This window comes from Eurosta solidaginis, unplaced genomic scaffold (assembly GCF_040869045.1).
Source record: "Eurosta solidaginis isolate ZX-2024a unplaced genomic scaffold, ASM4086904v1 ctg00000428.1, whole genome shotgun sequence".
Taxonomy (NCBI): Eukaryota; Metazoa; Arthropoda; class Insecta; order Diptera; family Tephritidae; genus Eurosta; species Eurosta solidaginis.
This window is the reverse complement of record NW_027136894.1, coordinates 546,128-690,306: the sequence shown is the minus strand read 5'-3', so window position 1 is coordinate 690,306 and position 144,179 is coordinate 546,128. Positions and strand designations below refer to the sequence as shown.

Below are 144,179 nucleotides of genomic sequence, written 5' to 3'. Positions count from 1 at the left end.
CTTCAACGACTGCCAAATTACAGCTTGCAAAAGTTTTAAATTACCTTCTTTTAAAAGTGGGCGGTGCCACGCCCATTGTCCAAAATTTAAAAAAAAATGTTAGTTTTACGAAAGTCAGCCCGTCAATGCGCCACAATCTAAAAGTGTATCTACTTAGAAGTTTAATTCAAAAATGTATAAAGTTATAGACCCTGTATGTCACATTGCTTAGTGGCCGCGAACTTGTTCTTAATGCAGCCCTGTTTATAGATGCAAGTGTAAGATTGTTTGTTCAATTGTTTGTATACTTAGCTCATATATACTACAGGAAAAAACAATTGATAAATAAATTTAGATGTCAATTGTACCACTGAATGTGTCAATAAAAAAAGCAAATGAAAATAATAAAAACAAGTAAGGAAGGTTAAGTTCGGGTGTAACCGAACATTACATACTCAGTTGAGAGCTATGGTGACAACATAAGGGAAAATAACCAAGTAGGAAAATTAACCGAGGGAAACCCTGGAATGTGTTTGTATGACATGCGTATCAAATGAAAGGCATTAAAGAGTATTTTATGAGGGAGTGGGCCATAGTTCTATAGGTGGACGCCATTTAGGGATATAGCCATAAAGGTGGATCAGGGTTGACTCTAGAATGCGTTTGTACGATATGGGTATCAAATGAAAGGCGTTAATGAGTATTTTAAAAGGGAGTAATCCTTAGTTCCATAGGTGGAGGCCGTTTCGAGATATCGCCACAAAGGTGGATCAGGGGTGACCCTAGAATTTGTTTGTACAATATGGACACCAAACGAATGGTGTTAATGAGTATTTTAAAAGGGAGTGGGCCTTAGTTCTATAGGTGGATGCCGTTTAGAAATATCGCCATAAAAGTGGACCAGGGGTGACTCTAGAATGTGTTTGTACGATATGGGTATCAAATTAAAGGTATAAATGAGGGTTTTAAAAGGGAGTGGTGGTTGTTGTATAGGTGGTCGCCTTTTCGAGATATCGCCATAAAGGTGGACCAGGGTGACTCTAGAATGCGTGTGTACGATATGGGTATCAAACTAAAGGTATTAATGAGGGTTTTAAAAGGGAGTGGTGGTTGTTGTATAGGTGGTCGCATTTTCGAGATATCGCCATAAAGGTGGACCAGGGGTGACACTAGAATTTGTTTGTACAATATGGGTATCAAAAGAAAGGTGTTAATGAGTTTTTTAAAAGGGAGTAATCCTTAGTTCCATAGGTGGACGCCGTTTCGTGATATCGCCATAAAGGTGGGGCAGGGGTGACCCTAGAATTTGTTTGTACAATATGGGTATCAAAAGAAAGGTGTAAATGAGTTTTTTAAAAGGGAGTAATCCTTAGTTCCATAGGTGGACGCCGTTTCGAGATATCGCCATAAAGGTGGGCCAGGGGTGACTCTAGAATTCGTTTGTGCAATATGGGTATCAAACGACAGGAGTTAATGAGTATTTTAAAAGGGAGTGGGCCTTCGTTCTATAGGTGGACGCCTTTTCGAGGTATCGCAATAAGGGTGGACCAGGGGTGACTCTAGACTTTGTTTGTGCGATATGGGTATCAAATGAAAGGTGTTAATGAGTATTTTTAAAAGGGAGTGGGCCTTCGTTCTATAGGTGTTCGCCTTTTCGAGATATCGCCATAAAGGTGGACCAAGGGTGACTTTAGAATATGTTTGTACGATATGGGTATCAAATGAAAGGTGTTAATTAGTATTTTAAAAGGGCGTGGGGTTTAGTTCTACAGGTGGACGCCTTTTCGAGATATTGCCATAAAGGTGGACCAGGGGTGACTCTAGAATGAGTTTGTACGATATGGGTATCAAATTAAAGGTATTAATAAGAGTTTTAAAAGGGAGTGGTGGTAGTTGTATATGTGTAGGCGTTTTCCAGATATCGACCAAAATGTGGACGAGGGTGACCCAGAACATTATCTGTTGGATACCGCTAATTTATTTATATATGTAATACCTGCCAAGATTTTAAGGGTTTTTTATTTCGCCCTGCAGAACTTTTTCATTTTCTTCTACTTAATATGGTAGGTGTCACAACCATTTTATAAAGTTTTTTCTAAAGTTATATTTCGCGTCAATAAAACAATCCAATTACCTTACCATGTTTCATCCCTTTTTTCGTATTTGGTATAGAATTATGGCATTTTTTTTAATTTTTCGTAATTTTCGATATCGAAAAAGTGGGCGTGGTCATAATCGGATTTCGTTCATTTTTCATACCAAGATAAAGTGAGTTCAAGTAAGCACGTGAACTAAGTTCATTAAAGATATGTCGATTTTTGCTCAAGTTATCGTGTTAACGGCCATGCGGAAGGACAGACGGACGACTGTGTATAAAAACTGGGCGTGGCATCAACTGATTCCGCCCATTTTCACAGAAAACAGTTAAAGTCATAAAATCTATGCCCCTGCCAAATTTCAAAAGGATTGGTTAATTTTTGTTCGACTTATGGCGTTAAAAAAAATAAAATATCTAGGAATCATCCTAGACAGTAAGCTGTCATGGAAGCTCAACGTGGAGGAGAGGGTCAAGAAGGCCTCAACGGCACTCTATGCATGTAAAAGAATGCTGGGGTGTACGTGGGGCCTATCGCCCTCTCTTTCTCATTGGGTTTTTACAGCGATTGTAAGCCCTATTCTATACTATGGAGTTCTTGTTTGGTGGAAAGCCACACAAAAAACAACATACCTCAAAAAATTAGAGGGGGTATGCAGACTATCGATGCTTTGCATTACGGGAGCCCTGAAAACAACCCCGACGGCTGCACTTTATGCCATTCTGCACATTTCACCTGTAGACCTGGTAGCAAAGAACAAAGCGTTAACGACCGCAACCAGGCTCGATGCTTCGGAGCAGCTTGAGCGCCGACCATATGGCCATAGTAGTATAGCGTCCTCAGTCACAAGACGAACAGACTACATGATTCCCTACCTGCACTTTGAGGGAGATCTTAAGGCCACAATAGAGGTGGACGGTTGGCGCAAGGGTGCGCAAATGGCGGACGAGGCGATACGTGTGTACACCGATGGTTCCAAAATAGTGGAAGGAGTAGGGTCTGCGGTATACTGCGCTCATCCGGAATTAAGCAGATCCTACAGGCTGCCGGATTACTGTAGCGTTTTCCAAGCGGAAATATTAGCCGTAACCAAAGCAGTAGAAACCCTGGAAGAGAATAGCTTAAGCTGCAACCGTGTTAACTTTTATATTGACAGTCAAGCAGCAATTAAGGTAATAATCTCGCATAGCACAGCATCTAAATGCGTGTTAGAGTGTAAGCAGTCTCTGCAGAGAATCGGGACAGGGAGAAGCATACATCTATATTAGGTCCCAGGGCATATGGGAATAGATGGGAATGAAAAAGCGGACGAATTAGCTAAAAAGGGCGCATCCCTTGAAGCTTGCTCCGTAGACGTCCCAATTAGATTGGGCGAGATTAAGCGAAGGCGAGAGGTGCACATGATCGACCAAGCAGAAAAGGCGTGGGTTCAAGCGCGGGGCTGTAAAGTGTCGAAGATTATGTGTAGGTCTTACAACCTTACCAGGGCGAAGAGAAACTCATGGAAAAGTTTCTGTACGGACATAGAGTGCTCCAGTGAAACAGCACGGTTGAAAAAAGTCCTAGCAAAGGGAAACATAGTCCAGGGACTAATAAAGAAAGAGAACGGGGAATGGTCACGTGATAGTGAGGAATCCCTTGAGGTGCTTCTCGATGCACATTTCCCATCGGGAGACGGTTTAGAAGAACCACCAGACATCACTCACACTTCGATCACGGAGCTAGTGGTGCCGGGCTTGGTGACCGATACCAAGATCGAGTGGGCAGTGAAGACGTTTTCTAAGTTTAAATCGCCGGGCCCAGATGGTATATTCACGGCCATGCTACAAGTCTCAAGTAGGGCGGTCGTGGAATGGCTTAAAATAATATTCGATGGGTGCATAAGACTGAATCATGTACCGCACTCTTGGAGAACTGCTCGTGTAGCTTTTCTACCAAAGGCGGGGAAGATCGGTCACGTGTATCCCAAAGACTATAGGCCCATTAGCTTAACACCATTTCTGCTCAAAACCTTTGAGAGGCTGATAGATGTGTACATAAAGTCCAACGTGGATGGAAAGCTGCTCTCCACAACACAGCATGCGTACACCAAAGGCAAGTCGGTAGACACCGCATTGCATAGGGTGGTAATAAGCATAGCGAAATCCCTGGAATATAAGGAGTATGCTCTAGGAGTCTTCTTGGACATTGCCGGGGCTTTCAATAATGTTGCAAAATGGGCGATTATGGATGGTCTTAATTACATTAAAGTACATCCTGCCTTAATCAGATGGATCGGCTGCATGTTAAATTGCAGAAAGATTACATCACAGTGGGGATTGTACGAGGCCACGAAATCAGTGGACAGGGGCACGCCGCAGGGATGGGTGCTATCACCTCTGCTGTGGACACTGGTCATCAACCAACTGCTCAGGCAATTCGATGAGGGACCCGTAAAACTTACGGCTTACGCAGATGACGTTGCAATTGTCATAAGTGGAAAATGCCTTCCAACGATTAGTTCTTTGATGGATCGGGCGCTTCGGGATATTCATACCTGGGCATCTAATGTCGGGCTGAAAGTCAATGCGGAGAAAACGGATATGGTCTTGTTTACAAAGAGGTACAAAGTCCCAAATTGGACCAGGCCTAAGTTAGGAGCGGTGACCTTACAGGAGAAACCTTGCACAAAATATCTAGGAATCATCTTAGACAGTAAGCTGTCATGGAAGCTCAACGTGGAGGAGAGGGTCAAGAAGGCCTCAACGGCACTCTATGCATGTAAAAGAATGCTGGGGTGTCGATGCTTCGGGGCAGCTTGAGCGCCGACCATATGGCCATAGTAGTATAGCGTCCTCAGTCACAAGACGAACAGACTACATGATTCCCTACCTGCACTTTGAGGGAGATCTTAATGCCACAATAGAGGTGGACGGTTGGCGCAAGGGTGCGCAAATGGCGGACGAGGCGATACATGTGTACACCGATGGTTCCAAAATAGTGGAAGGAGTAGGGTCTGCGGTATACTGCGCTGATCCGGAATTAAGCAGATCCTACAGGCTGCCGGATTACTGTAGCGTTTTCCAAGCGGAAATATTAGCCTTAACCAAAGCAGTAGAAACCCTGGAAGAGAATAGCTTAAGCTGCAACCGTGTTAACTTTTATATTGACAGTCAAGCAGCAATTAAGGCAATAATCTCGCATAGCACAGCATCTAAATGCGTGTTAGAGTGTAAGCAGTCTCTGGAGAGAATGGGTCCCAGGGCATATGGGAATAGATGGACATGAAAAAGCGGACGAATTAGCCAAAAAGGGCGCATCCCTTGAAGCTTGCTCCGTAGACGTCCCAATTATATTGGGCGAGATTAAGCGAATGCGAGAGGTGCACATGATCGACCAAGCAGAAAAGGCGTGGGTTCAAGCGCGGGGCTGTAAAGTGTCGAAGATTATGTGTAGGTCTTACAACCTTAGACTAACACAGTTGCTTCTATCATTAAAAAGAGAGGACTGTAGACTCATGACGGGTATTCTGACTGGACACTGCCTTCTGGCGTCACATGCCTTTAAATTAGGCTTGGTCAGTGATAGCAGGTGTAGGAAGTGCGGGTTGGAGGAGGAAACGATCGAGCACGTTCTGTGCTCGTGCCCTGCACTTGCCAGGCTAAGACTCCAGATATTAGGAGTGATACAGCTGTCAGATCTAGAAGCAGCAAGTGGCTTAAGTCCTAGGAAGCTTCTAGTATTTGCCAAGATGACGGAGTTATTTTATAACATAGGTCCTGGTTTTTGATAGGGTTTTTCAGTTTGGTCGTTAAAACAAACTTCTGGTAACACTACGGACTCAATCAGTCTATGTGAGGTCCTCATGGACCGGCCAGTTCAACCTACCTACCTACCTACAACCTTAGACTAACACAGTTGCTTCTATCATTAAAAAGAGAGGACTGTAGACTCATGACGGGTATTCTGACTGGACACTGCCTTCTGGCGTCACATGCCTTTAAATTAGGCTTGGTCAATGATAGCAGGTGTAGGAAGTGCGGGTTGGAGGAGGAAACGATCGAGCACGTTCTGTGCTCGTGCCCTGCACTTGCCAGGCTAAGACTCCAGCTATTAGGAGTGATACAGCTGTCAGATCTAGAAGCAGCAAGTGGCTTAAGTCCTAGGAAGCTTCTAGTATTTGCCAAGAGGACGGAGTTATTTTATAACATAGGTCCTGGTTTTTGATAGGGTTTTTCAGTTTGGTCGTTAAAACAAACTTCTGGTAACACTACGGACTCAATCAGTCTATGTGAGGTCCTCATGGACCGGCCAGTTCAACCTACCTACCTACCATGGCGTTAAAAGTATCCTAGACAAATTAAATGACAAAGGGCGGAGCCACGCCCATTTTGAAATTTTCTTTTATTTTTGTATTTTGTTGCACCACATCATTACTGGAGTTGAATGTTGACATAATTTACTTATATACTGTAAAGATATTAAATTTTTTGTTAAAATTTTACTTAAAAAAAAAATTTTTTTTAAAAGTGGGCGTGGTCCTTCTCCGATTTTGCTAATTTTTATTAAGCGTACATATAGTAATAGGAGTAACGTTCCTGCCAAATTTCATCATGATATCTTCAACGACTGCGAAATTACAGCTTGAAAAACTTTTAAATTACCTTCTTTTAAAAGTGGGCGGTGCCACGCCCATTGTCCAAAATTTTACTAATTTTCAATTCTGCGTCATAAGTTCAACTCAACTACCAAGTTTCGTCGCTTTATCTGTCTTTTGTAAGGAATTATCGCACTTTTTCTGTTTTTCGAAATTTTCGATATCGAAAAAGTGGGCGTGGTTATAGTCCGATATCGTTCATTTTAAATAGCGATCTGAGATGAGTGCTCAGGAACCTACATACCAAATTTCATCAAGATAGCTCAAAATTTACTCAAGTTATCGTGTTAATGGACGGACGGACGGACGGACGGACATGGCTCAATCAAATTTTTTTTCGATCCTGATTATTTTGATATATGGAAGTCTATATCTATCTCGATTCCTTTATATATGTACAACCAACCGTTATCCAATCAAACTTAATATACTCTGTGAGCTCTGCTCAACTGAGTATAAAAAGAATACGTTTGCTGTTATCAAAGTTAGATCAAAATACGATTTGCACATGACAGTTTCCCTCAGCAAACAAACTTCATGAATAGAATGGCACTGAATGCATCACACGTTTTTCCTCAGAAAACGGCGTAGGTGATAATAAAAAATCAAGCAGAAAGACTCCAGTACTACGTGTTTTTTCTATTAAAACGACACACTATTATTTAAAAAGTTGGATTTCATTCAGTCAAAATAGCTGACCATGAAAACTACCCCAAATTGAGTAGCTGGTCATTTGGTGTCATAGGCGTTGTCATTACATTACATTACTGACTTGAAGTGGATAATGCAGAGTAGGTGAATACCCTAAGCTAAAATTTTGTTATAATTATTTTCGCACCATATTTCATTATTTTAGAAAACTGTATGTTTGATGAACTTGAGGCCATAAAGTAAATAAAACACGTTTATTTTACTTTTGAAAGTATTTAATTGGTCGATCTTTTGACTTCAAGCTGATGATGTGCTTGATCGACTCAGCGTTCCTGATATTAATATTTTTAAAAGGAAAGTAAACGTGTTTTATTTACTTTACGGTCTCAAGCTCAACAAACGTACATATTTAATCATACTAAATAAGGCCAACAAAATCTAGAAATTATAGAAAACTTACAAAATTGCGTACATGTTGGCAAAGGTAGTTTTAATGCAAAATGTTACCATAACGGCTTACAATTGTTGTTTTCACTTATTTATCATTTTAATTTGAAGTACTATGCTTGGTTTAAATTAGGTGAACATGACTGACAACGAAAACTACCTCAAACTGAACCGCTGGTACCGCATATGGTGTCAAAATCGTCGCATGATTTGATCAAAGTCGATAAAGCAGTGTGTGATCAAAACCGAAGCAAAATTTTTTAGTTCATTAATTTCAAAACCCATTTCCCTATTTTCCCTTGTTCCAAATTCTTAGGCATTATAATGCTTGGTTTTCAGTGGGTCAAAATTAGAAAAAAAAAATCAAAATCTTTCACGCTGACACGCTGGTCAGTTGCGGTCAAAGTTGTTTCCATACGTCACATAACTGACGCAAAGTCGATAAAGCAGTGCGCAGTCAAAACACACGCTAAAATTTTGTGCTCATTTATTTCACAACCTATTTCATTATTTCCCGTTGTTTCTCATGTTTTGACATTATTTATTGATACGACGTCTGTTCGCAAACGAAAATAAATTTCCAAGATGTTAACGAATGAAATTTGAATGTGAAATTTGCCACTCCATTTGTCAATTGCCGTCTTCTCTCGTTGGTCAATTGAATAGCCACTCAGTCAAAACGGGCGGCCAACGCATTTGACGTTGTACGAAAAACCATCTCAATTGATATGGCCAAGTATGTGCCGAACGAGCAGGACAACAGACGCACAGACCAAAAATCAAGATATTATATAACATAGTAAATGGTCGTGAAAACTCTGTGTGGAAGAGAATTTAAAGAAAACTTCCGTGGCACTGTATGTACAGAAGCGGATACTACGGTGTACGTTTGGACTATCGCCCACACTCTGCCCTTGGCTATACACGGCAACTGGTAGGCCCATATTTTAATATAGGAGCTTTGTTTGGTGGACAGGCACACAAAAAAGTACTTTGTGTATGTGAAAGATCTAGAGCAGGTGTGTGATTGTTGATGTTGTTGTAGCGATAAGGTTGCTCCCCGAAGGCTTTGGGGAATGTTATCGATGTAATGGTCTTTTGCAAGATACAGATCCAACAGACACGCTCCGGTACCACAGCACCATTAAGGTGCTAGCCCGACCATTTCGGGAACGATTTATGTGGCCACATTAAACATTTAGGCCATTCCCTCCCTTCCCACCCTAAGATCCATGAGGTCGCCAGAGCCTCGTCTGTTAGTGAAACAGGATTTGCCGCGGATAGGTGAGGTTGAAAATTGGGTTTTGGAGTTTGAAATTTGCACTTATCAACCCCCTGGATCACATACGATACATGTCTGTACCAACGGTACGAAATTAATGCAAGGAGTCAGGTGTTTTGTGTACGGCGTTGATCCGCAAATAAGCAGATCCTGCAGGGTTACAGAGCGTGCGGAAATTCTAGCCAAGAAGAAAGCAAAACAAGTTCTGTAGAAAACGCGCTTAAGATGCAGACGAAAAGGCCGACCAGTTGCCAGGGCTCGATGAATGTACTGTGGATACCCCATCACTCATGACAGAAGTTAAAAAAGACAGGCGTTACATATGATCTTTAAAGAGGGGAAGATCACGTGCTAAAATATCGATATCAGAAGCACAGGGCTCTTTTATCTCTTGACACAGACGCATTATGACTCTTGAAATGCGATAGGCAGCAACAGCAGATGTAGTAAATGCGAGCGAGCTCAAGGTTCGTGCTTCTAGGTATAGCAGAGCTGTATGATTTTGAAGCTGCAATTGTACTAGGTCCTAGAAAACGCCTAGTTTTTTTGAGAGGACCGCGTGCTTTTATAATATAGGTCCTGGTACCTAACTGGGATTTTTCCGTTTCGTCATTAAACATATTCTGGTAAAACAATGTACACATTCAGTCTATGTGAGGTCTTAATTGATCGGCTAGTTCAACCTAACCCAAGGGAAATATTTCAGTTTTTTTTTCCAAACAATGTACCATAAGGATGATGTTAACCTGACCGTAAAATTTAATATTTTTCGGAGTAAGCAGTGCCGCACTAAGTTGCCTCAAAAGCAAACGCCATAGTGCGCTGTGGCCTTATCGCTTATATGTATATGTATTACAATCGCTTATAAAATTTTCTGCTGGGAACTTATATACACATGTACATAAAAGACTTAACAGGCTAATAAAACTTGTCTAACAGTAAAAGGACAATTTTCATTATAATTTTATAACATAAGCTTTGGTTGATTTAAATTTAAGCTACCCAAAGTACTGTTATAACAAATTAATATTGCCACATACAGAATCAGAAGTGTTTAAAATTATTGTATATGAATATACCATAAACCATGCAATTTGCTGTTGAGTTTTTTTAATTTCAACGCTTTGCCCACAATACCCAACTGTTAAAAACCGCCGCTGTTACCAAGCAGTACGGTCCACTGTTTAGAGAGTACATGCCTTTCCAAATCGTTCTACGAAAAGATAACCCAGTATAAGAGAATCTGATTCACCATTCAATAAAGGCAGTGTGCGATCCCCTGCGATGTACCTTTACAGCCAGTCCTAGTTCCCATTCAGCGCTGGATCGTGAACGCCACTACCAACAACGTTCCTGGTCCATCCAATATTCTGGAAATGATTCTCATAAATCTGAACCAGATCCTTTCCAAAGTACCCGTAGTATATTGCCGAACAGGCATCGCTCAAAAAAAGCCGTCCTTTGTCCAGTCGCTTGTTTGCTACTGCTGAGAGATTTCTATTTTGATACAACCGAGCAGAGTAGTAAACTAATGTAATAACCCTGGCGTACCAGCAAAGTTGCTCGCAACAGAGCTGCCCCGCCAATTAAAAGATCACACGGTTTTTACCGACTAATTGACCAAAACTTGTTTCTAATTGAAAAAAAATGTATGTTGACTTGCCTGAACTTGAGTCCAGGACCTTCACTGTAAAATGCGGAGCATGCTGCTATCACACCACGGTACCCGTTATTAAGACTTTTAGGAAATTCTCGATAATTCTGCCCTTCTGTTGTGGTTCGAATCACTGAACTTTCGAATAAATAAATTCAAATGTTCGGTAAATTAACTGCCCTTTATTTACAGCATTACTAAGGAAGCAGATCTTAACAGTTTAATGTATCCACGCACTTCGCTTAAAGCATGTTAAAATCATTGCGTCGCTTTTATAGTCTCAGTTTGTTTCGCTCACCTTTTTCCCCCTGGGGTGAATAGCGTTTTGAAATAGTCGATTATTTATTTCTTGTTTCTGTATATCATATTTGCTTATTTTTATTTCTTGTTTCTATATCTCATATTGGATGATGCCTTTAATGTATAAGTGTGTATTTGCCTAAGTAATATAGGCTCTACATTTCTGCATCTCATATTTTCGTCTTCTTCATATATGTATGTATATGCCTAAGTTATGTGTTCTCTTTATTGCTGTGTACATGGGTGTTTGACTGGTTTCTATTTCATCAGCTTGCCTTGCTGCTGTTGTTGCCCATCATTTATTATCAGCGTCATAGTGAGGTATCGAAATTGATAATATTCGCCACAATATGTTTAAATATTAACTTTAACACTGTGCGATACAACAACAAAAACAGCAAACAGCCAAACGTACATAGAAGACGACGAAGAATATCTCACATACACATATGTAGTCATCAGCTAAGAGCAGAAGTTGATACTCACACATGCACACGCATATGGCTAGTAGAAAAGCATAAACTATAAAATAATAAAAAAAACTGTTTAAGTTAAACGGTTTTATTGAAAATAAACACTTACATTAAGTAATAATAATACTAAAAGCTAGAAAATAATTAGGTAGGTAGCAGGTAGTTGTCAACAGACTCCTCATCAATCTAGGGCGTTGATCAGATAATTAAACAAAGCATTGGGCGCGTGAAATTTCTAAAAATGTGAGGCGTAGCATAACCCGATTAAGGTTCAGTTGGTCTTATATATGACTATCAACAGAAATTTGACGTGTCCAACGCTTTTATTTAATTATCTGATCAACGCCCTAGATTGATGAGGAGTCTGTTGACAACTACCTGCGACCTACCTAGTTATTTTCTAGCTTTTAGTATTAATATTACTTAATGTAAGTGTTAGTTTTAATAAAACCGTTTAAATTAAACATTTTTTTAAATTATTTTATTTTAAAGTTTTTATTCTCTATTTAATTGTCTATTATTTCTCATTCTATTTAGTTCATTTAGTTACTCATTATTAAAAGGACTCTTTGCTGACAATTTGTAAAAATCTAAGTCCTCAATACATACTCCTTCCAAAGACTTTACTCGACTCTGCGCCGCGTATGCTTCTCCCTCCTCGAACTCCAAAATATTTTGATGTCACTTCTACCGGACTGTATGTAATATTTGTTCCAAATATGAGCCAAATCGGACATCATAGGTCGCTTTCTATTCATGTATGTATGATGTGTTGTTGTTGTTGTTGTTGTAGCAGTGCTTCGCCCCACCTAACAACTGCGACCAATCACAAATTGTCGTCAATATCCTCTAAAGGGAGTCCAAGGAAACTTGCAGCCTCAACAGCGGTGGACAATAATGAAAGGGGTGTTAGAGGCGTTAGTTCCACATTAAAATTAAAGAGATGGTTGGTGTCATGTGGGGACACATTGTAAGCGGGGCATACATTTTGTATGCCGGGGTTGATTCTGGATAGGTAAGAGTTTAACCTGTTACAGTATCCAGAACGAAGTTGAGCTAGAGTGACTCGTGTTTCCCTGGGGAGTATGCGTTCCGCTTCCGCAAGTTTTGGGTACTGTTCGTTGAGTACTGGATTCAGCGGGCAATTCCTGGCATAAAGGTCAGTGTAACCCCATGTATGATGTGTTCCAAATATGAGACAAATCGATCCGCAAATACAATTTTTTTGAATATCTCGATCCGTGCGCCACCTAATGGTGATTTTTCTTCATAGGTCTCTTTCTATTCTTGTACGTATTATGTATTCCAAATATGAGCCAAATCGCACCAAAAATACGATTTTTTGAATATCTCGATCCTTGTGCCACCTGGCGGCGATTTTTCTTCATACGTCGCTTTCTATTCATGTATATATTATGTGTTCCAAATATTAACCAAATCGGGCCAGAAATTCAAGCTTGTAGCTTATCGGGAAGTTACTTAAATTTTAATTACAAAATTAGTTCACAACGGCCGTGCGGCCGGCCGGCCTGTCAAGTCAAGCTAAATTAAACCGTTTAATAAATATATGTACATGTGTATAGCTGGTAACCAAACATGAGATACAATTGTTCGCGAAATGAATAGACCTTAGGAGAAATGGGTGAATGAGAAAACCGAGAGTATAAAAGCCGCGCAAGCTGAGGGTTCTGTAATAAGTTTGATTTAAACACGCTATTAGTTGTGAAGTATAATTGTAAAGTGCTACTCCCAAAGTAGTCTAAATAAAGACCATTTTACAACACTGAGTATTGCAGTTATTTATTCAACGGTTGAGATATTCGAACGCTGGCAGAAGGCGCATAATTATCAGAGATTCCCAGAATTTATTACAATATGAATTTGCCACACATGCCTCGGATGGCATGGCAACGAGACAGATCAAAGCTAATAAATTAAGTGCATATATTTAAGGTACTAAATGAATAAACATTTGGTTCTTGGAAATAAATTTTCCTAGTTATTGTAATCAGATTCAAATGGTCGACTAACCTTTGGTCACATTTGTGCGTTGTTATATAAAATTACCTAACACAAAAAAATTATATACATTAAATTGATGAAGGTATTCGTTTCCAGGCAATCAAGCTCTTTTGATTATTAGATATATTATATATTTGTTCATACTCAACTATAATCTAAGAACCTACCTACATACATACTTTTTATAGACATTAATTCATCTTTGGTTTTACCTTTATCACTTTGTTCCTTTTTTTCATTTGTGTTATTCTTAATTTCTAATACATTTGCCTTTTAAATATGTCATCAGGGAAATTTTTTTCAACTTATTCATATATACTAGGTGAGTAAAAATATTAAAATTACTACGAAATGATATGGAATCATGTACGTAGATAGATTAGGGTCCGGTTTGCATTGACTTAGCATTGAGAAAAATATCTGTCGACTTGGTAAAATTCGTAGGTTTGGTATTGTCCGATGATATTTTGAAGGTTTAGTAGCAAGCGATTAATTTGGACCATTTTATTTGAAGAGAAATTCAAAGCGCGCCAACAAAGCGCGCTGGTCGTTTAGTTGCCCTGCCAACTGGCGCAGATTGGTCACACCAAAGGAGCTTGAAACGTTTTCAAACTGGTCCTTCCAACGGAGTGGGGCCCGCCTTCTTCCTCTGCTGTCGTAAGCGGGTTTCGATATAAATGCTTTCTTAGCCGGAGCGCCATCTTTCATTTGCATAACATGGCTTAGTCAGCATAGCCGCTGCGTTCTAATTTGCTGAACTATGTTGATGTCTGCGTAAACTCTTGTACTGCTCATCATTAAATCGTCTTCGGTACTCGTAGTCGCTAACGCATTTGGGTACGTAAATCTTTTGAAGAACTCGAATACTCACAGAGCCGCTTCAACTGATGTTGCCATGATCCGGCTTTAAAATCGACAAGTTTTTTCAAATATTCGACACATAGTGAAAATCTGGACGATGATAGACTAACCAGGCCTGAGCCAACACTCATAAGGTTTTATCATCCCATTCACGATAGGATTCAATCTTTCGCACAATGCTATTGACAGGACCTTATATTAGATACTGATAAGGCTAAAGGTACAATTTGGGGATAATATTCCTGGTGCCTAGCAGCTCAAGTTCCTCGAGCTCGCTCCTTTCTGTCTCTACTCTTTCTTCCTGTATAGACGTCTCGCTTCTCTTTTTAAGTCGCGGAAGCGTTCACAAACTCTTCCTTTTCTTTCTTTTGCAACGCGACATTTTTCATTGTACCAGTTGTTTTTCCGCAGTCGCCGGTAACCAATTTTTTCTTCGGCGGCGGTACAAAGGGCTTCAGGGATACGCTTCGATGCTCCTGCATCCTGTCAGGTCGACTTGTGCTCTCAAAAAGGGGGGTGTGACACGGGTTGCCGAATTATTGGCAATCTGTTGAGATTGCAGCTTTTCGACGTCTAGGTTAGGTTAGGTTAGGTTGCAACGGCTGAGCTGAACACTGTGGTAACAAGCTCACTACTTAGGCCACCAATGGGCCCATTGTAATACCCTGTATGGTCTCAAAAAAGGACCCCTACCCTGCCTAAAGCGGGTCAAACCACCTCGTGGAAATTATAAATTTTGCCAGAGCCTTTATTTCATAGCAAGAGACCTCAGCGAGTCCATGTAGAAAAGGTTTACCGAGGATAGCCATCCTAAGCCTACTTAGCGCTGGACAGTGACAGAGAAGGTGCTGGACGCTCTCTTCCTCTTCTGTACATCTGCAGCTGCGACAATAGTCGAAGGTCGCTACCCCCATTCTAGCACCGTGCGTGCCTATTAAGCAATGCCCTGTTAGAACCCTTATCAGGGACGATAGAGCTGATTTGTTTAAAGTCAGAAGTGCTTCTGTTCGCCCCTTGTCATATGAGGGCCAGGTTTGCCTGGATGTCTCACACGAAGATATGGCTGAACATAGTCCATTTGCGATTCTTAAAGTGCTTGTGCTCACAAGAAGCCTGAAAGTGGCCATGGCTATGCCTACCGAATCATTTCCCGGAAGGATATGGTCGGTGGTGCCTCTTCTGGCCAGCTCGTCTGCTCTGCAATTGCCTTCAATATCCCTGTGCCCAGGTACCCATATAAGGCTGATACTGAAGTGCTGAGCCATCTCGTTAAGAGATCTGCGGAATTCAGTGACCGACTTTGCGTTGTCGACGAATGAGTGCAGGGCCTTTAATGCGGCCTGGCTGTCAGAGAAAATAAACACCCGTTTCCCATCCTTAGGCATAGACCCGAGATGTTTCACAACCCTGTGTATTGCCAGAATTTCCGCTTGGTAAACACCACAGTGATCTGGTAGGCGAAAAAAGACCTCTAGACCCAGATCCGGCGAAAAAGGCCTGCTCCCACCTTCCCTTCAAGTTTAGAACCATCCGTGAATATGTTGATGGCACCCGGTACCGTATGTTGCCTGGTATTCCAGTCCTGTCGCGATGGTATATATATACTATAATTTTTAACGAAGACGTTATTTGGCGTGCAGTAGTCAGTGCGCGCCGGTATTGGGACTGGGGCGCTCGTGCCCAGGATTGTCGCGTGTCCACTAGATCCATTTGACCAGAGACCCGTTTCCCTTATACGTAGAGCGGCGATGACCGCTATTTCCTTCGCCACCAGGTCAAGAGGTGGAAGGTATAGCATTGTGTTGAGTGCTTCAGAAGGAGTGGAGCCGAGAGCCCCGGTGATGCAGAGCTCCGAACTCCGTTGCACCTTTTGAAGCGTCTTAAGATAGGTAGTTTTAGCTAGTGCAGGCCACCAGACCAAGGCACCATAAAGAAGAATCGGGCGCACAATGGCTGTATAAATCCAGTATGTCACCTTGTGGGAGAATCCCCAGGAGTTGCCAATTGCCCTCTTGCAGGTGAACAGCGCTGCTGCTGCCTTCTTGCATCTCTCCACTATATGGTCACTCCATAATAGCTTCCTATCCAGAATTATTCCCAAATACTTGACTCGATCGCTAAACGCTAAAAACGTACCCCCAATTCTTGGCGGCGTTAGATTTGGCACCTTATACCTCCTCGTGAAGAGGACAAGCTCGGTTTTGTCCGGGTTGACTTCCAAGCCTGTGGCTGTGGCCCAGTGCGAGATTTTGGATAGTGCCCCTTCCATTAGGTTGCAAAGAGTTTGCGGAAATTTTCACCGCATGGTGACGCAGATGTCATCTGCATACGCGATCACTTGGTGACCTTCCGATTCCATGAGGCGGAGTAGTTGGTTGACGATACCACCCAAAGTAGCGGAGAGAGAACACCTCCCTGCGGAGTGCCTCTGCCGACCGGTCTGCGGATCACGTATCCACCTAGCTCAGTTCTAATCTGCCTACGCGTAAGCAGATTGTATGTAAACTCCACCAGGCACGCGTCCACCCCCAGATCGGTCAGCGCTGAGGTGATGGACTCAGGGAGAACGTTGTTGAAAGCACCCGCTATATCTAGAAATGCCACCAATGTGTATTCCTTGATTTCTAGTGAACTTTCGATAGCGGATACCAGTGAGTGCAAGGCCGTGTCAGTGGACCTGCCCTTAGTATAGGCATGCTGTGCTTGCGAAAGAAGCGACGGCTCAATCCTCCTCCTGATGTGGTCCTCTAGAAGTCTTTCAAGCGCTTTAAGCAGAAAAGAAGATAAGCTTATAGGCCTATAATCATTTGGTTTAGAGTGGGAGGGTTTCCCTGCCTTGGGGATAAAGACCACGTTGACTTCCCTCCACGATACTGGTACGTAATTTAGCCTAAGAAAACCTATAAACATCCCTTTAATCCAGAGCCTTATAAGTTCGGCAGTATACTGGAGCTGAGCCGGAAAAATTCCATCCGGCCCCGGCGATTTGTAGGGCTTGAAGGTCTGTAAAGCCCAATCTATCCTTTTATCATCTGTGAGTTCACTTATCAGCTGATCATTAGGTGACCCTCCGCTGACAATACTTGAAGACACGCCCGTTCCTGCTGGGAAGTGCGTATCCATTAGCAGGTTTATGGTTTCAGCGCTGGAGTCCGTCCAGTGCCCATCCGGATTTTGGACGTAACTTAGCTGAGTTGGAGATTTCGATAGCACCTTCCTTAACCGGGAGGCCGCGGATGCGGATTCAATCCTGCCGCAGAAATCCCTCCAGGAGGATCGCTTTCCATTCCGTATTGCTTTTTTATATATATTTATCTTCGCTTTATAAGCAGCCCATGAGGATTCATGTCCATCATGAATTGCTTTATTGAAGGCCGCCCTACACGACTTTCTAAGTTTATCAAGATCAGATGACCACCATGGTGGTTTGTGAGTATCCAAAACCTTTTTAGCCGGGCAAGCCCTATGTAAAGCATTCCTGCAATTTTGACTGAAATTGTTTACAAACACGTCCAGCTCCTCCTCGCTTTCTGGGACTCCTACCTCCTCAGATAGCTTTTTACCTACAATCTTCTTATAGTAGCCCCAATTTGTTCTTCTAATATTTTGTATATACTTAGGACTTGCGTGCGCCTGCGATATAGAAAAACTTATATATCTATGGTCAGAAAAGGAGTGCTCCTTTAGAACCCTCCATGAAACGATAAGGTCACTGAAAGAGTCTGTGACCAGTGTTATGTCAAGGACCTCTTTGCGGTTCCTCGTAATGAAAGTGGGATCATTTCCCCTATTACATATACTCAGGTTAGTGCCTAACAGATAGTTGAATAGAGACTCACCTCGGTCATTTGTATCTCTGCTGCCCCACTGGGCGTGATGAGCATTGGCGTCGCCTCCGAGCAACATGAAGTCGTTTCGTGGATTTGCCGCTCTCACGAACTCCTTGAAATTATCCGGTGGTAATGAGCCTTGGTGATCGTGCGCTATGTAGAAGGAGGCAAGTTTAAAGCTCCTCCCTAGCCCCTCGACGCTGACCGCTGTCAAATCCCCATTGCTATAGTTGGGTAGAAGAAAAACATTAAGAGTAGACTTAGCCAATATACATGTGCGAGGCTTACCCTTTTCCTGAGCGATATAAAGCTTATATGCTGATGTCCGCAGGCCACAGATCCTATTGCCAGTTATCCACGGCTCCTGGACTAGAACGATGTCTACCACACCTAAAGACAGGTGCAACAGGAGTGCAGCTAATGCTGCTTTGCAGTGATGCAAGTTTATTTGGAGGACCCGGATCTCTGCTTGATTGTGCTCTCCTCCGTGAGCGTCGCGTCGGAATCGCCATCCTCCAGAAGCTGACCCTCAGAGTACAACCCTCTGAGAGCCAAGCTTCCGCTAGAACTTGCCGAAGCATAGCCACCAGCTTCTTCGCCCTCGTCTACCTCCATCTCGTCTTCACTGGGGGGGGGGGGGGGGGGGGGGAGTTCAGCCACCTCCGTACGAGATGCAAGGTTTACCAGGGCTTCGACGTCAGCCTTATACACCTTAAGGCTTATATTTTTGAAGCCGTAGCTTACCCTGAAATCCTGCCTTTTCAACGCTTCGACGCTTGCGCTATCGAGCAGCAGGACTATCTGCATCGTGGCCCGTTCAGTCTTCTCCACGTTAACCACCTTCCAGTTTTGGGTCGGTAGACCCGGGTTGTACTCCTGGAGCAGTTCCAGAATATCAGCGGGGTCCATTGGCGTCACTGGAACCCAGGCTCGCGCCCTCGGTCGTGAGGGGATGTCACACGCCTCCACTACCTTGCGCGCGCGCCCGGATACACCTCCCCTATCAGCGAAACGGCGGCTTTATAAAGCTTCGCCGATCTGGCATCGTCACACGCAATTAGTTTTATATCGCCCTGGAACCACCCCGCATCGGTATAAGAAGGCGGCGGACCAGGGTTATCTTTTTTGACCTTAACGGCCACAGTAGCGAGCGCTGCCTCAATCCACTTCCACTGCTGTTTCGGGATCCTGCCATCTTCGCTGCTCTCGTCCATAGCACCAATGATCTGCCGATCCTTGGCTATTTCGGCGAAAGACCGAGTCCAGCCTCCCTGCACCTTGGCCCTTTTCGGCGCCGTAGGGTTGGTTTCATCTATAGACCGCTGGCGCTTCGAGGCTTCATCGCTCTCGACCCAGTCCGACCTGAACTCCGGCAATATTTGCTTCGCCCAAGCAAGATCACGCTGAGCCTTCGCACGGTCCTCCGCGGAAACTTCCCCCTCCCTAACCGGCGAGGAGGTATTCCTACGCAGGATCCGGGCAGCCCAGCGCTTGTCCTGATGACTGGGCTTTTTTACTCCCTTGACCCTTGAGCCGGCCCCCACACCCCTGGAGCCCCCAGCAGCCAACCCGCCAGACGCTTGACGCTGAGTGGCAGCCGTGCTGGTGGCTCCGAGATAGGCGGCAGCCGCCCCAAGGGCCTCCCGGTCGGTGGCCCCTCCCCGAGAGGTGCCGACCTTTGGAGTACCATGGCTGGATTTACCTCAGCCCTTTCCTGTCTAGATTGGCCCTTGGCCCTATAGCCGACCCCTCCCCCCACCCTGAGACCCCCAGCAGTTGACCCACCAGACGCTTGTCGCTGGGTGGAGGGCTTGCTGGTGGGAGGGGCGGTAGTGGCACTGATGACCTCCCGGTCAGTACCCCCTCCATGAGAGGTACTGGCCATCGGACTGCTCGAACCGGATAAACTCTCGGCCCTTTTCTGCCTATCTGCCGCTGCAGCAGCGAACCTCTGAGGAGTTATCTCAGCTAGTTTTAGGCCCGGCTGAGCCGTAGCCTTTGCGGAGCAAGCTCCTAACGACTTCTTCTTTGGAGAGTCGCCCTCCTTACAATTTTTTAAAAATTTTTCCTCCATACTATAAACCCACGAGTAGCGGAGAAGGGGAAAGGTCCACCCGGACAGAGATCCGCGATGTCCGGGTAAGTCTTAATAGCATCGAAGGTCACCCGGTATTCGATGCACTCCGTTAACGACTGGACTATTTATGGGCCCCCAGCCAGGCTGATCCTCGGCACGGGTCGTATAACACCTTGATCCAGCCCATTTAAGCAGAAGAGGAGAGAAAAAGGAAAAGGAAGAAGAAGGGAAAAAGGGTTTGAGGGGTGTGGGAAGAGAGGTCGCCGCTCGAATTAGCCGCCGAAGCGTTACCAGGTACCACCAAGAGGAGGCTGCGCCCCTAAATGAGGGAGGGAGGGTGTAAAAACACCTACGAGTCGACGGTTTGGGGTGACGCCGGTGAGTGCAAGGCGCAAACACCCCCATGAAAGGCACCCAAAATCGACGTCTAACTTTGCTTGGGGAGGGCAGTTCACTTTTGGGGAAGGTGATAATAAGGCATTCTTAACGAAGTTTTGCAGTCTCCTCTTTGTTGAAGTTGGCAATAAAGCATTCTCTTTAGAGTAATGCGATCTTCTTCGTAGGAAGGTTGGAAATAAAGCTTTTTCTTCGTCTGCCAAAAGGGTAAAGCGGGCTCTTTAGTTATTCTGGCCTTAAGCCGAATTCTTATGTAGGTCTTTAACTAAGAATAAATTTGCATACGTATTGAAAAATGTATATATGTATATTAAGAACTTTTATGCTAGATATGTATGTAGATATGAGAGTTTAGCATACACTTAAACAGTTATTTTCAATTTAACTCATGTTTATTAGCAGCCTTAGGGAATACAAACCTTGTATTTGATTGTCATTGATTTGGGAACTAAAACTGTGTTTTTATTTTATCGGATGAGGATGATAAGAGACAGTGTGAGCGTGACAATTCCAACAATAAGTGGCACATATGAGATATAATGTCTTCAATTTTTTGATCAAAATTATGTGTGCTGTTGAACCTAGTTCCTGGATGGTCAGTTTCCTAGACAGTCTCATATTTAAAACGGCCAACAGTGTTGTTGTTAACAAACACCCAATTGCGAAAGTTTTATATTTTAGTTACAGAAAAGAACTAGTCTTTTCTAAATACACTTGAAAAAACCGTTTTTTTTTTTTTTGTAACTTAAACGGGTAATTTTATTGTTTCAGAGTTTTAGCTCTGTAGTTTTAAAAATTACAAAGATGATAAGCTTATCCAATAAATATTTTTGTATAGAAAGTGGGCGTTTTTATACTAACTTCTCGGGACTTCCTTCTTTGAGTAGCTAGGTTAGGTTAGGTTGAACTGGCCGGTCCATAAGGAATGAGCACTTAGTGTTACCAGGAGAAGGAGTGCAGTGGCTCGTTTTGCTGGACTCCACTACTATAGCTTTGATGCTCAACCGCTAGCGGACCGCACCGGCAATATTAACAATGCACAGAGGAAAATTTCCGCAGAGTTTATGCGGCTTATACAGGACTTAGGTAAAATTTATTTACCGGTCCATGAGAACCTCACATATACTGAATGAGTCCGTAGTGCGACCAGAACTTTGTTGTAAGACCAAACTGAAAAACCCTATCAAAAACCAGGACATATGTTAGAAAATTACTACGTCCTCTTGGCAAATAATAGAGGCTTTTTAGGACTATTTTTACGATAGGTTTCTGCAGGTGTGTTACAGTGGACAGGTTAGATTTGTGTGAGTGTCTAGCTGAATAAAGACTTGGTTTGTGTTTAATAACTACTGACCGTTGTAATGCCGTTGTTCAGAAATTTTTTTATCTTTATTTCATAAACTACAGCCTTCAAATTTTATCTATATACTGATTAATTCATGTTGAAAAGAAACCACTCTAATAGGCCTGACGCATAAGGGTTTTGACACAGCACCGTGCGCTGACAGATGAGTAAGTAGATTGCATGAATCTGCATGGAGAGCGAAAAATAGTGCATCAACTGCACCATCTGACGTACAGAAGTAGCCAACTTTCAAGTGTTGTTGCAAGCAAAGCATTAAAAGAAAAATCTTACTTTTCTTTTGGCTATGAGTGTTTTCAGACTTTGCAAGTATAAATATTTTTATAATTTATTTAATAATTTGGGAAAAATTTAAACAACGTGACATCAGGACGGACAAGGCGACAGCTGTTTCGATTATACCTTGTAAATCTCTTCAAGGCCTTTTCTCCCGGGAGTGGGAGTCGAACCCGCACTCCTACTATAGTTGAAATGGTTACAAACGCATTCAGCTACGTCATGCCTTAGTTGTTGTAAAGTTTTTTCCAATTGCCTTCTTTTGCTTATTTTAATCTTTTACACATTACATACTTCGTATGCAATTATGTGTCAAAGCTATGCTTGTTGGTACGGCGGTTTGGTATTATTGCTGTTTTTGTTTTATTTATAGAACTACAACGAATTAACAAATTTTGTCTGTTTGTATGATTTATAATTATTTTTCCCACATGATACTTAATTAAAAACTGCATTTAAACAATTGAATGGGAAACAAAATATGTTAGCAAATATTTTTCTAGTATAGTGACTACGTTTGTAACAGTGCCTCGTGAAATTTTTTGTGAATAAGCAAGCCGATATAAGTTTCAACGGCTTCGTCTGAAGCTTTGTTTATATTTATAAACACAACATCTTTGGCGATTTTGTCTCGCTTTGATCTGCATCAGAACTCATGAACATGTGAAAATTCATTGTGACTCGACCATAACTCTACATAATCGCAGTTAAATAAATTCGCTATGTTTTAGTCTCTAATGTTATGTAACATTTTGATAAAGCTTCACATGATCACTAACTTATAAAAATTCCCGAATAATTTAAGCTTTTCTTCCTTATCATCAATACCCCACTTTGCTCATTTGTCATGTTATCGTCACATGATGCATCATGCGATTTCTGTATCAACACATCACGCAGTTGTCTGCTTGCCACACTTTTGACGTTATGGTATATTGCAAATATTTATGAAGTGAATTCATTTCAGTATAAAATGTTACACTAATAAATATTCAGCATACGAAGACACTTGTCTATTATAATTAAATGTAATAATTTTTTTTTATATGCATATGTATGTAGGTATGTATTTATATATCAAACGGTGCCCTCATGTGAAAGCGAAAGTAATGTTACAAGATAACAGTACGTAAAATAGAAAATTTATAGAGAACAAGTAAGGAAGGTTAAGTTCGGGTGTAACCGAACATTACATACTCAGTTGAGAGCTATGGTGACAACATAAGGGAAAATAACCATGTAGGAAAATGAACCGAGGGAAAACCTGGAATATGTTTGTATGACATGTGTATCAAATGAAAGGCATTAAAGAGTATTTTATGAGGGAGTGGGCCATAGTTCTATAGGTGGACGCCATTTAGGGATATAGTCATAAAGGTGGATCAGGGTTGACTCTAGAATGCGTTTGTACGATATGGGTATCAAATGAAAGGTGTTAATGAGTATTTTAAAAGGGAGTAATCCTTAGTTCCATAGGTGGACGCCGTTTCGAGATATCGCCACAAAGGTGGACCAGGGGTGACTCTAGAATGTGTTTGTACGATATGGGTATCAAATTATAGGTATTAATGAGGGTTTTAAAAGGGAGTGGTGGTTGTTGTATAGGTGGTCGCCTTTTCGAGATATCGCCATAAAGGTGGACCAGGGGTGACTCTAGAATGCGTTTGTACGATATGGGTATCAAATGAAAGGTGTTAATGAGTATTTTAAAAGGGAGTAATCCTTAGTTCCATAGGTGGACGCCGTTTCGAGATATCGCCATAAAGGTGGACCAGGGGTGACCCTAGAATTTGTTTGTTCAATATGGGCATCAAACGAATGGTGTTAATGAGTATTTTAAAAGGGAGTGGGCCTTAGTTCTATAGGTGGATGCCGTTTCGAAATATCGCCATAAAGGTGGAACAGGGGTGACACTAGAATGTGTTTGTACGATATGGGTATCAAATGAAAGGTGTTAATGAGTATTTTAAAAGGGAGTAATCCTTAGTTCCATAGGTGGACGCCGTTTCGAAATATCGCCATAAAGGTGGACCAGGGGTGGCCCTAGAATTTGTTTGTACAATATGGGTATCAAATGAAAGGTGTTAATGAGTATTTTAAAAGGGAGTGGGCCTTAGTTCTATAAGTGTACGCCTTTTCGAGGTATCGCAATAAAGGTGGACCAGGGGTGACTCTAGACTTTGTTTGTACGATATGGGTATCAAATGAAAGGTGTTAATGAGTATTTTTAAAAGGGAGTGGGCCTTCGTTCTATAGGTGTTCGCCTTTTCGAGATATCACCATAAAGGTGGACCAGGGGTGACTTTAGAATATGTTTGTACGATATGGGTATCAAATGAAAGGTTTTAATGAGTATTTTATAAGGGCGTGGGACTTAGTTCTATAGGTGGACGCCTTTTCGAGATATCGCCATAAAGGTGGACCAGGGGTGACTCTAGAATAAGTTTGTACGATATGGGTATCAAATTAAAGGTATTAATGAGAGTTTTAAAATTGAGTGGTGGTAGTTGTATATGTGAAGGCATTTTCCAGATATCGACCAAAATGTGGACCAGGGTGACCCAGAACATCATCTGTTGGATACCGCTAATTTATTTATATATGTAGTACCTGCCAAGATTTTAAGGGTTTTTTATTTCGCCCTGCAGAACTTTTTTAATTTTCTTCTACTTAATATGGTAGGTGTCACAACCATTTTATAAAGTTTTTTCTAAAGTTATATTTCGCGTCAATAAAACAATCCAATTACCTTACCATGTTTCATCCCTTTTTTCGTATTTGGTATAGAATTATGGCATTTTTTTTCATTTTTCGTAATTTTCGATATCGAAAAAGTGGGCGTGGTCATAGTCGGATTTCGTTCATTTTTCGTACCAAGATAAAGTGAGTTCAAGTAAGCACGCGAACTAAGTTCATTAAAGATATGCCGATTTTTGCTCAAGTTATCGTGTTAACGGCCATGCGGAAGGACAGACGGACGACTGTGTATAAAAACTGGGCGTGGCATCAACCGATTTCGCCCATTTTCACAGAAAACAGTTAACGTTATAAAATCTATGCCCCTACCAAATTTCAAAAGGATTGGTTAGTTTTTGTTCGAATTATGGCGTTAAAAGTATCCTAGACAAATTAAATGAAAAAGGGCGGAGCCACGCCCATTTTGAAATTTTCTTTTATTTTTGTATTTTGTTGCACCATATCATTACTGGAGTTGAATGTTGACATAATTTACTTATATACTGTAAAGATATTAAATTTTTTTACTTTTTTTTTTAAAGTAGGCGTGGTCCTTCTCCGATTTTGCTAATTTTTATTGAGCGTACATATAGTAATAACAGTAACGTTCCTGCCAAAGTTCATCATGATATCTTGAACGACTGCCAAATTACAGCTTGCAAAACTTCTAAATTACCTTCTTTTAAAAGTGAGCGGTGCCACGCCCATTGTCCAAAATTTTACTAATTTTCTATTTTGCGTCATAAGTTCAACTCATCTACCAAGTTTCGTCGCTTTATCTGTCTTTTGTAATGAATTATCGCACTTTTTCGGTTTTTCGAAATTTTCGATATCGAAAAAGTGGGCGTGGTTATAGTCCGATATCGTTCATTTTAAATAGCGATCTGAGATGAGTGCTCAGGAATCTACATACCAAATTTCATCAAGATACCTCGAAATTTACTCAAGTTATCGTGTTAACGGGCGGACGGACGGACGGACGGACGGACGGACGGACGGACATGGCTCAATCAAATTTTTTTTCCATCCTGATTATATTGATATATGGAAGTCTATATCTATCTCGATTCCTTTATATATGTACAACCAACCGTTATCCAATCAAACTTAATATACTCTGTGAGCTCTGCTCAACTGAGTATAAAAATAGTTTGATAAGACATCAATCTGTATTCAAGCCTTACTAGAAACGTGTGCTGCTTACTTGCTATAATTTTATGCATCATAATTTGTTTCGTATATCCTTACAAATGTTCATAGAAAACAATAACGATGTGTCGAATGTTCCAAAAAGAGAAAGAAGAAGTGCGAATAAAAACAGATTGAGTGGGGGCCATATTTACTACAGAGAAAATAAACATACAGAGGAGAAAAGCTCAACAAATAGTAATACAACGCGATGGTTAATTTTTTTTTTACTGTATACATTCGCTGAACTCTAATAAAAATTACCCGAATATTCAGTATGGCAAAATGGTCTTTATTTAGTACTTCACAATCACAATTATCGCGTACTTCACTAATAGCGTGTTTAAATGAAACTGATTCATTATTCTTCACCTTGCGCTGCTTTTATACTCTCTGTTGCCTTGTTTGCTTATCTCTCCAAGGGTCTAGACCCTTCACGAACAGCCTTGTAGAACTACTGCCTATTTGTTTCTCTTTTATGTATCTGGTATTTACATTTGTCTTCCAATTATATGTGTATGTGTGTGAGTAATAACTTCGTTCTTAGCTGCTGCCTACATGTATGTATGTGAAATATTCTTTTTGTTGTTATCTTCGATGTTTACGTGTATGTGTGGCTGCTTGCTTTGAAGCTTAGATGTGCATAGGTGTGGCTGCTTGCTTTACTGTTGTTGTGCTTTTATTTAGTAGCGAGGATTAATAGTGAGGAATAGCATTACAAATATTCGCCACAATATACTCTTAGAATATTAATATTTTACAAAATTTGTCTCGAAACACTTGAAAATGATTCGAGTCAAAACAAAAACCAATCAAATATCACCTTATTTACCCCCATATGTATTCCTGGTCTCCTCAATTGATTGCACTATAATGGCTGCCGTTTATGGAGGAGGTTCAAGGGGTTCTGTAGCATAACCCTGTAAAGCGGTCTCCAATGTAATTTGTAGTTTTTCCAACACTAGGCGATGCTCTGGTAACTCCAAGTACTAGAACTAGGGGGTGGGAGGCGGTGTGTTTCTATCCACTCATGGTTGGTAGGGTAGCTGCTGCCTAAATGTATGTATGTGAAATATCCTCTTTGCTGTTAGCTTCACTGTTTACATGTATGTCTGGCTGATTGCTTTGAAGCTTAGATGTTCATACGTGTGGAGGTTTGCGTTATTGTTGTTGTGCATTTGTAGCCAAACTCTAAATAAGTGCGTGAGCTGTATTTATTTTAGTTCGTTCCACTTAAGCTGGTATGAAAGGTCTAGAGATCGTTTAGAATATCACAAAGATTTCAACCGTGACCTAACCCCTTTGACTTAACTTAACCTTAGTTACGATCCGATGAAGACCATATTGAAATCGAACTAGCTCCATTTTAGCATTGTATTCTTTACTCTAAACTAACTGAAATATTTTCGACTTATCGTTATTGTAATCCACCAACACTTACCTGCATTGCTTTCATGCATAGTTGGCCAGAGTGCAATATTTTTTTAATTCCACTACCAACACTGAATATTTAGCGGTTGTGCGATGCATCGTGCACTGAAAATTTAGTGCACTATGCCCGACTATGCCTTCGTGTCATCCAAAAAAGTAGTTACATAAATTCACTATGTCATGTATCTTTCATTTGATCAATTTTATTATGCATCTTTTAAAAGTCATTGACATAAAATCACTGATACGTACAGGTACATATGTATATGTACATGCAAATGTACACAACTACGAATAAATAGTAAAGTGTCTGTTTGCGGCGACACCAATCACAAATACATACAAATATGGAAAATATTATATACTTCAAAGACAAATTTATGCCTTTAAATATTACATACTTACATAGATTTGGCTGATTCCACAGTGGCTAATTAACTTTCATTCCACATTCAACTTTCCATTTCCAAATTGTCATGTCGAATCAACTTGAGTTTAACTGCTTAATATCGAAGATCTTGCGTGTAATGGGCGGTCAAAACTTAGTTAAATGCAGAAATTGCAAATAACAGTTTCTAAAACCGATATTTGCAATTAAAACTTAAACCGATATTTTCAATTAATTAATTGTTAAATGCTAGTAATGCGTGTTTCGGTTTCTCACAGAGAAAGCACTTTTTGCAAACAAAATAAAGAAAATGTTCAGTTAACTAGAGGAGCAGATTACCGATTAAAGTCAGTATTTGCACATGATCCACCAAGCAGGATAAGCGTGGACAGACCCGCGGGACTGGAAAATGTCTAAGACCATGAGCATACCCGACGATATTATATTTCTTTATTATATTTCTAAAGAGCGACGAATTTAGGCTAACGATGGTCATCTTAACTGGACACTGCCTTCTGAAGTCACATGTTTATAAGTTAGGCCTCGTCAGTAGCAGCAAATATAGAAAGTGCGAGATGCAGGAAGAAACGGTTGAGCACGTTTTGTGTACGTGTTCTGCGCTCGCCAGGTCAAGGTTCTAACTTCTGAGAACGGCGGAGTTGCGAGATATCGAAGCAGCTTTAAGTCAGGTCCTAAAATGCTCTTTGTATTCGCTAAGAGGAGGGAGGTTTTTATATCACAAGCAATCGGCGTGTTATCGGCATGGTATGGACGGGTGCAGCGATTTGTTATCGAAGAGTTGTAAATTTGTTATCGATAGGAAACGTCGCGAAGCTATCGAGAAAATGTCGATATGTCATTGAAAATGTATCGATATCTATGCTTTGGAAAAATTATCGATTTCTTATCGAAAAGTTAACGATTTTATCGAAAAACTGTCAGTTTTATATCGGAAAGTAGTTGATTTTTGATCGAAAAAATATCAGTTTGTCATGCAATCCATTTCCTAACGAAATTTTACCAAAACTGAAATGTTTTGAAAAAAAAATCTATATTGTTTTAATAAAAAATGGATATATTTTCGATAACAAATCGATATTTATATATAAAAAATTGATAAAATAAAGTCTATAACTGTCGATAATAAACAGATAACATGTGGATAATTCAGCTAATGTACACTTCGATAAGAGTTATTATCGATAACAACTCGATACCACGTCGATCGATAATAAAAATAAATACTTGGCGCGATTTAACTCCAAGGAGAAATATACTCGGAGTGTTTGCCAAGTCACTTTCGAGCGGCGACTCCGATTAGGTTTTTTTTTTTCTAATTGAAAAAACTTTATTTCTAAATTTGGATGCTAATTTGCCCAGGAGTTGAACCCAGGACTCTCTGTGTGGTAGGCGGAAAACGCTATCACCACACCACATCGCTAATATACCAATGAAAATGCGATAATGATAACAGATCCAGAACCCAGCGGGTTAGGTGGCTTAGAACATAGCCGCGGCAGGCATACCTGTCGTGACAGGCGACTAAAATACCAAATAGATTCAAGGGGTTGTGTAGCGCAATATATAGCTTCTCGAACCCAATTGTTAACATTACCTACCCGTGGCGAATTCTGTTTCTTATGGATGTAGGGGTGGGAGGGCAGTATCGCCTAGAAGGTTTTATGTGGTCTTACCAAATCGTTTCCGAGATGTTCGGGCTAGTACCTTAATGGTGCTAGTTACAGGAACGTACAGCAAAAACAGCTCCAGAAATTTTTCTATTTATAAATGAATTTTTCCAAACAAGAAATAAACAATTTGAGTTATTAAATGAACTCGCACAGTTTTGACATCTTTTCTCTAATTATTGCGGTGCAGGAACTTCCAGTGGAATATTAGTTAAACAACATTTAAAGTGCCATAACCTCCGAGGATATTTTAGACCGAGCTTCTCTTTCAATTTGCGTCGTGCTCCTTTTATTTTGTCCTACAAATTAGGGGGGCGGGACCTACTTGTTTTATGCCGACTTCGAACGGCATCTGCATGGCAGATGAGTTTTCACTGAGAGCTTTTCAGTGCAGAAATACACTCGGAGTGCTTGCTAAACACTGTCGAGGGGCGATCCCGCTTAGAAAAATTTTGTGAAATTGGCATTATTGATTTTTCGAAACCTATGGTTGGGGATTTTTTTCAATTTGATATTTAAATAAAGTGTTAACGCTTCCTAATGATATTACAATTATTTTTATCCGTTCAAAATATTTTCGCTCTCAAAGAGCTTCAAATCTACCTAAATTTATATTTAACTTAATAACTGTTTTATTGTTAATTAATTTTATGACTCTTATCAAATTTAACTAAAACTTTCGTAGTAAAACTCTTAAACTTTAATGTGCTAAGCTCTAAACATGTGCATTGACTTATTAAACAAGAGTTCACTAGCGACTCTGGAGCTATTATTTACAAATTGCCCTTATATGTTCTCGCTTTACGCTTTTCCTTCTCATGCGCTCATAAATCCGTATACAACACTGGTGGCCGCTGCGCATTATTTGCTTGACTACACGCGCCAACAGCAGCACCATTTCCCTTTGACGCATCTAACGCTTTCACCACAGCTCTAGTACCCAATCTGTACGAATTTGCGGCCAATGTTTGCTCACCTCCAATCAACGAACCATTGTCGTGTTGCCGCTGCTTGTGCGTATGAGAATCATTCGCACTTTCCGTTTGTGGTACCACCACAGATGCCTCAGCCATTGTCATGTTGGTCATAGTTGTTGCTGTACCATATGTTGTATTCGTAGCCATTGTTGTTGTATTGCTGTCAGCACTCAAAAGTGCCTCCCTTTGTTGCTGCTGACGATTTTGCCGATTTGCAGCTAATTTACGACCTTTTTTGCTGAATTTGCCAAACATATGTGTCTCCTTGTTGTAGAGCTCAGCAGTGGCTGGTGTGCCCGTACCGCTAGCGGTTAAAGTTTCTTTCGTTTGCTGCATAGCTGTTATAGTAGCGAATGCTTTACGAAAACTCTTCTTGAAATTTTCGCTCAAAAATGCATAAAGAAAAGGATTCATGGCGGAGTTTGAGTAACCCAGACAGCCAACGAGTAAAAATATGGCAATTTCCAAACGTGTTGCACATTCAGTTTGTGTTGTTGCTATGAGTACTAATTGTGATATCCAAAAGGGTAGCCAACATAAAATGTAAACCGTTATAACTGTTAACACAAGTCGTGTCACCTTACGATGCGAACGTTTCTTCTCCTTCGATTTATTTTGTGGTCCAACAGTGCGTAATTTGCGTATAACCAAAGTATAGAAGCAAAGTATAAATATGAGCGGTGTTGCAAAACCAAGTGAAAAAACGTACATAATAAATGTGAAACCAGTTTCTTGATGACCTATTTCAGGCCATTTAATATGACATGATATATGCTCGCCCATTTGTACGGTATCAGCAAATATAATAACGGGCAACATTAGTATAGCCGATGTAAGCCAAGCTATAGCTGAAACCATTTTCGATCTTTGTAGTGTGCGATAACTTGTCGACGATATCGGATGACATACGGCAATATAACGATCTGCCGACATGATGAGCAAAAAAATCGATGAAGTAAATTGTGTGATAGATGTGCTGACCATATAAGCTTTACACATAAAGTTACCAAATTGCCAGCTGCCACTTACAATGGTATGCAACAGAAATGGTATGCCAATGAGGAAACATTCATCTGCCACAGCCAAATTGAGTATGTAGACATTGGTGATAGTTTGCATTTTGGAGTAACGTAACACAACATAGATCACCAATGTATTACCCAGCAATCCAACAACACAAACTATGACATAGAGCACAAAGTTGATTAAGTGACCGATGGAGTGACCATTTGTTGTACAATTTTCATAGAATATATATTCCATAGTTGTGTTGTAGCTACCATTAAGCGTATCGACAATTGTTGCTGTGCTGAAATTACGCGCCATCATTGATTTATCATCGACAGCATCTTCGAGCGGAAAGAGCGCTAAGGATGATATTTGCGCTTTGTCAGCAACATAAAATTCTGTGCTATCATCGTGTAATGCTGCTTTGTTGTCATTGTGCGATGCTTTGATGTAGTCATATGATATGTTGCTGTCATCATGTGAAATTCTGCTCTCGTTGTGTGACATTTTTAATGTTGTGATTTTCCAGATTATAAGTTTTTCTGCGTAATTATTTGCGTGTTAGATTAATTGCATTATTCATTAGCTTGTGAAATATAAAAATGTTAGCTATTCTGCCAATTTATTAAATAAATTAATGGCAAATGTCGCCCCAAAGACTTAATAGGTGTGGCTGTTGCTGATAGTTTGTCATATCATTTTTTGTTGCTTAATTAATGTCATGGCGGTGTCGCTGCTGTTGAATTGATTGCTTTTGTAGCTGCGGCTTTTAAATTGATGACTTTCTCTAAAAATAGAAGAAGAGCAAACAAGAAAATATAAGATGAAAACAATGAATAACACGATGACTACGCACTATGTTTATATGTGACCTGGAATCATCAAACAACCCTATTGTGAAAAATCAAGTTTTCGAGGAAAACGCGTTTAAAGTTTTGAATTATCGCTTAGGAGGTACTTACCTTGTACTTTAAATGCGATTTGTAAGAGCGTTAAATTTGCTATAAGAATCACTCAAAAAGTGAAAAGGTATTTTCGTAAAACAGGTTCGTTTGGCACACATCACATATATGTTACCATTACTGTAGAATTTGTTTTTGCGATCATGGGTTCGAATCGGGCTCAAGGACTTAACAATAGTTTTTATTTTTTATTATTATTGTTTATCATTTTGTTTAATTAGAATAGAAAAAAGAAATGGTACAAAAGAAGAGTAGTAAAAATACCTGCCCGAAACTACCCGCAGGTTACATTCCTAAAGGACCAGACCGTCACTACCCATTCAGGCATAAACAGGCACAATTGGTCTCTCCATAGGACATGCTCAAACAAAAGGGATCACTCCGACCCACATAAAGATATCAAAACTGGCCACAATACCCCGAAAAAAAATCGATCTTTCAATCCCTAAAAAGAGCGGGGGTATAATTGAGCCTCTTAAGTCCCTTTAGGGTTGGCATCACTCCGTTAACCTTTATGTCAACAGCAGAACTTTTTTAAGCACGTCAACAGCAACACACCCGGGTATGTACATACGTTTTGTATGGCAAATGGCTTGCCGTTATAACCCGGCAGGTACACATCTCTGAAAAAATCGATAGTAACTGCGCTAATCACTTGCGCTAAAAAGTATAAAATAGGGTTTACCAGTATTACGGATTTTATCATGCACCTATGATTCGAAGTGAAAGGACGTTTCTGTTTATTTTGTGGAAATAAAAAAATAAAATCAAAGTGAAATGGCAGATGGTAAATGGTTTACTCCACGACAACTAAGCGCACTTTCGTACGAAGAACAGCAAGCATATATTCGTCAAACGCTTGAAGAGAGCCAAGAAGAAATAAGTGACCACGATTCAGTAGTTGGTGACGAGGCTTTAGATGAATGTGTAGGTGATATTGGTGGTGATGACTCAGACTTAGAAGAGCCCACGTTACCAGAATATGACCCAGAGGACGGCAGTGATTCAGATGAAGAACTTGAAGATGCACCAACTGAAACTGGGGAATATTTTACTGCCAGAAATGGTAATGTTTGGTCTTCGATACAACCACAACCTGTAAGATTCCGTACGCACAACATTCTAAGAAGTGCACAATCTGGACCAGTACGGGCAACGCAAGGTTTGACCATTTCAGAAACGTTCAAATTGATAACGTCAGACGAAATATGCGACATAATTATTAGTGAATCAAATCGAAAGGCAAGGCAATTCTTTGATGATGACAATGCAAAACATCCAACAAGAGAACCGAGATCATGGATTCCCATAACAGAAAGTGAATTTGATGCATATTTGGGCGTACTTTTGCTAAGTGGTGTTACACATTCTGGTTACGTGCATACGAAAGATTTGTGGAATACTAAATCACATCCATTATATCGTGCTGCAATGAGTTTACGACGATTTTGGGAAATTAACCGCTTCATTCGTTTTGATAATGGAAACACACGCCAGCAACGCAAACAAACTGACAAAGCAGCAGCAATATCGGACGTTTTTTTGATGCTAAACAACTGTCTTCGTAGATATTACGTGGCAGGAGCCAACGTCACCGTAGATAACAATTGTATGCTTATCGTGGTGGAACTGGCTTCACGCAATACATACCATCAAAACCTGCCAAACATGGGATAAAAGTGTGGTGGGTGTGCGACTCCATTTCGTTCTATCCATTGCAGGTACTATCAGTATTGTTGAAAATTGTTGAAAGTATAAATAACTAAATTGAATTTAATTTTTCAATGCAGGGACAAATCTATACAGGAATGGCACCGTCTGGTGAACGTGAAAGAAACGTTGGTGAAAGAATAGTCAAAGATTTATGTATCAACCTTTTTGATGGAAGTGGAAGAAATATTGTATGTGACAACTTCTTCACTAACTACAACTTGGCAAAATCTTTGATGATAGACAATAATTTATCTATATTGGGTACTTGCAACAAAAGGCGTACATTCGTGCCAGCAGCATTTGCCAACCCCAAGGGACGTGAAGCTGAATCGTCAATGTTTGGGTTCTATAATCACGTTACGATGTGCTCGTACGTGCCCAAGAAAAACAAGGCAGTTGTATTATTGTCCACTTCTCATTATACAACAGAAACGTCCGGTCCTAAGAAGAAGCCATTGCTTATATTGGACTACAACAAAACCAAAGGTGGAGTTGATAGCATGGGCATGTGCTTGTCCGAATATAGTACCAAGCGGCGCACAAATAGATGGCCTTTGGCTTTCTTTTATAATATTGTGGACGTTGCTGCGTTTGCTGCATACATAATATACGTTGACAACAACACTCACCTGAAGTCATATACAAGCCGCCGTAGGATGTTTCTCCATCAGCTAAGTGAGCAACTATGCATGCCAGAAATAGAGAGAAGGGCGAATAACAGCAGAATATCCAGAGTTTTTTCAACGCGCAACGCCATCGAAGCCATGATAGGTAGGCCCATCCGAGTTGTGGATGCTGGAGCACATGAAGCGGAGGAGCGTGATAGTACGGGACGCCTAAAAGTAAAGGGGAATTGCTACATCTGCTCCAAACGACGCCCTACTCGTAAAGCATGCACATTATGCAACAAACCAGTGTGCGCAGAGCATTCCAAAGACTTGCCGCAATGCGATAGATGTAATTGAATTTCAATAATTTTAAATTTTTTCGTAGTTTTTTTAATATTTTTTTCATAAGTATTTTATAATTTATAATAATTTTTATGCCATAAGTATTTTTTTTCACTCAAAATAAACTATACTTTTCAAATATTATCATATTTGCATGCGATTTACTATACATATGGTATGGTATACCCAGGTATGTATGCTGTTGACGTAAGGGTGCAACTTTGTAAATGGGCTTTATCTACCAAACGGATGATCCAATTCTAACCAAAATTGGGACTATTGCGTAAAACAGTTTTCGCTAGGATATCACGAAATTTCAAGTCGATCCGCGTATCCAGTTCAGAGCTACAGCGTTTTGAAAACGCAAAACATACCCAGGTATATTGCCGTTGACATAAGGGTTAATATGAGTATAACGGAGAGGAGAAAAAGGATATGTCCAATAGTATCCGTACGGGTATAAAGAAGACCGGTCTGACACATGCCGTTCAGGCATAAACAGGTACAAATGGTCTCTTCCAAGGACATGTTTACACAAAAATGATCACACCAACCCATATAAAGAGATCATAACTGGCTATAGTCGCGTACTGCTTTGAGACTCATACCGTATTCGTCTTAGGGTTGTCGGTTTTTTATTACGGCTCGTGTTCCTTTGCGACTCATCTCGAACTCATTCTAGACCGCATTTTTTGCAAGGTAGTTTGTCAAGGAAGTACCTCTGTAACAACCTTCAAGCAAGTCGCGTCATAAGTTACTATTTTTATTTTAAATAAGCCGGCTCCAGGCTCACTTCCCGGAAAGAAAAGAAGAACAGAATTGTGAATTAAATGCATTATAATAACCCTTGAAAACAATTTCAAAATGTCATCAAAATAGGTTCAGTCGTTTGGAAGGAGTTCTGTCACAAAAACAGAAATATGTATATTAAGATAATAGACCTTTCCAAAAAAAGTATTTTTTTACTCTTCGTAAGAGGCTTTAAATATCCGGATTCTTGCGGAAGACAGTATCGCAAAGCATCAACTTCGCACTACAGGTTTAATGGCTATCTAAGAACTGATGCCAATTGGATGCAGAGTGGAATAGTTGATAGCCACACTTGTACCAACAGCGCTGAAGTCTGAGTTGTATAAGTATATTGAAATTAATAACTCAAATTCTGCCACAGCTTCAGAGCCATCTACGAGTGAACCATTTAAAATGTTTTCAAAATATCTGCGAAGAGGGTAGTGGCATTTCCTAGAACATCAAAATGTTAAAAGTGCCAGTTGAAATCACTTCGGATGAACACAATAAGAACCAGTGTCCCCTTTTACTGCGATAGCTCTGCACCATTTCGGAGCTATTGCGATTCTCTAAAAGGATAATTATAAAATATCACCTCAAAACATTTCCGTCGCAAAACATTCGCTTGGCGTGAGGGCTGACAATATCGTTGGTGACTTCGGATGTCAACTTTTTCGGTGTGTGTGCAGACTGAGCTCGGTTCAAAGCTTCCTCATCTCCACAATATTTGTTTGTCCCTCGCTTAAGTACACGATATCGCATGCGAAGTGTTGGTACGGAACTCATATCAAGCATCAGCATCACGACTTTACTCAAAGTATCGAGACTGAATTGACAACACAAATTTGCGGTTTAATTGAGATCTCAACTTTTTTTTTTTAAATGCTCTACTTTTTGCTTCGTTTAAGGTTCTAAAACTTTGTGTAGTAAGATAGTTGATGTCAAAAAGTATCGCCATAAAAATATCGAGTATAAGGTATCGGTATCCAATATCAAAAGTATTGATATGGTAAACTATCGTATCGAAATCCGTGTCCCTACAATCGCCACTATACCTACGGAAATTGGCCACTGAATACATTTTTCGGTTATTTTGATCCACAAGTTATCATGGACAACCTTCATCACTCCAACGATCATTAAACGACGGCTCACCATTCACCAACCACACATTACTGGCCATTGTCGCACCGGTCACCAGCTTACCAACCAACGTTGTTTCTAGAGGTCCACCATACACCATCCACCATTAAAAGGCAATCCGTTTACCAATTGTGCATCCCCCGATTCGACCGATGACTTTGGATATCCGACCACAAATTCACTGTACCTTCATTTCACCTGTACTCCCATTTTGGCATCTGCCATCCATTCACCGGTTCACATTTCCCTCGATTCAACTGCTGACTTAAGATGTCTGCCAGCCGATTCATCGTGCATCCGTTTTGTACTTGAAATTGTAATTTCAGATCTATCATCTCTTCACCGATTTATTGTTCCCCCTCAATCGTCTTTGGCTATCTGGCAACCGATTTACAGTACCCCTGTATCGCCGGATATTTTGGCATCTGTCATCCGTTTTCCAATTAACTGGTTCTGACTTTGTCATCTACCGCTCATCTCACCTTTTCATCGTCTATTAAAACACTCTGTCACCAATTGTGTGAGTGCGCTTGACTCAAATATCACAAAAAACAAAGGGATATTCATTAGTAAGGGAAGTGGGACCTATTCGACTCTGGATTGGCTAAGTGCTACAAAAATCAAAGTTATGATTTATATTATATATCATGTTATATCATATGATGATTTTCAATTGATAGTAAGAGCTGCCTTAGTGAGTATCAAATTCTTAGTCTGATGTTGACGAAATTTTTTTCGCTTCAAGACTATAAGGCTCCAATACTATTTTAAGAAAAAAACTTACATTTACGATGTTACTTATATCCTTAAAGAGAGAGGAATTGTAGGCTCATGATAGGTATCCTAACTAGATACTGTCTTCTGCTGTCATATGCTTTTTAGCTGAGCCTCGTCAGTGATAACACGTGTAGAAATTGCGGGTAGGATTAGTAAATGATCGAGCACGTTTTATGCTCGTGTCCAGGGAGACTTTAACTATAAGAAATGGCACAGCTTTATGATCTAAAAGCACCAAGAAGCATAGGTTTTTAAAAGCTAAAATGTTTGCTATAAAACTGAAGTTATTTTATAAAGTGTGTTATGGTTCCTGATAGAGGCTTTCAGCTTAGTCGTTAAGCAAATTTCTGGTAACACTACGGATGTATTCAGGCTATGCGAGGTTCACACGGTTCGGATAATTCAACCCTACTCAATCTAAGGGAACGTTATTATATATAAATCTAACAGTACAGCCAAACAAAACTTTGATGTAGTCTGTTGATCCTACGTGCCAACATAAACTATCATTACAAGAGTGCAAATTCCAACCCCACACCCGGAAGAAAAAGCTATGAAGAGATTTTAAGGGAAACCAAAATCGAATTTCACCTTGTCCATCCTGCTGTTGCGTGTTCTTTAGTTTTTCTTTTCCAAATAAGTTAAAAGAGATTTTGTTTTCTGAAATGGTCTAATGCATGCATTGTAAATTCTTGCTTAGCTATTGATTGTATCTGTCATTTTTGTGACATGACTTATCTGGTTGAATATTTTTCATAGTGCAATCTTATCTTACTCTTTTATTCATCCCTCTCAATATGACTTAACTATAAATATTGTTGTGGTAACTCGATAATATTAACAAGCTTCACATCACATCACACATCAGTACAGTGTCGTAAATCATGCATCGCGTTGATTATTGTAAATAAAAGTTTACTGTATAACGCCATTAAAGTGCTTCATATGCAAACAATGTAAGTAAGTTATTGCAGCTAAGGTTTCGTGAAAGCTGAATTGATCTTTGTGTGCAACAAGCGTTTTACTACTTACGTGCCACGTAATAGGTTGCATGAAGATTTAAGTGTGTCTCGTATTAAATTAAAGTTTAGGTTTTTGATTTAATTTCACAAACTTTAATTTTTTAAACTATTTCAAACAATGAACCTTGTTAGAAAAAAAATAAAATGGATTTCGAACACGTAAGTATGTGCGTACTTTAGCTATTGCTAAATATAGCCAGCAAGTGCCTCATATGATTCCTGAGGTATAAAACTGTGGTCATACTAAATCTTAAATAATTTTCCACAAGAGAATATATTGTAACGAGTTTTGGTAAATTTCTGATTATATTGCAGCTTCTGTTAACGTTCGAATCTCTGAACTGTCGATAAATAACTCAAATATTCAAATGTCGATAAATAACTCTTTATTTAGACTACTTTAGGAGTAATACTTCACAATTACAATTATAGCGTACTTCACTAAAGCGTGTTAAAATCAAACAGATTCCTGATTCCTTAGCTTGCGCTGCTTTTATACTTTTGTTTACCTCGTTCGTGCATTTCTCCTATGGTCTAGACGTTTCACGAACATGCCTTCAAAAACAGTGGTATCTCATGCTTGGTTATTTAGCTATATACATGTATATCTGTAGTTTATGTTTTTCTTCTAGCTATATGCGTGGGTATGTGTGAGTAACAGCTTTTACACTTAGCTGATGCTAACGTGATGCGCGATTGTTTCTCTTTCTTCTTCCCTGTTAACTGCTGACTACATATGCGTATGTCTTTCTTCGCTTCCAGCTGCTGGTTATGTGTGTGAAACATTCTTCGTTGCCTTTTATGTATGTGTTTAAATGGCTTGCTGTCTTTGTGTTTATTTACTGACGTTAGAAATGCTAAAATTCACCACAATAATACAGTAGTTATAACAGACCTTGACATCCTTCTTCACAGAAACACAGGGGGTGGTAGGACCTAGAAGGTTCAACGTTTTCATATGTAATCGTTACTGAGATGGTCTTACTAGTACCTGAGTGGTGCTATTTTCCAGAACGTTCCGGATTTGTACCCGACAGAAGGACTCTGAGAGTCCCCTTATTGTTAAAAGAAGAAAAGGGGAATGCGCGATCACGAACCTACCTTGCCATATCTTAAGTAACAGTTTCAGTTGAAAAAAAATAATTAAAAAAATTTTTTTTAGGTTAAACGGTTTTATTGAAAACAATACTTACATTAAGTAATAACAATACTGAAAGTTAGAAAATAATTAGATATGAGAAAATTTAATAAAAGCGTTAGACACCTCAAATTTCTATTGATAGTCATAAGTAAGGCCAACTGAACCTTAAATAGGTTATGCTACGCTTCACATTTTTAGAAATTTCACGCTCCCAACGCTGGTATTTAATTGTATGATCGACGCCCTAAATTGATGAGGAGTGCGATGACTAGTACCTAGGACCTGCCTAATTATTTGCTAGCTTTTAGTATTATTATTACTTAAGGTAAGTATTGTTTTAAATAAAACCGTTTGTTTTTTTTTTTTTATTATTTTATTTTCAAGTTTTTAGTCTCTATTTAATTGCCTATTATTTCTCATTATATTTAGTTCATTTAGTGACTCATTATTACAAGGACTCGTTCCTGACAATTTGTTACAATCTAAGTCCTCAATACATAATCCTTCCAAAGACTTTACTCAACTCGGCGCCACGTATGCTTGTCCCTCCTCGAACTCCAAAATATTTTGATGTCACCTCTACCGGACTGTATTTAATATATGTTCCAAATATAAGCCAAATCGGACCATAAATACGAATATCTTTAATATCTCAATCCTTGCCGAAACTAGCGTGATTTTTTTTCATAAAGCGATTTCTATTTCTGTATGTAATATGTGTTCCAAATCGGACCACAGACACGATTTTTTGAAAAATTTCGATCCATGCGCCACTTATCGGGCTTTTTTTGACCTTACTATTGTATTGTCATCGGGTTCTGAACATTATTCCAAGTTTCAAGCTTGTAGCTTATCGGGAAGTTACTTAAATTTTATGCATATTTTGTATTGAACAGATATTGTGAATCTCAAATATAGCGATAAATTTTGCTTAAAATAATCTTTGGGCCAGAGTTTTTTTATTAGCCAAACGAAAACCCTTAAATTGGATTTCTGTTTAGTACACATATATATATATATATATATATATATATATATATATACATATTTCACGCTTGCTAGTTAGCAGAAATAAGCGGTTGATTCAGATGTGTAATAAAGAAATCAAGTACACTCCAGCCGCATATTCCCACAGCCATGTATTGGCTTTATAACTTAAAGAAAGTAATAACTTTTTGCTAACAAGAGAAATTATTGAATGAATTTCCACCCGTAAAAGTCAATTTAAGCAGTGCACTAAATCGAATATACGAGAGTGGCTGATAAGCGATAGAAAGACGCTGGCGTATGTTTTTCCTGCAACGCAACTGTTCCACCAATTCGATGACAACAGATGGATGTTTTAAATTTCTCGCTTTCAAAGCAGAATTTCGTTTGCAGGGTTTGGGTCCGACCATCTTGTTTTTCGCGCTTCTATACTCTGGTATACTCTGAGAAAACTAAAAAAGTTTCATAATGACCGCAAACTTTGAATTTTACTGAGGCTCGGAAGCAGAGTTTGTATTTGTTACTCTAAAAAAGCAATAGTAACGAAAAATATGGTCTGCTAGCGCGCCAGCTCCGAAGATGAACAGACTATAGAGCAGTGCCGTTGCATAAAGAAAGTGATAGCACTTCTTAGGCTCGGCTATGAGCTACTGCGGGTTTTCGCGCGAAGCATAATAAAAGCTGCGAGCAATATGCTATTTGTAGTGGAACGATAGAAAGAAAAAATAACAAGTAAGGAAGGCTAAGTTCGGGTGTAACCGAACATTACATACTCAGCTGAGAGCTTTGGAGACAAAATAAGGGAAAATCACCATTTAGCAAAATTAACCTAGGGTAACCCTGGAATGTGTTTGTATGACATGTGTATCAAATGAAAGGTGTTAATGATTATTTAAAACGTAGTGGGCCTTAGTTCAATAAGTGGGCCTTTTCAAGATATCGCAATAAGGGTGGACCAGGGGTGACTCTAGAATATGTTTGTACGATATGGATATCAAATTAAAGGTATTCATGAGGGTTTTAAAAGGGAGTGGCCCTTAGTTGTATATATGAAGGTGTTTTCGAGATATCGACCAAAATATTGATCAGGGTGACCCAGAACATAACCTGTCGGATACCGCTAATTTATTTACATATATATGTAATACCACGAACAGTATTCCTGCCAAGATTACAAGGTCTTTTGATTTCGCCCTGGAGAACTTTTTCATTTTCATCTACATAATATGGTAGGTGTCACACCCATTTTACAAAGTTTTTTCTAAAGTTATATTTTGCGTCAACTAACCAATCCAATTACCATGTTTCATCTCTTTTTTCATATTTGGTACAGAATTATGGCATTTTTTTTTTCATTTTTCGTAATTTTCGATATCGGAAAAGTGGGCGTGGTCATAGTCGGATTTCGGCCATATTTTATTTCAAGATAAGGTGACTTCATATAAGTACGTGAACTCAGTTTAGTTAAAATATATCGTTTTTTGTGCAAGTTATCGTGTTAACGGCCGAGCGGAAGGACAGACGGTCGACTGTGTATAAAAACTGGGCGTGGCTTCAACCGATTTCGCCCATTTTCACAGAAAACAGTTATCGTCATAGAATCTATGTCCCTACAAAATTTCACAGGATTGGTAAATTTTTGTTCGACTTATGGCATTAAAAGTATTCTAGACGAATTAAATGAAAAAGGGCGGAGTTACGCCCATTTTGAAATTTTCTTTTATCTTTGTATTTTGTTGCACCATATCATTACAGGAGTCGAATGTAGACATAATTTACTTTTATACTGTAAAGGTATTACAGTTTTTGTTTAAAGGGGGGGTACTTAACAATGGGGCAGTCACACTTACTTGTAGGAATGTGCTGACACCACACTTCAACAAACACAAGCAAAGCCAACGTAGGTAATTGATCCGACATCATATTGCGTAAGCAGACAAAATGCAATTCATGGGAACTGCAGCGTAAGCGATATGATATGCGGACAAAATGCAAGTCGTGTGATTCGCCACGCAAGCGATAAAATATTATTTTGGCCAATCGTGGGAAGTGCAGTGTCAGCAATTATCAAATCACTTAGACTATTGTAGAAGCTTAGAGCTTAGTTTAAGTTAACGATAAAGTCAGTCTGTTTTTGACAATCAAGAGAAATAAATGGTAAATATTATTAAGCGGACCAAAACTATTTTTGTTTGGATCTTTACAGGTTGCAATGGGGCCGCGGGGCGGCCCCCAACTTTAACTTTTTGGAGCCCTAGTCCTTGTGCTCCTTAACTTATATGATTGAATGTGGTAAAGCAAATACTTTGCAGCACACGGTAGCGTACTTGATCGATCTAGCTGGCCAAAATTAAAACAGCATTTATTTCTATTGATAAACTGGTTGTCTAACTTAATTGTTAAGGAAGCAAATATTTGACAATAAATTCACGGTGTTCCGCGCAGAATTACTATGGATCGGGCCCCGGTTTCGGATGGATCTGTTGCATTACATCAAATGTGTCAATATGGGTATCAAACGAAAGGTATTTTACTCCACATTTCTCTTGACCTTTTTATGTAAGGTTGCCAATTATGGTTTCCACCTCACCTTCGTTGTATATCCACTACCATCCCGGAAACGGCTTAACCGATTTGAATAAAAATTGGTATATCGATATAGTGTTATATTTTAAGACTTTTAACCTAAGTGTTGCCACTGAAGATGTTTTGAAAAGGTTGCCACCTTTTTTAAGTACAAAAAAATTTAATTGACATATGCCAATAAGGGTATTAAAGGAAAGGTATTTCACCCCCGCTTTCCAATAAATAAATTTTTAGGTAGGGTTGTCACCTCAACCTGCTGTAGATATATCTGAGTATATCCACTACTCTAGGAATGAAATCTGATGTAAAATTTCTTGCTCTTCAGAATTATTGCAGTTCAGTAGCAATAAGTAATGATGCAAAAATTCTAACTTTTCGTCAAAAGTTTTGTCATTATGTTGCTGCATAATTTTGTACAACTGAAGAGGAGTAAATGTAGCCATTTATTAGGCATATTTAGTGTACGGTTGATAGGACACAAAACACAATTATCACGATAATTAAAAAACACTGGTTTTCACGACAGTGTCTTACAAAATTGATCACCACTCAAAAAGTCGCGGGTATTCGCAGCCGTTTTTGTTATTAAACTTTGGAAAAAACCCAAGCTTATGTATTGCCAATATATTACTGACATGATATGCCATGAAAAAAAGATATATCAATTGGTTTGCAAGGTTTTTAAAAAATTTAATATTGAAAAGTAGTGGTATTACAAGTAGAATAACTCAGTTAGAACATGCGGTATACAAAATTTCATTTTCATTTTACTTAACATTTTCTTCATGCCCACTTGTTAAAAATTAGATACAGTGTTAATTTAAAAAATTTTGACTATGTAGCATAAGAAAATTACATGACATTTTTTATGTTAAGATTAACATAGTACCAAATGCCATTTCTTATAAATATATATATATATTTTATACGTTATGTACACCCCATAAGTAATAATATAAATTAAAATTAAAACAATATGTTAAAATTATTAAGTTATTAGCGTAGACAATTTGAAAGTAATAGCAGTAATTTAGAGTAAATTGCGTTATATTAACGTTCTCAACAGCGTTTCTAGTTCAAAATAATCATAACTGAGAAGATATAGCAAAATTTTTTTTTTGAAACAAGTTACAGTTCCTTATGACCTGTATAGTGGCAGGAAGGGAGTTGAAAACTTTGCACGACGTATGTATAAAAACTTCTATAGTGTGTCGTCCTAGAATGTGGAATTTGCACAGTCAGTAGTAGATTTCTGCGCAAGTTATAAGTCTCCGAAGGAAAGCTTTCCAAACAGCCCGACCTTATGAAGAAGGTTTTCAGGACTTTGTATATATACAGGTGACGACACGGAAGTATATCTAGTTTTCTGAAAAGTGGCATAGAATGGGATCTATAGTTTGTACTGCAGATTTTCCTGATGACTCCCTTTTGGATTATAATAACTGGTGATAGTTTATTAGCCGAGGCGCCACCCCAGCATGTAATTCCGTATTAAAGTTTAGAGTGGAATATGCCACAATAAACCGTTTTTAAGGTGAACATAGAGCACAATTTTTTGAGACGATAGAAATGACGAGTTGTGTAGAGCAAATATTGTTTCAAAATATTAAGATGATCAGACCAGCTCAAACGATTGTCGATTATTATTCCCAGATATTTAAAATTTTCGACAACACCTACCCGAAAGCAACTTTCACTGCAATTAGTGCTGCAGTCAAAAGATCTTTTTGCGACATTTTTAGCGCATGCTATATGATGTAGATTAAGTCGAGGGCATATAGCAGAATGTTAGATCACATCACAACTTGGCAATTCTTTAATAACATAACTAAAATACATAAGCTTAGTTTTATTACTTACAAGCAATTTGTGCGAGGCAAACCAAGCTCTCAGCAAATCTAAATCATAATTAATATCACAAATCGCGTCAAAGTAACTTATTGTACTGTAAGCAATGGCAAGGTCGTCTGCAATATGAAATAAAAAGACATTTGCCTCTCCTAAAAGATGTAACTAGATTTGACTACGGCTAAACAAGTCGACAAGTATTTAGGTTAGAAGGGTATATTGCTTTTTAATCCAAAAATACATCGAACTGCATACAATTTTTATACAACTTTAGATGTGCGCGGTTAGCTCCGTTGACGGTGTGGATGGCTTTTGGGGTATGTATACTATTCAGCTGACATCTAGGTACGCCATTATTATATTTAAAAAAAATTGGAATATTTTGAAAATCGACTTTTGGCCAACTAAATTGATCAGATACCCCACCGTGCAGCGTTAGCTTCACAAGTTATTGATGGATATATCAGCTTTGATTTCTTGCATTTAGTTATATAAATTTATGAATATGCATACCACATTTTTTTTTTTTTTTGCTTGAGCTTTTGTGGATATACATAAGTATGTAAGTATGTTAATTTATCTTGATATTTGTATTTCCACACAGCTGACTGTAATAGCCTTTCTTCTCATCTGTATTTAATTAACGAGCTTTGCTCATATTGCTTTATACAATGGTTTTTGTAATTCATATTAGAGAAAAATTGTAAGGTTACAAACGGCGATGGTTACTAGGACATGTTTCTGAATTTCACTTCTTCAACAGCTAGCTTTTCGGGAGCTGAGCGTTGAACTCGAATCTCCAACATTCATATCAGTGCAAGCCTTTAGCTACTAAGCCATATGAATGTCCCGTTGTTCGCTGTACAATTGGTCTCTAAGAGTTGCCTTTTTGTTTATATGTCCTAGTAACCATCGCCGTTTGTAAACTTACAATCTTTCTTCTCATCTTTACTGACTTGCAACATTCGATCGTGTGTATGGGAAATTTCTTTCTCAACAAAATACGTATGAGTGGTATAAATATTAAATGACTTACCATTTAAAGTATATGTAAATAATGATGTACTTAAGATGTAAGAGCGTTTTTACACATTTTCATTAACACGCCTATGCTTGTACATAAACAAATGTTAATATTGAGTAATGAACAGACATTCGGCTGAATAGGCTCGAATTTGTATGCAATAAATCCTGGTTCTTTAATGAATCAAGAAAGAATGTAAGAAATCCTTAGTTTAGTTGATATGTGAGCCTTCCATACTTTCTTAAAAACTTTAATCAAATTGGAAATGAAATGTTCTTGGCCTACTGCAATTATCGGAGGAAAACGGGAGAGCCATCAATAAGCTTACCCTAATGATCAGAACGATGAGCTGAGCGGTATGATTTTCTCAATGAAAAACAGTCTATAACTCTTAGAAGTTTCATTTTCTTTCAATCACTTGCCGATACCACTCGGATGGGATCACCTTCACTGATATTCCCCATATATCTAATAGCACTTGATACGATACATTTCACTTTTCTCTCCTACAAAGTTGATATAACGCGAACTATCTCGTGTAATGAAAAAAGATGATTGAGCGGAAATAAAAAAACCTTGCTGTTGACGGCCGCATTGCCATATAAAACAATGGTTCTAAGCAAATCGGCAGAGTTGGATGAGGAGTATATTAATGTGACCTAGAACTCCAACTATTCTTCAGACTGTCCGAGCACTATAGTATCTTGCAGGCAGAACTATCAGTATTTCTGCAAACCGCATTTAGGAAAGCGATATACAAAATCGGCTACAAAATCTTTATTTTCAGGGACAGCCAGGCGGCTTCAAATATCTTAGCTTTTCTTTGTTCAAACTGAACTAAAACTAACCTGTAGTCGATATCTTCAAGAGATGGTCCAACACAACCGTGCACACCTCACATGGCTCCTGGGACATCGAGGGACATTGCATTGCAGACGAACTCGCAAGGTAGGGTACGAACCGGTACATTCTACCTGAAAAAGAACACTTAGATATGCCCTTGTCGTATGCAAGCTAATGCTAAAAGATCACATTTATAGTTAAGCCGACGGAATATGTCTTATAACACCGGGGTGTCGAACATAGAAGAAAAACTGTTAAAAATGGGATTCTCAACATTCCCTAACGTTTGCACCCTAAGTAAAGATAAAATTTCCACACTCGTAGGAGTAATAACTGCGCGCTGCCTTATAGGTATTCAGAAAGGTTAGGAGCGTTTATTGTCGTTGTGAGGAGGATGAAGAGAATGGAGAGGTGAATCTCCTTGTCAGCAACTACGAGCCGCTAAGTGGCGCAAGATTGCGATTTCTTGGTTACCTTTATCAGGTTCTCAGAATGGTCCGACGAGGAAAGGAAAGGGTGTATTTTAGTGGTATTAAACTGTCCTATTTATTATTGGTCTATGTGTGCCCTCGGGCGGCTACTGCAACCTAACCTAACCTAATGCCAAAAGGCGATGCCCTGTAAAAATGCTCACCATGCTCCTACAACCCCCCATTTAAAGGAACTCTAATAATATCAGAGAAATTAACTTTGATCAAGTCATTCCAGCGATAGCCGGGCTTCCATCTTAATGATGCCATTTTTCGGAACATACCGTATCTGTATCCGCAAAGGCCCACCAACATTGATTAAACTACCAAAAACCTTTGGGGAGTCTACTTATCGTTGCGAGAAGAAGAATACCTTCTATTTTTTACGCACTTGTATTAGATTCACTTGTTTGTTTGTATTTATGAGTGTAACTCTCCTTTTTGTTTCAAATAATAAAAAAAAGAATGTTACTTATAAGCACCGGTACCCGTCTTTTCAGGTGGTACGGATATGTTTGAGAGAAATTGATTGGTTTTTAATAAAACAAAATGATAACACGCCGATAAGAAATCGTTACATTTTCAATAAAAAGTCGATAACACGCCGAAAGAAAATTGTTAATACATAAATATAGGTAATAATGCATCATAAAGATAAGTTTTCGATAAAAATCTATAACTTCTCTATAATTAATTTTCAACACACAAAGAAAAAATTGATAACAAGTCGATAAGTTTTATATAGCCAAACATATAACTTTTCGATAATAGATCGACAAATTTAAAGAAAAAATCGATAGCTTTTCGATACAAACCGATAATACGTTGATAAAAAATCGATAACTTTTCAATAAAAATTCGATTAATTGATAACATATCGATTCCCTTTCGATAAAATGCCGGTAAAGTTTCAATAATAAGTCGATAAAATTACAATTACACTCTAGTAACAATTCGATAACTTTGTAATAGCATTTCGATAATGCTTCGATTACTCATTTAAAACATACCGATAGCTTTTTGAAAAATTGTCGATACATTTTTGAAAACAAGTCAATAACTCGTCGATAACCTTTGTTATCGATAACAAAAATATAACACTTGGATAACAAATCGATTGCTTGTTTACACCTTCTATCATTAAAAAGAGATGACTGTAGGTTCATGGCGGGTATTCTGACTTGACACTGCCTTTTGGCGTCCCATGCCTTTAAATTAGGCTTCGTTAGTGATAGCAGATGCAGGAAGTGCGGGTGGGAGGAGGAAAGCAGGTTTTGTGCTCGTGCCCTGCGCTTGCCAGGCTAATACTGTTTTCACACAGAAACTTAATGATCTCATTTCACCTTCTAATGAAATCGTAAATTTTGTGCTTTCACACAGAAGTAACTGCTCGATTAGTATGAAGGATGAAATGTCAAGCGAATAAAATGACAATGCTATATGACAGACAATCATTGCGGAACGATACAAGGTGGCAGCATGGTGACATACCTACAAACAAAAAAAATTCCATGTACTTGTAAATTCGATGGACAAATGTCAAAATCGTACTGCGCCGGTTGTTGATGTATCAAATCAAATAAAAAAGGTTATAATCAGCTGTTCGATGCGGCCACCTTGTATCGTTCCGCCATGCAGACAATGACATTTACTTTGACAAATGACATTTTTAAGCACTGAACACACCAAAAACTAAGAAGCGGAACGCGGCCAACAGAGTTGCATTGTGCTTTTGACTTCATTAGGCATTCGATTAGCTACTAATGAAATAATTATAGATTCGAATTTTGTAGGGAAGATTGAGCTCAATAAGCGTCTTAATGTAGGAAACTGCCTTTATTATTCAATAAGCCGTCGGTGTGAAAATAGTATAAGACTTCAGCTAGGACTCATTCAGTATATGTGAGGTCCTCATGGACAGGCCAGTTCAAACTAACCTAACCTTTCAAATTGTCGTCATGTGGCAAAAAATTTAGCTGAGTGGCAAGTCCAACAAGTCCAACAAAGACAACCAAAACCCCACAAACGTCAATCGAGAAAGAAATTAATAGCATTATTTACGACGCTTTCTAATTGGCTGCCCTATTTAGCACAAAAGCTTCCAAATATTTCGAATTTTTACATGTTCAAAACATTTTCCATTCTCAGTTTCAATTTTTTCGCTAGAAATTTATTGTCTTTTATCACCTCACATGGCCAGAATAGCATAAATTTTCGAATGTAAATATAGAGTAGATGTTTGTTTATTTCCTACTTATAATATTTTACATATTTGCCTTTCAAAAATTTAAATGTGCTGACATAAACAATATTAAAATCTTAAAATTTTATGATGAAAGACAGCCGTTTTAAATGTACCATAGCAAAATTTCTAGCACAGACAGGAAACTTAAGAACAGAAACAGGACACTCACGACAGCCAACAAGGATGAGCCCTTGAGTGGCCAATAAGATGACCAACAACAAAATTTACATTGTAGCAATAATGATACGCTCGTCGGCGTCGACTATACAAATATATTTGCATAACAATAGCAACAACAAATATATTTTTCTAGAACACAGCGTACAGTTATAAAGGCTGTTGTTGTGATAAGATATTTTTATACCTTTCACGAAAATTAAATACTATATAAAATTTGGTCCGAATCTCAAAAATTGTAAGCAATAAAGTAGAAGAGATGAGCACACCAACAAGTATACTGAAACAGTTAGGCTGACGAGCTTAGCTCATTTAGCCCTTACCGTATTTCTGTCTGTCCCTATGTCCGTCTGGCCGCCTGGCTGTCTATTTGAACGCAAACTAGTCGTTGAGATATACTGATGAAATTTGAAGATCGGCTTTATTTGGGGGTTCGCTAATCATCTGTCGGAACCTACCAGCAATATGTTCTTCGAAAAAGAAGGCTTTTGTCATTTATTCCTCATTTTTACTGCTAGAAGATTACAAATTTACAGGATGTTTACACATAAGGCAAAACTTGTAGTGTGAAAAATCGTTAAGATGGGTCTAATATATTGTAATGAATTCTGGGGGATTCCGGTTATTTTGCACCTTCTGCTAATGTTCGAATCGCTGAACTGTCGAACAAATAACTCCAATATTCAGTATTTGAAAATAATCTTTACTACTTTGGGAATAGTACTTCACAATAGTACTTCACAACTACTAGCAAAAAACTGATTAGTTAATCCTCAGCTTGCGCTGATTTTTTACTCTCTGTTACCTCGTTCGCATATTTCTCCTAAGGCCTAGACTTTTCACGAACATGGAATAGCTGTGTCTCACACTTGGTTCTTTAGCTATATGCGCGTGTATGTGTGAATAACAACTTCGGTCCTTAGCTGATGATTACATGTGTGAATGTGAGATATCTCTTCACTTCAAGCTGCTGGTTATGTGTGTGGAATATTCTACGTTGCCTTCCACATAAGCGTGGCTAGTTGCTTTAGTGTGTACATGTATATAAGTGTGGCTGTTTGCTGTTTTTGTTGTTGTGATTATTTACTAACAGCATAGTGGTACAACATTCGCGACGAAATAATATACTATATCCCATACAGCCGGTCGTTGTTGTGTTATGAATTTTTGAAAATTTTACACGCTGCACTCCATTCACGAAAGGTATAAGATCTTCACCACAGCCGAAGGCAGCCCCGTTCTTACTTGATTTTGTTTGCTTTTAGATTTCATCTGTTGCTGTGCTTTTACGCTGTTGCGCGCTTTGAAAGTGTTGTCTTTGGCATAATTTTGCATTTAAATTGTAAAATTTCATTGCAATTTAACTGGAATATTCTCTTTATATTGTAAGAAGGAGACGAAGAATATAAAATAAAACATAAGAGATAGTAAATGCTGTTCAAAAGATATAGGGACAGAGAGCAGTAACGTCTTTAATTACTGTAAAGGCAATAAAGACTACAGTCTGGGCTCTTAAAGTATGCTTCAATGTGTAAATTTAATTTATGGAAAATTTAACAAGTTGAATGACTTATTTTAAATGCTTATCTGCACATACATACGCGTAAAGTTAAAATTAATAGTAGAGTAGTAAATCGTTTTAACGTCATCATCATCATCATAAATTGGTTTTCTGCTTCCAAACTTCGGTGTTGATTGAAATACTTTCATGGTCTGAGCGTTCTCATTAAGGCCTTTGGAATTTAATTAGTTGCATGATCTTCATATCAGCTCATCATTAGACCTCTTTCAACACTCACCTTCGGCATCATGGACAGCATTATAAATCTTCCAGACAACTTTTATCTAGAATACTTCAAGTACTATTTAATCTCCTCTCGACACTGTTCATGATTCCGAGCCATACATCAGGACAAGTATGTTGAAAAACTTGTACAGAGTGATTTTTGTTCGCCGAGAGAGAACTTCGCTTTACAATTGCCTACTCAATCCAAAGTAGCATTTGTTGGCAAGAGTTATTCTCGGTTTGGTTTCTGAACTGAAGTTGTTCTTGATGTTACGCCGGTTCCCAAATAGATGAACACAGTCTTGAGTTTATATCCACCAATAGTGACCGGCCGCCATGGTGTGATGGTAGCGTGCTCCGCCATCGACAGCGAAGATCCTGGGTGCACGCCTCGGGAAAAACCATATCAAAGTTTTAAAAACAAGTTGGAAGAGAACGATGCAATTAGAAGAGAAGCTCGGCCTAAAATACCTTCGGAGGTTATCGCGCCTTATATTTATTTTTAATGGTGACATGGCCAAGGCTTAACGCCGATTCTTTCTTGATGGAAGCAAGACCAACCTTTCTTTGCCTCTTTAGGTATCGTGAGGTATCACAGCGGACCTTCGTTTTGTCCAAGTGAGCTTCCTTTATCAGAACAACTACAACCTAACCTAACCTAACGTGGTGGTAGCGTGCTCCGCTGTCCACACCGAAGACCTTAGGTTCACGCCCGGGAAAAGCGACATCACACGCCTTTCGGTAGTGATTGGCATGCACTGCGATTGTAGTTCTGCCGCGAAAAGCTCTCAGTGAAAACTCATCTGCCTTGCAGATGCCGTTCGGAATTAGCATAAAGTAGATTCTGTCGCGCCAATCTGTAAGAAAAAATAAAAGGAGCGTGACGCAAATTGGAAGAGAAGCTCGGCCTTAAATGACTTCGAAGATATATCGCGCCATAAATTTATTTATTTTATAATATTTCGCACTTGGATTCAGAGCATTTTTAGGAGTGGTATGACAAAGTTTATCTATATTATGATCTTCTTCGAATTATCTTTTTAATTTTTAGCTCAACGCCTTGTTGAACCATGTTTCGTCTCGAAATGCTCAAAATAGTTTTTATTTATTTTGGCGCATATCAAAGTAAACAATAAACATTTTCTGAAGAAGGGTAATCAGACAGACCAGTATGTGATAACTTGAACTCCTAAAAGCTGCTTTGTTATCAACAAAGAGATGATGCTGACCGCTTCTTTCATCTTCGTGACTTCTCCTTGATTTTGCGTATTTTAAAGTTATTGTAGGTAGTGGACTTTCGAAATTTTAAGCCGCGGTGTTATAGTTTTCGTTGTAGTCATCTGTAGTTCACACGAAAAAGAAAGTTCTCCGAGCCATCGTAGTCGTATCAGAGGCGAGGAGAATCTATATTATTGAGGAACTTTATCATTTTAAAGGCGAATTATTTCCATTTCCATTTTCATTTCGTCATAGTCGTGTGGTGTACTGTAGTTTCTGCCGCATTAGCTATGTGACTCAGATTATGTACTTGGGGCTGACCACTGGTGAGAGGCTGAGGTCATCCCACACTTTCAATGTATGAGACAGAAAATGTTGTATGGGCAGTTGTGTCACATAGCGAGGAACCACTGTGGCCTGAGTAGTCACGCAGTTCATATAACATTTCGTGACTTCTTTTAAGATTTTGCTACACATGAGGCAGCCATATGATTTCGAACGAATTCGATTTATTATGGTCTTAGGCTTATCCTTAGTTTATAGAGGTGTATGTTATTGGTATGTTTGCCGGTATGTCGTGCATTGTCGACAGATGTGATGGAATTATTAATGGGCGCATCATATCTTGACCTGGTTGTGACAAAAGATCTATCACCTTCTGGTTGAAAATAGGGTTGAACCTTCTTCCGTTGCTGCAGGATGATTGGATAACCGGCATTGATGTTGAAAGCGCATTTTTATTTAATAAAAGGAGGTTGAAGAGTCTTATTGCTAACAAGTGGCGAACGCGTTAGAATAATAGTGATAAGGGGGCAAGGTTACGGTCGAGTACTTCCGAAACATTTTGTTTGTGGCGGAAAGTCCAGACTTTAGATTCAATCTGATTCTGGGCCCGTATCGTGTTTTACAATCTTGGATCGAAAAACATTTTCACTCCAACGATAGATATGAAGCGGTCAAACTTATTTTGAAAAGAACAATCAATTATTGGTATTATGAGTACGATGTGGAAATCACATATATTATTACTCAGATCCACCATCTTAGAGCTATTGTGATTTCAAAAATAGTTTTCTATCACGGATCGTAACACACGATACGGGCCCTGTGTTTTCTACTAACAGGTCATAGTTCTCTTAATGCATTTTTACATAAGAAGACCTTATGTGAAACGGGTAGATGTATGTATGGGGCATGGCGTGAGGATTGGTTGCATATTTTTTGTAATTGTCCGGAGTACTTGGCTGTAAGGAACTTGAATAGTTCGGGTAAATGTCAAGGAAAATTGGATTATGACGATAGTGGGGTTCTCTCGATTGAATTGTGGAATAGGTATGTTTTGGATGCGTTTAGGCGGAGGAGACGCAGAACGAAAATTGGCGGTCAGAGTGCTTAGTGTGTTCGGGGAACTTAACTCCATCTCATTTAATTTCTCTTTTAATTTTTCTTGGCCCGCGGAGCCCGTGGAGCTTGCCGTTGGGAAAAGCTTTTCGGGAGCATCGTGGTGGCTGTGGTTGATATCCAAGTGAGGAAGAGTTGATTAACTTGAATGTGGACTTGCATTGCAACTGCGAGCCATGACTAGTAGATTGGAAGAGATTGTATATGGCCCTCCAACCCTAACAAGGTAATACTGTGTCCACTCAAATCATCAACTCGTACTAAATAAAGTGATTCTTGGGCGCTGGTCAAACGGTTTTTAACTGGTGTCCACTAGTGTATCGCAAGGTTTGGCCGACGGCGGCAGGTATTACGCCTAATTGAATATTTTCATTGTTGTTTCCACCAGGTAGCGTTTTCGTGCATTCAATTCGGTTACCATGCAGGGAATTAGGTGATTAGGATAGTCTTAGGAACGTACATATTCCTGCAGTAGATATACTTTTCGTAACAGTCGACTGAAATTAACAAATCCAAATAAAATAGGGGTCAAACAAACTATTTTCGACTCAATCGAGCTAGTACCAGACGATGTATGCTAGTACCGGAATGTATCGAATTCATATGAGGCAAAGGGTTGACTACCTCAGTTGCGCTCAGTTCAACCTTCGTGTATTGGCTTTTCGTGTAGGAAAATACCTATAACGTGAACAAGAAGGCACTAGATGATTATATCAAATAACTTTATGATAGTCAGTGCATCCTCGACATATATCTAGTCTTTCGTGGAGGGTATTTATTGCTGCAGCAAACACTACGCCCATATTGTTCAGCAGGTTTTTATCCTTTCACATCAACTGTGTGTGAAAGTCTTACATCACACTGTCTATTAGCCCTCAATACAAACTTGTTTCTCTGTACGCTGCGCTTCACAATGCTTCTTGTTCAAACCTCACACCAAATTGTCGGACTAATATAAGTAAGAAATATTCATTACAAATGTGTCACAAATACCATAAATTGTCTACATAAACCACAAGAAAATTAATTGTGTCTCGAATCAATTCACTACTTTGTTCGCGATATGCCATTCTTCACACAGCGCATCTCAATTCATCTTAATTTTTTGTGCCAATCGTTTAGCAGTAGCAGATCTTAAACTGTTTAAGAGTTTCAATGTTATTGCTGACCGAATTCTAACTTCTTGATACAAATCAAAATTTTCTGTACGGCTCACCTTTTCGCTCCAATTTTACTCCTTTGTGCTTATTTGCTGGCTTATTTGTCTTGGATTTATTTTGTTTATTTACAAATAAAATTAAAATAATTCGATTTGCTTATTTTCAGACGAAACAAACATCGTCGAAGTATATCATGTAACGCCATCTTCCGCAAGGAAAACGAAAGTGTATTCTGCAGTACGAGCGTTCACCATGGCGTATGTGCACAATTTTTTAATGCAAAAAAATATGAAGCCAGTTGGAAGACTTGTACTTTTCTGTTATTCGCGTGGAAAGTTGGTAAGTATTAAATATTTATTGCTAAACGTGACACATATACAAGGAATTTTCTATGTACATAAACCTCAAGTCAGTCCATATGATACCTAATTGGGCTCGAATTCATTCACTACTTTTTTCGCGAAGAGGCCATGCTCACACAGCGCATCTCAATTCATCTTAATCTATTCGCCACTCGTTTGGCAGCCGCAGATCTAAAATTACTTCTTTTACAGCTGCAAATTTTTCATACATTCGTTTTTATATGCAATAGCTTAGGTTAGGTTAGGTTAGGTGGTAGCTGCCCTGATAGGGGAAGCTCACTTGGACAACAAGAAGGTCCGTTGTGATACCATATCGTCGCCCGCTTGCCAGAAGCATGAATGTGCCAAAATGAAAATGTTGGGAAATCGAGTTTCAAAGTTTATTTCTCTCTCAAAATTAGAAGAATTAGTTTCTAGATTTAGCATATTCATTTTTCTGGAACAACAATAATTTAAAAGCTGATATATTTTTTGTCAACACATCTATCACAAAAAAATTAAAAGTAGTCGGATTTGGCTAATCTGCTCATGCTTTCTATGACTTTTGATGCGCTGAATCCAAATAAGCTATAAGAATTGGCCCAAATGGTCATGGTATGGTCTTAACCTCAAAAAACATAAAAAATTACTGCAGATTTATTTTTAAATAACCTTGGGGCCAAGCTAAGACCTGCTAGGCCAATTCCGTAAGCGGATTATGATTCGGAGCATCACAGTACTTGAGAAAACATCCGCGGCTTTGACTGATCGAAAATGAAAAAAGTTACACATTCAATTCAATTTCATATAAACTAATGTGTTTTTATTTAAGATCTCATTGCATACATAGAATTAGTTCTTATTCTAATCAGAATCAGACTCTTCTGAAATATTGGGTTCGGGAGCAGCGTTGCCCTTAAGATTTTTATGCAAAGAATGGTATTATTTTGTTTGGTTATACAACCAGTTTTTCACACAATTTTTCCAAGTATTTTAGTTTTGATTCGGGAAGAGGCAACCGCTTCTAATAAACCGGTTTGCCTTCATTTAAACAACTATTTTTTTATGATATTAACCTATTAAAAATTCTTCATCGGTGTAATTTTTTTTAAGAATACCAGGCACGTATATCCGAACGATAACGAACATACGAAAATGTGCTGTTCTTATTTTTTTTCAAAATTTGTAAAATTTTTTTAGGCATATTAACGAATGTGCCATAAAATATGCCAAATTCATTTTTCTGGCTCAATTTTGTGTGATTGAATTGTGTATTCGTTAAAATGGCATTGCAAATTATTGTGGTTTGCATGTACGTAGGAAGCTCTAGATTTAAGTAGAACCTAGAGAATCTAAAGAGTAATCCAAAGAGGCCTCTAACACAAAATTGGAAAAATTGCACATTCATGCTTTTGGCTAGCGGGGGATGATATACAATAAAATAACGGTGACGTAATATAGCTACTTAGAGAACCTTTTGGTAGCAGCGATAAAGTTCCGAATGATACTGATCTCAACCTTGGATAAATCCTCGGATGATCCAAGTGAGTCGCGACCGAAGTACTTTCGCCTAGTTCTGGCAAAAGCTGGGCAATCAAGTATAAAGTAGTTTGATGATTCCACCTCATAATCCTCCACAAAGCTGCAGCAGGATGGTGTTTCCAGTATATTCAGACGTACCGCATGGATACCCATGGGACAGTGCCCTGTTAAAACCGCAAATACCATTGAGAGGCTAGCCTTAATGAACCCAATTATTTCGGAAGTCCTCCTGCCATCTACTTTCGGCAGAAGGATCTTGCTACCCTGCAAGAGGTTATGTCCGGTCAACGTTTGCTGAGCACACTCGAGGCCCAGCTATGGAGGAGCAAACCACAGGTGGCCAGCGGAATCCCGAAGTCCCTACAGATATCCTCATCTGGTTCTGTTGTACCGATATGGGCTAAGAGATCCACTTGACAGTTGCCCGCGATATCACTATGGCCCGGGACCCAGGTAACCTTAATTTTAAAATAGTTAGATGCAATCTCAAGCGAGGTTTGGCACTCCCAGACCACCCTCGATCGCTCTCTAGTTGAACTCAAGGAGTTGATAGCCGCTTAGCTATCAGAGTAGATGTTAAATTCCCTAACCGTAGTAGTCCTGGATAGCATTTTATCCATCGTATCCTTAATCGCAGCCACTTCGGCTTGGAATATGCTGCAGTGATCAGCCAACTTAAACTATCGGCTTACATTTAGCTCTTGACAAAATCAGAATCTCCTCAAAGATGGCAGAGAAGGGAGAAACCTTCAAAAATGCTTGGTCAACGAATTGGACGAAATTCCAGAAACAAGCGGGAGTGCCAGGCTTAATGACCGATACCAAGAACGATTGGACGGGGAAGACTTTCTCTAAGCTCAAATCGCCGGGGCCAGATGGTATATTCCTAGCCATGCTACATACTTTATATAGAACTGTCATGGTATGGCTTAAAGTAATATACAATGGGTGTATAAGACTAATTTATGTACCGCACTCTTGGAGAACTACTCGTGTAGCTTTCCTTCTAAAGGCGGTGAAGATCAGGCACATGTATTCCAAAGACTACAGGCCCATTAGTTCAACATCATTACTGCTGAAAGAAAGAGGCTGATAGTTATGTACATAAAGTCAAAGTGGACGAAAAACTGGTCTCCACAACACAACATGCGTACACCAAAAGCAAGTCGGTAGACACGATACTGCATAAGGTGGTTATAAACATAGAGAAAGCCTTGGAATATAAGGAGTATGCCTTAGTAGTCTTCAAGCCATAACCAGGTGGGTCAGCTGTATGTTAAATTGCGGGAAGATTACTTCATAATGGTGGCTATAAGAAGCCATGAAATCAGTGGACAAGAACTCGCCGCAGGGTGGGGTCTTATCACGTCTTCTATGGATGCTGGTCATCAGCCAACTGCTCAGGAGAGCATAAGAAATTCGTCAAAATTATTTCATACGCAGATGACTTTGGAATTGTCACATGTGGAAAGTGTCTTCCAATAATTAGCTGTTTGATGGATCGGGATATACATAGCTAGGCATCTAATGTCGGGTTGAACGCCAACGCCGAGGAAACGGATATAGTCTTGTTTCCTAAGAGGTACTAGCTCCAAATTGGATCAGGCCTAAGCTAGAAGGAATTGGACCAGGCCTTGCAGGAAAAACTTAGTGCGATTTTGAACAAGGGAATTGCTTTTATGTTTATAGCCGTTCTAAAAGTCACAATTTGTATAAAATTGTAACATTTTTGGTTCTGCGGGAAAGCGTACACCATGACGTATGAGCATTATTTTGCAAATGCATTTAAATATGAAGACAGTTTATATAGGATTGCCAATGTTCCATAAAATAGAGAATATTTGTACATACACACATATGCGAATATGTGAACACAGATAAAGTTCTATATAAAATTTTTAGTGCCGGTGACAAATAAAATAAAATTAAATTAAATTAAATGGAATAAAATAGATTAAAATAAAATAAAATAAAATAAATTATGAATTTTTTGGCGACCTTTTATTTTTAAATATGTATATATAGCTGGCTTTAGGTCCGTGTTTTATAATTGAAAAATTAAAAAATACCCTTTGATTCTTCTTTTAAATCGATATATTTCGATTGCTCAACGGCAATCATCTTCAGGATTGTATGTAGCAACTAACAAAAATAATAAAAATAACAATAAACAAATTTTGCATTTTACATTTCACATAAATACATACTTTTATTAACACGTCTGCTTTGTCCGACGTGGAGTATGGTACTGTTTTTTAGTGAGCAGGTGTTTGTAGATATGTGCGCTGTGACCTACGTCGCTCTTATAGTTCAGTCGTGTGTTAGTCGGAATATTAATAATGTGTAACATTTCTAGTGTGAAGCGTTTGTTATAGTGTTGTTCCTGTTGCAGTATTTTAGTCTCATCAAAGTTTGGTGTGTGGCCGCTGTCTGCACAGTGGGCCATGAGTGCTGTTTTTTGATTATTAACTTGATGGCAAAATTTAAAATCAGACTTATGCTGTGAAATTCTCGTTTTGAGTTTGGACTTTGTAGTACCTATATATATATTATTGCACGTTTCATCGCTATTGCCTTTACATGGTATCTTGTAAACTACATTATTTTTTTTCCATTATTGGTATTTTCGATTTTGTTTTGTTAAATATGTTTTTTAAAGTGTTCGTAGGTTTATGCGCAATTTTTGTAGTTTCTTTATCATAGCAGTCAGATTTTGCTAAACGTTCTGATAGCCGCGGTACATAAGCCACCGACTTGAAAATAATGGGTTTATCGGGAGTTTTTGGTCTATTTAAATTTTTGGTTTTTCTTAATAAAGTTTTTATGGTTTTTTTCGGAAAATCATTGTTTCTTAGTAATGTGAAAATTTCTTTTTTAACTTCTTTGTGGTATACTTCATCTGAAGTCTGCAACATTTTCCGTATACAGCCCTTTGCTGTATTCATAATCATTGTTTTCGGATGTTTTGAATTAAAGTTTATAATTCGTCCTGATGCTGTAGGCTTTTGATACCACTTTAGTTTTAATTGATTTCCTCGTCTGTTTATTATGGAGTCCAGGTATGGTAATTCCTCGTCGTTCTCTAGTTCTATACTAAATTTTATATTTTTGTCAAAAGTGTTTAGTGTGTCAAGTGTGTTTTGTATTTCATTTTCTTTTATTATCGCGAATAGGTCGTCGACGTATTTGGTAAGTATTCTTGGTTTATGTCGCAACTTCAGCATAGTATCATCTAATAATTTTTTTTTTTGCACCCACATCCCCAATAATAGCGGATATAGTTATGGAAAAATTATTAGATGATACTATGCTGAAGTTGCGACATAAACCAAGAATACTTACCAAATACGTCGACGACCTATTCGCGATAATAAAAGAAAATGAAATACAAAACACACTTGACACACTAAACACTTTTGACAAAAATATAAAATTTAGTATAGAACTAGAGAACGACGAGGAATTACCATACCTGGACTCCATAATAAACAGACGAGGAAATCAATTAAAACTAAAGTGGTATCAAAAGCCTACAGCATCAGGACGAATTATAAACTTTAATTCAAAACATCCGAAAACAATGATTATGAATACAGCAAAGGGCTGTATACGGAAAATGTTGCAGACTTCAGATGAAGTATACCACAAAGAAGTTAAAAAAGAAATTTTCACATTACTAAGAAACAATGATTTTCCGAAAAAAACCATAAAAACTTTATTAAGAAAAGCCAAAAATTTAAATAGACCAAAAACTCCCGATAAACCCATTATTTTCAAGTCGGTGGCTTATGTACCGCGGCTATCAGAACGTTTAGCAAAATCTGACTGCTATGATAAAGAAACTACAAAAATTGCGCATAAACCTACGAACACTTTAAAAAACATATTTAACAAAACAAAATCGAAAATACCAATAATGGAAAAAAATAATGTAGTTTACAAGATACCATGTAAAGGCAATAGCGATGAAACGTGCAATAATATATATATAGGTACTACAAAGTCCAAACTCAAAACGAGAATTTCACAGCATAAGTCTGATTTTAAATTTTGCCATCAAGTTAATAATCAAAAAACAGCACTCATGGCCCACTGTGCAGACAGCGGCCACACACCAAACTTTGATGAGACTAAAATACTGCAACAGGAACAACACTATAACAAACGCTTCACACTAGAAATGTTACACATTATTAATATTCCGACTAACACACGACTGAACTATAAGAGCGACGTAGGTCACAGCGCACATATCTACAAACACCTGCTCACTAAAAAACAGTACCATACTCCACGTCGGACAAAGCAGACGTGTTAATAAAAGTATGTATTTATGTGAAATGTAAAATGCAAAATTTGTTTATTGTTATTTTTATTATTTTTGTTAGTTGCTACATACAATCCTGAAGATGATTGCCGTTGAGCAATCGAAATATATCGATTTAAAAGAAGAATCAAAGGGTATTTTTTAATTTTTCAATTATAAAACACGGACCTAAAGCCAGCTATATATACATATTTAAAATAAAATAAAGTGAAATAAAATAAAGTAAAATAAAATAAAATACTCTTGAACATCTTTCGAATACATGGGAGATAACCCTTTATCTAAAAACAAAAAATGGACTCCAAAGTATTTCCCCGATACCCATTAGAAGAGGCATACTACAAGGAGATAGATTAAGTCCTCTTTGGTTCTGCCTCGCGCTTGATACACTATCTACCTTGATTAATGATACCAAAAATGGATTTAACATAAAAGGAAGAGAAGGTGCATCGTATAAGGTCTCACACCTCCTCTATATGGACGATATTAAGTTATACGCAGGGTCCGAGCGGCACATGAATGAGCTCCTTCAAATAACCGAATATTTCTCACGAGATATTTGTATGACATTTGGGCTAGATAAATGTAAAAGACTGAGTTTTCAGCACGGAAATGTAGTAATGCATAATTTTCCCTTAGCGAATAATGAAAAAATAGATGCATTAGAAGCAGATGAGTCCTATAAATACCTAGGTTATATGCAGGCCAGAAGAATACATCATAATGTCATGATACAGAACATCACTGACTGCTTCCTAGATAGAACAAGATCACTCCTTAAATCCGGTCTTAATGGCAGGAATTTATTTCAGGCAATAAACACGTTTGCGATACCAGTGCTAACGTATAGTTTCGGATTATTAAAATGGTCTGACACGCAGTTGGAAGGTGTTAAAAGAGCGACTCGAACACTGCTCACAAAATACGGATCACATCACCCGAAATCTGCAGCGGAGAGAATAAACTTATCTAGAAGTCTAGTATGGCGTGGCCTGATAGATATCCAACATCTTTGTAAAAAACAGATCGCAAACCTACGCCAGTATTTCTTAGGGCAGAACACGACATTACATCAAGCTGCATGCGGAGCGGATAAAAACTATACGCCTTTAAACCTGTTTAATCTCGACATACAGAGTGAAGTAAGCGATTCTATTCATACAGCACTACTCACTGATGAATGGAAAATGAAAACATTCCATGGCAGACACCCCATTCATTAAGTCAACCAGTTATCGATCTCGTTACTTCAAACTTATGGCTGAAAAATTCAGGAATCTTTATGGAAACTGAGGACCTCATGATAGCAATACAAGTCATCGCCACAAAAAATTACTTAAAGTACATTGTGCGCGCTGAAATAGACAGAGACAAATGCCGGAAGTGCCAAAAGCAGTCGGAAATAATACAGCACATAACAGGAGTTTGCGTTATGCTCGCAGCAACAGACTATTTAGTTCGACATAACAACGCAGCGAAAATCGTTCACCAGCGCTTGGCAATTCGTACGAATCTGCTTACAGAAGAGGTCCCGTATTATAAATATACTCCCACGGCAGTGCTAGAAAGTAGCGAATATAAGCTGTACTGGGACCGCACTATACTTACAGATAGAAGTATACCCCATAATAGGCCGGATATGGTCTTATTAGAAAAGAAAGAAAAGAGCGCGTATTTAATTGATATTGGGGTTCCCAATACGCACAACTTGAAAGACGTGTTGTTTTTAGACATTGACATGTAATTTACAGATTATTATGAATTTACCTATGTATATTTAGTATAAATAGCTTTATATGTCTTGTTGTATACAACCGATGTATAATGTATAGCCCAAGGTGGAGCTCAAGGAAGAAATAAAATTGATTAAAATAAAATAAAATTAAATTAAATGAAATAAAATAAAATAAAGTCAAACTAAATTAAATTAAATAAAAAAAAAAGTTAAGTAAAATATAATAAAAATAAATTTAATTAAGTATAATAAAATAAAATAGAATAAAATAAAATAAAATTCGAAGGTCGCGGGCTAAAAATAAAATAAAGTAAAATAAAATAAACCAAAATGAATTAAAAAAAGATAAAAAAATAAATAAAATAAAATTAAAAAAAAATATAATAAAATTAAAACAAATAAATAAAATAAGAATTAGTTAAATGAAATGTAATAAACAACATTTTATTAAATTCAATATAAGTAATTTAATTTAATTTAGTTAAAATAAATGTATTTGAATTGAATTAAGACAATAATAATTTAATAAATTTACTTAAAGTTTAAAAAATTAAATTAAGCTTAATTGAATTAAATTAAATCAAATTAAACTAAATTAAATTAAATTAAATTAAATTAAGCTAAATTAAATTAAATTAAATTAAATCGATTTTTAATCGAGAGCTATCCGTTTGTTATCGAAAGGATATCAATATATTTTCGGAAACTTATAGATTTGTTATCGGAGCGTTAGCCACTTGTTATCGGCGTGTTACCGAAAAATTATCGATTTTGTTTTCTAGCATGTATCGATTTGTTATAAAAAAGCTATCGATTTCCTATCGGAGTGTTGCCAATTTATTATCGGCATGTTATCGATTTCTTAACGTCGACACGTCGCACAGTGTAACTTTTTTCACTTAGGATGCCAAAAGTCCAAAAAACAATGTTCTCCAATCTCAAAAATGTTTTCGTATGCAACAGATTAATAACCAACTGTTAAAAAAATGTATACACAGCAAAGTAAAAAACCCACGGTCACTATGATAAGCATTATGAAACTTGGATAATTGAAACAAATGTAAAAATCATTTCACAGTCCAAAATTTTTGACACAATTTTGTGGTTACGTGGTGGATTTTTCGATAACTGGTTTGACTTCAAGCTATTTTATTTAACATTCTTGGGTAGTTTATAATAGCATTGGCAAGTTTCAGCCACGTAGACATTTTTTTTAATTTTTTTGTTTTTTTTTTTTGTTTTAGACAGCCACTAAAAGTTTGGTAAGCTTTGAAATTTTTCGTTTTCAATAGAATAAAACTTGCCAGATTCCGCCCAATTACATTGAACGAATACATAAACATTAAAGGGAATTTCATATAAAAAAAAAAAAAAACAAACCATTGCGAAATTTTGCGTTTTTTTGTAATCGCCAACTTTAGGTCTCTATGCCCTCGCTCACGTATGAAGCGCACTGACCTAACAATGGAATGTCTTCAATTCAAGTCTACAATAATAGATCCCAAAAACGACAGTTATACTTGAAATGGTAAAAACGCAGAAAAAGGAAACTTGTGCACTGAATAGCCTTCATTGTTTGTAATATGAGTTTTCCCATAGTTAACGAGTTGTGCACTTATCCCATCAACTTATGTTATATATGCACGCCTACCTGAGGGTCGTCTATTATAGGTTGATACTTCTAAGCAATTGAGTGCTTCGGGAATATATATATGTATGTATACATCACATAAACGTCTGCCTAACGCTCTGTCGGCATATACATCATCGCAAAAGTGCTACATATTTGGGGCTTCTCCAAAAGACATGGACAATATACCAGCCCTGTCAGAGCGAAATGTTGACAAAAGCATGCGTGCTTTCAGAATCTCCCCTTTACATTCTAGGATACGATGCATGGAATGTATGCTACACATCGCTTGTCGAATGGTAATGAAGACCTGGTGTATGCGGGGCGAAGAAAATAAGGAAAAGATGAAAAAGAAGAAAGAACATATCCAAAATAAATTTAGGAAAGAAGTTGGTCCTTTGATTGATATGCCAAAGCACAAAAAAGGCAATACAAATGATGGCAACACTGCGAGGAGATTCTTTGGAGATCCTGAAATAACATCAGACATAACCGGAATAAACATCAATCTTTTGAAAAGGTTTCATACAATACTTTCATGCATAGAATATGCTTGGTACAATATGCCAGTGAGCGTACATAAAATTCTGTTTCATGGAAAGAGTATAATCGTGTCTGCTATTTTTCTTATTGTTCAACTTTCGGAAGAAGCTCAAGAGTACAGAAACAAAGATGCACGAAACTGTCGTGAACTTTTCACCACAAAATGTCAAGAATTTGTAGTAACTTGGATTTGCTGCACAGATTGCTGGTATCGTCAGACCCGTTCATAAATAGTTTCCGAAAAATCCCTAGGCCAAAGCGGCGAGCATTAACGGGTGAAGTTATTGGCTTATTATCTGAACCAGAGCATGTCGACGATATTAACTCCGACTAACTTTATACCAGTTAAAATATCACTTTTTATTTATAAGTATGTATTTCGATTCAGTATTTACAAATATATGTACCTATGTTGTGTTTGTCTTTGAAAATAAAATTTTTTAAATATTAATCAAAAGCATCTAAGCTAAAGTTAAGAAATATAAACAACTTATATTTATATTGGCACTGGAAAATGCTTTTAAAGTAGAAAATGTGATTATGTGAAATTTCACCTTATATGAGGGCAAGGAGAAAAAGTAGGCGGATCACGCCCATTTTTATCCTCAAACCAGACTTAGGTAACTGCAACCACACTGCAAAATTTCAAATGAATTGCTCCATTGGTTTGGATGTTATCAATTTTAGCATCCTAAAAGTGAAAAAAGTTACACTGTGCGGCGGTTTGTTGTGAAGCACATACCATCCAAACTTCAATATAAAATCGATGAAACACATATAACCTTTCAATACCCGCCCAGGGGGTTAGGGGTTAGAATATACCCGCGGTAGGTATGCCTGTCATAAGAGGCGACTAAAATACCGGATTCAAGGGGTTTGTGTAGCGCAGCCCTTTCAGGTTGCCAGCGCAATACATAGCTTCTCCAAACCCAACTGTCAACCTCACCTATCCGTGGCGAATCCTGTTTCATTAACAGCCGTGGCTCTGGCGACCTCGAACTCCTCATGGATCTATGGGAGATGGTCGGGCTTGGTACCGGAACGTACCGGATCTGCATCCGGCAAAGGACCCTCAACTCGATAACACTCTCCAAGGCCTTCGGAGAGTGTCCTTATCGGTACAACAACAATAACAACATACCGAGCAGATAAGAACCCAATAAGAAGGCAATGACAAGCTAATAACAAATCGAAAACTCGAATCTTGTCGATATAGTTTGTTCTCGAAAAGAAGCCGACGAAGGGCTTATTAAAAATCACGAAACAATTTTTGTTTACCTCTATTTTTTAAGTTACCTCTGTTGTAGTTTAACATCAATCCATCGGTGAGCTCTAGTGGACTTAAAAAATTAGATCCAGATGTATATATGTTTACGCATGGAATATCACGGGTCCTTGGTACTCACGCTTCTTTTTTCTAAACATCTTGTTATAGAACAGGCGCTCAAATGTGAATGAATTGAAAGTACTTTAAACCTAATTTCTATTGAAATCACTAGAGCAAAATAAGACAGACTAAGAAGAATATTTTATACAAATGACACTGCTTACGACTTAACATTGACTTATTGACTTTAATACCAATCATATCAAATAATAAATGGTTTTTTTCCTGAATTCAAAAAATGGGCTTTAGTAGGTAAGCAACTTCTTTGCTGCGAGGATTTGTGTACATCACAAATCGTCCAGAAGGTGCCAGTAATGCAATGCGAACACAGCAATTGAGGGCAGCGTACAAATTAAATAAATTCTTTATTGGCAATACTGTTGAGATAAGTAAAATAAATTGTATGAACGATTTAAATGTAATAAAATGATGAAAGCATCATACTTCGTATAATATAATATTTAAAGCTCGTAGTGTGAGTTAAAATAATTGATCAAATTACTTACATACATTTTAACACTTTTCAACCCGTTAGCTACTAATTTTATCTTATAACTTTAAACGAGCTATTCTTGTATATTTGTATATTCGTATATTTTTGTATGTTTGTATAGCCGAACGATCTCGGTAATGGCTCAACCGATTTAAATGAAATTTGGCATAGAGATAATGTATCACCTTCTAAGAATTTCTACCTAGGTCTTCCCACTCAGAATGTTTCAAAAGGTTGCCACCTATTTGAAATTAAAAAAATTGCATGATATATGCCGATATGGGTATCAAACGAAAGGTATTTCACTCCGCATTACAATAGGGACATTTATGAGTAGGGTTGCTATTGTATGCTTGTTAATTTGTATATTTGTATATGTATATTCTATCTTATAACTTTAAACAAGCAATTCTTGTATAATTGTATAGCCGAACGATCTCGGGAACGGCTCAACAGATTTAAATGAAATTTGGCACAGAGATAATGTATCACCTTCTAAGAGTTTCTACCTAGGTGTTTCTACTCAGAATGCTTCACAAGGTTGCCACCTATTCGAAATTAAAAAAAAATTCCATGATATGTATATGCCGATATGGGTATCAAACGAAAGGTCTTTCACTCCGCATTACAATAGGGACGTTTTTGAGTAGGGTTGCCATTTAGGGTTGGGGTAGTTAGACGAAATATTACTCTACTTACTCATATTCTATTAGAGCTTTAAAGGATAACATTTAAGTAAAAATCTTGGTAAAAAATTTTACACATGATTCGACTTAATTTTCTCAATTTCACACAGGCTAATAAAATTGAAATGCAATATCAAAGCACCGTGGCAAATTCTAGCAAAATATATTTATAACTACTACCAACAGATGGCGCTTAGGGAAGTAAGTTGACATTTAACATTAATATTAAACTAACTGATAGTTGTCATAACTGATAGTTGTCATTCGTGAAATTTACAATTTTTTGGAATGTAATAAAATTGCGAGACTAAAAAAATGTTTGAAATTAATAATTCGGCGCATGAAGATACTCGACCTAAATAACTTAGTTCTCGATTTCAGTAATTGTCATAACAATCCCTTATACTATAGGCAGGAATTACCTATTTCAAATTTTTCATTCCAGTTCATTTTTCGGTTAGTGTTTGATAAGTTTCCGAAATCTATTTTTAAGGAAATCAAATATTGGTAAGTAAAAATAAATAATACTAGCAGAGTACACGACGTCATTCGGGTATAAGTAAAAGCAGTACTATATAGACAAATATATTAAACTAATCCCAACCTCCATTAGTATTGGAGATGCAACGCCCCTTTTTCGCTATCCCCAATTTTTCCCGAGGGGGAAGGAATTAGTCTTATATACCTCCTCACCTAATTTCAGTCGTCTAGCCTTACTACTTTCAGATATATTGACAACGAAAATGTCTAGTTATGTGGGAGGTGCCACGCCCCCTTTTTCGTTATACCCAGTTTTTCTGGAGGGGGTAGGAATTGATCTCATATAACCACTCACCTAATTTTAGTCGTCTACCGTTAATACTTTCAGATATATTGACTATGAAAAATTCCAGTGCCACGCCCCCTTGTCGTACACTTTTTTTATGTAGCCTACCATAGATTGACGCACTCAGGGTATGTCATGGCAAAATTTCGTTTGATTCCATTCTGCGGTTTAGGCTGCAAGCCAAACATACATACAGACATACTTTCACAAATATATAGTAGATATGTACATATAAAAAAAGTAGAGTTTGATTAATGGTGACATGTAGAACAAAGTATGTTATGCGGCATAATCGAAGATTGCTGAGCAAAGCTCTGTCACCCAGGTACTTAAATACTTAATAGGGTTATTGATATGTACATATGCACACTTCTTTGTACAATGTTCTCTAGGATAGAGTAGTAAACTAGTAAAGCTAGTTCTTTGTGTGTGTCACCGGTACATTACACATGTGTTTGTTAGTAGGAGTCCTCCTATACCCTCGGCCATACGTACGTAGTAAAGGGCTTATATCAACCCATGGAGACATGGACCACCTTATCACTATCATACTGCGTAGGCAACACGGTGGCGTAAAAGAGGCTAGTACAAGGGGAAGGGCGCAAAAGGCCGTTGGTCGTAGGCGCGAACGCAAATTTGCACCACAATTCGTGAGAATGAGGAATCTCTATCTTGTAACATCTTGCAAACCAATTTGAATATAGCCAACAGGGGAAGTATCCCTGCACATTTTGGTCCAAAATTGTTATGAAATGTTATTGGTATTCCGAACTCTGAACATGATATATCAAGGTACGATTGGAGATTGCTTGGTACGCCATCCTTCTCAGAACATGCATATATCAGCTTCAGAATCACCTTGAATTGGTCGGAGAAGGGAGAGATCTTTTGAAACCTCTAGGTCAACATACTGGAGTAAATCCAAGGAACATTTAGAAACAAAACTGAGATTATCCAAAGAAGTTGCCACTATAGAAGAACTGGAAGAATTCAATAAGTTTCTATGAAATACGCTTACGATTGCGTACAATTGAGCAAGAAGATTTAAGAGAAAATCAAAGCTGCCTGGGTGGATCAAGGCGCTCTGTGTTTTCAGTAAAAAAAAAATGCTTAAGCTGGCAAAGGCCATGAAAAGCGAAGCTGCAACGGCGAGTGTAATCATCCGTTAAGGATCTTCAAGCGAGAAATCCGCAAAGCGAAAAGAGCCTCCTGGAAAAATTTCTCTGCGAACAGCAAGTGCTCCAGCGAAACAGCGCAGTTGAGGAAGGTCCTATCTAGCAGAAATATAGTCCAGGGACTAATAAAGAATGAGAACGGGGAAATAAACACGAGTTGAGTCACCACAGAAAATGAAAAACTCTCTTGTCTAATTATGCTGACCTTGGTTAGAAAATAGTGAGCAGAATATGCAGGGTTTAAAAAAGTAAACTCATGTAACAATATATAAATCTATATATATATATGCATATATAATAAATTCATATGTATATTCGTACTTAAAAAGGAAAAGTGTAAGGCATCTTCAGCAAACAATTTAGGTTATGTTTGTTTTCGCATTTGCATCGTTTTTAAGATAGCCGGCATGCCATCTAAATAGATAACCGATATAAAATAAATTGAAGCTAAAATACAAAAAAAAATTTAGTTCCTTACCCAGCAACATAGATAGTGGAGCACGTAAAGAGGGCAAAGTACTCAACAGTATTTGACTGTATACTTATACAACAATGTATGTATATGGTTGAGTTGGCTACCGTGCAGTTTAGAGTGGCTGAACAAAAAAATATAATCTTGTTCCATTGGTTACCAAGTTCTGAAATACTAATTTGCTCTTTATCCAATAATTTTTGCATAACTGCCCAAGCGACTTTAGGCCCTGCATAGCAAGCGGAGGCAGTCAACCCACATTTGCGATAACTTAATCCAGTTGGGAACAAGAAAGGAGATCAAGCCTTCATCATATACACTTCATCGAAAATCAAAGGAAATTAACGGTTTCATTAGGGTTGGGAAACAAATTAAATGGGGTTACACTGTAATGACAGCCTTTGGGATGGAAAAAATTCCCGAGTCGCTCCAGCACATAGAAATGGCTGCCGTGTGAAGCGTTTATTTTAGGAACGAAATCTTTAAATCTAGGAGAATTAAACAAGGAGTACCACAGGGTAGTTTCCTATCCCCGCTTCTGTTTAATTTCTATGTATCAAAAATTCCTCCCGAACTAGAAGCAGTTTAAATCATTTCCTGTGCTGACGACTGCATGGTTTGGCAACAGGACCTGCCTCTTCAATTGATGAATAAGTTTCTAAAATAAGAAGCTATCTCCCCCACCTTTCTAGTTTCTTCGCCTCGCGCAAATTGGAATTATCAGCGAAAAAATCCAGGGCCGCTCTGTTCACGACGTGGAAGGAACAGATGGCGCAAATATTGGACGTTCACGCCCATGGTGTCTCACTACCGACTGTTAGTCATCCAAAGACCTTAGGGGTAACGTTCGATAATACTCTCACCTTCAACGCGCATGCCACCGAAATTGTATCTAAAGTACAAAGGCCCAACAAAATCCTCAAGTCGCTTGCTGGCAGCACCTGGGGAAAAGATAAAGAAACATTGAGAACCACGTATAAAGCAAAAAGCCGATAGAAAACTTTCAACTCAGCGAGAACAAACAGATAACCCGATACTGTCACATTATCGATGAGTTATCGGTTTGTTATCTGTATGCAATGAAAAGAGATATAGAATGCTTTCGACAACAAGCGGACAACATATCGACAATAAATCATTAAAAAACCTTAGACAGATCGATAAGCAGCTGATAACGGTTGCTATCGATAGCAAAAGCGATAACTTTTCGATAGTGTTTGTTATCGATAAAAATCCAATCAAAGGCCGCAAAACCACCAATAAAAATATTAAAAAAACCATTGAAAAATTGTTAATGCGTCGATAACAAGCCAATTCACAACTGGTCCACATTAAACCGCTAGCTTGTCATGATACACTCACATTAAAGATGAGTTATTGATTTGTTAATGTCACCGATAAAAGACCGATTAAGGATGTTTTCGATAATATACCGATAACATGTTGATAACAAGCCAATAAAACCTTAAAAAAATCGATAACAATCCAAAGATGGATGCTGTCGATATCAAACCGATAACTCGTTGAGATCAAACCGATAACTCGATATTAAGTTGTCACACATCAAGCGTAAATAAGCCCAACTGGGTATTCAAGTTTTCATTTGGAACGAACAAATTTATCTGATTAAAAGTAAAAAAAGGCTGATAGTGACGGCAATTCATGTATTTAAATAAAAAAAATTTATGTAAGGCGCGATAACTTCCGAAGAGATCTAAGGCCGAGCTTTTCTTTCTATTTGCGTCGTGCTCCTCTTGATTCTCCCTACAAATTTGCCGGACGGGACCTACTTATTTTATGCCGACTCCGAACGGCATCTGCAAGGCAGATGAATTTTCAGTGATAGCTTTTCATGGCAGAAATACACCCGGAGCGCTTGCCAAACACTGCCGAGGGGCGACCCTGCTTAGAAAAATTTTCTTCTAATTGAAAAACCTTATTTCTTAAATTTTGATGTTGCTTTGCGTGGGGTGTGAACCCTGGGCATATAGTGTGGTAGGCGGAGCACGCTACCATCACACCACGGTGGCCGCCGATCATGTATTTAACTGAACAGATAAGTGAAAGAAGATTTTGCAAGAGCTTCCATTAAAAAGATTTTTGCCGAAGCAGACAAATTAAAGCATTGCCTCGAGCACATGCGCTAAGCTCAGTACCATGGTCATTGGGTAGTTTTGTCATACTAAAATGTCATAAACAAGCCAAATAGCTAGCAGCAATAAACTTGGTGTCTTCTTTTCTGTTCATCGTTCTCTCCCTTCTTTGTAATATGTGTACGCATATAATGTTCTACGGATGTTCATATCCTGCTATTTATGAACTTCCGAAGTTGAGCTTAATAAAGCAGTCTAGTAAAAATCTACGTGCATATGAATGAAAAGACTTGCTAAAATACATACATACATCTTATAACTTTAAACGAGCAATTCTTGTGTGTTTGTATAGCCTAACGATCTCGGGAATGGCTCAACCGATTTAAATGTAATTTGGCACAGAGATAATGTATCACCTGCTAAGACTTTCTACCTAGGTGTTGCCACACGGAATGTTTCAAAGGTTGCAACCTATTCGAAATTAGAAAAAAATTGCTTGAGATATGCCGATATGGGTATCAAACGGAAGGTATTTCACTCCGAATTACAATAGGGACATTTTTGAGTAGGGTTGCCATTTAGGGTTGCCACCTATTCGAAATTAAACAAAAATTGCATGAGATATGGGCGATTCTCCGTGAACTTACAGTTTTGTTTTTTCGAAATTTGAAATATAATAAAGCATTTGCTATGAATTAAATTATGTAATTGAGTTAAAGTTATGTTTATTTTAAAGTCTCATGTTGTATTTTATTGACTGGTCATCAGTGTTATGAAGTTATAGTTCATAATACCCTACAAGTGCCACAACCGTGGCATGTCCACAACCACATTTTTCATAACATTTTAGGGTGTAACTTTTTTAATCTTTAATTACACGAGTAATAAACTGTCATTATATTAAATGCTTTACTTAATCTGCAATATTAAATGTTGTTTTAATGATAACATTTCGGTTTTCGCTTTATAATTTGATTTTGAAAAGCGTCCATGAGTTTTTGAGTAAAAAATGTTATTCAAATCGTTAGGTTGGTACTGCTCTATTGCACACTTGTTTGTGATATGTGAGTGTTAGTTTTGTTCAGCAAGTGTCCCCTCGTATTTCCATGTTAATGTTTGCAGTCTTAAAATAACTAATATCCATTTTTAAACATTGAAGAACTGGAAAAACGGTACGTATCAAAAAATTGTGTCACAACCGTGGCACTTGTATCTTTGTGGTTTTAAGTTTAGTACCGTCTATTGTACCAATTTTCTTTAAAGTTTGCTGACATAACCTTAAATTTTTAATTAAAATCTTGAGAGTCATACTAGTATTACTTTATACACGCTTGATTTCAAACCACCAGTTGCCGGAAACGGAGCAAGATACATTTATTAAATTTTGCTTTAAGTGAGCACGCTGTGATAAAACTGCTTAGTAACAGAAAGCAAGTGCTGTACCGGCTATTACTTTTTGTTGATGTTAGTATATTGTTGTACGAGATTTATGAATGATTTTTACCGCTTTGTAATAAGTCACGCCAGCTATTTCGCGATAACTTACGCCAATTGGGCGCACCAAAAGAGATTAAGTTTTCCTCCACTTGCCTCTCCGGACTGAGTGGAGGTCCTCCTTTCCTCGGGTGCCAAACTTCGGTGTCGACTGAAATACTTTATTGGTCGGAGCGTCTTCGTTCATTCGCATAACATGACCTAGTCAACGACGCTTTTGGGTTTTAATATGCTGAAGTTCAACATAATTCCTCCTTCGTTACTCGCCATCGGCATCACGGACAGGACCAATTATACATATTACGGATAACCTTTCTTTCGAACACTTCAAAAGCCATCTCATCCTCTCTCACCACCGTCCATGATTCTGAGCCATACATCAGGGCAGGTATGATGAGCGACTTGTGGAGCGAGATTTTCGTTCATCCAGAGAGGACTTTACTTTTCAATTGGCTACTCAATCCAAGTGTTCCTCTCCGTTTAATTTCAAAGCTGACATTGTTTTTTGCTTTCAATTCTGGTTCCCAAATAGACGAGATCCTTCACAGTTTCGAATTTAAATCCGCCACGGCGCGAGTGCGCCGACTCTTTCTTGGAAGGCACTTGGAAGGCACTTCGTCTTTTCCTCACTATTTACATACAAGTAAATAAAACGAAGAGAGAACCGATTGAGCTTTATGCCACCTTTGTCCATAGGTAACGAATAGATTAACTTCGATAAAATCTGGAAGCGAATGAAAGGAAGCTAAGGGGGATGGGAGAGGAGGAGCCAAAGGGGCAATTTAAACTATTACGTTTACAAAGTTGAACAAACTTTGAAGAGCACTACGAGCTGTGCAATTTCATGAACTTTTGTTGCCAGACTATAATAATAGAAGCAAAGGAAATCTAATGGGCTTATCTAGAACCGAAACATATAAAGCTGTCTGTGTCATTCATTGTGCTTTACGCACGCATGTGAAAAAGATCGGTATTCCGCATAATGATTGCTACAGAAGCTGTGAAGACGTAACTACCAAAGAGAATTTTCGGTGCAAATGCCCAGCTCTAGCTGAAACACTTCTTAGACTCTTCGAAAGTCCTTTTTGGAAAATCTGGATGGATTGTCAAAAAAAGAGATTCCAAATATTCTTGATTTCATACACAACTCGGGGTATATGAAATATGTAGCACTCAGTAAATTTCAGACGAGTTTTGTGGCATCAAACCGGCTTCTCATTAAGTCTTTGGGTGACATTTGTCACAGCCATTAAGCATACCAGACCAACTACTTACCTGCGCGTACGTTCTTTGCTTCAGATAAGCGTTTGCGAAAATAGGAACTGGATTTTATGACCAAATAGTGCTTGCTTACCACTACTCTCACGATTGGGGCCCATTTCACAAAAATACAGCTTCCAGAACGAAAATCGACACTGATTGTGGCACAACGCCTAAACTATTTTGTCGCGAAACCAAATTTGACAAGGGCTGACGGAAAATCGTTCCAAGCTTACTGGTATTACAAGGTCGCAAATCATAATAATATATCTGTTCCTGTTTGCTCCTAAATGGTTCGGCATCGATTAATGAGGAATAAACTAATATCAATTTAAGTGAACGTTGATATCAAATTTCAATTCACTTTGATTATAAAAAATAAACATCGGACGCTTTTCCAACACATTGTATGTACGAAAACTGATTCCGCAAAGTTATTCGGGCAAGCTAGGGAGGTGGCTTTGTTATTCTTCGTATGGCTTGTGACCTAAACAAATTTTAATAAAAAGCGTTAAGTAAAGTATGCACAGGAAGTGGATGTGAAAATTCACTCAAATACATACACACAAACGGCTATGTATGCGTATGTTAGATGTGTTAAAATAAAAGTGAATTTAATAGCAAATGGAAAAGTTTCAAGGTTCGTTGTATCTGCAATGAGATTTATATGTCAGGGCAGCGATTCAAGCATCAAAAGTTTATTATTAGTTCAACTATGCGGCTACAACTCATTTTCTAAATTTGTATCAAATTAAACATATATATAAACATAAATATATGAAACACATGCGCATATGCACTTATGAAATTAATATATTATACGTGTGAAAAAGCAAAACAACAAGTTTGTTAGTTTACTACACGCGGTGATAATGTTTTTTGGTTTTATTCCTTTGATATATATGAACAATTGAGATAAAAACAAGTAAGGAAGGTTAAGTTCGGGTGTAACCGAACATTACATACTCAGTTGAGAGCTATGGTGACAACATAAGGGAAAATAACCATGTAGGAAAATGAACCGAGGGAAACCCTGGAATGTGTTTGTATGACATGTGTATCAAATGAAAGGCATTAAAGAGTATTTTATGAGGGAGTGGGCCATAGTTCTATAGGTGGACGCCATTTAGGGATATAGCCATAAAGGTGGATCAGGGTTGACTCTAGAATGCGTTTGTACGATATGGGTATCAAATGAAAGGTGTTAATGAGCATTTTAAAAGGGAGTAATCCTTAGTTCCATAGGTGGACGCCGTTTCGAGATATCGCCATAAAGGTGGACCAGGGGTGACCCTAGAATTTGTTTGCACAATATGGGCATCAAGCGAAAGGTGTTAATGAGTATTTTAAAAGGGACTGGGCCTTAGTTCTATAGGTGAACGCCGTTTCGAGATATTGCCATAAAGGTGGGCCAGGGGTGACTCTAGAATTCGTTTGTGCAATATGGGTATCAAACGAAAGGAGTTAATGAGTATTTTAAGAGGGAGTGGGCCTTAGTTCTATAGGTGGACGCATTTTCGAGGTATCGCAATAAAGGTGGACCAGGGGTTACTCTAGACTTTGTTTGTACGATATGGGTATCAAATCAAAGGTGTTAATGAGTATTTTTAAAAGGGAGTGGGCCTTCGTTTTATAGGTGTTCGCCTTTTCGAGATATCGCCATAAAGGTGGACCAGGGGTGACTTTAGAATTTGTTTGTATGATATGGGTATCAAATGAAAGGTGTTAATGATTATTTTAAAAGGGAGTGGGGCTTAGTTCTATAGGTGGACCCCTTTTCGAGATATCGCCATAAAGGTGGACCAGGGGTGACTCTAGAATTCGTTTGTGCAATATGGGTATCAAACGAAAGGAGTTAATGAGTATTTTAAGAGGGAGTGGGCCTTAGTTCTATAGGTGGACGCCTTTTCGAGATATCGCCATAAAGATGGACCAGGTGTGACTCTAGAATGCGTTTGTACGATATGGGTATCAAGTGAAAGGTGTTAATGAGTATTTTAAAATGGAGTAATCCTTAGTTCCATAGGTGGACGCCGTTTCGAGATATCGCCATAAGGTGGGCCAGGGGTGACTCTAGAATTCGTTTGTGCAATATGGGTATCAAACGAAAGGAGTTAATGAGTATTTTTAAAAGGGAGTGGGCCTTCGTTCTATAGGTGTTCGCCTTTTCGAAATATCGCCATAAAGGTGGACCAGGGGTGACTCTAGAATGAGTTTGTACGATATGGGTATCAAATTAAAGGTATTAATGAGAGTTTTAAAAGGGAGTGGTGGTAGTTGTATATGTGAAGGCGTTTTCCAGATATCGACCAAAATGTGGACCAGGGTGACCCAGAACATCATCTGTTGGATACCGCTACTTTATTTATATATGTAATACCTGCCAAGATTTTAAGGGTTTTTTATTTCGTCCTGCAGAACTTTTTCATTTTCTTCTACTTAATATGGTAGGTGTCACAACCATTTTATAAAGTTTTTTCTAAAGTTATATTTCGTGTCAATAAAACAATCCAATTACCTTACCATATTTCATCCCTTTTTTCGTATTTGGTATAGAATTATGGCATTTTTTTCATTTTTCGTAATTTTCGATATCGAAAAAGTGGGCGTGTTCATAGTCGGATTTCGTTCATTTTTCATACCAAGATAAAGTGAGTTCAGATAAGTACGTGAACTGAGTTTAGTAAAGATATATCGATTTTTGCTCAAGTTATCGTGTTAACGGCCATGCGGAAGGACAGACGGACGACTGTGTATAAAAACTGGGCGTGATATCAACCGATTCGCCCATTTTCACCGAAAACAGTTACCGCCATAAAATCTATGCCCCTACCAAATTTCAAAAGGATTGGTTAATTTTTGTTCGACTTATGGCGTTAAAAGTATCCTAGACAAATTAAATGAAAAAGGGCGGAGCCACGCCCATTTTTAAATTTTCTTTTATTTTTGTATTTTGTTGCACCATATCATTACTGGAGTTGAATCTTGACAAAATTTACTTATATACTGTAAAGATATTAAATTTTTTGTTAAAATTTTACTTTAAAAAAAATTTTTTCTTAAAAGTGGGCGTGGTCCTTCTCCGATTTTGCTAATTTTTATTAAGCGTACATATAGTAATAAGGGTAACGTTCCTGCTAAATTTCATCATGATATCTTCAACGACTGCCAAATTACAGCTTGCAAAAGTTTTAAATTACCTTCTTTTAAAAGTGGGCGGTGCCACGCCCATTGTCCAAAATTTTACTAACTTTCTATTTTGCGTCATAAGTTCAACTCATCTACCAAGTTTCGTCGCTTTATCGGTCTTTTGTAATGAATTATCGCACTTTTTCGGTTTTTCGAAATTTTCGATATCGAAAAAGTGGGCGTGGTTATAGTCCGATATCGTTCATTTTAAATAGCGATCTGAGATGAGTGCTCAGGAACCTACGTACCAAATTTCGGACGGACATGGCTCAATCAAATTTTTTTTCGATCCTGATTATTTTGATATATGGAAGTCTATATCTATCTCGATTCCTTTATATATGTACAACCAACCGTTATCCAATCAAACTTAATATACTCTGTCAGCTCTGCTCAACTGAGTATAAAAAATGGAAAGCATTCGTTTTAATTAAAAGTATTATCATTCCTACGCCCCGTTGTGCTTGATAATAGAATAAAGGGTTCGTCATTTCAAACATTTTCACAAATTATTCATACTAATATAAGCAATGCCTGAAAAGAATCGGGATAGGGAGAAGCATATATATATATATATATATATATATATATATATTGGGTCCATTGAAATATGGCATCTGATGGAATAGGAAAAGCAGATGAACCAAAAAAGGGCGCATACCTCGAATTAGATTGGACGAAATTAAGAGAAAGAGAGAGTTGCACATGATCGACCAAGCTGAAAAGGCGTGGCACCAACCGCCGTGCTGTAAAGTTTCGAAGAGCATGTGTAGGTCTTACAACCTTAGAATAACAAAGTTACTCCTATAATGAAAAAGACAGGACTCTAAACTCATGACGGGTATTCTGCTGGACACTGCCTTCTGGCGTCACGTGTCGTTAAAATAGGCTTGGTCAGTGATAGCAGATGTAGGAACTGCACGTTGGACAAAAATATGATCGAGCACGTTTTGTGCTCGTGCCCTGCGTTTGCCAGTCTAAGACTTCAGCTTTTAGGAGTGATACCCCTTTCAGATCTAGAATAAGCAAGTGGCGCAGGTCCAAGGAAATCCTACTACGAGTATTTTCCAAGAGCACGGAGTTATTTTATAACATAAGTCCTGGTTTTTGGTAGGGTTTTTCAGTTTGGTCATTAAACAAACTTATAGTAGACCTGTGGACTCATTCATTCTATGTGAGGTCCTCACTGACCAGCCAGTTCAACATAACTCAACCTAACTTAACTGTAAAAAGTTATTAAAGATGAAACTGACTTATCTGAAAAATCTAACACAAGCATAATCACCGTATAATTGCGAGTTAGGCAATAGGGATTACAACCTGTTGAGCAGTAAAATTAAAGGACATGACATTGATAAGCTGACATCAATAAGGAAATGGGCGATATCCTGATAAACAACCCAAAGGCGTCAAAACCCATTACATAGTTATCGATGATATTGATAAATGAAATGAACTTACGGCTGTCGTGAAGTAGAGTCGCCGACTAAAGTGACAGGATACCTTACACGGAATGTTTTTATGTATAAACATCTCTGCTCATGGTATGGGGAAATCCTCAATGTTAGCGTAAGGTTTGAAGTGTAAGTGTAGTCTTAGTAAGTGGTATGCCATATGAGGGGATATATTAGAATGTAAAAGTTGGCGCGATACACAAAAAGTTAGAGGTATTCAGGTTTAAGTTGAAATTTTTGTTGTTTTTAGGATTTTGTTTTATGAAATACATAATATAGTGAAAACGAAGAAAAAAAGTAGACCGAAATAAAATAAAATAAAAAACATAGGATTCATTGAAATAAAAAAAATAAAATAACATAAATTAAAATTATTTAAAATAAAATAAAATAAAATAAAACAAAACAATATAAAATAAAATAAAACAGAATAAAAAATATAAGAGAACAAAAAAAAAGAAAAAAAATTAAATTAAAGAAAATAATAAAATAAAATAAAATAGAACAAAAAAACAAAATAAAGTGAATAAAATAAAATATAATAAAATAAAATAAAATAAAATAATGGAAAATAATAAAATAAAATAAAATAGAATAAAAACATAAAATAAAGCGAAAGAAAAGAAAATAACACAAAATAAATAAAATAAAATAAAATAAAATAAAAAAATAGAATAAAGAAATAAAATAAAATAAAACAAAAAAAGTTAAATGAAATAAAATAGAATAAAAAAATAAAATAAAATAAAATAAAATAAAATAAAAAACAAAAATTAAATGAAATAAAATAAAATGAAATAAAATAAAATAAAATAAAGGAAAATAATATAACAAAATAAAATAAGTTAAGATAAAATAGAATAAAATAAAAAAAAAAAATTAAATGAAAAAAAAAATATTATGAAATAACATAAAAAAAATTTGAAAAGAAACAAAGTAAAATAAAATAAAATAATATGAAATAAAGTTAAATAGAAAAAATTCAAATTAAGTCAAATCGATTTTTAATCGAAAAGTTATCGAGTTTTCGATATATTATCAGTTTGGTATCAATTTGGTATCAGAAAAGATTTGTTATCTTGTTTGTTTTACTTACGGAAAATTTATCGATATTTTATCAACACAATTCCAATTAGTTTTCGAAAATTAATAGATTCCTTTCGGAGTACTATCACTTTTTTATCGAATTTCTACCGATTTTTTATCTTAAAGTTATCGAAACATGTATAACCCATCGATAAAGAGCCAATAATTGGACGATGACAAGCTAATAAAAAATCGATAGCAATCTGAAAAGAAATTGCAAGCTTGACGATAATAGTTCGCTACTGATACTATTTGTGTCTGATAAAGGTACCTCTGTTGAGGTTTAACGTCATTATTTGGGCGAGCTTTAGTTAACTTTAGGACTTTAGTTTTCTATGCGTACTTGGTACTCACGTCGTTTGCTTTGAAAAGTATTTCGCCCAAATAGAAATGATATATCGTGGCGGCTCGGAGTCGGCACATACGAATACCGATGGAAATACTTTTTGAACCTTTTCATCTTTTATATAACTTCCTTTAGATTAAGTGGCTTTCAAGTTTGTCAGCGAATTTCAGTACGAATTGAGGAAATCTTGCAATCGCTTTTCGATCCACTTCTGTTAGAGTTAAGAGTTTTAAGTGAATTCCAGGTACCAAAGTGACCTGCAACTTCAATCATAGCTAATGTCCATGAAGTTGTTGTCTATATTAAGTTACAATATTTAAGATTTTTTTATTTGGTGCGGAGGGATTGTGATATATAGAGGTCCTTTCAGCAAGGGTGTCCTGTCGCACCTTGCCGACTTTAGGGTAAAATTTTTCTCAATATGCCACACAGTTCAGACTGAAGAGTATACCTTTTCTAACATCCCCCAAATTGTTAGCCGAATACCTTGAGAAATGGCCATAGCAGTATAGCGTCATATTACATAGGGGAAACGGACTATGTGATCCCGTAAGTAAATCCTGCGACTGCTGATTACTGCAGTGTTTTTGAAGCGGAAATCCCTGCCAAGAAGAAAGCCCCAGAAATTTTGGAGGAAGCGTGCTTAAATCGCAGTCGCGTCAATATATATATTTATAGTCAGGCGGCGCTCAAAGCAATAACTTCAAAAAGTGTCCTGAAATTCAAAGATCCATTAGAGAGATCCGACCGGACCAAATATATATACCGAGTTCCGGGGCACAAAAGGATAGAAGATAGCGAAAAGGCCGATGAATTCGCCAACGGGGGTGCAGCACGAGATGAAATAAGGGTAGATGTCCCAATCCGTTTGAGAGAAATCTGAAGGAGACAGCAGTTGCATATGATCCATAAAGCATGAGAGGGGTAGGCATAGGAGCAGGGCTGCGAAATTTCTCAGATCATGTGCAAATCCTAACGATGTTGGACTGATAAAGTTGCTTATATCTCTAAGGGGAGAAGACTTAGGCTCACGATGAGCGTACTAATTGAACGCTGTTCTGGCCTCACATGCTTGTAAGTAAGGCCTCGTCAGTAACAGGAGATGTAGAAAGCGCGATCTAAGGAATACCGGGTTGAGCACGTCTCTAATCATGACCTGCGCTCGCGAGGTAAAGGCTCCAGCTATTAGGGGCAGCAGATTTGCCAGATCTCGAAGCTGCAATTAAGCTAAGTCCTAGACATCTTCTAGTATTTGCCAAGGGGACGGAGTTATTCTATAACATAATTCCTAACACCTGATTAGAGTTCTTCCGTTTGGTTCTTAAACAAATTCTGGTAATCCTATGGACACATTCAGCCTAAGTGGGGTCAGGTCAACCTAACCTACGGTAGACCCTGTATGTATTTATCTTAACGGTACTGTGATATCTACATCGTCGCATTCTCCATAAACTCAAATGCGTCATGAAGCGGCTACCGCAGTCACACCATGCACAGATACACAAACTTACACAATGTCCAATTTATCACTCAACTCTCAGCTTAGACTGTATTTCCTTCTGTTTTTTTGTTGTTTGGTGTTTTTTCTTTCTAACAATTCGCCCATTCATTTTGAAATTAATGGCTAAAATGTTAAGGGCGTGGCAAGGGTTATTCGTATGCTAGCAAGTTGTATTAGTTAGCAACGAGCAAAATGAGAGTAATTTGAGTTTTTTTCTTCTGATATGTACGTATCTATCTGCACGTTTGTATCTCCTGTTTTTCATTGTCTATATATGCGCTCGGATAGTACTTAAAGTAGAAAAGCTAAAAGCTCGCCAATGTTGCAGTAATTATTATTTGTTTTTGCATAAAATGACAATCACTTTATGCTTTAAGCCATAGATAGGCAAAAATTTAAATAGCTACATGACTGCATGAGCAACAACAACAACACTGCATGAGCACCCCAGTAGGAAATTGAAGATCAGACCCATTCATATGCATGTTTTTCAATTACTTAACAAAACCAGTCTGTGCCTACTTCTTAAGTACGAGTTTCTTCACAGTGTTTACGGAGTTGACTTTTTAATTACCTGTGACGTAGGGCCTCATCCACGAGATGTCTGCTGGGATGCCTAGGTTTCTGGGTATTCGGCAGAAACTGCCTGCTCATCATTTCATTTATCTTCCTTATAGAGAGTATTTTTGCCTCGCTGTGTAGCTGATGTACTGGAATACAAGAAGACATCCCATGGGAGTACTGTGCGCGGCGTTTTGACAGGCCTGCAGTTTCCTTCACCTTTGTCTCCTTTTGCTTTTATATTTCCCTTTAATCTTTTTATCCTTCACTTTTTCTTTTATTTTATATATTTTAATTTTCATTTTCCTATTCGGAAATATATCGAATTTTGCTCTCTCTTCATTATTGAAGTAGTACAAAAAGTAACAGAATAGTACCAAGAAATTTCCCTCCCTACTGCCTTAAAACTCATTACTGGATTACAGGTATCACCAAGCTTTTGTTGTTGTACTGCTGACTTTACCTGTCGGTCCTCTTTTGAGCTGAGATCAATTTTTAATAGCAAATTTTTCTTTGATGAAATTTAACAAATTTCAGTTTATGAACTCAAATCGAATTTAATTTTATAAATTGCCATATAATCTATTTGATTATGACCTAATCTATTTTGTTATTTACTTGTAACTTATACTTATACCTTGTGCCAACTATGTCTCAGTTTTATCGTCATGCTTTGCATTAAATACATATTTGTTTTTATTCATTCAATAAATTGTTAAAGTCTTTAAAAGTGTATTTATTTAGTATAAGTTCGTTGGTTAAGAAATTCAAATTACTTTTACTTTCAAGTGACAGCTGCTCAATCCCGTTCATACTCAAGTCAAGCATCAAGCATAGTAGAATATTAATAACAATCGAGTTGGCAATGGTAATGACAATGACCTTGGGTTGCCAGTGGTTCGCTATAGAGCAGGTGTGCGCGTACAATTTCATGCTTTCTCAGCGTCACAGATGAAAATACCGTAGTGAAAATTTGCCGTTGAAATTAGTGTCAAATATAAATTTCCCTTGCACACAATTTTCTTATTAACTCGTTAGCTCTTTTATGTTTAAATAAGCAATTTGCTAGCAAGAAAATAAATTTTTGAACTATTCAAAGCTTGTTTAGTACTTTCACTTAAGTAGTGTGGCTCGTTCTATATCAAATGTACATATAATGACATGGTATACTAAAGCGTTTTCAATAACATATAAAATTCTCGTGTTACAGTGTTTACGGTTGAACTCCGTCAAAACGGCTCGTGCGATTCCCATAAAATTTTGTGAGCATATTGGTCTGAGAATCGGATCTTATCTATTATTCGTACACCGAAATTGTAAGGCTGGTCCGCCCCTCATTTTTTAGACAACAGTTTTTGTTTTTATTTTTTTATGAAACATAATCCAAAAATACATATAACTATCTGGGACTAGAACTGGGACTAGGATTGGAACTTGGAATGGGAATAAGGGATGGAGAAGAATAGAAAGAAATAGAGAGAAGAAGAACGATAAATGGAGGGGAAGAGGCAGAAGGAGAGATGGAAAAGATGTATAGGGAGAAAGAGATGTAGGGAGAGAAGTGAATCCTGTTTGCTAACAGGCGATTCCAAGTCCCTAATGCAACAAGGGCGTGGAGGGCGGGATGGTCTAGAAGGTTCAATGCGGTAATATTAAATCATTGCCGAGATGGTCGAGCTTGAATCTTATTGGTGCTTTTTAATGGAACGTACCGGATCTACAATATCCGGCAAAGGACCATCAACATCGCCAACGCAAATCAAAACCCCCGGGGAGTGTTTTTATTGCTACAAAAACAATATATGGATAGAGAAAAGGAGGAGAGTAGGGGAGGGAGAGTAAGAGGTATAAATTTCTTGAAAGTTATGCAGCTAGACCAAAGTTGGGGCAGAACAATGTTTGCCGTTTCTGCTGAATTCGCAACAAAAATGGAGACCCAAGAATTTTCGGGTGGCCCACTTGAGAAAATTTCGCCCATATGTATAAAAACGACAGGGCTCACCGATGTGGATTCGACAACAGATTACCTCTCAAAAACACTGATTTTCGACAGAAATTGCAAGGTGCAGATACCCTCTAGAACGGGTTGGTCGGACGACAGAGTTGGCAGGGAGGAGGCCACCTCAATCTACACTGACGGGTCCAAAATGGACTGCGGCGTTGGTGCAGGTGTCTACTCTTACCAACTAAAAGTCGCAATCCCCATCCGTCTTCCAAACACAGCCAGCATCTTCCAAGCAGAGCTGCAAGGAATAGAGAGGGCCTGCATCTTCCTTTTGCAGAACCGGATAGGCGGTGAGGTAGTTATATACTCCGACAGCCAGGGGGCACTCAAAGCGCTAGAATCACCATACACATCCTCTAAAGCCGTCGATAACTGTAAGAGGGTGCTACATGAAGCAGGCAACCAGGCAGCTGTCACTCTCAGCTGGATACCCGGCCACAGGAACATTGGCGGAAAGGAAAAAGCGGATGAAATAGCAAAGGAAGGAGCATCGTTAGACATCACGGAAGCAGTAGCGGTGCATCGACTACTCACATCAGTTCAAAGAGACATTCTCACCTATCTAAGGAAAATAGCAATCCGCGATTGGTACGGACAACTGTAGAATCACCAAATTAATATGGCCACACTACACCCAGAAAAGAACCGATGACCTACTAAATAGGTCTAGGAAGGAAATATACAAAATGTAATTGGTTCCAGTAGGAAGTGCATCAAAATGGCGCCTAGAGCGCTACTTGGGCCCGTCTCCATAGCCGGGCAGCACAGCAAACAACCAACCAACCATAAAAGCGAATGCAAAATCTCTTGGTTACTTTATAACTCAAGAACAAGTGAACCCATTTTAAAAATAATATCTGTTTTACTTTTGTAAAGTTTCGTAGATGGTTCAAAAGTGGGTTTTTTTTCCATGTGTAGACCCATTTCTTAGATAAATAGATAGGGTGATCCCAGAATGTGTTTCTACACTATGGGACTACTCTGAATGTGTTAATGAGGGTTTTAACTAAACGTTAAAAGGAGAGCGAGAGGGAAACGGAGGGGTTTATACAAAAAGCCGTTGGCTTAAAAAGAGAAGAAGGAAAAATTAGAGATGGGAGTCTGAATTGGAACCGAAGAGAAAGAGAAGGTTGAGAGAAAGAAAAATAGTGCGAAGTGGAGAGAGAAGAAACCAAGATGGTGTAGGAAATGGTGACAAAAATGAAGAAATTGCCAAGGGAAGATAGGATGGAGACGGACGCAGAGAAGAGAAAAATATTAAGAAAAATAGAGGGAGTTAGAGGGAGAGGAACTAAGTAGGAGGAAAAGAAAGAAAAGCGAGAGAGTGAAAGATGAAAGATAAATCGAAACATCTTAGAACCATTGAGCATGCATATGCAAGTAATAGCATAGAATTCTCCACTATAATCTCTTAAGCTTTTCTGATATCGTCGTTAATAATTCTAATATATTCAACCCTGCCAAACATAACGTGGTCCGATTTCAGAGATTTGTACCTCTTTCTAAAAAACTGGCCCTATTATACTACGATTTATATCCAAATCGTTGGATTTGAACCACCTACTCAGGTGTACTTACTAAATGCGGCGCCGGGTATCTGTAAAATCCTCAGAAGGGACTGCCCTGCATTCAGAGTATTCGACCAGTTGGCTTACGACCACAAGACAGATAAAAGGAGGAAGAACCGTAGTCGATTTTTCTCACTACGCTCTTAGACCCCCCTTCCACCATTTTCCTAATTTCTTACTATATTTAGTTAAGTTTCTGCAATATGCCACGTATTCAATGAAATCAATTTGGTGAAAGAAAATGTTTACCAAAGTTCATACAAACCGAAAATTAGCCCTTTTCATAATACATCGATTTCATTTGGAATGCCCCATATTCGTGCTTGCATATCCAATTTAGTATTGGCAACAGGTTTCTCTAAACCACTCCAATATCACTAAAACTACACAAACGTTTTTTTGATTGCTGAATTCAGCGTGTGATGGGTGGGCGTAAGGAGTACCGTGATTGCTTGACAGCAGTACACACATTTCAAAGGCAACAAATACATTACAGACGGGTATGCGGTTATAGCCGCGGCGGTAATAAACACGGTTGGAGGAGAGTAACGTAGCAGTTTACAATGATACCTGAAGGTGAGTCGCATGACCGCTGACACAAACTGATGTTGCTGTTGATAGCGAGTATCTCCCAACAAGGATTGGATCAGGCATTGAAATACAATAGAATTGGCGGTTTACATGCTTTGGCGTTGTAGAAAGTAGGAATGCTTTGACGCTTCGCTGGTCTACGTTACTTCATTAATTTTCTTATCTACTGATGAAGAAATTTAATGGGGTTTTGAGTTTGCTCTGCTCTACTCGTCTGTTAGTTTACACATTTTAGCGTAAATTTTGTTTAGGTGTGTCGCCTGATGTCATAGTAACCAATTAAATTTTCAACGGAAATGACCAGGTAAAAATACAAACAAACTTGAATTTGATGGATGATAAATTCACGTTTAAAAATTCTTTGGATATCAGTAAGCTATGAAATCTAGCTGTTTTTTGTTTTCGAATAAAGCAGAAATGTGAATTTGGGTGTAGTGATGTGAAATTGATGAACGGATAAAATTTGTAGATCATTGATACTACTTTAATGTGTAGTCGGTAAGGGTATATTTATATATGAAGGGGGCAGGTACATTTTGATTTCCGACTAATTTTCTATGGCGATAACGGAAATCATGGGTAGTTTTCCCGTCATAACGTGACAGCCAAATAGTTTGGTTAGGTTGAACTGGCCGGTCAATAAAGACCTCACACTGACTGAATATGTCGATAGTGTTACAAGAATTTGTTTGACGACCAAACGGCAGAACCCCAATCAGGTGCCAGGATATATGTTATAAAATAACTCCGTCCTCTTGGCAAATACTAAGAGTGTTCTAGGGCCCAGTTTAATTACTGCATCGAGATCTGGCAACTCTGCCGCCCCTAATAGCTGGAGCCTTGACCTGGCGAGCGTAGGACATGACCACAGAACGTGCTCAACCGTTTCTTCCTGCAGCTCACACTTCCTACACTTGCTGTTACTGACGAGGCCTAACTTATAAGCTTGTGACGGCAGAAGTCAGTGTCCAGTCAGTATGCATATCCTGAGCCTTAAGTCTTCTCTCTTCAGAGATATGAGCCACTTTGTGAGTCTAATAATGTAGGCTTTGCACATGATCTTAGAAATAGTAGTAAAACATGGCTTTTTAAATAGTTTAATAGCTGGCTAGGGTGTGGCGTAATGTGTAGAAGTCCATGCAAGTGAAGAAAGCTTTTGACCGCTATTCACGAATGAATGGCTAGATCGATTATCTTTGCATGTGATTCAGGTAGCTGTTATACTTGCACTCTCCCCGAAGATTTTCTATGTTGTTGGTCCTTCGTTCCAGTAACAAGCCTCATAAAGGTACTCGCCCAGCTATCTCGATAAGGGTATAATATAACCACATTGAACCTTCTTGGATATACCGCCCCACCACACCCTAGTTCCATGAGAAACTTGGAGTTGCTAGGGCCTCGGCTGCTAAATACATGCATAGTTGTAACGGAACTCGCTTTGCATAGATGAGGCTAACATCTGGGTTGCAGAAGCTGTGAATTGCGATTATCAACCCTTTTGGAGCAGCTCACTGGGTCCGATCGCTAATGGCCAAGTATCCTCTAGTTATCCGCGGAGCAACCGTTTGGTGGTGAGCTAATGCGAGAAGGCGACAACCTAGCTAGGACACTCCGTCATAATCGGTTTAAGAGCTACTTCATCAGCAGCGTCTGATCACCATAAGTTGCGGATGGGTGTAGATGCCCGGCTTGTTGATGTCCTCTAGAAAGCAAGAGCTGACATTACCGCTATCCAAGAAATGCGATGGACGAAACAAGGAAAGAAGAAAAGCAATAATTGTTACAATTGAATAATTTTCTTCCGATCAGTATGTCATATGTGGAGATTAAGTTTCCTTTAAGCTATTCTGATCTATTTTGTTGTAGTGCGAATAAAAACAAGGTTTATTCCACTTTACGGCCCAACGCTTCGCCAAATTTCCTTGTCATCATCAGGGGCGTAATATTCTATTTATTTTTTTATAAAATAAAAACAGCAATAAATGCAAAAAGTTAAAATAATAAAAGTTTTAAATGCTTATGAATATACACATATCCACACACAAAACACAGTGAAACAGATTGAACAACATACTTCTGAAAATCAACTTACTTTAGATGTGGTGGTAGACAAAATTACAAATGGAAAATAAATAAAATTTACAAAAATTACACCGTTAGTTACAAAAATTGTGACATTTATTGGAGTGGAAATGGAAATAGGCGCTGTTTCGGCGTCGCGTTCATGGAGCGAGAAAAAATTTGTAGCCAAGTACTAACATTCGCGCCTGTGGACGAACGTCTCGCCACTATCCGAATAAAAGCGAAATTTTCTAATAAATCATTAATCTGTGCCCACGCACCAGCAAAGGTGAAGGACAATGAGGTGAAAGATGAGTTCAATGAACGCTTTGAATGCCCACATGAGCGCTGTCCCCGGCATGATATAAAAGTCGAGATTGAAACACGCACAATCAGGGCAACCACGTTGCGATAGGCATGCCTCCAGTGTCGATTCGGATAATCATCCCGTCGAAGCCTAAATACGTGCCCCCTCTGTGCAGCAAAAAGCAAGATAAAAAAGCACAAGGATATTTAAACGCGGATAGGCTGAAAGCGCAAAAGACTGATAATTAATTCGTAACTCGACTCTAAGATCGCACGTTAAGCCGAAAAAATGCAAAAGCACTGCATACCGCCGCCATGGAAAAAGTTGGTTACCGGCGTTGCAACCAAAAGAAAATACGCAACCGTGGGTTGAAAAGAAACGTATTTACAGGAAGAAAAACAGAGGCAGCAAGGCGTGAGTAAGAGGAGCTTGAGCCGTTGACCACCAGGAATGACTCCCGTAAATTTTACCAAAAAATTCGGTGACAGACAAAAGGTTTTGTGTTCGTGGCAAACTATTGTAGGAACGGAAACGGCGGCATGTAACGGATGTCCAGCAAGTACATGGAAAATGGATGGAACACTTCTCTGTCCTCCTAAATGGAGATAGCGGTGTACCACCTAGGGGTGACGAAGCCGAGTCCGAGTTAGCAATCGATGATAATGGAATAAAGTTCCCTAGCTGATGTTGACGGCGGCGAGGAGTCAATACATCAGCTTATTTGCAGAACTCGGTCGGACGAGCGCATGCCAAACTTTTAAAATATAACTGAGCAAAGAACTGTCCGCAAAAAGGAGGATGCTGCATGCAAAGTGTGCCAATTATCGCGAAATCAGCCTTCTCAATATTGCATATATGGTCCTGCCAAATGTATTGTGCCAAAGATTGAAACCCACCGTGAATCGGCTGTTAGGACCTTATCAATGTGGCTTCAGAACTGGTCAGAGCGTGAAAAGACCTTTACGAGCCGTTCGAAAATAAATGAGATTTTGGACGGGGTGGCCCCCTAACTTGTGATGTCTTTAACTTGATCCTAGAGAAAATAGTATAAGTTATAAAACTTAACCGCTCTGGGACAATATTCTAAAAAAGCGTACAATTACTGGCGTATGCCGAGGAGATTGATATCATCGGCCTAAATACCCGCGCCGTAAGCTCTACTTATTTCAGACTAGTAAAAGAAGCGCTAAAAATGGGTGTCATGATGAACGAAGACGAAGAGAAGTACATACGCCTGAGCAACCGCGCCACTGTTGGAAGCGAAATATTTTCTTGGCAAACGAAAATGTTCTACACACATCTGATGAGGCGGCTCTGATTGTGTTCGAACCTTCTTCGAAGGATTTAAGAACTTCTGGGAACTGGCGACGACGAGTACCGAAGAAGATTTAGGTATGAGCTTTACAGACAGCGGATGGGCCATTTGTACGAATGAAAGAGGATGACCCGTGCAATAAGATATTGCTATACGTACACGCCTAGGAAGCAGATAAACAGGGCCGTCGTCCACACTTCGCTCTAAGGAGCAGGCGGAAAACAATTTAGATACCCTTGCTATTACCAATATTCGACAGTCAACACTGATAAGAAGTTATTGGCGGGCCTCGTTTAAACGGCGCAAACCGTTTAAGTGATTAAGCGTCAATTAAGAAGTTAGTAAATTAAGGGGTCCTCAACTTTGTTCAAAGAGGCTCAAAAAAAAAATTTTTTTTTGATGGCGCAACGCTGAAATCGGTTTATCTCCGAACCAAATTTTACAAGGGATGACGGAAAATCTTTCCAATATACATCAATTTCAAAAAGGGTCTGAACTCATAAATGGTTTAGTATTTGGGCTCATATTTTTTACCGTGTAGAAAAGTGTGCTTACCCAAGGATTTTTTGTTCAAAACAAAAAAAATGAGAGAAGAAAAAAGCGAAAATTTTTGTTCAAAATTGAGCTGATCTTTATACTCAGCTGTGCAGAGCTAACAGAGTATGTTAATTTTGTTCGCACAACGGTAACCCGTAACGGCATAAACTAATCGATATAGATAGAGACTTCTATATATCAAAATGATCTGGGCGAAAAAAGAAATTCATTTAGCCATGTTCGTCCGTCCGTCTGTCCGTAAACACAGTAACTTGACTAAATTTTGAGGTATCTTAATGAAATTTGGTATGAAGATTCCTAGGCACTCATCTCAGATTGCTATTTAAAATGAACGAAATCGGACTATAACACGCCCGCTTTTTCGATATCGAAAATTTCCAAAAACCGGTAAAGTGCGATAATTCATTACCAAAGACGGATAAAGCGATGAGAATTGGTAGGTCGGTTGACCTTATGACGCAGAATAGAAAATTAGTAAAATTTTGGGCAATAGGCGTGACACCGCCGACTTTTAAAAGAAGTTATTTTAAAAGTTTTGCAAGCTTAATTTGCCAGCTGAGTATGTGATGTTCGGTTACACCTGAACTTAGCCTTCCTTACTTAGTTTTATGCAAAATTTAACTAACAAATTTAATATTTCATGTACTCACATCTCGGAAATGGCGCGTGTTTGGAAATTTGAAGGAAATGAGTTAAAAACAGCAAATATATTGCCCGTTCTTTTTGAATATGTGTTTCGCATAATATTTGTGCTCAGCTGTGAGTTTTTGGGAATAGTTTGAAATTTTCTTCAATATAACAATTTAAAAACTTTTTTTGTATAATAAAGTTTTACAATATGATTCCCATTTTTTGCATTGGCTGGCTTATATCACTCGGTTTAGTTGTTTATAGTAATTGATTTTTAAAGAAACAATTAATTTTTTTTTTTTAATTTTTAGATGGTCACTTTTACTTTCACAACATAGAAATATTTTTGTTTCGGGTACTTAAATTTTATTATTTTTCTCATATTCGCATTTTTCTAATATTATAAATCAAGTAAAACAGCTAAGTATTTGCTCACTTTTTCAAAAAAAAAAAATTTTTTTTGGTATTTTCTATGTGCACATTAATTTTTTCGAATTTTATTTTAACAGTATTAATTTTTCTTTATTTAAATGTTTAACCGATCTTCTCTAATAAAATGCAATACATTTTCCCCACAAACACGTCATTCCTTTCCGTTTCAGCTTCATTTTAAAACTGCAACAACTTATATTTATTTGCTATCACTTCAATCCCACCAAAATCAATTTTCTTCAATGACATATATAAATTAATTAAATGCTTCCAACTTAAGCGCCCTCTAATTTATAATCTATTTGAAGGCGCTTAACACCACTGAACTAATTTACCGCTTTTCTAGGCAACGTACGGTATGTTGTGTTGTTAGAAAACGACTGATTTGTATTAAAGGCGCGAAAGTCGTTTATACAAAGGAAATGAATGAAAAAGCAACGAACAATGGCAACAACGATGAAATTGACGAGCTAACATACACAAACACGCACACCCCCACAAATACATGCACACACTGCAAATCATATTAAGTGATAACAAGGTGTAACGAGTAACATTGACAATGAAAATTGGAAACCGCTAAGCAGTGTAGTGAGTACTCACTACGCATAATATACGAACAAAATCAACGAATAGCTGCAACTGACATATACCAAATGTTCTCTAGCGAATAGCTGATTGTGCAGTCAGTGTGTTAAACCAAAAAATGTGTGTACACTAAGTGCATGAGTAAATAAATAAATAAACAGAAACAACTACAATGCCAAAATCTGTAAAGCTGCAGAGAGCAAAAGCAAACTAATGGCATTTAATGAACTCTTCCATGCTGCATAACCGGCTTCCAAAGCTTTTGTGTCTGGAAAAATTTCAATATTGGTATTCGAAAAATGGGCAATAAAACATTTAGCTATGTGTTGTATGGCGTGCGTGCTAAAAGTATTTAAATGTTTTCCAGCAAAACACATTCCGCACAACAAAGAACCGAGTGCGTTGGAGTAAATGACTTATTGATGTGTTGTGAGCTTTTCCAACTGTTTACGATTTCATAAACAAATAAATAAGTGCTAAGTTAGGGAACAATAATAATTGTTTATTTATTTTTTAGCGTTTAAATAATGCAATATAAAAAGAATGCGTATATTTATGTATGAATTTTAGAGTACGGCGAAATGGAAATGCCTCTTTTTTTGAGGTTTGAGATTCAAGGAAAAATGAAGAAATAAATATTTGACTAGCTTACACGACATACTTTGTTCTGCCAGAAATCTGCTTAACCTTTATTTAAAAAGGTTTCCGTGTTTCCAGTCCTAAATTTCTTTCCCATTCTTTTCTACCATATCTTCCATTTTTCTTCTTATTTTTTACCATACCTTATTCCATTTATCTCCTTTCCACTCCCAACCCTTTCTCCCCCAACCCTTTCTCCACCAACCTTTCAGACTCCCATTCCCACTGCCACACCCACATCCATTTCCTCTCCAACTCACAGCTACACTTGCACTCTAACTTCCACTCCCTTTCTGTCTCCAGTTTTCACTCTCTATCAAATTCTATTCAACTTTATCTTCCATTTTTCTACATACCTTATTCCACGGCCGCCGTGGTGTGCTGTTAGCGTGTTCCGTCTGCCACACCGAAGATCCTGGGTTCAACTTTCGGTGAAAGCAACATGGAAAAATTTTTGAAAAAATTTTTTCAATTAGACAAAAGTTTTTATAAGTGGGTTGGCTCCTCGAAAGTGATTTGGCAAACACTCCTAGTGTATTTCTGCCATGAAAAGCTTCTCATTGAAAATGATCTGCCTTGCAGATGCCGCACGGAGTTGGCATAAAATATTCCCACTCACACTCCAACGAGCACTTCCATTCACACTCCCATTTCAATTCTCATTTCCATTCAAACTCCCATTCCCACCCTCACACCTCTTCCTCTCTCTTCCTGCTTCATAAAATTGCTTGGATGAAACAAATTTAAGTTTTCTTTAATAGGGGGCGTGGCACCGCCCACTTTTCGACATTTTTTTTTCTTAGCCATTGGTAACCCATAAAAATTATCTTAATCTGTCAAGCCGTTTTTGAAATTTAGCGAAATTAACGCACACCTGTTCATTTTTTTATATCCAATACCTAGATTACAAGGAGAGTAGCTCAAAAATCTGAAAAATAAAAGTTATGAGTACCACCGGATTTTCCAAGTCAATACCCACCGTACTGTATACTCGATTTATTAATATCTTCTTCCAGAAATATGAAATATGAATCGCTTCTTTTTAGTCCTGGGTATTGGCAGAAAAAGTGATGAGTCGACTTGTCTTCCTCCTCATCCTGACGGCTTCTGCAGAGGAAGCTTATTGGCACGCACCACCGTCGGAGCGTTGGTGTAATAACGCAATAACCTGTGATGGCACCCGAAAGTACTCTGCCTGTAGATATGTTTAGCTTGGGAAAAATCTTGTTCATTTCCTATACAAACATGATCATAACGACCTTGTAACATCGCAGTCATCCCGGTTGGTTCACAGCAAGTCCGTTGGCCTAATCTTATATTCCTCGATTATTCTCAATAGATAACCCAGCGTTTGTCCTACGGAGCTGTCTGCTTAGGTTGAACTGGCCGGTCCATGAGGACCTCACATAGACTGAATAACCTGCTTAGGTTTTGTCCATTTCGAAACCTTTGTTGCCATCTCATCTGCAAATTTCCTGCCTCCAATGCCGCTGTGCCTTGGGACCCAGGAAAGGGGCGACATTTAGGTGTCTTATGGACGCCAGCGCCGTTCGGCACCACGGCACGTTATCTGACTTTACCACGTTGGATTATCATGCCTTTAAGATGGCCTGGCTATGCACAGATATCTTAAAATTGATGTGTGTTGCTGTATTATCCTTCAACAGTCTGGTTCATCTCCTTATGGCATATTACTACGCTTGAAAGACACACCATGAGTCAGTGAGCCTTTACGATTTAGTATCTGCAGAAGCTTTGCGTAAATTCCAGCTCCAATTCCTATTTGCATTTTTGAGCTGTCTGTGTGGATATTAATGCTTCGACCGCTGTCTAGGCCTTACTCCTATTCCGCGCTTGGATGATGTCTTATCTGCTGTACCGTGAAATCAAAAACCGCTGTGACGTGCTAGATGTCGTATGTAAGTTCAGTTGTGATTCCATTTAATCGTTCCCATTTCATGTCACCTTATATCGCCGCGTGACCGTACTCGATTTATTTCCACATGATGTGCTCTATAAGTCGTAGAACCCAATTCGCGTCAAATCCCTTCCGGAAATTTGTTGAGGCATCGAGTGAAAAATTACGTTTAACCCTCCTTCCCTCCCTTCCTCCCCTGATGTGTGCTGCTGACTGTGCCTGACATACCCAGGCATGCTAGCTTTTATGCCTTCAGAGCCCTATGTTGATAGCTCTTTTTGTCCGGCGCCTTCCTTCAGGCAGCAACTCCTTACGTTGTTATCGGTCGCAAGACTGTGTTGTACATGCCATGTATGATATGCGGTGACAGTCTTCACTTCCTTCCGAAAGCTTTATTGTAGGTTGAATATGCTGCCTAAGCTTTCTTTGATCACACCTTAAGGTTCCTTTAGAATCTTAATTTGGCGTCTGGTATCATGCCAAGATATTTGGCAGTATCCCGAGGTTAAAAATATAGATCACAAAAATCCGGGAAGGCAAAAAACCCGAAAAAGGGTCACAGCAATTTTCCAAAATGTGGTAAAAAATCATAAAACTGTTTTAAATGAGAAACGAGTAGCTTTTTAGAAATTTTTCCGATTTACTATTGAACCTTGAAATGTTTTATTTCATTCTGCATCAAAAAAAGGTATAATTTATTGCTTTATTATATAACTAAAATCACTAAAAATCAATTGAATTTTTTCAAAAACGAAAGCTTTTGTGTTTGTTCGTTGAGACACACACATAAGCTTTTACCAAGAGCATTTCACCACATCACATCCATGTTGAATCAGATGAAATGGTGAAAATGGGGAAGCATTCCCTAGCATATCCACCTAACTACATAATTTTAAGAGTACTACCGATATGCTGATCTTACTGTTTTGGGGAATTTTATCGATGTTGATGGTCCTTCGCCGGACATTGATATGGTGCGGTTCGGTAGCAAGCTCTATTCAGGTAAAAGCACAAACATTTGGAGAATTATTTAAGACGCACATTAACCTTCTAGGCCATACCACCTCCCCCCATCCCCTAGTTCCACGATGAAGCTGGGCTAACCAGATCCTCGCTTGCAGAAGCAGACGGATTCGCCTCGGTGACGTGAGGTAGACAATTGGGCTGAAGAAGCTACAGATTCCGCTGACCTTCGCAACCCCTTGAAAAATATGTCTGTTTGAGACTTACGACAGGCATACCTGCTGTCGGTATATTCTAAGTACCCGAGCTTTCGGGGGATAGTAACGATACCTTCATTGCCACTCAGTTTGGTGACAGTCGAAAAATAAAATGACTGCAATAGAGAGAAAGGCCCCTCTAAAGCATAGCTGTGGAAAGTGCGCACTCTAATTTTCTCAATACAGTGTAATTCTGATGAAATGCAAAATTTTAGTGCACTATTCCCAACTGTGATAAACATGGTTGATAACAATTGATAAATCTATACTAAGTTTGCCGGTAAAAATTCAAGAAAAAGTAAAACATATTCAAACCTTCCAATTCCAATGGAAATGGTTTTGGTGTGAGAAATGTAAAAACATAAATCAACATGGTCAGAAAAATTACCCTCCCTCCCTGTGGATCCGCGCTGGAAAGTTGGATTCTCCTTAAAAATTAGTTGTAAGGGTGCTAGTCATTGAAACAATTGGAATACTGTTATCAATACTGTTGTCAACTTTACATATGGACTTGGTAGAGCTTTTGAAAAAGCTTTTTTAATATAAAATTTACTTGTTATTATTTTAAAATTTGAAACGTTTTATATTTTTTTATAAATTTTTTTTTGTTTTTCTTCGAATATTTATCCAAAATAGTAGTTCCCGGTTTTAGATAGATTTTTTCAGTTTGATTGTTATGCAAACTTCTTATGTACTCATTCACTTTTTGTGAGGTAAACATTGACCTGCCAAGTCGACCGAACCTAAATTTAGTTTAGGAAATATTTTTTATATCTAACGGGATTTCCAATAGAGAACCACCCTTATCTAACTTACCGAGGGCCCCTTGTTCCTATCCTTTTGAAAATAACTTTGAAATTCAACATGCCTTACAAAAGGTCTTGTCAAAACTGGGTCGAATGTTGTCAGCGCAAACTTGTTGGTAAATCTCCAGAGTTATAAAAACAAATAAAAAGTTTTTCAGCAAAAAAAAAAAAAAACAAACTCCATCTGATTTATCGATTCGTTCGCAATTGGCATAAGTCGCTTCCACCGCACCTCTTATTGGAGGAGAAGCTCCAACTAAATCACTTCGTTAGTATATTTGTATGATTAGAGGTACATATTTAAACTAAATAATTTCAGTTTCACACAAGAAGAGTAACACAAAGCTCCTCTAGCACAAACAACAATCTGCAACTACTTGCAAATTACACCTAACTTTGCTCTCATTCGTTTCTCAAATATCAACTATTCATGGAAATGACTCTAATGGGGCTTAGTATATAGGGCGGTATGGCCTAGAAGGTTTCATGTGGTCATACCAAAACGTTCCCGACATGGTCGAGCTAGTGCGAGGTGCTATAACCTCCGAAGAGATTTAGACTGAGCTTCTCTTCCAATTTGCCTCGTGGTCCTTCCACTAGGTTAAATTGATCACAGTTTGGTTAACTCAACTGAGTTTTCGTCACGAGAATATATTTATTTAGTAATTTCAACAGAAGACAAACTGTTGGTCTCAAGTTAGCTTTATCTGTAAAAATGACAGATGCTGAAATACTCTAAAAGATTTTTCTATTAAAAGAACTGATATATGTATATCATTGGTAATTTACACAACTCACGGAGCTCGCTACTTTGTTCTAATTACAATGGCATCACAGAAGTCTCAGCCATATCAACAGCATTAAATGTCTCATGGCTATTTTTAGAGTAACAGTAACAAATGTTATAGTAAAAGAACTAAGGCTGATGTATGATGCAAATTGTTGATTTGACTGTTGAAACGTTCAATTAGTAATCAACAATTGAAGCGAATTTGATATAAAGCAGCTCTTTGCGATCCATAGAAATTGACAGATATCTCGCTTGAATGGAGCCGTACTTCAGTGATCGCATGTCCACTATACAAATCCTTCAACACTTTTCGAGCCGACCATTCATTTGGTTGGCCACCACTGACTTTGACCTACAACTTGGTGCTGTTAAACATGATTTTACATCGGCAGCACACTACCAGAGAACTTTTATTGAAGTCTGTTATTAAGTAAGTATGCTAAATATAACCTTTAGAGAAATATGCTGACTGTAGCGTCTGTTTTACTCTACTTCATTACATTAAACGTTTACCATGCATGTGACTGTTACGTAGATTGAAAGCATAACATAACATTATGGTGAAGTATAAAAGTTTCGTGCAAGAGCAGTAAATTTTAATAAAGTATTAACTGTCGTAGGTCATCGTCACTAATGTTGCTGTAAGTATATGTTTTGCCACATCAGAATTTCCTACATACCTATACTGCATTATTTATACTAAAAATATTATTGTCCACACTGTAAAAAAGTAATATTAGAAAAAGTAAGGAAGGCTAAGTTCGGGTGTAACCGAACATTACATACCCAGCTGCCAAATTTTAGCCTGCAAAACTTTTAAATTATCTTCTTTTAAAAGTGGGCCGTGCCACGCAGATTGTCCAAAATTTTACTAATTTTCTATTTTGCGTCAGAGGGTCAGGTCAACCCACCTACCAAGTTTCATCGCTTTATCCGTCTTTGGTAATGAATTATCGCACTTTTTCGGCTTTTCGAAATTTTCGATATCGAAAAAGTGGGCGTGGTATGAGATATGTGCCCAGAAACTTACAAACCAAATTTCATTAAGATAACTCAAAATTTACTCCAGTTATCGTGTTTGCGGATAGACGGAAGGACGCACGGACATGGCTAAATGAATTTCTTTTTTCCTCCAGATCATTTTGATATATATTGAATTCTATAACTATCTCGATTAGTTTATGCCGTTACGGGGTACCGTTGTGCTAAAAAATTAATATACTCAGTGCGCTCTGCTCAGCTCAGTATAATAAAAGATGTGTTTTTTTTTCGGATTTGACAATTCCAGTGTCTTTTGTTTTCCAAAAAATGCCTGAAAATCGTTGGCAGTTAAGTAAATTTCTTCACTCCTTACTATCGTTCGATATCTGCCAATGCGTAATATTAACTGTTCCGATAAGCTGGTGCCGCCTAAGTAGGCTATGACACGCCCGCTTTTTCAAAACTTCAAAAAAGGAGTCTTAACTCGTCCTTACGAGATTCGTTTTCTAAAGTTTTTTAATAGTAGTTTCAGAAGTAGCAGAGATATAACGTTATATGCATATAAAACTCGTATTTTCTTATTATTATGTAAAAAGTGGGCGTGGTCACAAATCTAATCAAATTGTTTTTCGCATATCATGTCTTCTTTGTATAGGGAAGACGCAAACCAAATTTTATTATTACTACGGTAACCGCTTTCAATGGCTCCTTCATTAAACCGGAAATGCCAAGGATATAAAAAAAAAATAAATATAAGGCGCGATAATCTCCGAAAAGATCTACGGCCGAGCTTCTCTTCCAATTTGCGTCGTGCTCCTCTTGATTTTCCTTACAAATTGGCCGGACGGGACCTACATGTTTTATGCCGACTCCGAACGGCATCTGCAAGGCAGATGAGTTTTCACTGAGAGCTTTTCATGGCAGAAATACACCCGGAGCGCTTGCCAAACACTGCCGAGGGGCAACCCCGCTTAGAAAAATTTTCTTCTAATGCCAAGGATATGTTATCTCAAATTCTCAGTCTAAGTGCCTAATTCGAATATAAAAGTTTTATTGGGTACTGAAATACCGAAGAATATTATTTATGGGAAATAGTTGAGATATAAAAAATGAGCATGTTCAACATCCGATTACACCATTATCACCGACTAAATCTTCCGCGACCTTATTTAAAACATGGACGTCCCAAATGTCGACCATTTTGAACATCCACGTCGATGGCACTACGCTAGCGACTATCCTACACCCCAAAATCTTGGGTGTGACGTTTGATCAGGATCTACTTTTTGGTGAGCACGCTGCCGCAATTGTTCCGAGAATTCAGAGCCGTAATAAAATCCTCAAATCCCTCGCTGGCAGTACCTGGGGAAAAGGTAAACAAACGCTCATGACTACATACAAAGTAATTAGCCAGCCGATTACGTGCTACGCGTCACCCATATGGTCACTAAGCCTAAAAATTACCCACTGGAAGAAGCTACAAGCCTGCCAAAATACTGCCCTCAGAACTGCCACGGGCTGTCTTCTTATATCCCCAGAACACCATCTGCATAATGAGGCGAGAATACTCCCCATCAGGGAGAGAAATGAGATGCTGACCAAACAGTTCCTGTTGAATACCCAGAAACCTGAGCATCTCAACAGACATCTGATTTATGAACCAGCACCTCTTAGCGGCTTAAGGAGTCATCTCCGTAAGCATTTTGAGGAAATATGGCACCTGAGAACCCAGCCGTATGAAGTGAAAAAAAAAAAAACAAGCAGGTCCTTGGTGAACTCCATAAACCAGCGTCGGACCTTTATGCCGGGAATTGCCCGGTGAATCCAGTACTCAAAGAAAAGTATCCAAAACTCGGGGAAGAGGAACGCATACTCCCCAGGGAAACGCGTGTCACTCGTTCTAGATACTGTAACAGGTTAAATTCTTACCTATCCAGAATCAGCTCCGACATACAAAATGTATGCCCCGCTTGCAATGTGTCCCCTGTTGAAACAGCAAGTTTCCTTGGACTCCCGTTAGAGGATATTGATGACAATTTGTGATCGGTTGCGGCTGTTAGGTGGGGCGAAGCATTGCTACTACAACAACAACAACGCCAATTTTCGGTAGAAGCCTTTTTCGGCGTACTATACACCGAAGATGGTCACAATACTCACATTTAAGTGGAAGTTACTGCAAAAATAAAATAATTTAAAAAAAATTAAGTTAAACGGTTTTATTGAAAACAATACTTACATGAAGTAATAATAACACTAAAAGCTAAAAATAATTAGGTAGGTTCTAGGTACTAGTCACCACACTCCTCACCAATCTAGGGCGTCGATCACACAATTGAATAAAACCATTGGGCGCGTGAAATTTCTAAAAATGTGAGGCGTAGCATAACCTTATTAAGGTTCAGTTGGTCTTATATATGACCACCAAAATAGAAATTTTACGCGCCCAATGCTTTTATTTAATTATCTTATAAACGCCCTAGATTGATGAGGAGTGTGATGACTAGTACCTAGGACCTACATATTTATTTTTTAGCTTTTAGTATTATTATTACTTCATGTAAGTCTTGTTTTCAATAAAACCGTTTAACTTAAATTTTTTTTAATTTTTTTTTTTCAAGTTTTTAGTCTTTATTTAATTGCCTTTTATTTCTCATTCTATTTAACGATTTTTTTGAATATCTCGATCCTTGCGCCACCTATCGGAGTTTTTTTCTTATTATTACATTGTCATCGGGTTCTGAACTATATTCCAAGTTTCAAGTTTGTAGCTCATCGGGAAGTTGCTTAAATTTCAATTACAAAATTCTTGCCAGCCAGCCAGCCATTCATCAAGTCAAGCTAAAGAAAACCGTTTGCAAAAAAAAAAAAGAGAATGTGCCTGCTCACTTTGCGTAAATATATATATATATATTGATAGCCATGTTGATCTTACATGCAAAGTTTCTAAGATCATTTCCAAAGCCTACGATATTAGACTGACAAAGTGGCTCATATCTCTGAAGAGAGAAGACTTAAGGCTAACGATGGGCATATTGACTGGACACTGCCTTCTGGCGTCACATGCTTATAAGTTAGACCTCGTCAGTAACAGCAAGTGCATGAAGTGTGAGCTGCAGAAAGAAACGGTCGAGCACGTTTTGGGTTTGTGTCCTGCGCTCGCCAGGTCAAGGATCCAGCTATTAGGGGCGGCAGAGCTGCCAGATCTCGAGGCAGCAGTTAAGGTGGGTCCAAGAAAACTGCTAGTATTTGTCAAGAGAACGGAGTTATTCTATAACATATGTCCTGGCACCTGATTGCGGTTCTTCCGTTTGGTCGTCAAACAAATTGTGGTAACACTACGGACTCATTATTGATTATTGAGATAAGCTCACACTGCTTTATTAAACTTTTCTTATTGTTATTGATTTGCACACTGCAATGTTGACTAGGATATTTTTATGAATTTCACTTCTTCAACAAAAAAATGTTTGTAAATAATTTGCTCCCAATGGTTGGAAAATATCATGCAGATCTTTGATTTGGTCGCCATACAAAAAAAAATTGCAAATATCCGCCCCTATTTAAAGATTATGTTGATATGGTTTCGGAAAAAAAAATTTTATTGGTTATTTGACGTTCGATTTTTAAAATTGATATGTCATTATTTTGGCCTTGAGAAGCTTCACTTTTCTTTCTAATGTCCTTTTAAGCTATGAAGTCGTTTTCACATGATTAGGTCATCTAACAAAATTGTACCCCCTCCCCCAATCCTAAAGTATCTTTTTTCCTTACCAAACGAAAGTTCTTAGCATCTCAAGAAAATATTGCTTTTAAACTATATTACTAAAATAATAAACAAAGAAGTTATAGCACTTTTAATATCACAGATCAACATGGATTTGTTGTCTAAGTATAATAAGAATGAGGTAAAAAACAGTTGCAGTAAATATTGCAAGTGATATAACTTCTTTGTTTTCTTATTTTAATAGTATGGTTTCAAAGTAACATTTTCTTGAATTTTTAAGTACTTTCATTTAGTAGGGAAAAAAGGATACTTTAGGGGGATAAACTTTTTTTAGCTGACCTAATCGTGCGAAAACGACTTCGTAGCTTAAAAGGACAATAGAAAGAAAAGTGAAGTTTCTCAAGGCCAAAATAATGACACATCAATTTTAAAAATTGGACGTCAAATAACTAAGTTACAATGAAAAAACCTTTTCGGCTGTATTTCGAAGGATAAAAAAAACAAAAATTTTTTTCCGAAACCCTCTGAACATAATCTTTAAATTTAGGGTCGGATATTAGCAACTTTTTTTTCATTGACCTTACATTTCTTTTTAATTATTTAATAAAACGAAAATAATATCAAATTAATAAACAAATAATAAGAATTAAGATCATTATCTTCGAGGTTATCTGCCATAATTACAGATGTAAGTTGTCTGTTCATTAGACTAGCTCACAAATTTTAATTTTTATTTATATATTGGAAGCAGAAGGGTAAGAAGGTAAGAGTATGCAAAAAATTTGAAAGTTCCCGTATATACATAAATAAGTAAGATGAAAATTTTTGCGCCTCTTTCAGGGCGAAACAAAAATTTTGAGTTACAAACAAAATGTGTTATTAGCTCTTCTCAATAAGCAGTGCAGTTCATTAGAAAAATTTCACAAAAGTAAACTCTAGCGCCAAAATATTAATTTACAAATGAAACCACTACAAATGCAAAACACGTATTTAAACTATGATAATTTGTTGACTCAGACACTACGATCTCTACGTGTGTACGCCTTGCTTAGTATTATGCTGTTGTAATGAGGAGACTAGCAGTCCTCATGCACACAAACTGGGTACTCAGACTTGATCTCGCAAGCATATGGTAGCAATCCACCTTTAAACTGAAAAATTGTGTTGGAAAAAACGCTCACGAATAGTGTGTACATAGTTCTTTTGTTGTAAGTACGAGTATAGCGTTAGAATCAGAAAAAATTAGCTAAGTGAATTTTTCTTTGCTGATATTCAAAGTGTTTGAATACTAAATAAACGAAGTAATTAAACTGTAGTTACGTAATAATACAAAATAAAATAAAATAAAATAAAATAAAATAAAATAAAATAAAATAAAATAAAACAAAATGAAATAAAATAGGATAAGAAACAAAAGAAAACAAAATGAAATAAAATAAAACAAAGTAAATTATAAAATCAAATGAAACGAAATAAAACAAAGTAGACTAAAATAAAATTAAATAAAAAAAAAATTTAAAAACAAAATTAAATAAGATAAAACAAATAACAATAATTATCATTAGAAAAAAATTATTGTTCTGGCCTTGAGCTGGAATCGAACCTTGAATCAAAACACAATAAAATAAAAAAAAAAAATATATAAAATAAACTAAAATAAAATAAAACAAAAAAGTAAGAAAAAAATATAAAATAAACTAAAATAAAATAAAACAAAAAAAAAATAAGAAAAAAATAAAATTAAATAAAATAAAATTAAGCAAAATAAATTAAAATTAAAAAAAGTAAAATAAAATAAGGAAAATAATATAAAATAAAATAAGATAAAATAAAAGTAAATTAAAAATAACAAGTAAAGGTGTCCAAGTTCGGGTGTAACCGAACATTATATACTCAGCGTGAGCTTCAATTGCACATTTCACTTCAGATAAATTACTTTTCTAAATAACACGTGTCACCGTCCGTTTAAAAAGAAATGTCTCCCCATTTCCTCTTACAATAAAACTTGATAAGTGAAATATCATTGATTCAAAATAATTTTTTGCTAAGTTATAGCTTATTATTCTAGTCTACGACTCTTTTAAAATTGTCTTATATCTAAGTTGTCGTGGTCTTTAACCGATCCCGTCCATTTTTACTAGAAATATTTTCAGCTATAAGGAATATATGTGTATACAATTTCATTACGGTATGTTAATTTTTCTTCGAGTTATGGTTCCCGAAGCATAGAAAATTGCTTAGTCATAAAAGGGGCGGCGCCACACCCATTTTCAAAAATTTTAGTGTTTTCCAATTTAATGTTATAATTCAATTTAGAAAGTAAAATTCTATTGACACAAAGCTCTTTTTCGCTAAGATATAGCTTATTATTTTTGTCTACGACCCTTTTAAAAATCTTTTATATAAAAGTGGGCGTGGTCTTCAACCGATCTCGTCCATTTTTCGAAGAAATATTTCCTGCAATAGGAAAAATATGTATACCCAATTTTATTACGATCCGTTTATTGTTCCTCGAGTTATGGCTCCAGAAACACAGAAACTTGTTTGTCATAAAAGGAGCGGTGCCACGCCCATTTTTTTAAATTTGAAGTTTTTCCTATTTATTGTTAAAAGTCCACTTGGGAAATGAAATACTATTGACAGAAAGCTCTTTTTTGCAAAGATATAGCTTATTTTATTCATCTGCGACCCTTTTAAAAATATTTTATATAAAAGAGGGCGTGGCCCTTAAACGATTTCGTTAATTTTTCTTCAAAGTATTCCTTATAGTGAAGGCAACCTCTCTGCTGAATTTCGTTATGTCAGGTTTAACGATTTTTGATTTATGATTAATAATATTTGTAAAATTGTATTTATCACAAGTGGGCGCTGTCACGCCCATTTAAAAAATTTTTTTCAAATCTTTTTTCAAGGGTCTCAATATCAGTCCGCACGTTAAATTTGAACATTCTATTGTGTGTATTATTTACTAAAATTATATATATGTATTATTTACTAAAATTTCAGGTTTTTGTGTTTTCCAAAATTTTATATATATAAAAAGTGGGCGTGGTTATCATCATATTTCGCTCATTTTCAATACCAATCTATTCAGGGTCCAGATAAGCTAGAGTACCAAATTTGGTGAAGATATCTCAATATTTACTCAAGTTATCGTGCTAACGAACGGATATTGCTCAATCAAATTTTATTTTGATACTGATGATTTTGATATATGGAAGTCTATATCTATCTCGATTCCTTTATACCTGTACAACCAACCGTTATCTAATCAAAGTGTGCAAAGCATGCTGAGTATAATAAAACAAACAAGTAAGGAAGGCTAAGTTCGGATGTAACCGAACATTACATACTCAGCTGAGGGCTTTGGAGACAAATGTTGGAGTTGAATGTTGACATAATTTACTTATCTACTGTAAAGATATTCAATTTTTTGTTAAAATTTGACTAAACAAATTTTTTTTTTAAATGTTCATGTCCGTCAATCGATTTTGCTAATTTTTATTTAGAACACATATAGGAATAGGAGTAACGTTTCTGCCATTTTATCATGATATCTTCAACTCCTGCCATTTTACAGCTTGCAAAACTTTTAAATTACATTATTTTAAAAGTGACCGATGCCACACCCATTGTACAAAATTTTACAAATTTTCTATAAGGTCAACTCACCTACCAAATTTCATCGCTTTATCCGTCTTTGGTAATGAATTATCGCACTTTTTCGGTTTTTCGAAATTTTCGATATCGAAAAAGTGGGCGCGGTTATAGTCCGATTTCGTTCATTTTAAACAGTAATCTGATTATAGTGCCCAGGTACTTACATACCAAATTTCAATAAGATACTCAAAACTCACTTAAGTTATCGTGTTTACGGACAGATGGACGGACGGACATGGCTAAATGAATTTCTTTTTTCGGCCAGATCATTTTGATATATATAAGTCTATATTTATCTCGATTAGTTTACGCCGTTACGGGGTACCGTTATGTGAACAAAATTAATAGCAGAGCTCACAGCTCAGCTGAGTATAAAAAGGAAAGGCAGATAGAAGACAAGAAAGGTAAGGAAAGGAAACGAAACGAAAGTAAAAGAAACGGAAGAAAAGGAAACATAGAGAAAGGGAGAGAAAGAAATGAGGAAGAGGAAAGGAAATGAAACGAAAAGAATAAATAGGGAAATGAATGGAATGAAAAGTAAAGGAAAGGAAAACAATGAAAAGGAAAGCAAAAAAAGATAAATAAATAAAAAAAAATTAAATGTAAGGTGCGATAACATCCGAAGAGATCTCAGGCCGAAATTCTCTTCCAATTTGCGTCGTGCTCCTACTGATTTTCCCTACAAATTGGCCGGACGGGACCTACATGTTTTATGCCGACTCCGAACGGCATCTGCGAGGCATATGAGTTTTCACTGAGAGCTTTTCATTGCAGAAATACACTCGGAGCGTTTGCCAAACACTGCCTAGGGGGACCCGCTTGGGGTGCGAACCCAGCGCATACGGTGTGGTAAGATAGAAAACGCAATTATTACAGATGATGCAAATACCTAGAAAAACTACAAAACAACAGAAATAGCAAAACGAATTAATTTTAAGCATGAATACCCAGAACTTGACTGCAAATTTTCCGACGCAGTCTAATGTAGATACATTTAGATATATCATGTCAATATTTACTTCAAAACAATAAAATTTACTATATAGTTTAATAGCATTCTTAACATTGCATTTGATTTAGTTCATTCTTATTTAAAGACATTTACCAATAGGCCTACTTATTTAGTGGTAATTAGCAAAAGAATTTCTTGAAGTTATGTGTATATTTGTTTTTATATCCATTAGTTTACCTGCATGCCCATATGAAGTTAGCAAAAGTGCTTATCCATAAAAACATCAACGCTTTCAGTCCTTAACCAATTCACCAATTACTTATGATTACAAAATTCAAAATATAAATATGCATGCCTGCACAAATTCATTAATTTACGGGTGTGGGAGCATAAATACCCAGCAAGAATGGCGTAAACGGTTGTAAACTATTAAAAGTACGAAGGCAGAGCTGCTTGTACTACTGATAGATTTGTCTTATAACAAGCTTAACATAGTCCATCGTACGCATTATAAAAACGCTTTATGTTATTAGTACAAATAGCCTTATACATAAGGTAATTATGGGAAGTTCAGACATTCAGACTCACCACGACATGAACCAAAATTCGCCTGTCGTGTATGAAAGTTAACATTTTCGCCCTCTAACACTTTCGTCGTGACGTTTGCGTTCTTCACCTGCCCCCTTATTTTAAAGGCATAGACATTCTTTTCAACCTCGCCCACTTCTATGGTGTTAGAATTGCTATCGCAGATAACTTTTGCCTGTACCCCAGGACACTTTCCCAAGCGGCGTGGAATACATATCCTCCGCCTGCTTGTTTATTTGGAAGATGTAGTGCTGACCCTTCTCCGTAGACCGACACGCACTAAGTACCTTCCAACCCTGTGTCAGTATATTCGGGTTCTGACTCTGCATAGTGCGCAGCGTATCCTTGGACACCAATTTTGTAATCGTGGGGATATGCGCTCTGTACACCACCTTAATGCGAGCGTTTGAGTCATGCCTATGATGGTTTGGAACAACTTCCTTTAGCTACCGCAAGTTCGCGATGTTGTTGAACGCTCTCGTCTTTATACATTTGAACCACCCCGCCGAATCAAAGATTGGAAGGAGCTTACTTGGTTCTTCCCGCATCATCTTGAGCAAAAAGATAATGTGAACACATGTTCGCTCAATCAGCGCCACAGTCAGTGTCTGCTGTGTCACTCATCACTCTTCCTCCCGGGAACAGCCGGGGTCTTAGTAGTTGACCCCTTCAAGAACGCCAAATATTTAGTGTTACCTTTCCACGAAGTTCGGTTTCGATACCTTCTTTGATTTAGACTTCTTAACTTTCCTCTATCTTCCTTTTCTTTTTTCCTTTTCTTTCCTTTCTTCACATGTTTACAAAACAAACGTAATACCGTTTTCTGTAAGATATGGACTAAAAGTGAACTTGTAAGATGTAATCTCCCAACCAATCCCATCATTTAGACATTCCTCCACCCACAGTGCGAATAATATAATTTAGAAGTTAGCCAAAACCATGTTTGAGCTAGTTGTTGCCACAAAATTTGGTGGTAAGGTGTTAAGTATAGTACCAAGAGTATGTGTTAACCTAAAAAGTTTATATTGCTGTTTAGAAGTCCAATTCAGTTGTGGTTACTAGTTAGGAGAAATACTAGATAGTTATTGTGTCTTCTACCATATGTCACATGGTGATGTATATAGTATACACATTAGGCCGGGTCGATTTGTGGGGAGGCAAAAAAATCGCCCATTGCTCTGTGAAAATCATATTCTAGGGATCAAAATAAGAAACTTTGCCGAAGGAACCATACCTCTAAAACGAATTCTGATGTCCCCCCCTTTGGGTCGTAGGGGTAAATTTTGAAAAATCCCACTTTTAAATGCCTATGTTTTTTCTTTTTGGAGTTTATTTTTCTCTTTAGAAATTTATTTAGTCAGAACATATGTAAATGAAAAAATGAATGTAACTTAGTAATAGAAAAGAAATTAAAAAAAATTATTAGAAACTAGCGTTTTTACAGCCCCCTTTTAAAATCAAAGGCATCACTGTGATGGATTTGCATGTCGTAAACATAGTTGTGTTGGTTTTTTATTCAACCGTTTTAAAAAATGAAGGTATCACTGTGACACAAATGCAAATCGTAAAATTGCTTGTGTTGTTTTTTTTAAGGCACCACAAGACACAGCAGGTAGAATTGAAATTGGCCCTACCCAAAGTTCGACCCAAAGGGGGGGGGGGGGGGACATCAGAATTCGTTTTATTCGTTCGTTTTATTTTGATCCCTAGAATATGATTTTCACAGAGCAATGAGCGATTTTTAAATCGACCCGTCCTAATACACATACATACATATACAAGTATCGCATTGCAACGTACGAGCTCATTCTTTGTAGTCAGTAAAAAAAATATTTAAGGCGCGATAACCTCCGAAGAGATCTAAGGCCGAGCTTCTCTTCCAATTTGCGCCGTGCTCCTCTTGATTTTCCCTACAAATTGGCCGGACGGGACCTACATGTTTTATGCCGACTCCGAGCGGCATCTGCAAGGCAGATGAATTTTCACTGAGAGCTTTTCATGTCAGAAATACACCCGGAGCGCTTTCCAAATACTGCCGAGGGACGACCCCGCTTAGAAAAATTGTCTACTAATTGAAAACCTTATTTCTAAAATTTTGATGTTGCTTTGCCCGGGGTGTGAACCCGGTGTGGTAGGCGGTAACCACGCTATCATCACACCACGGTGGCCGCTGTGTAGTCAATACAAATACTAACAACCAACGCCAATAAAACATTTATATCAAGCACTATCGTAACCACATTACGATATTTTCACTACTGTGGTTTCAATGAGAGTTGCATTAGAAATGGTACTGAAATGAGATTATAGCTTACGGCATTGGTCACATTTTTGGAACACCAGGGGTGATAAATATTTTCTCCGCTTTTTCCCCAACCCAGTATTGGTCACCCGCTTGTCGATCGATATACTTTCTATGGCGAAGCTGTTCTGTTCACATGTATGGCCAATCCAGCGAAGACATTCATTTCGCTTGTATTCCTTCAAAGGCCACCCCATCAAACCCGTGTGCGGAAATTGCTCCCCAGAGTGTAAGCGTAAGCGTAGTGCAAGCGTAACTGTAGTCTTAAGAAATAGTATGCTATATCGGGGAATATAGCATCTGTAGTGTAGATATAAGTAAGCGTAAATGTAGTCACTAGTATATAGAAATAACGAAAGTAGTAGAGTTAATATGAGCGAAAACAGATAGCAAATCAATTAATGGAAATAAACCCATTTGGCACTATCGTAGTTTTTAAACAGCAGTCCAAAAAAACAAATTTCAATGGAAATGGGAAAAGTTCCGCTATATTATTTCTGTGCATTTCGATTGACTTCTATTATACACATCTTCAATCAGTGTTGTTAATTCTATGTGATAGTTGCTACAGGTGGTATTTTGAGGTTAGTTTTCAGCAGTTTTTCAACATGAGTTTTTCCAAGTACGTACGAAATGTTAGATATATTTATTTGATATAACTTTAACGATATGCAATAGTTGAGCATGTGAACTACACTAAATTTCAAAAAACTTTTAGTTTAACCGATTTGTAACAGAGTAATTAGCTTATGAAATTTGATGTTGTTTATAAACGCCAGTAGTACAATAGGCTACTATTGCCTTGTTTGTATGTTTGCTTTAGACCTACTAAAATTCGCAGTCTGAAACTGCATGAAATTTTGGAAGAATTAGAAAGAAACGACGACTGTCCATTACCCGACACTATTACAATATTTTCGCCTGGAAACTGTAATGCAGATGTCACAGATGAAGATTTTGGGGAAGAAAATGCAATATTTTTGAATAATTTACCCGGTTCGCAGCTTAGGCTCAAGCCGAGTTTCACTACGATTCTTCAGAGAGCGAAAATGACGAAGATGATGATTTGCCATTACTCCAACTTGCTAAACGTGTGCGAAAAGATTCATATCATACACAACAAAATTCAGAAGTGCCTGATACATCAACACTAATAATTGCTCAGCGAACTTCTGAGACTGTGGTCTCCAAAAATAAAATATACAGCTGGTCATCACGTGATGTACAACCCAAAAACAATAGTTGGAATGACATGGAAGAAGCGAAGTTCGAAAATACATCTTTGTACTATTTTCAATGTCTTTTTGATACTAACATCATAAATATGTTCGTAAAATACACGAATTTGTATGCCAATCAAAAAAACCTAAATGTCACCAATGAGGAAATGCAGAGCTTCTTCGGAATTTTGCTGTTCAGTGGCTATGTTATAGTACCTAGAAGAATGTATTGGGAGAATGCCACTGACTGTGGCATGCCCATTGTTTTCAACGCCATAACTAGAGATCGCTTTGCTTTTATCATGTCTAATATCCACTGCTGCGATAACTATAATTTGCAACAAACTGATAAATATGCCTAAATTCGACCACTGATGGATGCGATGAACACCAATTTTCTGAATTTTGATTGTTTTGAAGAAAATCATATCATCGGTGAGGCTATGGTGCCTTACTCTGGAGGGGGGCACCCATGTAAACAATTCATACGTGGTAAACCCATCAGATGGGGCTACAAGTTTTGGGTGGGCGCAACTCGATCAGGTTATATATTATGGTGTGAACCCTTTCAAGGGCAATCTGGAGAGAATTCAAACCAGTACAAAATACTTGGATTGAGTGCCAGTGTAATCCTACAATATGCTGATGTTGTGCTGAAAATTGACAACCAGGCACCCTTTCACTTAGTTTTTGACAATGTCTTTACTTCGGTACCGTTGATTGATGAACTAGGTAAAAGAAGATTCAAGGCTACTGGAACAATAAGTGAAATCGTGTTTCCAAATATCCTTTGCCAACAAACAAAGAAATGAAAAAGCTACCCCGGGGTTCTTTCGAATTCCACTCTACAAGGGCTGAAGAAATCGTAGTTTGTAAGTGGTTTGATAATAGCGTTGTTGCAATAGCATCAAACGACGCAAAAGTAAATCCTGTGGACAAAATAAAAAGATATTCGCAAAAAGAAAAGAAATACGTTTTTGATAATCAGCCTACTCTTATTAAAGTCTACAATACCAAACTGGGAGGAGTTTACAGATCTGATCAGAATATAAGCCTTTACAGGACTTCAATTAGAGGAAATAAATGATATTTTTCCCTTATTGTCTTTACATGGCGCTCCACAATGCTTGGCAACTATACAAAGCTAATGAAGGTGAATATGATCATCTAAAATTCCGCCGAAGTGTAGCTACAGGTATTTTGGAGATTTTCAAGAAAGCAGATCAACGAAAATCTGGGCTTACATCAAAAAGTTTTCACGAAAATTGACGTTTTGATGGTATAGACCAACTAGTAAAATATCGACAAGGTCAATTGCGGTGCGTTTTTTGAAACATGCCAAATTTTTTTGTAAAAAATGCGAAGTTACTCTGCATCCAAAAAACTGCTTTGAAAACTATCACACTCCTGCATAATTTATGTTTTTTCTTATCTTCTGTAAACTTATTTCAATGAATAAATAAACAAAACCATGCAATTTTCCAATAGTTTGTACTATTTTTTTTACTATCGTTGTTTAAAAACAACACCGCTTTTCCAAATTTTCCAGCAGAAATTTTAGTTTTAACCTACTTTCTATTTAAAATAGCAAGTAATAACTATGATTTCAAAAAAATATAAAGATTAGACACTCAAATATATTTCAGGCTTATCCGGGTTAACGAAGAGCGGTGGCCACCATGTTGTGGTCGTGGTGTTCTGCATCTACCACACGCTTGATCCTGGGCTCAACTCTCAGGCAAAGTAATATAAGAATTAAAAATAAAGTTTTTATCAATTAGAATATAATGCTAATTGGGGTTGCCCATAGGAAGTGTATTTCTTCCATGAACTAATTTTCATTGAAAATTCATCTGGCGTGGAGATGCCGTTCGTATTCGGCACAAAGATGTAGGTCCCGCCCTGCCAATTTGTGGGGAAAACAGGTAAGGAAGGCTAAGTTAGGGTGTAACCGAACATTACATACTCAGCTGCCAAATTACAGCTTGCAAAACTTTTAAATAACCTTTTTTTTAAGTAGGCGGTGCCACGCCCATTGTCCAAAATTTTACTAATTTTCTATTTTGCGTCATAAGGTCAACCCACCTACCAAGTTTCATCGCTTTATCCGTCTTTGGTAATCAATTATCGCACTTTTTTGGCTTTTCGAAATTTTACGGACAGACGGACGGACGGACATGGCTAAATGATTTTTTTTTCGCCCAGATAATTTTGATATATGGAAGTCCATATCTATCTCGATGAGTTTATGCCGTTACGGGGTACCGTAATGCGAACAAAATTAATATACTCTGTGAGCTCTGCGGAGCTCTATACTAAGTGACTAGCACCACATGTTCCTTTATCGTCGGCCCATATATTTTGGAATGAGTTGGCGACTAAATATTTTTTATACTTAGATTATATATAACAATCTTTTGCAAGTTTTAGTATTGCATTTAAATGGTACATATCCTCGAACAGTACGAAAACTAACACTTTTGGATAAAGCGGATTAGTCTTCGTTCGTTCGCTTATGGTTACAAAGGGAATTGGTCTTATCGTTCTGCTTCGAGTATAAATGGGTACAACTAGCCTATTTATAGGGCATGCCCAAATAAAAGGTAACATTCGCCCAAAGAGATCAAAATTGGTATTAGTCGCATACTCCATTGGGACCGATCCCGGATTCATCCTAGACCATTGCTTTTTTTATAAGGGTTTATATAGTTTCACTTGCCTGCTGTTGCAAGTTAAATTTGATACACTTCCCGGTGCCCAATTGAGCTGATATTTTGCACGCATGTATAACTCCGATGACAATGCAATATTACTTTGCGAGAATTCGATAAATGAATCGATAATAGAGTTATCGGTAAAGATGTGTGCTCAACTTGGCATAAAAGCCTAAGTCCTCAAGAACGCAGGTAACTTCGTTTTGTTTGTGTATACAATGAACGTAGATGTTAGGCTGTTATTGGTAAATGTTGCATACTTTTCTGCGCACTTTATTTTGTTTTACAGAGTTTTGGCGATGGAATTTTAGCTAAGCGAAAATTGGAATTTTATTTTAAAACAGAGCAGAGATCTGCACTGAGTAGTTGTAAACTGAACGCGACATAGGCAAAGTCAAAATAAAATATGATTTTAACTTAGTTAACACTGTTTGACACAATTTTGTATGTGATCTCTGTCAAAAATGCTTCAACTAACTTAGTCACATTTTATTTCGATTATGAATATGCTCCAATATATTCGGATCATGATATAAAAAATCGTGTACTCATACTCAGTCAGGGTTATTTAAACCTAGCGATTCGTATCGGTAATTTGGTTGAGAGTTTTTTTCATCCTGACACCGGGTTAGCGTTGAACGTTAAAGATCTGACAAACGAAGATGTTGATATACGAAGTGAAAGCAGTTTTGGCAAACACATACGATATGTTTTCTGGAAAATCTATGTATGTATTCATATGTATGTATGTATGTATTTAACGTTTTGTTGTTGGAAGAACACGTGAACATTTGTATGCACATATATACAAATTCGTTTGAATGAGCTGAACAAAGCATGGGGCGCATTCCAAAAGCACAACTGTGGTGAAGTTGATTAGTTATAACTTCTTGGAACGCACAGTTGCAACTTTACGACAAATTAGTGAGCATAAAAATGTTTCTCTCCATTCACTCAACGTTTTTATCGATTTGTTGTTGACAGTTGGCTCAACGTATCGTTTCAAAAGCACACTTTCTTTCACTCAGCTGATAACTGATTAGCTGAGCTAGCAGTTGCGCTTTGAAACTCACCCATCGAAGCAAACTTTTTTCTCGTATTTCAATTAAAACTTCATACGAAAGCAGACCAAACACGAGAATTGTTCGTGAGAGACCGTTGTCGCTTGTATCCATATGCATCATATCATACACTTACACATCAATTTTTGTATGTAAACGAATAGATCAGGCTAGCTGCGCTTGGTTGCTTTATACTTACTCACACTCAAATTGCTACGCATATATTAGAGTATCAAAAAAGTTACCTGATGCCGATCTCTGCCACAGAGAAAATTTGTTGGTTATGAATGTGGATTTTTTCTGATTTACTATTAGTATTTATGACCCAATGCCAAGGTAAGCACGTGCCGAGGGCTGAATGATATGAGGGTGTATAAAAATTCCATATCGATAACGTTGCGCTTTAGGGTAGCAGGGCGAACTCTGTTTTACTGCAGCCCTTATCCCTCTACAATGAACCTCTGGGGGATGTACCGTTTTTGTTGTAAAGAAAAAAACTTTTTTAAAAATAAGCTTTTTTTATTGGTTAATAAAATTAACTAAAAAGTAAAAAATAAATTGACTGTATAGAAATATAACACTTTATAAGTTCATTGTAACCTTTAACGGTAATTAGGCTCCTTCGCTGCGACAAAAAATTCCATATTGTACATAATTACATATTTTTAACATTAAAACTTTACACCTAAATTATGAAATCTTTCAGTTTATATCACAGTCCTAATTGTTCTAATAAAAAGCGTGTTAAATTTTGATGGTATAATTAAGAACATTTAGGACCTCATTATCTTGCTTTCACAATGTAACACGCTTTCATTAGAACAATTAGGACTGTTATATAAACTGTAAGATTTAAAAATTTAGGTGTAAAGTTTTAATGTTAAAAATAGTTATTATGTACAATATGGAATTTTTTTGTCGCAGACGAAGAAGCCTAATTATCGTCAAAGGTTACATTGAACTTATAAACTGTTATATTTCTTTACAATCAATTTATTTTTTACTTTTTAGTTAATTTTATTAACCAATAATAAAAGCTTATTTTTAAAAAAGTTTTCTTTTCTTTAATTTTATTTTAAGGGTTAGCTTCGCTGTTTGCATGTGTGTATGTGTGGGTCTGTTTGCTTTGACGTTTACATACTCATATGAGGGGTTGCTTTGCTGTTATTGTGCATTTATTTTCTACCAGTTGTAACGTAGCGTTACAATAACGTAACCCCCTGTATTTCCTTATTCACTTAAACCTGAACCTCCCTGTACTTATTTTTCTATAGCATAGCCAACAACCACTTGTACTTATTCTTTTATAGCATAGTCAACAACCACTGATAGCAAACCAATGAAAACCACAATAATGGTGTGTTGAATTCTCAACCAGTTTGCGGCACCACCCATATAAACATCGAATTTGCATTTTTGCAATTCAGTCCTCGCAGGTAAGCCAGCGGGAGTGGATGTCTTTTTAAAGACATACTTTTCCCTCCTGCTGGCTAGCTGATTGGAAGGGGTGCCGTCATGGCACAGGCCACCCTTCACTTAGGTAAGGACGACGGGGAGGATGCCTTGTGCTACTTGCCCCCGCGCCCTCCTAGGTGTTGAAAGGCCGGACGCCTTCATGGCCATTTAACCCCTTCCCCTCAGTTCTATCTTAGGCTGGTTGAGTGGAAGGGGCGCTGTCATGGCGCGGGTCACCCTTCACTTAGGTAAGGACGACGGGGAGTATGCCTTGTGCTACTTGCACCCCGCGCCCTCCTAGGTGTTGAGTGGCCCGACGCCTTCATGACCATTCCACCCCTTCCCCTCAGCACTGGTTTCGGCCGTGAGCCGATACGTGCGCACAGTGGCTACCGCTGTGCCGTTAAGGTGCACTTCCCCTCCGCCCACGGGTCGACCCAAGGTGTATCGGCTGGTACAACCCCGCCCCCCTTACGCACCTTCTACTAGTGTGCAAGTAGGGAGGCGGGGGTGTCCAGCGGTGAAATCAGCACTAACGAGTCCTCGCAGTCTCTTCCCCAGGTGACCGACCGGCCTACTATCGATTCTGCCGAAGACTGCCGATCCCGCCGATACCGTCAACCAACCTCGCCCGGAACGAGCCGCCGCTGTCCAGGTAAACACCATCCCCAGCCTACTTCCCCTCTCTCCCCGGCCCTGGTACGCGCTCCGTAGTCCACCGCCGCTGCCGTCGCATCGTCGTCCCTCTGTTGCCACCGCTGCTTCCATCCCGTCGGTGCTACGCCGACCGTTAGCCGTCCGCCATACTACCGCCTTGCCCATCCCGCCTTGCTGGTGCCGCCGCTGCCACACTAACCGTTGGCCGTTCGCCACCCTACCGCCGTTAAGCCGCTGCATCCGTCACGCCGCTGCTACGACGACCGTTGGCCGTCTGCCATCCTACCGCCGTTAAGCCGCTGCTACGACGACCGTTGGTCGTTCGCCGTCCTACCGCCGTTAAGCTGCTGCATCCGTCACGCTGCTGCTACGACGACCGTTGGCCGTCTGCCACCCTACCGCCGTTAAGCCGAGGCATCCGCTGCTACACTAGCCACTGTTCGCTTGCCATCCTACCGCCGTTAAGCCGCTGCTTCTATTCCGCCGCTGCTTCCGTACCGCCGTACGAGTCCGCCCGTTACCCGACCGTTCAAACGCCATACCGAACATCCTCTACTCCAACGATCGTTAGCCGCCGCTCTGCCCCCTCGCCATCTTGCGACGGAAAGCTGCTGCCCGCCTAATTCTCCAGCCGTGTGTGCGTGTGTTCGTAACACATAAATATCGTGTATTTATTCAGTAGGAGTTTGTGGGACTTTTGCTCGACTCTGGATTGACTGAGCGTTACCCCAGCCTTAGACAAAACCCACCTCATACAGCATAGTGATGTATAGAACTGCTGATGTTCGCAAGCACAGCAACATACTTTGTTTATATACACAAGTACATATATACGTGTGAACTCATGTCTTCAGAGAATTAATTATCTCATTTTACAGTTCTGCTTGCCGAACAGAAAGCGTTAAGGCGTACATTTTCCCTACCAATTAATATTTATACTCAGCTGTGCAGAGCTCACAAGTATATTAATTTTGTTCGAATAACGGTACCCTAAATGCATAAACTAAACGATGTAGATATAGACTTCTATATATTAAAATGGTTTGGGCGAAAACAAGAAACTCATTTAGCCATGTCCGTCTATCCGAGAACACGATAACGCCCACTTTTTCCATATCGAAAATTTCGAAAAACCGAAAAAGTGCGATAATTCATTACCAAAGACGGATAAAGCTATCATACTTGGTAGGTGAGATGACCTTATCATGCAGAATAGAAAATAAGTAAAATTTTGGACAATGAGCGTGGCACCGCCCACTTTTAAAAGAAGGTAATTTAAAAGGTTTGCAAGTTGTAATTTGGCAGCTGAGTATGTAATGTTCGGTTTCACCCGAACTTAGCCTTCCTTACTTGTTTATACATAGTTTCGTTTTGTTTTTGTCTGTGTTGCATCTTTATTCCTAGCCTCCTTGTGCATTTGTTCAATAACTGCCACCAGTCAACTACAAAATGAGTATTATCTTGTTATGTGCTGCACGTTCCAAAACTATATTTGCAATAAGTATTTTGTAATTAGTTTTCATTTGTATACATATCTATTTACATATGCATTTGTAACAAAAACAAGTAAGGAAGGCTAAGTTAAGGTGTAACCGAACATTACATACTCACCTGAGAGCTTTGGAAACAAAACAAGGGAAAATAACTATGTAGGAAAATGAACTTAGGGTAACCCTGTAATGTGTTTGTATGACATGGGTATCAAATGGATGGTATTAAAGATTATTTTAGAAGGGAGTGGGCCATAGTTCTATAGGTGGATGCCATTTCGGGATATCGCCATAAAGGTGAACCAGGGGTGACTCTAGAATGTGTGTTGTACGATGTGGGTATCAAATGAGAGGTGTTAATGAGTATTTTAAAAGGGAGTGGGCCTTAGTTCTATGGGTGACGCCTTTTCGAAATATCGCCATGAAGGGTGTTAATGAGTATTTTAAAAGGGAGTGGGCCTTAGTTCTATAGGTGGACGCCTTTTGGAGATATCGCCATAAAGGTGGACCACGGATGACTCTGGAATGTGTTTGTATGATATAGGTATCAAATGAAAGGTGTTAATGATTATTTTAAACGTAGTGGGCCTTAGTTCTATAGGTGGACGCCCTTTCGAGATATCGCAATAAGGGTGGACCAGGGGTGACTCTAGAATGTGTTTGTACGATGTGGGTATCAAATTAAAGGTATTAATGAGGGTTTTAAAAGGGAGTGGCCCCTAGTCGTATATGTGAAGGCGTTTTCGAGATATCGACCAAAATGTGGACCAGGGTGACCCAGAACATCATCTGTCGGGTACCGCTAATTTATTTATATATGTCATACCACGAACAGCATTCCTGCCATGATTCCAAGGGCTTTTGATTTCGTCCTGCAGAGCTTTTTCATATTCTTCTACTTAATATGGCAAGTATCACATCCATTTTACAAAGTTTTTTCTAAAGTTATATTTTGCGTTAATAAACCAATCCAATTACCATGTTTCATCTCTTTTTTCATATTTGGAACAGAATTATGGCATTTTTTTTATTTTTCGTAATTTTCAATATCGAAAAAGTGGGCGCGGTCACAGTCGGATTTCGGCTATTTTTATACCAAGATAAAGTGAGTTCAGATAAGTATGTGAAATAAGTCTAGTAAAGATATATCGATTTCTGCTCAAGTTATCGCGTTAACGGCTGAGCGAGAGGACAGACGGTCGACTGTGTATAAAAACTGGGCGTGGCTTCAACCGAGTTCACCCATTGTCACAGGAAACTGTTACCGTCATAAAATCTTTGCACCTACCAAATTTCACAAGGATTGGTAAATGCTTCTTCGACTTATGGCCTTAAAAGTATTCTAGACGAATTAAATGGAAAAGGGCGGAGCCACGCCCATTTTGAAATTTTCTTTTATTTTTGTATTTTGTTGCACCACATCATTACTAGAGTTGAATGTTGACATAATTTACTTATATACTGTAAAGTTATTCAATTTTTAGTTAAAATTTGACTTAATTTTTTTTTTTTTAAGTGGGCGTGTTCGTCATCCGATTTTGCTAATTTTTATTTAGCACACATATAGTAATAGGAGTAACGTGCCTGTCAAATTTCATCACGATATCTTCAACGACTGCGAAATTACAGCTTGCAAAACTTTTAAATTACCTTCTTTTAAAAGTGGGCGGTGCCACTATTTACTAATTTTCTATTTGGCGTCATAAGGTCAACGCACCTACCAAGTTTCATCGCTTTATCCATCTTCGGTAATGAATTATCGCACTTTTTCGGTTTTTCGAAATTTTCGTTATCAAAAAAGTAGGCGTGGTTGTAGTCCTATATCGTTCATTTTAAATAGCGATCAGAGATGAGCGCCCAGGAACCTAAATACAAAATTTCATCAAGATACCTCAAAATTTACTCAAGTTATCGAGTTTACGGATGGATGGTCGGACGAACGGACGGACAGACGGACATGGCTAAATGAATTTCGTTTTTCGCCCAGATCATTTTGATATATAGAAGTCTACATCTATCTCGATTGGTTTATGCCGTTACGGATTAACGTTATGCGAACAAAGTTAATATACTCTGTGAGCTCTGCCCATCAGAGTATAATGAAGCAGGCAAGTTGTGCAACTAGTATAATGTTTGCTGGTCATGGTTGGTCATTCAAGATAATGAACACTTAATAAGTGCGATACACTAACAAATTAAAAGATAATTTTGTTAGTGCCGTAAAATAAGTACTATTGTGCCTCATAATGAAATACAAGCTAGTCGAAAAAGCACTAGTTTTCAATAACTGATTGATATTAAACTTAGCGATTAGATGCCACTTTTTCCTATCGAATTGCTTTATTTGCGTGTAAATGCTTTTACGAAATCGAAACAAAATACTTATATTGGAAGAAAATGTATGAGAGGTTAAGTTAAGTTATGCTGGCCTGGCAATACAAAGTTTACATAGATTGAATGTATCCATAGTATTACCACAACTTGTTTGACGACCAATCTGTAAAAACCTAAATGAATCTAAAGACTTATGTTATAGCATATCTCGGCATTCTTGGCAAATATTAGAAGCTTTCTTTGACCTACGCAGCTTAACTGCCTGCATATCTTGCAACTTTAGTGCTCTTAGTACCTGGAACCTTGACCCTGGAAGCGCAGGACACGAACACGGAGCTTGTACAACCGTTTCTTCGTGCCTGTGTGACGCCAGACAGTATCCAGTTTATTTGGCCATCGTTAGCCGTGAATCTTCTCTCTTTAGATATATAAGCAAATTTGTGCCCCGCTTTTTTCCACGCATTTTCTGCATGACCGATCATATCCAACGCTTATCCCTTACGATTTTTCCCAAACAAATTGGACGTCTGGCGCTGCACATCCCTTTGTCAACTCATGTGTATCAATATAATTATTAAAGCAACTGCAGCTAAAGCGCGTTTCCTGAAAATGTTTGCTGCTTTCTTCATCGGCTACAATTTTCACCTAAGAGACACTGCAGTGATTTGGTAGACTTAAAAAAAAAAATAAATGAAAGGCACGATAACCTCCGATGAGATCTAAGACCGCGCTTCTCTTCCAATTTGCTTCGTGCTCCTATTGATTTTCCATACAAATCGGCGGGGCGGGACCTACATGTTTTATGTCGCCTCCGAACGGCATCTGCAAGGCAGATGAGTTTTCACTGAGAACTTTTCATGGCAGAAATACACTCGGAGCGCTTTCCAAACACTGCCGAGGGGCGACCCCGCTTAGAAAAATTTTCTTCTAATTGAAAAACCTTATTTCTACAAGTTTGATTTTGCTTTGCCCGGGGTTTGAACCCAGGGCATACGGAGTGGTAGGCGGAGCACGCTAGACTTTAGAATATAAAAAAATGCAGCGATTTGTACTTGACATAATTTTTTACTCAAGGTAACTGAAGACATCCGCCCTGCCTACGATAGGGGTGATTTGACTGTGATGTCACTTTTAGATTTTTCGAAAGCCTTTGACACAGTAGATCATTCCATTCTCTTAATGAAATTACGACACTACTTTGGATTCTCTTCTAGCGCTTCAAGATTGCTCGAAAACTATCTAACAAATCGTTGGCAGAAGGTAGTAGTTAAAAGTGGTGGATCTGAGACGAAGTGCCTGTGCTCGGGGGTGCCTCATGGATCTATACTTGGACCAGTTTTGTTCAGTATGTTCATTAACGATATTACTCATTGCTGTAAAAGTGTTTCAATACATATATATGCTGATGATGCACAAATATATCTATCTCGCCCTATTGGCTTATCTGAAGATTTGGTTTGTAGGATGAACGAGTATCTCGGAAGTATCTCTTCGTGGTCGAGTGATAATAATTTAAATCTAAATGCGTCTAAAATAAAAGCTATTTGCATTTCGCACTCTCCGAAACTAGTAGAGAATTTGCCATCGGTTATACTACAGGATACTACCATTAAGTATGAGTCGGTCGTTAATAGTTTAGGGTTCAAACTAAATTCCAATTTTAACTGTGTTGATCATATAAACTACGTTTTATCAAAAATTTATTTTGTGCTAAGGAAATTGTGGTACACAGCTGCTTTCATTCCTCCAAATGTTAAATTAATGTTAGTCAGATCACTAATAGTTCCTTTCATTTCATTGGGAGGGTTAGTGTTTGGTGATATAGACTGCACGTCTAGAAATAAGCTAGAACTTGCATTGAACAATTGTGCAAGATATATCTACTTGAAGCGTAAATTTGACCACATATCAGAGTTTTCGTTTAAAATACTTGATTGCAGTCTTACTACCTTCCTAAACTATCGCAATCTAATTTTCCTGAATAAATTAATTTATAAAAAACAACCAGAATACCTATTCCGAAATTTATGTTTTGCTAGATCTGACAGAACCTGTAACCTCATCGTTCCATGCCATAAATATCTCTCATCATCAAGGACGTTCTTTGTCAGTACTATCAAAGTATGGAACTCATTACCTAATTTTATTAAAAATGAGCCCAATGCATCGCGCTTTAAATTGGCTTTGTCTGAATTTTTTGATATACGAAAAATACTATTCTAGCTATTTTCTCGAATCTACATTGTCTATTTCTGTTATTTGTTTGATATTAATATAAATATTGTTATACTCACATTATTATATTGTACACATATCCAAATATCGATGTACTTTAAGAGACAATAGTCTCACTTGTACAAATGTGTTAAATAAATTGAATTGAATTGAATTGAATTGAATTAAACTTGATATATGTGACAAATCCTGTTACCGCTCGCTCCGTTTTTTGGAGCGTCGATGTTGTTACAAAACAACTCTTGAAGTGTGTGTTAAATAGCGCCTCAAGGTGCTCTTCACTATTGTGCTGCCATTCCCCTTCGTTCTTTGTGATTAATCCCTGAACTGTATTTCCTTAGATAAGTCTTGCCTTTTCGTTTGAGCATTCAATGTTTGCACAGAAATTTTTCATTGGAACCTTCTTCGACCTGCTGATTTCCCTTTTATAGATCCCCAACAGATCTCTTTATTCGCGCCAGCACTCTTCGCTTTCCGCAACTTATGCCAGCTTAAAAATCTGCTTTACCTGCCCCATAAAAAGACTCAACTCTATACACTATCCTAGTGGCTTTGTCTTTCCATAAGTGTTCTCAGAGGACAAGCTCTCTCATACGCAGTTGTCAGCGCCTTTGATAAGAAGTTGTTGTATTCCTCCAACTCATCTAAGGTGGTAACCTCTTTAATTTTCCCTAGTCTTCTGACTTCATATGTAACGAATTTTCTGGAAACTCCTACTTACATTTTCTTTTAACGTTCGAATCGCTGAGCTGTCGAATAAATACCTCCAATATTCAGTATTGCAACATGGTCTTTAGTTACAACTTTACAGTGGCAGTTGTACTTCACAATTACAATTATGGCGTACCTCACTAATAGCGTATTTAGATCAATCTGATTCATTATTCGTCAGCTTGCGCTGCTTTTATATTCTCGGTTGCCTCGTTAACCCATTTCTCCTAGACTTTTAGCGAGCAGCTGCTTATTTATGTCTCCTTTATGTATCTGATTTTTACGTGTCTCTTCTAGTTATATGCCTGTGTATGTGTGAGTAATAACTGCTGCTCTTAACTGCTAACTACATGTATGTATGTGAAATATGCTCTTAGCTGTTAGCTTCGCTGTTTACATGTATGTGTGGCTGCTTGCTTTGATGTTTACAAGTATATATGTGTGGTTGATTACTTTGCTGCTGCTGTGCATTTATTTACTAGCACCATAGTGATATATAGAACTGCTAATATTCGTCATAATATATCTGCAATTTGTACCTGTATGACGTCCAACGGTTTCCAAAGGTTTTCCATTTCCTATTTTTTTAGAGGGTTGCTGAAGCTAATATATGCATGATCTGTGAAGGATGGCCTGTCAAGGGCCCTCCATTCATAGCCTGGTATATCAGACTCAGAGCTCAGTGTGAATGAAGCACATTACTTAACGTAAAAACGATACTCCTGTTAGACACCCGTTATTATATAGTGCGATCGAAATTAAAACTGAAAAAATTTAAAACAATTCAACAATAAAATTCGTCAATTTATTAAACTGTATGAAATTTCGTCGCGTCACAGAACAAGAATTCCGAACCAAGTCTTGATGGAGATTTTGTATTCGTGTCGTATGGATCGTACTCATTTGCACTTTCCTTTCATTGCAGCGGTTCGGTTACATACATATGTATTTGGTTTGGGTTTGGAGATTTGGTATCGGCATCGATCCTATTTCGGTTTCGGTTCCGGCAGCGGCTTTGATATAAGCATCGTTATAGTCGTCCACATCTATCGACAATGTTATTACTCTGCTTTTAATTTGTCCTCTTCTTCTCTATAAATTTCAGGTACTTTTCCTTTTGCCCTGTCGATTCCATTTCCTTTTCTATATTATTGCTGTTGCGTGAATATCAGCTCTGCCATGTGTATTGTTTCCACATAAAACCGTAGTGAAACCGCCTTACGCCGTGAGCACAGATGTTAACACATCCACAAGATAGTTTGTTGACTAGTTTGTGGTATAATGCAGACAAGTTGCAAGGTAGTTTACAACTAATTGCTTTGACTGAATGTAACATATTGGCATTTATTTTGCCTCATCTATATGCGCAGTGAAATTTCTATATGAACACATACTCATTTAGGACAATGCAATTTAAACAGTATTGGAAATGCATTTATTTTACTTTTATTGTAAATAACATTTCTTGCAGTTCATTAAATGCCTCAACTTGTTATTTTAATGCAATTTAATAATAAATTTCATTCTGTTATGTTGTGGTGAGGATTTCGACAAACTTTAGGAAGAGTGAGCTTTTTCCTGAAGCAAAGATTATGCAATCTTATAAATATTTATAAAGTCGCTACAAAATTCAATAAAAAATTAAATGTTTGAATACGCGAAGAAAGCTATGATGGAACATTAAAGGAAATCTGGGAGAGAATCCTTGTCATATGTATGAAACGATGATGTGAAAAGCACTTCAAGATACCGCAATATTGTTAGAAATTTTAAGGGACTACTAAGAGACAGGTATTTAATCTATGAAACCACTGACGGTCAAAAAAAGGAAAAAATAACAGGTGGCGCAGCCCAGGGTTCGGTACTAGGTCTTCTTCGACTAAACATTCCAGAAAGCACCTTCCCCGTTGCTTTTGCAGACGATGTGGCATCTGTGATAACAACACCAAGCTGAGAGCTGGCACAGCTAAAATTAAACCAGGTCATGCGTAATGTAAATGGGTGGATGGCTGAGTACGGTATCTAGCTAACAACAGCAAAAACGGAGATCGTCATCCTCACAAAGAAATGGGTTTCCACTACCCGGAATATGACGGTAGGGGACCTTCGTGGCCAAAGGGGTGTCCTAAAAGTTTCCGTCACGCTTACACTCTAAGTTAGGATACAATTTCCACACTTGTAGGAGTATTAAGCGGACAATTCTTTATAGGTAGACATGCTGAAAATTTAGAAGCGTATAACGGTCGTTGCTTCAGGAGGGTTTAGGTGCCGTTGCTAAGTGGAACCAGGCAGCACTTTCTTGGAGCTCTTTTTCTGGATTATGACATCAAGGACTTGGTAGCCTTTATCCGGTCTTTAAGTGATTCGAAAAGAAAGTTAATTTTTATTTTTTCGTGTATCACGACGGGCCTTATATTACTGGGCTATGCTTTCCCTCGGGCACCCGCTTCAACCTAACCTAACCCTACTTGCAGATCCGTAGTGGTGTGAAAAATGTGTTTCGCTCCACTGACGAAGCAACTCATATGCGGATTGCCTTAAATTACGGTAAATTTCATTTGCCTTAAAGCAACGTTCATTTTTTAATTGCTTTCTCACTCCCAAGTAGCGTTTGTTGGCAAATGTGATTGGATTTCTAGGCTGATATTGTTTTATATGTCAATACAGACTCCCACATAGGCAAAGTTTTGTATAAAATTAAACCCAAACGCCATACATACACCCGCATACTTATCCCATAATTGAAAAAGTGTCAAAGTTAGCTAATTAAATATATTTTTAAAATGTTTCTTCGTCATAGCATCGCGGAATTTGAAAATGTGATAGGGAAATTAGCAACACAAAGTCGTAATAGGTAGTAAGAAAAAACGTTGCAATCTCGTTTATTGCGACGTGAAATAAAAGGAAGTTTACAAGAAAGACTTTAGCTATGAACAAGTAAGCAAGGCTAAGTTCGGGTGTAACTGAACATTACATACTCAGCTGCCAAATTAGAGCTTGCAAAACTTTTAAATTACCTTCTTTTAAAAGTGGGCGGTTCCATTGTCCAAAACTTTAATAATTTTCTATTCCGCGTCATAAGGTCAACCCACCTACCAAGTTTCATCGCTTTATCCGTCTTTGGTAATGAATTATCGCACTTTTTCGTTTTTTTCGAAATTTTTGATATCGAAAAAGTGGGCGTGGTTATAGTCCGATAACGATCATTTTAAATAGCGATCTGAGACGAGTGCCCAGGAACTTACGTACCAAATTTCATTAAGATACCTCAAAATTTACTGAAGTTATCGTGTTTACGGACAGACGGCTAAATGATTTTTTTTTCACCCAGATCATTTTGATATATACATAACAGTCTATATATATCTTGATTGGTTTATGCCGTTACGGGGTACCGTTATGCGAACAAATTTAATATACTCTGTGAGCTCTGCTCAGCTGAGTATAAAAAGGTTGCTGCGTATTCATGTGGAAGGGAATATCGACAACACCGCTCTGCATTTTATCATTCTGGTTTCTAAGAAAATTTTTAAACACATTCTATCTTTATATTAGAAAGAATGCGAAAAAAGTAGCTGCTAGATAATCTAAAAGTGTGTAAAAGCTTAACCAATCCCCTAAAAGAACCAGGATAGAGAGAGGCATACATCTATATTGAGAAGATGGGAATGAAAAAGCGGATGATCTAGCTGAATAGGACGCATTCCACTAAGCTTTCATCGTAGACCTTCCAGTAAAGTTGGCGATTTTTAAATAATGCTAGATTTGTACATTATCGACCAAGCGGGAAAGACGCAACACAGGCTCTGGCTTTTGAAAAGGTTTTTCAGTTTGGTCTGGTAAAACTACGTACTCATACAGTCTATGTGAGATCCAAATAGACTGGCCAGTTCAACCTAACCTAACCTTGGCATCACAAAGGTTTACGTATATACCAAATTTCAGGCAAATCGAACCGTGAATAGAATCTGTTTGAATAGATCGGTCCATGGTCCACTTCCTGGCAAGGAATTTCACGGGAATACTTCCCCGGTCGCTGTGAAGCTTTCCTGCAAATTTGAATAAAATCGGCGTATTGGTTTCGGAGTCCATAGGCTGCATACACACATATGTATATCCTTCTTTACATGTATTGATAAACTAGATCTGTACAAACACTAACATGTACATACCTACATTCAAAAATCCCACTCAAAGAAGTTTGCTCGTACAATTCACAGGGAGCATACGCACGAACTGCTTTTCAAACCTGTGACTTTTGTGTCACATTTGTTTAAAATTTCACTCTCTTAATTTTTTTCATAACGCGCGTAAAGGAGTATAACTTCAAAAACTGATTACCCTTGTCATAAGAATAGAGAGTGGTAAAAATTTACGAAATCGCTAAAGGACGACGCCCACTTGTATATAAATGCTTTCTAAATGTTCTTATGCGAACGCAATAGGCAATATCTTTGGAAAAATAACTTTGTATCAATGAAATACCAAAATATTATACATATATACAAAACTAATGGAAATAGGAGATTGGTGGTCTTATTGTCTGTTGTCGAACGTCTAAAAGATTAAGTTTACCATACCACTAAATAAAGTCTTATTTAACGAGTTAATGCAAATCAGTTTTGCTTCATATCAATTCAAATTTTCAAAAGCGGAAAATGGAATGCTGCACAATTTCTTTTAAATATTTACATAAACATAACGATGAAGTCCACTAGCTGACGACAAAGGTACGAAAATCACGCCTAATTAAATTAAATTTGGATTAAGAAAAAAATTGAAACAATAGATTAATTCAATTAGATTGAACTTGCTCGAGATTGCAAGCATCATTCGCAAACTTAATAGAGAAGGCAAGAAAATTCAACATAATATAAGAAACTGCCTTTGGTGTCGCGTTTTTCCAATTTTATTTTATGTGTTAAATTAAGCACGGCTGTGCATTCAATGACAAAAGGTTAATCAAGTGAAAGCAATTGAAGAGGCGAGAATCTGAAAGGACAAAGGCTAAGGATTCAATAAATATAAATTTCCAGTTTCGCTGTAATATATAATTAATTTGCTTTCTTAAAGCGACGGTTATGAAATATTATTCGGAAGCAATATTCAATGAATTTCTATTATTAAAATAAATATTAAACTAAATTTCAAACCATTTGGTAACGTATCTACTGAATAAAATTACTAATTTCTTAATATATATAAATAGGCAGGTGGAAAATTTCGCCCGCTTTCATGGCCAAACTATAATTCTAAGGTATAGTTAATTATATATCTACCAATAGATCTTTTATGAAGTATAGCGCGCGAGAGTCAGCAAATGTATATAAAATATGAGAAAATGTGTAATTTCCTTTGCTGATATGCAAAGTATTAACAAAAACAAACGAGAGTATTCAAGTTGTAGTATTTATTCGTCTTGTAGATTGCAAGCATTATGTGTTCTACTTTTTAGATAGGAAAATTCAATCAAATAAACAAAAAATAAAAGCATTTAGGTGAAATAGTAATTTAGCTCACCGAAACTTCTGGTGCTCCATACTCCAACATCTGTTATTGGTTTTGCTGTCCATCTACCCAGCTGTTAATTTTCCCATCATATTTGTCACATTCTTAAAATTTCTCCTTACTCTGTTTGCTGCAGACTTTCATGCGCCCTTAATCCGACAGCTATTTTCTTTCTCTACTTTTTTCCAGCCCCAATAGGTCCATAGGGATTGTTCCTGTAATTAATTTTTCGGCTCATCCTGATACAGTGCGATACGCGAAGGCTACAGTCAGAGCTGCTGTTCGTTGTACAACAATTCCACTTATGAAACGGGGAAACAAAATTCAGTAATAGCAACATAGAGGGAGCTCCTTTTCGCGTTGTCGAAGGCGGCTTTAAAATCGACGAAGAGGTGATGTGTGTCAATTTATATTTCACGAGTTTTTGCCAAGTTTTGGCGCATTGTGAGAATCTGGTCGATGGTAGATTTACCAGGTCTGAAGCCGCACTTATAAGGTCCAATCAGCCGATTTAGGGTGAGCTTTAATATTTCGCATAATACACTTGACACGACCTTATATGCGATATTAAGAAGGTTGATTCAGCGATAGTTTGCAGCAGTTTGCAGGATCCCTTTTTCCTGTGGATTAGGCAAAGAACACTTAGATTCCGATCGTCTGACATGCATGAATCTTATTTTTGGTACAATATGTTTGAAATGCATTATTGAGGCAGCCTTTCGAAAATGGAATATAAAAGATCTGATTGGGAATTGAAGAAGGGAAGAAAGAGAATTGAGGGTTAGGGAGAAAAAAGAAGGTGAGAGTTGAAAAGGGAGATAAACATGATGAAAGTGCTGGGGAGTACGGGAAGGACAGAAGCTTGTGAAAGAGGATGGAGAGTAGAAGTTAAAGAGAGAAAAATCATTTCGAAAAAGATTTGTGCAAACAAAGTTATTGAAAACGGTGGTAATAGTCTAGTTGAGGGGTCGACTGCTAATACGCTACCAAAAATATCGAGAGAGGTGTCAAACGACGCGTATTAATCTCGAGAACAATAATACGATGGCGGAAAAGAAAAATTTTATCTCTGTCCGGAGATATTTGCATTTGAAGTTGGCGATTTCCATGTGTTTGTTGTTGTGTTTGTACCCCCCAAAAAAATTGTGCATCACCGTGGCGGTAGCCACGGTTATACCACACACCCGGACTTGGCATGGCGTAGCCCAGGTTTATTTTTTATAATCGCGGCCGAAGGCCGCCAACGCAGAAAGGTGTTCTGCGCAAAAATACTATGGATCCGACCCCCGGTTTTGGAGGTACCCGCGGGTCTTTTTTCGGTTTTTCGTTCATATATTTTGAACGCGTTAAAGTTTTTATTTTCCGCCTTCGGATTATTAATACTGATGTCAAGACGCGTCGTTTGACACCTCTCTCGATATTTTTGGTAGCGTATTAGCAGTCGACCCCTCAACTAGACTATTACCAAAACGGTTAACCAGGTGAAGCAGGTAGTCGATATTTAGTATAGAGTTTCCATATATGAGGAAATTGTGGTAGAGGGGGTGAGGGAATGGGAGTGGGAGTTGTAGTTCGTGTGGAATATGACTGGCAGTGGGAATGGGAATATGAAATTCAGCGGATGTAAGAGTGGGTGTGGGAGTAAGAATGGAATTGGGAGTGGTGGTGAGATTGGGGAGTGGGCGTAAAAGTGGGAGGCAGAAAAATGGTATAATTGAAGGACAATAATTATAAGAAAAATGGAAGATACAGTAAAAGAGGAGGAATAGATAGTGAAGAAAGACAGCGATTCTCACTTTTTAAATGCAGGCAAACAAATTTTCTGGCAGAACAAAGTTTGCGGGGTATTCTAGTACATATATGTATATATTTATTTATATTCAATATAAAAATAAAAATTCCTAGCAAAAATATGATTGCACCACTTTAATAAGAGACACCTAAGCAACGAGAGCACGGACTGGAGACAAGTCCTCTGCAACCGCTCAAGTCCACAGTTTTTTCGGCTTAAGGCTAACATCTCAGTACACTAAAGTTTTAAACTACGAGCATTGCTTTTGTCATATTAAGGCCCGGTGTTTCAGCAGTTAGTTAAGCCAAGTTTAAACTAAGTTTGCTTAAACTCTAGTCAAATTCAAACTCCAGTTCAACTACTGAGCAGTTTTTCAGTCACATTTAAATGCCGCCTTTGGGGAACGCTTCTTTGTACGGCAACATTGGTTTTTTTATTATCTAAATAATTTGTAGATACGACAACAGCTGGACTTTGTTTACCAAACAAACATAGAAAAAAAAATCTCCATCGAATTATATATCTAGTTCCGAAAGTGATATCCAACATTATTATTTAATTATTCTTAAACCAGATAGTTCTCGAGTTGATATCCAACTTAATTCTCCAATAAGTATTCAACCTTTGAGAAATTTTGTAAAATTTAAAGTTCTCGAGTTGATCTGCAACGTCGTTAGCATTTTCAAATTATTATCCCACCTTTGAGAGATTTTGGAAAATGTACAGTTCTCAAATGAATATCCAAAACCTTTCTCCAGTTGATATCTACATTGGACATCGAGTTGAGGTGGAGTTAAAAAACACTCCAAGGTGGTACCACCAAAACCAGCAGCTGTTTATTGTGAGAAATAAACACCTGGCTGATAGCAGTAATGAGCCGTAATTCATCAAAAATAAATTATCTATATTTTATTTATTTCCGTGAAAATACTGTAATGTGGAATCTTACATTTGAGTCCAGTTAGAGAACCACAAGTTGGGAATGAAACCTGTTGAATAACTGAATTATATATTTAACCCTGTGTTTCTCATGCTCTTTATACCCTGCATTTGTTTAATATGCAATGTACGTCATACATCCGTTCTTTTTTATACAATAAACTTACTTAACCAACAACAGGTTATGGGCCGCATGCCACGCGTTTTTAGTTTTCTTTAAAAATGAACACGTCATCTACCTCATTAGTTTATCCCGTAGAAAAATTACGAGGTCGCGAAAACTTTGATACGTGGAAAAGGCAAGCTAAATCCTGCCTCGTCATCAAAGGCTGTTGGAAGGTGGTAGAGACAGGTGTATTATCGGATAAAGACAACGAAAAAAATGAACGTGCCTTAGCGGAAATTACGCTGATGATTGACCCGTCTAACTTCGGTCACATAGCATCTGCTTCGACGGCAAAGGAGGCATGTGAATCTTTGCTAAATGCATATGAGGACAATGGATTGACAAGAAAAGTAGAACTGTTGAAACAGTTGGTCAATATCAAGCTGGAAAGTCATAGTTCGATACAAGAGTATGTAAACGAACTTGTTATGATTGCTTTGAAAGTCCGAAATGCTGGTTTGAATATAGACGATGAGTTGGCTGCATCTCTCATGCTAGCGGGCCTTCCGGACGATTTTAGACCATTAGTAATGGCTGTGGGAAATTCGAAAGAAAAGCTTACCGTTGATATGGTGAAAAATCTTTTGCTTCAAGATGCAAAATTTGATAGCGGTTCGACAAAAATTAACGCATTTCATACAAAGAACATCAAACGAAAAAATTTAAGATGTCATACATGTAAAGAGATAGGCCATTTCTCACGAAATTGTCCCAATAAAAGAAGAGACAGCGCAAAGAAAAAAGAAGTTCTCTTTGCATCCAGCATGAAATCATACGCGAAAACAACACGTACAAAAGTAAAAGAATATATGCACAACACCAACGCACAGTGGTACATAGACTCTGGCGCAACGAATCATATGACAAATAATAATGTTGTTTTACATAACGAAAGAAGTACAAATAACAAAGTAATTGTTGTTGCGAATAACAGCGAGCTTTCCGTAGAAAAAATGGGAGATGTTGAAATGCGAACTTTCGGCGAAAAATTGCAACAAAGCGTAACTGTCAAAAATGTCGAACATGTGCCAGGCTTATGCGCAAATTTGCTGTCAGTAAGTCAAATCACGAAAACAGGAAAAATAGTAATTTTTGATGAAAGCAAGTGTATAATTCTTGATAGAAATAATAAATTAAGCGCCACTGCAACTTGTGAAGATGGACTTTACCGAATGGATTGTGAAATTGATATAAAACAACCAAGCGTGTTAATAGCTAAAGATAATTCAAGTTTGTGGCACCGTAGATTAGCGCATATTTGTGACAGCAGCATGATTAGCGTGAAGAATTCTTGCACAGGTGTAGTGTTGGACAAAGGTAAGTCCGATACATGTAAAGGTTGCGTGAAAGGTAAACAAACACGAAGACCAAATAAAGAAGCTGGTACACTAGCTGAAGGTTTGCTTGAATTGATACATTCCGACGTTGTTGGACCATTCAAACGCAAATCATTTTCAGGCGCTCGATTTATGCTAACCTTTGTAGACGATTATTCGCGCAAAGTATTTATCTATCCTCTCAAAAATAAGTCCGACGCGTTCAACAAATTTGTAGAGTTCAAAACAGCGGTAGAAAATCAGTGCTCGAAGAAAATAAAATCGTTGCGTACAGATAACGGCAGAGAGTACGTAAATAAAATGTTTAACGATTTCTTGGTGAGACATGGTATTTTACATCAAAAGACTTTCCCTTATGCGCCCGAGCAGAACGGCGTTGCTGAACGCATGAACCGCACGATTGTAGAGCGCATTCGGTGTATGCTTATTGATAGCAGCCTCAATGAAAGTTTCTGGGCAGAAGCTGCTGTAACAACTGCTTATATCGTAAATAGAGTACCATGTAGGGGTTATATTCGAACTCCTGAAGAAATTTGGTCTGGTAGAAACCCTGATTTGAGTCGTTTACGCGTTTTCGGTTGCACAGCAATGGTGCATATAAGTAAAGAAAAACGACACAAGTTAGACCCAAAATCTCTTGAATGTATCATGGTGGGCTATAGTGCTGAAAGCAAAGCATATCGGTTATACAACCCTAAGAAGCGAGAAATCATAGTAAGCAGAGATGTAGTGTTTCTTGAAAATGAACGTAACTCATGCAATCAGAGTCCGGTAGATCATTATTATCCGATGTTAGTAGAACCAGAGAGTGCAAATTCTGGGGGCGATGCTAGTGATGAAGAACTTGCACCTGTAATTGAAAATAGCAACGCAGATTGTCAGAATGAGTGTTTTAATGAATTTGAAAACGACAACAAGTTGCGAACGAACACAAGCTGCGTAAATGAAAAACCTAATGAAACCGATTGTGCGGTGAACACAATTGCAAATTATGAGGGCACAAAATCAGAAGATGACTCTGACGGTAGAAGCTGTGAGGAAGAAACAGCCGAAAGTGCTGAAGTTCGCAGATCTGAGAGGCTCTTGAAAAAAACTCCTCAGTCGTATAACCTTTGTGCTATGCAGCTGGTCTCTAATGACCCTGAAACGTTCGAAGAAGCCGTAGCTGCTTCAAATGATTGGAACACGGCTATGCAGAGTGAAATTGAGTCACTAATGGCGAACGATACTTGGGAGCTTGTTGAATTACCTGTAGGAAGAAAAGCAATAGCTTCTAAGTGGGTCTTCAAGACAAAGCGGAATGAAAACGGTGCTGCAATTCGTAGAAAAGCTAGGCTTGTAGCTAAAGGGTACAGCCAACGTGAGGGCATAGATTACACCGAAACTTTTGCTCCGGTTGTACGGTATCAATCTTTAAGATTTCTTATAGCATTGGCTATTAAGTACAATATGCTAATCCATCAAATGGATGCCGTGTCGGCATACCTCAACGGTACACTGAAAGAGGAGGTGTTTATGACCCAACCACAAGGGTTTAGAGATGGGTCAGGCAAGGTGTGCAAGTTGCGTAAAGCTATTTATGGACTAAAGCAGTCTGGGCGAATGTGGAATGAAACACTAAATAATGAGCTGCTCCAAATAGGACTTAATAGAAGCGAAGTTGACCAATGCGTTTACTATAAAATCACCGATAGTTATATGATATACATGGCAATTTACGTAGATGATGTTTTGATATTTTCAAATGATGTGAAGCAGATCGATTCCCTGAAAGAAAGCCTCGCTAAGAAATTTGCAATGAAAGACTTGGGAGAAGCTTCTTCGGTTTTAGGTATCCGAATCACGCGCTCATCACATTCAATTAAGATTGATCAATCGCAGTTCATAAGTGACGTGCTGGATCGCTTCGGTATGGCTGACTGTAACCCGGTAACAACACCATTCGACTACAATCAAAAGCTTTCCATTGCAATGTGCCCGATAGAAGAGAGCGAAAAACATATGATGGCTAAAACACCATACATGCAAGCAATTGGTTGTTTGTTGTTTGCGGCACAGGTAACGAGACCAGACATATGCTACAGCGTGAACGTGTTGAGTAGGTACAGTACAAATCCCGGCAGGCCACATTGGGAAGCTGTTAAGCGATTGATGAGATATTTAAAAGGTACCATTGATCTAGGGTTAGAGTACACGAAGCAGCTGGAAGGTCACATCACTGGTTATTGAGATGCTGATTGGGCTGGAGATATAGACGGTAGGCGTTCAACTACTGGGTACATTTTTTCATTCCAATCTGGGGCTATAGCTTGGGCAACGAAAAGACAAAAGACAATAGCACTTTCATCAACGGAGGCGGAGTTTATGTCTGTAGTTGCTGCAATCCAAGAATCAATTTGGCTGAGGCGATTGGAAAGCGAGCTCGTACCATATGATGTTTATTGCTTGCCTTTATATTGTGACAACAAAAGTGCCATCTTGGTGGCGCAAAATAACTCATATTCGTCACGCACTAAACATATTGATATTAAGGCAAAATTTATCCGTCAACAGATAGAAAATAAAGCTGTAGAATTAAAATATATACCCACCAATGAAATGTTAGCAGACATCCTGACTAAAGGCATAACTGCGCAAAAATTGAAATATTTGACAGATAAGTTCGGCCTAAAATAATATTGCTAAATGAATTGAATAATTAAATGAATATGTATGTAAATGAAAAGCATGAGCAACTTCAAGTTTTGCAATAACTAATTCAGGGAAGCTGTTGAATAACTGAATTATATATTTAACCCTGTGTTTCTCATGCTCTTTATACCCTGCATTTGTTTAATATGCAATGTACGTCATACAACCGTTCTTTTTTATACAATGCAATAAAACCGCGTTTTACCAAATCTTAATATCAATACGGCTTTCCGAAATAACAATGCACCCCCACTGCGCTAAATGCCGTAAATACTCAAACAAATTGCGGACTGAACCAAGAAACCCACGATGAAACCGTACTCGTAGCCTTAGACTTGTCAAAGTTTAAGACACGACCGTAGCGTTACTGTATGACCTGCCTTTCTACCTAATATTAAAATACGGACGCGTCATCCAAACCAAAAATAATTGAACCAGGTGTACATCAGGGTGGTATCCTATCCCCACTTTTGCTTAGTTTTTACATCTCGATATTCCCTTCTCCGCCAGAAAGATTCACCATTGTTGCATTTGCCGAAGATTCATAATGGCTCCAGGTTATGGACCTTCCATAGGCGCACAAGTCTTGCGCGAACTTATCTAAAATATGGAGTGACATAAAGAAATATTGGATATCCATATCGATAGCATTAAGCTACTGACTGTCCGGTATAACAGAAATGCTGTGTGTAACCCTTGATAAAAACCTACACTTAAAAGAGAATGCAGTCGCCATTGTTTCCACAGAGCCGTTACAAATTTCTCAAGTCACCTGTTGGCAGCACTTGAGACAAAGGCAGCGAAACGCTGATAGCTACTCAGAAAGCAATAGCTCAGCCTCTTGTATGATACGTGTCTCCGGATCGGTCGCCGACCTTAAGGGAAATAAATTGTAGGAAGCGGTAGGCCAATCAATATATTGCATTAAGAACTGCCACGGCGTGTCTTCTTATGATATCAGAACATCAACTACACAACGCGGCGGGAATACTATACATAAAGGGGAGACAATAAGTGATAAAAAAAAACAACTTCTGCTAATTCCTAGAAACTTGAAAATACTAACAGAAAAATGATTGTTGTTGCCCCGCCTCCCAGGTATATAAAGAGACATTTGCACGAACATTAAATAGAAATCCGGTAAACAAGCGTTCAGCCATTAAAATGGGAAGAGCACAAAATGGTCTTCAGGCTCATTCACAAAAGCGCTTTCAGCGTGCTTTGCACACATAGTATACTAACTTTGTCCATCCGTCGATCTGTATGTGCAAACGTTAACTTGAGTAAATATTGAGATATTTTATTGAAATAGGGTGTATGGAATCCTTGGCACTCATCTCTCTGCGCAATTTAAAATGAGCGAAATCCAACGATAATCACATATATAATATTTTGGAAACACACAAAAAATCAAATTATTAAGTAAATAAAAAATACACCTATAATGTTGAAATTTGATGGATGGACTGATATTAACACTCTTGTTAAAAATTTTTAAAACTTTTTAAAAATAGACGCGGCATCGCCTATTTGTGATAAAATCAATTTTACAAATATTATTAACCATAATACTATATACAAACACACACCAAATTGGCAATTTATACCATTTGAGCAATTTATTACGCAATTTATCATATAATGAATTGTAATAATAAATTGCCAATTTAAAGAAATTCCGTTATAAATTGTTTCAAACCGCAAACCCAACCTTGTAAAGTGTGTTTATTGAGTAGATTTAAACGTCAGTTACGCATGGCTGAACTATATGGTTGCCTCATATCATCAGCTGATTTTATTTTTTTCATTTCACTGGAGTAGGGATTGTCAAAAGAAGATGGCGAACACATTTTCTTACATTTTCTTACAACAAAAAAAAATTCAAAATTTTATGTTTTTATTCCATTCCATTCGCCTAATACCATCACGCGTATTTTGACAATTTGAACAAAGCTTTGTTGTTGCTGCAGAGATATACCAACCAGCTATCAAAATACATTTGAGTAAGCTAAATTGAGTTGTATGAACACCACTCAATTTAAATCGAAATTGCCCCAATTTATTTTTCTGTTTGAACATAGTATAAATCAAAAACCGCTAAACCTATCGTAACAAAAACCTCTTGCCATACCATAAGGATTGCTTCGAAGAAAAATTAACGAAATCGGGTAAGGACCACGCGCACTTTTATATAAAAGATTTTTAAAGGTGTCGTGGGCGAATACAGTAAGCTATATCTTTGCAAAAAAGAGCTTCATATCAATTATATTTCTTTCCCCGAGTGAAATTATAACAAGAAACAGGAAAAAAATTAAAACTTCGAAAAAGAGTTTGGAACCGCACCTTTATGACTACGCAATTTTCTACGTTTCGGGAGTCTTACCTCGAAGAAAAATCACCGGTGATAAGATTGGGTACACATATTTTCCTTATAGCAGGAAATATCTCTAAATGGACGGGTTCGGTTAAGGACCACGCCTACTTTTATATGAAAAATATTTAGACTAGAACAAGTAAAGGTGTCTAAGTTCGGGTGTAACCGGACATTATATACTCAGCGTGAACTTTAATTGTACATCTCATTTCAGATAAATTACTTTTCTACATAACACGTGGCACCTCCCGTTTAAAAAAAAAATGTCTCCCCATTTCCTCTTACAATAAAACTTGATAAGTGAAATATCATTGATTCAAAACTATTTTTTGCTAAGTTATAGCTTATTATTCTAGCCTACGACCCTTTTAAACTTGTTTTATATCTAAGTTGCCGTGTTCTTAACCGCTCCCGTCCATTTTTACTAGATATATTTTCTGCTTCAAGGAAAATATGTGCACCCAATTTCATTTCGGTATTTTAATTTTTCTTCGAGTTATTTTTTTTAGTTTTAGGTTTTTCCTATTTCTTGTTATAAATCTACTTGGGAAGTGAAACACCATTGATATAAAGCTCTTTTTTGCAAAGATATAGCTTACTTTATTCGTCCACGACCCTTTTAAAAACTTTTTATATAATATTGGGCGTGATCATCAACCGATTTAGTTAATTTTTCTTCAAGAAGAGCAACTCTCTACCGAATTTTGTTACGATAGGTTTAATGGTTTTTGATTTATGATTAATAACATTTGTAAAATTGATTTTATCACAAGTGGGCGGCGCCACGCCCGTTTAAAAAAAAAAATCAAAAATTTTTTTTAAGAGTCGCAATATCAGTTCACACGTCAAATTTCAACATTCTAGGTGTATTATTTATTAAATAATGAAGTTTTTTTATGTTTTACAAAATTTTATATATATAAAAAGTGGGCGTGGTTATCATCCGATTTCGCTAATTTTCAATACCAATCTTGTCTGGGTCCAGATAAGCTCGTGTACTAAATTTAATGAATATAACTCAATACTTACTCAAGTTTTCGTGTTAACGGACAGACGAACGGACGGACATGGCTGAATCAAATTTTCTTTCAATACTGATGATTTTGATATATGGAAGTCTATATCTATCTCGATTCCTTTATACTTGTACAACCAACCGCTATCCAATCAAAGTTAATATACTCTGTGTGCAAAGCACGCTGAGTATAAAAATAAGCTACACATATCTTACTGAAAAATGGTATTGCATCAATGATATTACTCTTAACAAGTAAATTTGGAAATTATGAGACATTTTTTTTCTAAATAGGCGTTGCCACGTGCTTTGTAGAACATTTATATGAGATGAGCTGTACAATTGAAGCTCATGCTGAGTATGTAATGTTTGGTTCGACCCAAACTTAGACACCCTTACTTGTCAAAATTGAGCTTGTCCTAATTGATCACTGCTTCGGCTCTGGTTGCATTGCTTGAGGTGAATTAGCTTTTGATATAAATCTTATGGTTTAATAATAAATTGCATTTCCTCACTATGGCGTGAAAAAAAATTAACACTGCCACTGTTCACGTGAAAATGAATTATTTATAAAGTAGTGACATTCATTTATATTCTATACTTAGTCTTACTTCGCTGGCACGTTCCTTGTTGGTACACTTCGTTCTTCTTACTGCTACTCTATTTTCAACCGCCTTCTGTAGTTTCCTGTTTCACCACATAAAATGTGTATATTTTGCATCAATTAATTTTTCCTCTTCTACAAGTTCACACCGTACATCCTTTCATTTGTCAGCATCTAAATTAGTTGCATATCCGCTTCATTTTGCCATTGACTTTGAATTTTTAGCCCAAAGCTGCATAGCCATTTATACCATCCCCTTGGCACGAACCAGCCACTCCTAACTAATCTGCGTTGATTTCATTTACGACGCCAATGTCAATTTGTCACTTGCTTGGTCGTTTACTTTTTATTAGCATTCCTCATTTGTCGGCACTTCTCCGTGTATTATATTATTATCCGACTTTGATAAAGTTCAAGGTTAAACACCTATTTGTTTTAATTTTTTATTTTTTGTTGTAGTCTTACACCTGCAATTGCAATGACTTATCATTGGGGAGGGTTATGGATTTCGAGAGAGGAATTTGGTTTGCAGCAGTTTCGCCTTCTCAAGTGGAAAGTTGAGTGGAAGTTTTTCGTCGATATAAATCGTATATCATTATGCGTTTTCTGTGGGTATATCTTACGATTATTACTATTCAAGTGGAAGAAATCGATTTGTAAGTGAAGGAAATGGACAAACTAACGAACGCTAATGGGGATTAGTCGGCAAGTGATTGCAAAATTGGATTTATTTGTGCTGAAAATTACTTGTTTGATGAGTGTTGTAGAATTTGATGCCCAATTACTGAAGAAAAAATTTGAATCCGTGCCTTGTTTTGTCGATATGGAATGAATTTGTGAAATGGTTATATGTTCAGCGGTGTTTGCCTTATCAGCTACGCAAGGTTCTTACCGAATGTGATCTGTTGATCCAGCTTCAGTTAACTGATCACATTCGCTACCTTGGAATTTTCATACTCGTTTAAATGCAAAAGACAAAGAGTACATATGCTACCACTGAGGTGATCCAAGAGTTCTTATCAGTTAAAAATTAAGTCTTTCTGATAACATAAAAAACCAACTAGGCCAAGGGTGGCCGTTGTATATTTGAATACGATACTTATTGATGTTTTGCGATGAACCGTGTTAAATTAGAGCAGCAAAGCAAATCTTAATCCTATTATTTTTCACAACTCCGTGGTGGTCTTCCTATTCCACTGTTATCTAATTCAGGAGTTGATAGAGTAAGTACTTTCTCTTCTGTAGCGCCTTCCTTCATTTACCAAAGATAAATAGCGAAGCTCTTGTTCATCTATTCCTGGCACTTTTTTTTCGTATTTATAGCTATCGCTGTACACACAAAATGAGGCAGGGAGGGCTGTAAGCCTTTAGGCACAAAAATCACCTCAACATTCTCTCACATGCATACAAATCTTTGAAAGCATTCATCACTCTCTTCTCTTCTACGAACCCTCTACAATTACTTGCTGACTGGAGTCACTCCTAAATATCTTGTGAATAAGAGTTTTGTCCGCTTTGGCGATCACCCCGACGTTAGGCGTACAGATATGTAGAACCCTAAACAACCGTTACATCATAATTTTAATTGTTGGCAAGCATTTTACCAAGTATGATTACTATCGAACAAAAATCATGCCCAATACAAATCGTTCCCAATACCTGTCCTGTTGTATGGCTCGGAGCCATGCTCGAATTGGTGAAAATATCGAGATGACGACTAATATGTTCGAGCATCTTCTCTTCCCGTACAAAAATGTGTGCATACCCACATAAACTGCATTATATTGATTGTTCGATTTCATATATTTTATTATTTACCTCACAGGCTGCGTCCAACCATTGGGTGGCCGATATTCAGCTAAGCAATACTTCACTTAAACACTATTATGTTGGTCCATTGTGTTAGCGAATCGGAGCATGGCAAGAAAAAATCTACGAATAAGGCGCACATCAATCTTCGAATTTTTCTTCGTCGTGTGGAATGCGGCCTGACCGAGATATTTCCGTCTCGCAAAAGGTGAATAGCTGAGCTTATGTGAAAGGATGATACCACCATGTCTTTTTTCATTTCAGTGTATCAAAGAGTACTGAATTGACTG

The 144,179-nt window shown here is 37.9% G+C and overlaps 1 protein-coding gene across 5 annotated transcripts; it reads right to left on the bottom strand.

Annotated features, from left to right (window-relative positions):
* Nucleotides 1–27,904: 27,904 nt before the first annotated feature.
* Nucleotides 27,905–131,750, bottom strand: LOC137235691 (somatostatin receptor type 2-like). Of its 5 annotated transcripts, none has more exons than XM_067758576.1 (2): nucleotides 131,175–131,750; nucleotides 27,905–32,546 (listed from the first exon to the last, which is right to left on the bottom strand). In XM_067758576.1, the coding sequence occupies exon 2, from the start codon at nucleotides 32,264–32,266 to the stop codon at nucleotides 30,599–30,601; it is 1,668 nt and encodes a 555-aa protein (XP_067614677.1). In that variant the 5' UTR covers nucleotides 32,267–32,546; nucleotides 131,175–131,750; the 3' UTR covers nucleotides 27,905–30,598. The 5 variants fall into 5 exon arrangements, with proteins under 5 accessions (XP_067614677.1, XP_067614674.1, XP_067614678.1 ...); XM_067758573.1 differs by lacking the exon at nucleotides 131,175–131,750 and adding an exon at nucleotides 93,198–93,974; XM_067758577.1 differs by lacking the exon at nucleotides 131,175–131,750 and adding an exon at nucleotides 93,945–93,965.
* Nucleotides 131,751–144,179: the final 12,429 nt, after the last annotated feature.

Bases quoted from the DNA above. Each gene is read 5' to 3' on its own strand.
- LOC137235691 (XM_067758576.1), bottom strand. From the start codon at position 32,266: ATGTCACACAACGAGAGCAGAATTTCACATGATGACAGCAACATATCA.